The sequence below is a fragment of the Heptranchias perlo genome, chromosome 15 (assembly GCF_035084215.1).
Source record: "Heptranchias perlo isolate sHepPer1 chromosome 15, sHepPer1.hap1, whole genome shotgun sequence".
Classification (NCBI taxonomy): domain Eukaryota; kingdom Metazoa; phylum Chordata; class Chondrichthyes; order Hexanchiformes; family Hexanchidae; genus Heptranchias; species Heptranchias perlo.
In genome coordinates, this window is record NC_090339.1 from 29,002,516 (window position 1) to 29,146,694 (window position 144,179).

Here is a 144,179-nt window from a genome sequence, read left to right on the forward strand (position 1 = left end):
AACTGGCAAGAGGCATGGTTCTGTTCTGTGCAACTGGTCTCTGCTTTATCCTCTCCCGAAAGAAAGAGGTTCCCCTACTGCATAGGCACCAAGGATAGCAGTCCTTACAGGACATATAGATATCTGAAATAGTCAACTTTAAAATAAATTCCACCCTATATTGTTTTAACATTAAATAGTTGAATGTAAGGCCAATATCCAGGAGTATTCCTTGAATGTTGATAACAACATCAGGTTAATTGGCTTGCAGAAATTGATGGATAATGCAAGGGGTTTTGCTAGTATTTTGCTGTTACTAATTCTTATCAAATTCTAGTCATGCACAAACCTGCTAAAATCTAACACCTGATCAGTGAAGTTGCTTCCTTTTAACTGTAATACAATATGCCTTTAACTGCTTACAAAATATTTATTTTGTTTGTATAGGTAAAAGCTTCTTATTGATACAATATAATGATAAAATGCATACAAAGGCGTTCTGTAATTGCAAGCCATTTGTTCATGCTGTCTGTACATCATTCAGTTACACAATGCACGGACAACAAATATAACTAGATCTCCAGCAATAAGTGAGAAATTTCATTTACTATGGAACATGACTCTTGCCTGTCAAATCTTACATACTTTTACCTTTTTCTTATTTAGTGAATGTTGTGCTCATCACAGTGAGGAATGTTGGAAATAAAAATAGAAAAAGCTAGAAACACATAACAGGTCAGTCGGCATCTGTGGAGTGAAAAGACATTTAATATTTTGGGCACGTACCCTTCTTCAGAACTGAAAAAATAGGGGCTAAAGAAGCATATTAATAGAACCAGAAAAAGAGGAAGAAGGAAAGGGGAAAAGACAAAAGGCTGTAAATTGGGCTACGTAGCACCTGTTGTGTAGGCACTATGCGGACTCCTAAGGACCCAAAATTGGCATCCAGAATGCACGTGCACACTTCTAGTGTGACGTGCGCCGGACGCCATATTGGTAAAGGCTTTCGCGCAAGCGCAGATAACGAATGCCAGCGGCATGTAAAATAGGGAGAATATGCAGTACATCAGTGTGCAATGCTAATTTAAAGGGATAGATGCGATTTTGCAACTCAACGCTCCAGCCAATGCATTGTCTTAACCATGCACAGCTGAACTGGTCTTAAGCAGCATGGAAGACCCTCCACCAGCGCTATTTAAAGGGATCATACAGGAGTTTCAAGTTCATTGCTGGATTATTGCTTTTGACTGCTGATGCATTTGTACATGTTTTCGGAGACCCCCTACACTTGAATACTAGGACTAGGGGACATAGCCTAAAAATTAGAGCCAGGACTTGCAGGAGTGAAGTTTGGAACACTGTTCCGTAAATGGCAGTTGATGCAAGCTCAATTGTTAATTTGAGATTGATGGATTTTTGTTAACCAAAGTTATTAAGGGATATGGAGCTAAGGCGGATATATGGAGTTAGGTCACAGATCAACCATGATCTCACTGAATGGCGGAACAGGCTCGAGGGGCTAAATGGCCTACTCCTGTTTCTATCTTCCTATGTTCCTATAATAAAGTTTCAATACTCTACAGGGAGTGGGCTGGCTAGCTGACAGGAAATAGCAAGGGCAATGGTGGAGTGGCAGGGCTGGGACAAGAATGCTGTCATCCTGAGAGAGGACAGCAGGTTCATGTTCCATGGAACCACTGCCACTTGCTGCCTCCTGTTATGCGCCACCTTCTGCAAGAAAGTGGGACATGTGTCAGTGAGTGTCCTGTTTGGGTGATGTGCCTGTCATGGTTGAATAGCTGCCAGTGTGTGTGACCTGTGAGTTGTGGGTGTGCGGTTTGCAACAGTAGTAATGTGTGAGGCTGAGAGGAAGCATCTGATTGGAAGAGTTGAGTACTGATTGAAAGAGTTCATTGGTATGTGGGTGATGGGGAGTGTAGTGTGTGGAGCAGTGGATGCGTCTAGTGGTGCAGATTGTAGGAGATGCCACTTGACAGTTGACCTCATTCGCCTTGACCACTCATGTCAAAGCACTGAACTTCTTCCTGCACTGCATGCATGTTCATGGTGCTATGCGCCTGGCATTAACTTCATCCCCTACTGCCTCCCACTGCCTCGGGAGCATATGTTTGGAAGGCCTCTTGCCCACCGCCCCCCCCATTGCGGATATAAGATGCCCCTCCATCTGCCCACCTCTTGCACCAAGACCTCTAATGAATCAGTAGAGAACCTTGGTGCACACTTGCTTGTAGGCCTGGTACAAACTCAAATCGGCAGATTAGTGGGGTCTGGCTTGCAGAATGGGGGATGTGGGATTTAGCAGTGCGCAACCTTTATTCAATGTTTTAACATAACTCAACAGTTCGTAAACAATTTACAGATTGTGTTTAACGTGTGCGATGTCTAATCTCCATTCAGACTCTGTGCGGACCCATATCTTATATTTTGCAAATTAGGCTGCCTTTAAGTGGTGTTAGCCACTCGCGATATCTGGGCCCCCTTCTGGTGAGTAGCCACTCAACAGCGTAGCTAGGCCTGGCTGCTCGCAGCAATCAGGTAAATCACCAGGCAGCATGAATGTTTCTTGCTGCCTGCATCTCAACAACCGGGCATGGGTTAATCAAGCACCCCCGTGCCCGGTTTCGGAGGTTATCCGATATAACCCCCAAAAAGACAGAAAGAGGAAGTGCCAGTGAAATGATTATTGGATGATGCAACAGATCATATCAGTCAAATAATGGAAAGAAGCATTTACAACAACAACCTGCATTATATAACACCATTAACATGGCAAAACATTCCAAGGTGCTTCACAGAGGCATAATCAGATAAAGATGGACCTCAAGCCAAAGAAGGAGATATTAGGATTGGTGACTGAAAGCTTGGTCAAAGAGGTGGGTTTTAAGGGGGATCTTAAAGAAAGAGACGGAGGTGGAGAAGTGAAGGGGTTTAGGGAGGGGATTCCAGAGTGTGTGGCCTAGATAGCTTGAAGATATGGCTGCCAATGGTGATGGGAGGAGGTTGGTAATAAATTAAAGAAACAAAGGATGAACTGGAACTGATGGATCCATTGTACTTTACCTGCAGCTTGATCACCAGGTTTTTTTATGTTTTTCATCTCTCCCATTTCCTGGCCTTGTCCTTAGGCCTCCCACTATCTTAGCTGTTCACACATCTACTAAAAGAACAGTGGGCAGACTCTTGTCATATACATCAACACAATGACAAAATATTGCAGCTGGCTGCTTAAGTACATTCTTCTGATGTTATTGTAGTGAAAGTTGCCGTACCACAGTTTTCTTTTATCCTCTCCCTTTCCACCAATGTTCTCTCCTCCCTCCTCCTCTCTATAGGGGTTACTGCACACTTTCTGGTTTCTTGCTCAAGTGAGCTTTTCAGGCTGTGTGACCATAATGGTTTAACAGTCAATATCAGCCAACATCCAAGGGTTATCAGATAGAAATCAGGAGCAGCAACTGTGGCTAATTTATCCCCCTCTAACCCAGGGAGGAGAACTGTAGCACCCCTACTGCTGCACCAGCTGAAACCTGCTAACACATCACAGACCAGGGATCGTACCAGGGATTGTTCTGGTCTATAACGCTCAGCTACGTACTGCCTTAACCGGAGGAGCCCCTATACACGGCGCTAATGTCATTGGGCCTAATATGATAAGAATAAATGAGAACGTCACATTATTAGAAGAAACTTGAATTTTGCCTTTTTTAACCCTCAGGTTGTTTTATTGCACCACAGGATGGAGCTGTGGTGCATAACATCTATAGAGAAAATGGCTTTAGTCGACAGTACAACCAGAAACATTGCATAAAAGTGCAGAGTGTTACATCAAGTATAATGGTATATATACTAATATATAGACCATAGTGTATAAATAACACATAACCTAGCTTGTATTGTAAGGCAGAGAAAACTGAGAGACAGACAACATCAGAAAGCTTGAGAGTGGAGTGGCCGTGATGTAACATAGCATGGCCTCTGATATCCTTAATACAGGCAAGTGCAGACTGTGGTCAATGGATTCGTGCCATTTTTGGCGGGTTTTTCTTGGTGGTGGATGTCATCACAACAGTGATAGAAAGCAGATGTTAGTATTTCTATGATTGGAACGTAGTGAGATCAGATTTTATAGAGGAACAACACATTCTTGTAAATGTAACAAAACGTTCAACGTTATCTCCTTGGTTTAATTACCAATATTTGCAAATATTGTCTGCTGCAGAAATTTAGGGTCTTTAATTGTGAAGAAAGCGAGTATGAGGTGACCTCATTGAGGTATACAAGATAATAGTAAACAGTATAGAAAAGGTAAATCTCAAACATAATTAGTATTCTTGTAATTAAAGTCTGTTGAGAGGGAAAGAGACTTGGGTGTTATAGTGCATGAGCCATTTTCAATACAATACTTGCAAAGTGTATACAAGACAACCCGACCTTTATCAACACCATGATTCTTGTAGGTGTCTACACATGCCTTTCTTTCACCCATTCTAGTGCTTCATCTTGGTGAAATCTGAGAGCCAGGATTGTGGGAAGTGGTTGGCTCCTCATGCCCTACAAAGAGGTCATGGCTCTTGTCTCATGTCAGCTTGGTCCTGACAGGGAGCCGCTGCTGGCTGCATCTCTGGAGCCTGCTCTTGGGTAGCCTGATATAACCTCCCATGTTTCACTGGTGTGGTGATCTGAGGGGCAGGGCAAAAGGCCTGACATATGCTGCTATCCTGCGAGACAACGGTCTCAGGAAAGTCAACAGCAGTCATCGCCATTCCACTGAGTCCTGGATCTGTGGCCCCACTGATCAGCAGGATGGCTCATCTAATAGCAGCGAACAGATGCTGAAAATCCTGAGAGACTGCAGCATGCAACATGGTCGCCATGGTCAGGAAGCCGCTGTGCAGGCTGCTCTCTATTATCTCCCCTATTGTTTCTTAGCAGGGGGTCTGCTGCAGATTCCAATGAAGCTGCCACTTTCTCCATTGGTTCTTGCAACAAAAACAGAGCTTCCAAAATGTTTCTACAAATGAGAGCTGGACACTCGAGAGCTACACCTGTCGGTTGCACATCCTCAAAGATGGACCTCAGTGCCTGCAGACGGGTATGAACATCCTTTCAGGCAAGTACCAAAGAGTTCTGGCTCCCACGACTCCAAAACCATGGGCAGCCTTGCTCCTTCCCAGCAGAAGTTGAGGACAATATCCTCACTCACTTTCTAGCCCTCCAGTTCCCTCAAGCTCTGTGAATCACATAGTGCCACCTACCATCCACCACTCCAATTATCCCCAGGTGAAAGTATCTGAGCTGGTGCCTGGGAGTGAGGAAGCAAGTGCCACAGTGGGGAACATTAAAAGCATTGGGGCATAGAAATATGGGACTGGATCATGCTCCAGGGACTCCTGTGCAGTCTAGTTCTCATCATCCTCTTCCACATCATCATCATTATAGTTACAAGATAGCAATGTCTTCCTGCTGGTCCTCCTCTTCTTCCTCATCATCTTCCTTCCCTTCATCATCCTCTGCCCCCTCCCATTGCTGAGATGGATCTGCAGGAAAGGAGAGCAGAAGCTAAGAATGGGTGAGTATCACCCCTTTGGATTAAGGACAAATGTAAGGAATCTTCCAACACCAGGTTATAGTCCAACAAAATAAAATTGTTGGACTATAACCTGGTGTTGGAAGATTCCTTACATTTGCCCACCCCAGTCCATCACCGGCATCTCCTCATCTTGGATTAAGGAATTTTACAACACCAAGTTATAGTCCAGCAATTTTATTTTAAATTCACAAGCTTTCGGAGGCTTCCCCCTTCGTCACCTGACGAAGGGGGAAGCCTCCGAAAGCTTGTGAATTTAAAATAAAATTGCTGGACTATAACTTGGTGTTGTAAAATTGTTTACAATTGTCAACCCCAGTCCATCACCGGCATCTCCACATCATTGGATTAAGGAGACAGAGAAAGGGAGTGGAAGGTTCTATCCGTGTAGTGCTTCACGGAGAGGCTGTGGCAACAGTCATAAAACCTGGCTCTGGCAATATGCCGCCATCTCCTGTGGCAAGAGCAGAATGTCTCCCCCATTGCTTTCTCTCGTCGGGTACGAAAGGTTTAAGGGTGAGAATGCCCCCTCTGGTGGCCAATCTCTGTCGAGCAATAAGCATTATTTTCTCCTGCAAGAAGATAGATAAATAAGGGTAAGATTAGCGATTAAGGAGTGTGTGCCAAATGGCATGGGAGAGATGAATCAAGAGATGAATGGGTATCAGCCTGTTAAAGTGGAAGAAGTGGTTTTAGGGTTGTGCATATAAGTAATTGATGTTAGTGGAATTGGTTAGCTATAGAGCAAGATGCCAAGTTAGAGCTCCCCTTAACCAGGATACATTGTGAATGATTGGTTCTTTATCTGGTGCTTTAAGAGGGTGAAGAGTGTGCTGGTACCCAAAATGGGCAACAAAGGAAAGGAAGAGTGTCAAGTGTGATACTTTGCCTGCCCTGATGAGGTCGTTGAACTTCTTTCAGCACTGCTTTGCATTTTGGAGGTGAAGGAGTTGGCACTCAGTGCCAGTTCCACCTCCCGCTCGGCATCACAAGTGATATTCCAGCTGGCTTGCTGGCACACATCCAGGAATTTATGTTTCCTCCAGGAAGGCCTGGAAGACAATCAGTAAAGTTTTGTTTTCTTCTCCTGCTTGATGCCCTGCCCTGTTGCCTTCTCTGGCTGCTTGGTGAATGTGCTCCTGCTGTAGACATAATTCTTAAAAAGTATGATGAAAAGATTGATGAGGCATGCACTGAATTTATCGGAGAGTCAAGTGAGTGAGCCTGGCACTGTTCCTTCCTTACCTGGTTGTCTCCCACCCTGATGTATGCAGGCTGAACTGTCTTTTTAAAGACTGCACATCAGTTTCTATGTACTCCAGCTCCTTGCACCTGCTTTACACAAGATTTACACCAATGACTACTCTAATTGGTATGCAGATGAGTTTACCCAGGAATCCCTCGGGTAACTACCTCTCCAGGCCACCGGTGGGTGCAAATCTTTTTTCATTGGCATAACAGCAGCTCAACTCATCTCAAGGAAATTCACCCCCGCCCCTAGGATTCAACGGGAATAGTGATTCATTATTGATCGAGGGCAGAATAAACCAGAAATTCATAATGCACTATGCTATATATTCCCATTATATCTCTTATCATTCTACACCTGATGGTACACCAATCTTCTGCAGTTCCCCAAGGTACCACATTAACCAGATTCACACTTTTTGATTCATGCATGAAATGACAACATCTTGCGTTCACATAGTGCCTTTAACATAGGAAAACTTTCCAAGGCGCTTCACAGGAATGTAATCAGCCAAAAATTGGCACCGAGCCAAAGAAGGAGACTTGAGGTCATGTTGCACATCACAAAAAGTTGTTCTATATAACCAAGGTCACATAATGCAGGTTCACAACACAAGGAATAGTTGCTAGAAAATGTATTTGTCAATTGTGGCAGATGTGTGAATATTTCATTCAGCGATGTGTTCAAAAATAAAAGAGATCCAAAAAAAATATTAACCGTTTTTCAGGATCTTATGGTACAAACTAGATCAGTGTTCAGATGTTTTCAAAATACTCACTGTTCCCTGCTGGTTTATTGATAATTTCTGAGATGTCCATACATATTACCAACAAGTCTATAGGAGTTGCTTTAGACGTTTGAGGGTTGAATGGTGATTGTATTCAGAGAGGAGGTTAGTAGCAGGTTGCAATGGCCCTTGGAATGTTAGCAACAACAATAACAATTTGTAATTATTGCACCTTAACGTAACAAAATTCAAGGTGCTTCATGAGGAGAGAAAAACAGATACTGAGCAGGAATTGGGAAATGAGTTGCAGGAGATCATCGCAGAGATAGGGTTTGAGGCAACAGTGGTGTTGGAAAAGGAACTGAAGTACCTCTGATAGAATGGCAGTAATGGTCTGTGGAAGGTAGCAGCAGCCTTGAAAATTGAAGCAGTGGATTTTGAAGGCGGCTGGAATGGCCTAGGGGAGTGACGGAACAGGGCTTAGTACTAGGCCCTTTGCTTTTCGTGGTATATAATAATGATTTAGACTTAAATGTATGGGGCATAGTTAAGAAGTTTGCAGGTGATATAAAAGTTGGTGGTGTGGTCGATAGTGAATAGGAAAGCTGTAGACTGCAGGAAGATATCAATGGACTGTTCAGGTGGGCAGAAAAATGACAAATGGAATTCAAACTGGAGAAGTGTGAGGTAATGCATTTGGGGAGGGCAAATAAGGCAAGGGAATACACAATAAATGGTAGGATACTAAGAAGTGTAGAGGAACAGAGGGACTTTTGAGTACATGTCCACGGATTTCTGAAGTAGCAGTATAGGTAGATAAGGTGGTTAAGAAGGCATACGGGATAATTTCCTTTATTAGCCGAGGCATAGAATATAAGAGCAGGGAGGTTGTGCTAGGACTCCATAAAACACTAGTTAGGCCACAGCTAGTGTACTGCCTACAGTTCTTGTCACCACATTACAGGAAAGATGTGATTGCACTAGAGAGGGTACAGAGGAGCTTTACGAGGATGTTGCCAGGACTGGAGAATTTTTGCAATGAGGAAAGATTGGATAGGCTGGGGTTGTTTTCTTTGGAACAGAGGAGGCGGAGGGGAGATTTAATTGAGGTGTATAAAATTATGAGGGGCCTAGATAGACTGGGTAGGAAGGACATGTTTCCCTTAGCAGACAGGTCAAAAACCAGGGGGCATTGATTTAAAGTAATTGGTAGAAGTATTAGAGGGGAGCTGAGGAGAATTCTTTTCACCCAGAGGGTGGTAGGGGTCTTGAACTCACTGCCTGAAAGGGTGGTAGAGGCAGAAACCCTCATCACGTTTAAAAAGTACTCGGATATTCACTTGAAGTGCCGCAACCTACAAGGCTACGGACCAAGAGCTGGAAAGTGGGATTCGGCTGGATGGCTCTTTCTCGACCGGCAAAGACACGATGTGCCAAATGGCCTCCTTCTGTGCTATAAATTTCTATGATTCTAGGAAAGTTGCGAGTGATGGAAGGTGTCATCGACAGTGCTATCAAGCGGCACTTACTCACCAATAACCTGCTCACCGATGCTCAGTTTGGGTTCCGCCAGGTCCACTCAGCTCCAGACCTCATTACAGCCTTGGTCCAAACATGGACAAAAGAGCTGAATTCCAGAGGTGAGGTGAGAGTGACTGCCCTTGACATCAAGGCAGCATTTGACCGGGTGTGGCACCAAGGAGCCCTTGTAAAATTGAAGTCAATGGGAATCGGGGAAAACTCTCCAGTGGCTGGAGTCATACCTAGCACAAAGGAAGATGGTAGTGGTTGTTGGAGGCCAGTCATCTCAGCCCCAGGGCATTGCTGCAGGAGTTCCTCAAGGCAGGTCCTAGGTCCAACCATCTTCTGTGCTGTAAATTTCTATGATTCTATGAAACATCATGGGGACAAGACTGCAGTTGAAATTATATGGTGAAAGAAAGTTCACTCTGGTCCAATTAGGAAAGTTGTTTTCTACTTTATACGACATCCAGACTGCTTGATGCAATGCATTCGAACATCACCCGGTTACCTCGGAGACCTGATTTGAGTTCAACCTTAATTAAGGTGAACATTTTTCTATTGGCTGTTATGAGTCTAAACTGAATGTATTTGGACAGTCTAACTCCAGTTTAATCCACAGCACAAAGCTGCCTACAACTTGGAACTAATTAACAGAATTGGGGTAATTTAACTCAGAGTGAATGTACTACAAGATTGGACATTTCTACAGCCTTCCTGATCTCATTGGAAAGCTGATTGTTTTGTGAGCCATTGAACTGGGCGTATGACTTGCTGAAAGCATGCAAACACTGGGATATGATAAACAGATGTTTCACTTCATCCAGTGATGCTTCGAATTAAGGCATTGGGACAGAAATCGCTCCTGAAATAATGGAGAGCTCAACAGCGCTCTCTGTTGTTAGTGGCAAAATGGAGGAGCAAGTTCCGTCATTCACACATGCGCAATGAAAAGGGGAAATCCGGAATTTGCTCCTAGTGGTTCACCGGCGATATGGCAGCTTCAAATTAAAGGGACATCGCACGCTGCAGTCAGAGAAATCATTGAAAAAGCGCAAACTTGCTTATCTGCCCAGCTGGAAAGTAACTAATTACGGCACCAAACAGGTACGCTTAATAATACAGATCTAGAAACATAAAGGCTAGAAGCAGGAGTAGGCCATTCGGCCCTTCAAGCCTGCTCTGCCATTCAATATGATCATGGCTGATCCTCTATCTCAATACCATATTCCCGCTCTCTCCCCATGCCCCTTGATGCCTTTTGTGTCTGGAAATCTATCTAGCTCCATCTTAAATATATTCAGTGACTTGGCCTCCACAGCCTTCTGTGATAGAGAATTCCACAGGTTCACACCCTCTGAGTGAAGAAATTTCTCCTCATCTCAGTCCTAAATGTCCTACCCTGTATCCTGAGACTGTGACCCCTCGTTCTGGACCCCCCAGCCAGGGAAAACTTTCTCCCTGCATCCAGTCTGTCTAGCCCTGTCAGAATTTTATATGTTTCAATGAGATCCCCTCTCATTCTTCTAAATTCGAGTGAATACAGGCCGAGTCAACCCAATCTCTCCTCATACGACAGTCCTGCCAACCCAGGAATCGGTCTGGTGAACCTTTGCTGCACTCCCTCTATGGCAAGTATATCCTTTCTTAGGAAAGGAGACCAAAACTGCACATAATATTCCAGGTGTAGTCTCACCAAGGCCCTGTCTAACTGCAGTAAGACATCCTTGCTCCTGTACTCAAATCCTCTTGCAATGAAGGCCAACATACCATTTGCCTTCCTAATTGCTTGCTGCACCTGCATGTTTGCTTTCAGTGACTGGTGTACAAGGACACCCAGGTCCCTTTGTACATCAACATTTCCCAATCTATCACCATTTAAATAATACTCTGCCTTTCTGTTTTTCCTTCCAAAGTGGATAACTTCACATTTATCCACGTTATACTGCATCTGCCTTGTATTTGCCCACTCACTCAACTTGTCTAAATCGCTTGAAGCCTCTTTGCATCCTCCTCACAACTCACGATCCCAACTAGTTTTGTGTCATCAGCAAACTTGGAAATATTACATTTGGTTCCCTCATCCAAATCATTGATATGTATGGTGAATAGCTGGGGCCCAAGCACTGATCCTTGCGGTACCCCACTAGTCACCACCTGCCACCCCAAAAAAGACCCATTTATTCCTACTCTCATTCCTGTCTGTTAACCAATTTTCAATCTATGCCAGTATATTACCACCAATCACATGTGTTTTCATTTTGCACACTAACCTCTTATGTGGGACTTTATCAAAGGCCTTCTGAAAATCCAAATAAACCACATCCACTGGTTCTCCCTTATCTATTCTACCAGTTACATCCTCAAAAAACTCCAGTAGGTTTGTTAAACATGATTTCCCTTTCATAAATCCATGTTGACTTTGTCTAATCCCGTTGATATTTTCTAAGTGTCCTGTTATCACATCCTTTATAATAGACTCTAGCATTTTCCCTACTACAGATGTCAAGCTAACTGGTCTATAGTTCCCAGTTTTCTCTCTCCCTCCTTTTTTAAATAGTGGGGTTACATTTGTCACCCTCCAATCTGCAGGAACTGTTCCATAATCTATAGAACTTTGGAAGATGACAACTAATGCATCCATTATTTCTATGGCTACCCTTAAATTACGTTTTAACAGCACAGCAAGTCTTAATGACTGCCAAACAATTAAAAATTAACTTTTAAAAATGTGGAAACTCATTACTCCTTATTTTAATAGTTTTTCATCATTAAAATTTTTTTTTAAATTAAAAATTCATAGAATCATAGAATGGTACAGCACGGAAGGAGGCCATTCGGCCCATCGAGACTGTGCCAGCTCTCTGCAAGAGCAATTCAGGTAGTCCCACTCCCCCACCCTTTCCCCATAACCCTGCAATTTTTTTCCCTTCAAGTATTTATCCAATTCCCTTTTGAAGGCCACGATTGAATCTGCCTCCAACCCCCCCACCCCCACTCAGTCAGTGCATTCCAGATCCTAACTACTCACTGTGTAAAAAAGTTTTTCTTCATGTCGCCTTTGGTTCTTTTGTCAATCACCTTCAATCTATGTCTCCTGGTTCTTGACCCTTCCGCAATGGGAAGAAATTTTTTATTGGAATTAAATAACTGGAATTATATTTTGTTTACTTTTCCATTCTGCCTCATTTATTTAATTCAATTATTTCTTACCTGCTCTTTTTTCTCTGTCTATAACTGTTTTTACATTGATTTAAAATGCTGTACCTTTCATTTCCTGGTTTTCACGTTTCAAGCCGGCAGAGACAGTGAACGCAGCTTGTCAAAAATGCTGCGATCTGATTGTTTGAGGGGAGAGATCGATCCTCTTGCTTCTCCCAAGGGTCCTAGCTTCACCTGAACTGACACTGGGCTCTTCTATACTTCTTATTAGAGGAAGGAGCCGATGAAAAGACCGTGATAAATTAGTGGGTTAGTATAAATCTATAGAGTGGCGAGGAGTGTTGGTTCATCGTTCCGAGCGAATTCTATTGCATTAGGTAACATGCTATCTATGCACAGTGACCCTACATTTAATAAATCTACAGGTATCTAGTATTCTATATAATGGAAGTGAATGGAATATGATCTGATACACTGAAGATTTATGTCCGGCTTGTATATGCATTTATTAAAAGTTAACTGAATTCAGCACTCACAGAGTTACACCATTTTATGATACGCAGAACATTTTTTATTACTCACAAATTCAACATGCAGAACAGTAATGCAATTAAAATATAAATTTAATGGAGAAACTAGTCGTGTAGTATGTTATGCGGTGCTGCCAGTCTGTGGATACTATACAATTCAATTTAAATTTACATTCTGTTGCCAGTGCAATATTGAGAAAGCTTACATAAAGGCGAAGCCTGGTATACTTCAACTGAATAGCCCTTATCTAATTCAGAGCCTATTAATGTGCGCTTTCATTCTGTACTGTAAAAGGTTTATTTTTAGTCTTTACCAAGGCTTCAAGAAAGTACTTCATGCAGTACTGAGGAAATGTTGCACTATCAACAACAACTTGCATTTATATAGCGCCTTTAACATAGTAAAACATCCCAAGGCGCTTCGCAGGAGCATTATCAAACAAAATTTGACACCAAGCCACATAAGAAGGTATTAGGACAGGTGATCAAAAGCTTGGTCAAAGAGGTAGGTTTTAAGGAGCATCTTAAAGGAGAAGAGAGAGGTAGAGAGGCAGAGAGGTTTAGGGAGGGAATTCCAGAGCTAAGGTAGCTGAAGCCACGGTCGTCGATGGTGGAGTGATTAAAACTGGGGATGCGCAAGAGGCAAGAATTAGAGGAGCGCAGAGATCTCGGAGGGTTGTAGGGCTGGAGGAGGTTACAATAGGGAGGGGCAAGACCATGGAGGGATTTGAAAACAAGGATGAGAATTTTAAAATCGAAGTGTTCCTGGTCCAGGAGCAAACGTAGGTCAGCAAGGACAGGGGTGATGGGTGAACGGGACTTGGTGCGAGTTAGGATATGGACAGCAGAGTTTTGGATGAGCACAAGTTTATGGAGGGTGGAAGATGGGAGGCCAGTCATCAGAGGTGCCATCTTTCAGATAAGACATTAAACTGAGACCCCCATCTGCCCTTTCAGGTGGAAGTAAAAGATCCAATGGCATTATTTGAAGAACAGGGCAGATCTTCCAGTGTTCCGACCAACATTTATCCCTCAACCAACAGTGGAATAGCTGGCTATTTATCTCACTGCAGGATCTTGCTGTGCACAAATTGGCTGCTCATTCTGCAGTTTAACTGAGACTCCCCTAATAATTGAGTTTCTACTGTTCTGTCTCATATCTAGGAACAGACGTATGTATCCGTTTATATAATCAAAGTTTTACAAGTAGCACAGTTCCGTAGTTCATGGGAAAATTTTCCATCATATTTCAAAGTGCAACACAAAGAAACTGTCTTTCATACTAACCTGATTTGCTCAAATAATAATTATTTTTTAAAATAACATGCTGATTCTGCTAGAGACTGGTTGGAAACACACATCAATAACTCACACAAAACAAGCCAATCAAATTGTTCTTATTTATCCAAAGCAACCAATCAGGTACCATCAGCTGCCACAGAATAAACCAATAAAACCATTGAGTTATTTAATTTCTTTAGTCAGACATGTTGCCTCCTCAGCAAGTCAATTATATACACCAAAAGTACAATTTATCACAACTTAAGGATATAGAGACTTAGAGGGAAAAATTGGTTAAGGGTCCTATCTGGTTGACGTTAGCGCAATGGACCCTGGGCAGGCAAGACGCAAGTTTGGTCCCCAGGGAGCACTTACCTGCAACCTGCGTTCCTTTCCAGGCCTTGCACGTGGAATGAATGCAATTTGCACTTTCCATCAGCAGAGGGAGCTCCATATCTTAAAGGGAAGATGTTTCTTAGAAATCTCTTAAAGCTGGCTTGTACCTGTTATTTGCTGAAAATAACAATCTACTGTCTGCATGGAGTCCGAACAGAGATCAGACATCGCACACGTAAAGCACAGATGCCGATCCCATCCCTATGTTTACACACTGATGAGTTATGTTAAAACATTGAATAAAGGTTGAGCATTACTAAATCCCACATCCTCCAATCTGCACGCCAGACCTCACCAATCTGCTGATCTGAGTTGGTACCAGGCCTGCGAGAGTGTGTGCACCAAGGTTCTCTGCTGATGCACTAGAGACCTTGGGTGCAAGAGGTGGACAGAAGGAGGGACATCCTACATCTGCAATGGGGGGGGGGGGGGCAAGAGGCCCCCCAGACATATACTCAAAAGGCAGTGGGAGGCAGCAAAGGACAAAGTCAATGCCAGGCGCACAGCATCATGAACATGGATACAGTACAGGAAGAGGTTCGATGCTTTGACATGAGTGGTCAAGGTGAGTTAGGTCAACTTTCAAATGGTGTCTCCTGCCAACTGCACCAAGCACTACACCCCCCATCCCCCACATACCAATAAACTCTTTCCATCAGTACTCAACTCTTTCAATCAGATGTTTCTTCCCGCCCTTACACATTACCACTGTTTCAAGCTGCCCACCCACAACTCACAGGCCACACACACTAGCAGCTATTCAACCATGACAGGCACATCACCAAGGCACACGCCTCACTTTCTTGCAGGAGAAGGTGGCGCATATCAAGAAGCAGCAAGTGGCAGTACATTTAGCCCCTCGAGCCTGTTCCACCATTCAGTGAGATCATGGTGGACCTGTGACCTAACTCCATATACCAGCCTTAGCCCCTTATCCCTTAATACCCTTGGTTCACAAAAATCTATCAATCTCAGATTTAACATTCACAAGTGGGCTTGCATCAACTGCCGTCTGTAGATGAGCAATCCAAACATCTCCCACCCTTTGCGTGTAGAAGCATTTCCTAACTTCACTCCTGCACGTCCTGGCTCTAAATGTTAGGCTATGTCCCCGCGTCCTAGTATTGAAGTCTAGGAGACCTCCAAAAACGGTTACAAATGTCTCGGCAACCAGAGGCAATAATCCAGCCACTAACCTGTAAATCCTGCATGGTCCCTTTAAATAGCGCCGGTGTGGGGGGGTGGGGGGGGGGTCCTCCAGGCACTCTATGACACGTTCAGGTGATCGGGGTTAAGACTGTGTGTTGAGTTGTGCGTTAAGTCCCAAAATGGTGTCTATTACTTTAAATCAGCGTTGCACACTGATTGAAGCCATTTTCTCCCTACTTTACATGATTCCAGCATTCGTTATCTACGCCTGCGCAAACTCCTATACCAAGATGGCGTCTGGTCCACGTCACGCTAGAAACATGCATGCACATCCAAGACGCCATCTTGGATGTCGGAGAGGCCATGTAGCACCAAAACAAGGGGCGCTACACGGCCCAATTTAGCGCCCTTGATTTTTTAAAAAATAACTAAATTTACCCATAACACTGCTCAAGTTCTGGCAGAAATCCTTCCAATAATTTTTGTCCTCACAGGTCTACGTTTTCTCTGGAGAAGGAGCTTGTATTTTCTCCTTTCCTGAAGCTTCCTTTGTACCATTGGACTTCTGCACCTGTGTTTTCTTTGGGCCACTGAGCACATGTTAACTCTGTCCTCTCTGCCCTCCCCTCCCAAGAGATACTATGACCACTTTAATCCCATTCCTAGAGCTCAGACTGTGACCTAGACTGCTTCTGGACTCCTACCCCTGCATTTGCCAACCCCATGTCCCTGCTAACTGCTCTCAGTCCCAATTCCCCCTCAGTGTTCCCAGAGTCCATTTCCCACCTCAATGCTCCCAGAACTCATCTCTGCTCAGTTCTCCCAGACCCCATCAATACCTTCAGTTTTACTATAACCAAGTCCCACACCCAGTGCTCTCATACTCAGGTCACCTTTCCAGTGTTCCCAGATCCCAGCACCTCACCCCCAGCTCCCTAATGCCCCAACCTTAATCCTAACCCACAGACTCCAGTGGCCTCCCAGTTCTCCCAGAACCCCAACCTCCTAAATTCCCTGTCTCAAATACCCCCTTTGAGTGAATGTTAATAGATCTCACTGATAACATCTCTGTGCTCAATCTCAGCATTCGCTTCCAACTCAGTACACGTTGCTTCCCTTATTTGTGTATCAGAGGCCTTTGAGAGGTAACAGATATTCATTGAAAAATCAGTAAAGTAACATGAAAGCCATACGGAGACACTGGAGACATACAGGAGACAGATGGGAGGAGACACTTACAGAAACAATGAGAAATGAGTTGCATGCAGATTTGCACACCACAGTAAAAAAAATGTGATAGCCATAGAGAGAGGGAGAGAGAGAGAGAAAAAAAGGATGGAAGTCAAACAGAACAGGGGCACAAAAAGAATTAAAGAGTGGGAAAGAGACAGAGAGACAGATACTGAAACAGAGATACAAGTGTAAATTCACTGATCTCACACTCCCAGTAGAGGGTCACACTCAAGCATATGCGGGTCAGAGAATTGGGAATTTAGTCTTGTAGCCCTAACTGCAACAAGTGCTCTCTTTGAGCAGGATTCACTTCTGGGAGTGTGGGATTGGTGAATATACTACATAATTGTTTTGTCCTTGAGCAATGCTCAGAGGAGATCAACTATATTATAAAAATTGCATGGTACATACTATAATGTTCCTATTATAATACAGCATAGCCTTTGACTCACCAAGGGCAATCTTGGTTTGGAATCATGACTGTATTATGAATTAAGGATTAAGTTTCGCATCAAGAGGGAGATAAAGAAATTTAGAACAGAGTGCCAATGGATACTTACAGTTCTTAATCCAACAAATACTTGACTTGACTACAAGCACTAATTTGATAGAGTTTTTTGATGAGGTAACAGAGAGGGTCGATGAGGGCAATGCAGTTGATGTGGTGTATATGGACTTTCAAAAGGCGTTTGATAAAGTGCCGCATAATGGGCTTATCATCAAGATTGAAGCCCATGGAATAAAGGGGCAGTAGCAGCATGAATACAAAATTGGCTAAGCAACAGGAAGCAGAAAGTAGAGGTGAATATTTGTTTTTCAGATTGAAGGGACGTATGCAGTGGTGTAACCCAGGGGTCGGTACTGGGACCATCGCTTTTCTTGATATATACTAATGACTTGGACTTGGGTGTACAGGGCACAATTTCCAAATTTGCAGACGATCCAAAACTTGGACGTGTAGTGAACAGTGAGGAGGATAGTGATAGACTTCAAGAGGATATAGACAGGCTGGTGGCATGGGCGGACACGTGGCCGATGAAATTTAACGCAGAAAAATGCAGTGTGATACATTTCAGTAGGAAGAACGAGGAGAGACAGTATAAACTAGAGGGCACAATTCTAAAAGGGGTACAGGAACAGAGAGATCTGGGGGTTTATATGCACAAATCATTGAAAGTGGCAGGGCAGGTTGAGAAAGCGGTTAAAAAAGCATACTGGATCCTGGGCTTTATACATAGAGGCATAGAGTAAAGCAAGGAAGTCATGATGAACCTTTATAAAACACTGATTCGGCCAGTTCTAGGCACCGCACTTTAGGAAAGATGTACAGGCTTTAGAGAGGGTGCAGAAAAGATTTACTAGAATGATTCCAGGGATGAGGGACTTTAGTTACGTGGATAGACTGGAGAAGCTGGGGTTGTTCTCCTTGGAACAGAGAAGTTTGAGAGGAGATTTGATAGAGGTATTTAAAATCATGAAGAGTTTAGACAGAATAGATAGAGAGAAACTGTTCCCCTTGGCAGAAGGGTCAAGAAACAGAGGACATTGATTTAAGGTGATTGACAAAAGAACCAAAGGTGACATGAGGAAAAACTTTTTTACGCAGTGAGTGGTTAGGATCTGGAATGCACTGCCAGAGTGGGTGGTGGAGGCAGATTCAATCATGGCTTTCAATAGGGAACTGGATAAGTACTTGAAAGGAAAAAATTTGCAGGGCTACGAGGATAGGGGAGTGGGACTGGCTGGATTGCTCTTGCATAGAGCCAGCACGGACTCGATGGGCCGAATGGCCTCCTTCCATGCTGTATCATTTCTATGATTCTACTTGAATAATACACAAGTGACAAAACAAGGAGTGTGTTATAATGTTGAATCCATCTGTTAGATCAATATATTCTACAGAACTCAGGCATGCTTTCTGTTTGTATTGTACTTCCTGTTCGTGTCCATAGTCATTTTGCATTTCATTAAATAATGGGCAATTTTTTAGGACAAATAATAATGAAGTTTAGTAGTGGTGTTGTGAAGCTGCTTTTTGAGGAGATGAGTCATCTGTCTGGCTGTTGAACTAGGATCTTGCTGATGAATAGAGCACAGGGATACTGGGAGTGATTTTAATAGCACACTGTGCTCAATGAGTGTCTTGCATTCATTGGTTAATTCTGAGTTGCTATGGAAGCCCTGGATAAAAAAACATTCCAAATGAGATTCTACTGCTGTGCCTTACAGCAATGGTTAGGAACTCCAAAAGCTTGTTTGAAATAGTCTTGCAGTGTGTCCATATATGGCATCAAAGCAACTCAGAAGAAAATCATATTCAGCACATTACCCAGTATGTCTAGAAACTCGTACAATGTCATAATATAATGATTAGCAAAACCAGTGATTAATTTGGTATTATCAATTCTTGGACACTATGTACATCCAAAGTTTATTGATAAATGCTTGCCATAAATATAAGTAATAGGTAGCTAACTGTTATATAAATTCAAAGTCTGGACAGATAGTTTTCAATCGTTATTTTAGATAGTGAGAAAAATATCACACATTACTTCTGTGAAAAATTAATAAGTTTATTCATTTTGCGTAGTACTATCTGCTCTAGCCTGTCACTATTTAATTACACTATACTGGTACTGTTTTAGTATTGTAGCATTACTTTAACTTCAATTTAATTGAGATGTCCTTAATAATTGGAAGCTTCAGTTTGTAATGTTTTCTTCCATAAAATGTACTGATCATAGGTTGCTTTTAACATCCAACTTTTACCAAGAACCATCCGAGAGTAAGTCATTCCAGCAGGGTAGTCTGAGGAGTAACAGCTTTCTTATCTTTTAACTAAGGTCCAACATTAGAATATCTTGCAGCTGGACTAATTATGGACAACTTGTGAGCAGAGATTCATTTTTCATTCCTGTTTTTATAATGTACATATCAGGGCAAAAGCTAACAGTAGGCTCCCTGATGGCTCAGATGGTTTAAACAGGCGGCCGATTCGCTATTGCCCATTTTGTGCTATTGCCCAAGACAAATTTCACCCCCAATGCCTTTAGGGAGAGGAGAGGGGAGGGGGAAAATTGACAGTTTCAGATACTGTAATAATTTTCACTCATAGTTAACACAACAAACATTCATGCAGTCATGTGTTTGAACTAATGGAGCCAGTTATAATGAAAAGCACTTGAGCTTAGTTGTATTGAACAGTATTGTTTGGCAATATAACCTACAAGAAGAACATCTGGTACTAACTGCTCTATTGGCAGGTATCCATTCCTTACACCATCACTGTAGATTGTCAATAATCTCACCAGTCATGTGGCTAAATTGAGGGCATATTGTGTTGTGTATTGAGAACAGCGAGAAACTCTATTACACTATCCAAGGAAAAGTTATTTGGAACTCATGACAACTTCCAGTTGAGACTGGAATTTAATTCAAATTGCAAGATGAAAGTGGCTCAGTTTTATTTTTATCTTTTAATATTGTACCTTGTTTTACTGAATTGGTTCTTTAATTCATTTAGCGAACAGGTCACGTTATACTGAAATATGAACACTTTTTATTCCCGCTCAGACCATCCATATTTTTTTCAATCTTTGCCCTTTTTTGGTATTTCTTCATTTACTGATAAAACCCCATTTGTTTCATTTATTTTTCCTGGATTTAAACTATAAATGTTGCTTTTGGCTTCTTAAAACTTTGCGTTTTCTCTTCCTGCATTCTAATTAAGTTAAGGGGCCCAAGTGTGATTTTCTTGCCTTTTAGATGCACATCATGAACATTGCTGGCAGCTCACAACTTTTCTTTTAGCATGTGAGATAATGGCCCCGATATTACCAGGGAGGTGGGTTGGCAGTGGGGGGGTGGGGGGGGGCCACTGGGCTCGTGGGTAACCCGCCCAGTAAAATCGGTGCGTTCCCCACGCGATCGCCGGTAAATTGAAGCCACTTACCTCAGCTACCGGGTTTCCCGTTGGAAACCTGCGCAGTGGGCGGACTGCGCACCCGCATCACAGGCTGTCAGTTGGAGGAGCCCTATTTAAAGGGGCAGTCCTCCAATGCTGCTCCTGCAGCAAACAACCAAAATTACAGCATGGAGAAGCCCAGGGGAAAGGCTGCTCCCAGGTTTAACGATGCCTCACTCCAGGTGTCACTGGATGGGGTGAGGAGGAGGAGAGAGATATTCTACTCAACGAACGGGAGGAAGTGGCCTGCCTCTGCCACCAAGAAGGCCTGGCTCAAGGTGGCAGAGGAGGTCAGCAGCAGCAGCAACGTATCCCGCAGCTGGAACCAGTGTAGAAAGCGCTTTAATGACCTAACTAGGTCAGCCAAAGTGAGTACACTTATTCATTCTCCTACATTCCGTCTTCCACATCACCACCCCCACCCCACAACTCCTTCTGCACTGCCAACACTACTCTATCACATCATTCCCCACACCCACTCAAACCTCATCCTCAACTTACCTGCACTTCCTCACCTCCCCAGTATCACCCCACCACTACCACTCAACCCAATCCTCATATAATGTCATGGCACTGTCTCACACTCACCCTCTGATGCATCTCTTTCACGGTCAGCCTCACCCAAACTAATGCATTCAGTGGTTGGCTATGTCACCATCCCTCACTCACGCTTCTCTACTTTCTCCCCTTATAGGAGAAGAGAGCTCAGAATGCACAGGAGAGGGCGAAGGCCAGAGGGGGGGCCGCAACATCAGGTCATCCTCACGGACACAGAGCAGGAGGCTCTTGAAGTGAGCCGCACCCTTGAGTGCCTGTCCGTCCGGGGCGCCGAGACTGTCACCCGACAAACGGCTGGTGACAGAACTTTAACATTTAGCACTCACAATAGAAAATGATGTTAACATGCCTTGCCAACTACAGCACCTCAACTTCTGTCATCATGCTTAATATTGCCTTCTGTTCTCTTACAGGGCCTTCAGCGACTGCCGTGACGGCGGAGGGCGATTCCTCAGAGGACCTGCTGGCCTCTGAGGGGGCACAATCACATCTGAGCAGTGCAGATACACACACCTTGGTGGGTCTCCGTCCTCACTTAGTTTGGGTTGCACATGGTGAGTCACCACACACATGTGAGCACAAGCAGACACTGGTGACAGGGGCGGCTGTGGAGAGTCCGCATCGGTGGGAGCATTCTTCTCCAGGCTCTGCTCAGCTGGACACACATGCTGAACCCTGGGGGCCATCCATGAAAAGGAGAATGATCGAGGGGCAGCAGTACATTTGCGAGGTGCTGGAACAGGTGTCACGCGCACTCTCCACAATCGCACAGAGGACGGAGGAGTCCAACTCCTGCATGAGTGGAATACTGTCACAGGGACGTGAGGGCATCTCTGAGCTAGTGTCACGTGTAAGTGCGGGAATGTCTGCAATGGAGGGAAGGCTAGCCTCCATCAAGCTTCAAGCACGGCTCAACAATGAGGCCATTCAGGCCCTGACAACGGCCGTTCGGACTCAGGGTGAGCAACTTTCTGCCACCTTAAACAGGCTGGCAGATACTCTAGCACTGGCCTTACAAGGCTTCACACATGTCCTCCAAACTATCATCCAGCAGAGTGGTAGATGTGATGTGGGCCTGGCCCAGGAGAGGGATGATGGCGAAAGGGGACATGGAAGTGGGGACGCCACTCAAAGTGCTTCCACGTCTCACCCGTTGCCCCCCTCTCAACCAGTACCCGCAATGCTGCCTCCTCTCCAGGTGGCCGAGTCTGCCCCTGCACAGGTGCAGGTGGAGCAGTCTTTGGAGGGGCCCTCACGGGCACTGAAACCCAGAGGGCATCGGCCCAAAGCATCTAATTGGTCAGGGCATGAACAAGAGCAACCTGCCACTACCTCTGCTGCAGTCATCGGGGAAGCACCACGTAGGAGTAGTCGGAAGCGTAAGGCAAAGGTTTTGTGAGCACAAAGGGGATGCACAAGAGTGTTTGACGCTTTGTCATGTTTTTTATTTATATTTGATTTTTTTCCGCTCACAATAAATCTTATTATTATCACCACTACTGCCACGTCTTGCCCATTCTTGACTGGCTTGTGCAATATGTCCCTTTCATGAGGTTCACCATGAACACCCACACTTGATGCCACCCATTGGGTCACTCTACAGTGGGTGTATGTGTAGTTGCAGGACTATTTTGTGCAGGGGGCGGGGGAGGGAGCTGGTGTGGCCGCTCCTCTGTTCAGTTGGTGAGGACTGGACTCTTCACACTGTCTGATGTTAGGAGAACAGTTCATATATCAGTGACTGCTTGGCCTCACGAGCAGCCAGGTGAGCCGCTGTTCTGCCCATGGGTTGCTCCTCCTCCTTGGCCTCCTCCTCCTCCACTTCCTCCTCCTCCTCTTCCTCCTCAATATGGGTGACAGATGTGGATGGGGCCTCCTCCAGCGGCACCTCTCTCTGTTGTGCTATGTTGTGCAGGGCACAACAGATGACTATAATGTGTCCCACTCTGTCTGGTGCATATTGAAGCACTCCCCCAGAACGATCAAGGCACCTGAAGCGCATCTTGAGCGGCCCTATAGTATGCTCAATCGTACACCTGGTAGCGATGTGGCTGTCGTTATATCAATGCTGTTGCTCAGTGGTGGGGTTCCTCAGAGGTGTCATGAGCCACGCGTGCAGGGGGTATCCCTTGTCCCCGAGGAGCCAGCCCTTGTGGCTGTTGGGTGCGTGAAAGGCGGGCGGGATGTTGGACTCCCGGAGGATGAAGGAATCGTGGCAGCTGCCAGTATATCTGGCACACAAGTGAAGGAATCTCTTGTGGTGGTCACAGATGAGCTGAGTGTTGATGGAGTGATAGCCCTTCCTGTTGATGAACAGTCCTGGCTCGTGTGGAGGTGCTCATATTGCTATATGGGTGCAATTGATTACACCCTGCACCCGTGGGAAGCCAGCCACAGCATGGAATCCCACTGCCCTCTCCATCTGGCTGAGGTCATCCATGGGGAAGTTGATATAGTGCGAGGCCCTGCAAAACAAGCCGTCGGTGACCTGCCTTATGCACTTGTGTGCAGACGACTTAGAGACCCCGGCGATGTCCCCGGTGGCACCCTGGAAGGATCCGGAGGCCAAGAAGTTGAGGGCAGTGGTGACTTTGACAGCGACAGGTAAGAAGATGGTGCTCGGCCCAGCCGGTAGCAGCTCGGCGTGAAGGAGGCTGCAGATGTCCGCTACTACCTGGCGTCTGAGTCTCAGCCTCCGTATGCACTGCTCCTCAGAGAGGTCCAGGAAGCTGAGCCTCGGTCTGTAGACCCTGTTGCGAGGGTAGTGCCTCTTGCGACGCCACTCTCTCTGTTGTTGCCCTCCCTGCTGTTGTGCAGGTGCCTGTGGTGCAGCACTGTGTTGTGGAGCTCCACGTGGCGGAGGTGGACAGCGTGACTGGCGAGGCTGGTGATGTTGCTCGTCCTCGGATGAAGTGATGAATGCAGCTATGGCGCTCCCCAGGCTGATGGTGTGAGTTTGAGGGGGTCCGCAAAGTAGGTAAATGTGTTTGCACAGCAGAGTTTAGGGTATAAATTAATAATTTTGAATGGAAAGACAAAGGTGTTGCAGCCAAAACTTTGTCTGAAGTGACAGAGTGCCCCGCTGCAATAAATTAAATTTTCCCCCCACCTGTCAAAGAATCCTTTGCATCTCCCACTGGCTGCTGGCTGAAACACGTCTGCTCCAACAGGGAGTGTTTCCCACAGCACGGGAAACGCACTGCGGATCCTTCAAAATTGCACCCCTGCCAAAATCTCCTGTCAATGAAATCTGTCAAGTACCTCAACTATCTAAATAAGTATGTGAATTGTCATCTCGCCGACTTTAATTGCCGGTAGGAGTCCCGTATGTGGGAGCTACACGCACACCTGAACGTGTCATTGGGGAACCCGGAAGTGGGCGGGTTGGAGCTGGACTCCGGACCCGCTCCGGGATTCCCCCATTTTACAAGCCCCCCCCCCGCCCCCAACACACCAGCTCGGCCATCCGAAAAGCAGCCCAATATTTTTTTTGATTTATAGCAAACATTTGACTTCTATTCTTTATTGCTTTTGAAAGTTCTAAAATAAATCCAAATATCTCCCTGTAAATTTTTTTCAAAAACAAAATTTAAAATGCTGAGCTGTAATCACGCTAGGCGATATCAGTTTCCGTATATATGATGACAACACCCAGTGTAATCTCTCCACCACCTCTTTCAACCTCTTGACAATCTTTGTGTTGCCAGACCTCCTCTCAAACACCATGGCATAGATGAGTTACAACTTTTTACAGCGGAACGTCGAGAGAACCAAAGTCATAACCTTTGTCCAACACCAAATGCTCCACTCACTTACTACTGACTCCAGCCCCCACCATGGCCACTTGGTCAGACTGAATCAGATCATACAAAGTCTTCATGTCCTATTCGACCCAGAGATGAGTTTCAAACCCCACACCTTAGCCATCACCAAGACCATTGTTTCCACTTCTGCAACATTATCTGCACCTACCCCAACCTCAGCCCCTCCATTGCAGAAACCTTTATTCATAATTTTTTCACCTCTGGAGTCAATTTCTCCAATGTCCTCCTTGCTGATCTCCCATTTTCCACCTTGCAAAATCTCCAAATTATCCAAAATGCAGCTGCTTATATCCTGTCCAACACTCTGTCCCCCTCCCCTCTTACTCCTTCAGTCCTTGCAGACCTCGACTGGCTATTTGTCCTCTAGGGTATTACATTTAAAATCCTCATCCTCAACTTTAATTTCCCATCCTATCTTTGCAATTTTCTCCAGTCTTGTATTCCCTCCCATACATTTCAGTCCTCTGACTCTAGTATGTGTTCACGCCCCCCGACATTGCTGGCAGAGCTTTCAGTGGCCCCAACCCCTCTCTCTGGAACTCCCTTCTTATACCACTGCATCTCTCCAGCTTACTCTCCTTTAAAAACTTTCTCAAGAAACAAATTTTAAACCAAGCTTTTTATCTCCCACCCTAACTTCTCTCACTATGGCTCAGTGTCCATTCCTCTACCTATTTCTATTTGTGAAGTACTTTGGGACATGTTAACGTTAAAGGTGCTATACAACCGGTTGTTGGTGTTTGACCAGGTAGCTGGAGCTAGCATCTCCCCTTCGCTCTGTCAATCTTGATATTCTTAGGCCGGGGTGGCAGGCATTGAGAGGATTGGGATTGCACAATATTTGAGGAAATAATTCTTCTTGCTGCAAGTAATGAGAACTCTATTTGCTGTCACCATTCCCAGCCAGGCTACAGCCCCAGCAGACACGGACAGGTTCAGGACAGAGATTGCAAAATACCCATGACTCAAGGCTAGCCTGATGCCACATATACAAGATCAGCTAAAAATATACATTTCCCCTATTTGTGTATCACTTTGTCTACCGTAGTACCAAAGTACTCCTTATTAAAAGAATTGGATGAACAATTTACGCAAGCGTAGGTAACCTAAAATAAAAGCCAGTAAACTATGGCAGTTCCCATTCATTTCTAATATATTTTATACACAAAGTAATGTACCATAGTAATGGACTTGTGATGAGAGCAGCAGCTTTTCAGTCTTTACTGAGTCAGAAGTTATTGAATCTATGTGCATGGTAGTGTAATGGCGATCCAAAAGTGTGTAAAACAAGTGGGCAGACATTTTTAGGTTATAACATGGACAACAATAAATATTTGCAAATAGAGTCTCATGCATAAAGCACAAAGGCTAATGTTTAGGTTCACTGGCCTTGTAATTAAATGAAACAGTGCTCTTGATTCAATTACATCTATATCATAGAGAAAATATGTGCATTTATCCTCCATGAAAACTCATGAGGAGCTGGGGGGACCTGCTTCACTGATTATGGAGCCAATGCATCCAACAAAGGACTTCATTTCTCAGTTTTTTACATTCCCTACTTGTGCTTTTTTTGATTAAATCTAGGGATTTGAACTGGAGATCAGGAGAATAAGTTCACAGTGTAACGTCTTAACATAAATTTACAAGAAAGCTGATAAACTGGGAGGACTAAGAGGAAAATGTACTGTTCTGTGATGTCGTGACTGTAAAGTTGGTGGTGCTATGTAACGCGATAACGTTGCTTTTAGTCCACAGCACTGAAATGAGAGAATTCAAGGGACAATTTTATTAAATTATTCTCAATAATGTGGAAGATGGCTATAATAATCAATAACACAATACCAAACATACCAGCTAACAGGCAGACCATTTTTGAGAATGTTGAGTTGGAAGGAGCATCGGCTCAGGCATGTGTTCATTCTTCATACATTCCAATGGAAAGCCTTGACAAGTGATGCTGCTTTAAAAGCATAATTCTCACCCAGCAATGCAACTGATCTGGCTTGCTTCACACCATAACATCTCTGTATTATATCTTTCTTCATATGAGGTTTAGATAAGTCAATATAATATGAATTTAAAATAGCCTTTTAGCTGCATTCACAAAAGGGCCTACGACAAGCATAGGACATTTGTTAAATATTTCAATCAGCATTTAACATACTACCGACACGCACGGAGACAGCACTGCCTGTGGCTTTCAAAGTCACCCTGGCCCTTAACTTTTATGCCACTGGCTTCTTCCAGGCAGCAGCATTAAGAGGAGGAAGAGTAGGAGCGTGATCGACCACCAGTGCCCCAAGCTGCCAGAGTTCTCAGACAGCAGTTCATCAAAGAGCACTTCTCGTGTACCGTCCCTCCGATCCCCAATACACCATCAGTCCTGTAACCCTAATCACCACCGTCCTTACGACCACCAGCCAATTGCTTTCCTTCAGTTCAGCCTTATGGGTCTTGCCCTCACATCACTATAAATATAAACACCAACACCAAATCAGAAATAATTATGAATCCCTTCTGTGCAAGCCCTTAGTGCCTGTCTTCTGTGCTTGTTTACTTATTCTAGTGCTCCTATACGAAGTGTTTGCCATGTGGCTACTGCTTGGGAAGTGGAAGGCTGCTGAGCTTCAGAATGGGTGTAAATAAGCACCCAAAATTTCAGGTGCTCAGGCTTCCCTTGAATTTATTCCCATCAAAGAGATTGGCAAACACAATCCCAGTTCTGGAATTCAAAACCAAAGACAATATAGATAAAGCCTATTAAACTTATTTTGTGTGCTTATTTAATTCATCAAGTTGTAAAGTGTTGATCTATTGATAAATCATTTGATCAAAATGATTTAAAATGAAAGGCTGGAAACCACTTTTCAATTTTGTTGTGCCTGGGTGCAATCATTGCATTGTACAGTAGACAAGTTAAGATGTCTCTCCATCAGTATCTTCAAATCTAACCTATTTGACCCAAGTAAGGTACCAATCATAGAATTCACAGTGAGTGGAGTAGCAGTGTTATTATATTGCTTCAAAAACCTTCTAAATACACACCTTTCGATTAAAAGAAATGTTACGAACTTTCAGTGATTTTGAAGTTGAAAGGTTGTTAAAATGATGCGAGTAAGCTGGGTGACCTGAAACTACCCTTTCATGCTGCTGTGTGTGAAGTTATGTCAAATGACCCAGAATTTGTTGTAGCAGGGCAACGAACAGTGCCCGCCATTAGTTGGACTTGTGCTTGCCTGTTTAATCTCGATGATACTTTGCACTGCAAATTGTTGGAAGTGCAAGATGGAAACGGCGCAGTGCCCTCTACACGGCCTCTGGGACCTGAGTGAACAGGGCATGTAACTGTTTATCTCCTTAACCAATTAGATTGAAGGATTGTGAAATTAACATCGCAGGGACTGAGAAGGAAGTATAAGTTAGAGTGGGTGATCTCAATGTCAAATCTGGTACAGAAAGAGAAATAAAGAGAGGGAAAGAAAGGTTGGATTAAGAGAGAGAAAAAAAAAGAGGCAGAAAGGAAAAGTAAAAAATGAATTTAATTTAAATTTTATTTTATTTTAAAATCTCCAACAACAATTAAAACCCGAAGGAATGAGACTCCACACTTGCAATAGTTAATTTTCAGTGCCAGAGAGGTTGACTGGCAGTAATTAATACTTATTACATTGTTAAATGATACTTAGATTTGAAATGACTTGATCTAACTTTCTGTGGCGAGTTTAGTTCATATCTACCGTGCAAATACAGAAACTTCACGCCGTTCAATGTGTTTCAATGGTGAAGCAGACAGAGAGATGCCGTTTTCGCAAAGCTAACGGGGGAGTGGCACATCTCGGACAGCAACTTTTGGATTTCCTCACCTGAAGTTGCTGTAGCATTTGTGCATAAATAACGGCGAGCGCCATTAGCCTCACTGTTAGATTGACAGCAAATTCTGGACCAACATAATTTTTATATAAATAGATTGTGAAGACCAGGCAAAACAATCTGTCTGTTCTCTTTACAATGCAGTGAACAAGAGTATTATTAATAGAATTAGTAAAGGTGAGTGATTAATTTGACGTTGTGCTGTAGAGATTTGACAGTCCAGGCAACGCTGGAACCATCCAATATATCGTGGAAGCAGAGGACATCTTTACATTATGTTGCAGTCACGCTGGATTTTGTGCTCTAGCATGGTGTAATGACTCAGGAAATTTATTGTGAATTGATTTTGGCAAAATCAGCATATGAATGGGCATAAGTTCGGACATACTTCCCGATTACGCTGCTACAGGAAATTCTACCCTTTTAAATGTGGAGGCAGAAAACCAATTCTGTGTTCAAGTGCTGGAGCAATGCAACACTCTAACGCCCTGCTTTATGGCTGGTGAAGTGGAAGTGGTGCAGAATAATGGGGTAGCTAGGAGGGTGGTCCTACTTTCCATTCCAGGAGATCTTCCCATGGGACAACATTACAGCATGTCCGGAAGGAGGCAGAAGAAGGCATGAGAGTGTAACTGACTGTCACAACCACTGGCAGTACCAGCTCTCCGGTTAACTGCAAGGATGTACAGCTCTGCATCTGACTGTATGCTGACTTAGAGCTTGTTTAGCCATTTCCACAAGGTTACCTCTGCCTATAAATTTATACAATCTGCATTTGCTACAGCCTGACCGGCTCAGCATCCTTCCATTCCTTCATCTCTTCTTCCAACAGCATAGGTAAAGGGGGGAATTCCCATGTGGAAATCTAGAAATATGCTGTCAGTTGGCAGGAAAGTACTATGGGCAGCATTTGGAAAATTGATTACACTTCTAAAATTGATTGAAAGAAAGAACTTGCATTTATTTTTACCTGATTGGAATGATCCCATGGTTAATAAAATTGAGTCAGAAGCTTCTATTTGTTACTAGGCATTTAAAAAGAATGAATTAAAAAATTTTTCTCTGAGTAATAGATTATCTAACGCTATAGGGAGAAAGCAATTTTAAAAAAGAAAGAAAAATAATTGATTCACAAGATGGCAAACAGAGAATAGTTTTCAAGAAACTTCAGCAAAAATCCTTTCCTTTCTGGACGGACTACAATGCACATGTTATTTCAACATTCCGAAATACTGCAAAATGCATTAAATAAACTTTCCTGGGGACACATACACCCACTTCCACTGACCCCTCACCCTACCCCCACCAAAAATAAATCTTGTGCCTTAAAAATTTGTACAGTATCTCCTTTCAGGATTTCATGTACTTAAGAAAGTAAATTCAGCAATCTCATATGTCCAGCAGGGAGCTGTGCTTGAACTGAGCATGTGTGAGTGAATCGAGATTACAGTGTTGTAGCCTGATCTCTGACCCATACTCTTTTTGAGCACAGCTCCCCACCGGGAGTGCAGGCTCACTAAATCTACCATATGTTTCTGTTCTCCAATATAAGTTTAGGAATGTTGGATATAACTAACCAAAGTTAGAAACATATGTCTCGCTACACTTTCAGTGAGATTACATTCTTTCACATGCCAAACATTCAGGGTTATTTTGGAGTAGTCAGCTTTTGCGGGGCTATGTCAGCCTTATTGAAGCTATTGGTCTGCTTTTGTTAATTTTTATGTACACGCTAGAAATTGGGCCGTCTAGTGTCTGTTGTTTCAGTGCTATGCGGCCTTTCGAAGTGCCAAGATGGTGTCTTGGCTGCGCATGCACGTTTCTAGCTTGGTAGGAGATGCCACTTGACAGTTGACCTCGCTCACCTTGACCACTCGTGTCAAAGCATTGAACTTCTTCCTACACTGCATTCACGTGTGTGGTGCTATGCACCTGGCATTGACTTTGTCCCCCGCTGCCTCCCACTGCCTTTTGAGCGTATGTCTGGAGGACCTCTTGCCCCCCCTGTGGATATAGGATGTCCCTTCTTCTGTCCACCTCTTGCACCAAGGCCTCCAGTGCATCAGCAGAGAACCTTGGTACACGCACTCTCGCAGACCTGGTACAAACTCAGATCGGCAGATTGGTGAGGTCCGGCATGCAGATGGGAGGATGTGGGATTTAGTAGTGCGCAACCTTTATTCAATGTTTTAACATAACTCATCAGTGTGTAAACTTAGGGACTGGATCTGCATCTATGTTTTGCGTGTGCGATGTCTGAGCTCCTTTCAGACTCCGCGCAGATAGCAGACTGTTATTTTCAGCAAGTAACAGGTACTGGCTATCTTTAAGAGATTCTAAGAGACATCCTCCCTTTAAGAGATTCGGGCTCCCCCTGCAGGTGGAAAGTGCACATTTCCTTGCATCCTCGTGTCAGGCCTGGTTTTTAATGCTGGTGTCAGGTAAGTACTCAGGCCAGACTAATGCCTCATCCTGCCGGCGCAGGAAGCACCGGTTAGTCGCGGATCGTGCTACCCACGCCCGATTATTGGCCTTATCCAATTTAACCCCCATAGTTTATATCAAAACATAGTCAATTATCCCGACAACTCCCAAGCATTTCCAAGAGGCTGGTTTGTGGAGACGGAGCTCTTCATCTCTGGTTTGCAGCTAGATAAGGGATGTGATTACCAAGAAAAATTGACATTTCTGGGATCATTGAAATACTGCTTAGACAGTTAGCACCATCGAACTAAAATCATTAAAAGACTGCTCACCATAGAACTAATCATTGAAAGGCTGTTTAAACAGTTTAGCACGATAGAACTGATCATTGAAGGACTGTTGAGGCAGTCTGGATCTATGGAACTGATATCAGCAGAACATAGCAGCCGAATAGTATAAAACACGTCATGTGGGATCCCAATTTTAGAGCTGTCTGGACAGTCGGAAGTCCACATCTCTACGGAAGCCAAGCTTGATCACCTTGAAGTCCACAGGAAAACCAAGTTGTACAAAGCCTTGTTGTTTGATATAAACGTGTTCTTGGGTCTGTAATAAAGCTTGCTGCCACAAACACACTCGTGTCCAAACCAAATGGAATATTATTGAAAAGGATTAAGAACCCTTTGTAGCAGCAATATTTTCCAACAGTACATACTGCGCTTACCAAAAAAGATGAAACCACATGTGAATGCTGAGGAATTTGTATTTGCCTCTGTTAATGAAACACTTAGATGGACTTTAATAAGCATATTATTAGACAACTTCCAGTTGGAGGCATTAACAAGGCCTGCAGAAAAAAACCCCAGCAAAAACAGAAGGTAGGATTAGATGCCCATTACTGACCATCTGGATGACCTCTTTAAAGACATTTTCCAGAAAATCCATAAAATGAGCAATGGCTCTCATTCAACACACTCTTACCAGCAAATAGATGGCAGCAGGAAAGTCATCCTTTCATGGTATTTGGATATATTAAGTGTTAATAAGTGTAGTTCCTTTGACTAAGCTTCCCCCTATATTACAATACATGAATGACCGGATTTGTTATTGAAGATGCACTTTGGGCTATTTTCTAGATATAGGTAGTGAAACTTGATTTATTACAAAATGTGCCTCTTTTGTTCTGTAGGGCACGAGTTTAACAGTAAAAAACGGGTGGGTTGGGGGCGAGGGGCATTCCAAATTGCAACCATTTCAGACCCACCCCAACCCACCTCCAACCCGTCCATTTTCAGTTTTCACTGGGGCAAGACGAGGGGCAGGCGACCAACCCACTCCCAGGAGGCGGGTCGGGCCTTTAAACCTTTCAAGGCGGCTTCTGACCCCTAATCCCATCCCCCATGACTGACAACCCCTGTGCCAACCTATGCCCCATGCCAACCCATGCCCCATGTACCAACCTGTGCCCACATGCCAACTTATGCCCACGTGCCGACCCATGTCCTGTGCCAACCTATGCCCCAGTGCCAACCTATGTCCCATGCCCATCCATGCCCCTGTGCCCACCCCATGCCTCCCCATCCATACAAACAAAGACTTACCTGAACATGTCTTCTCTCTGGCTGCTCTCCCATCAATCAGCCGGTCAGTCAGACGGCCAACCGAATAAAGAAAATAAAAGACGTCCTTACGTCAAAATCGTAAGGACGTCCGGAAAACCCGTACTTCCGCTATTGACCCCCCCCGCCCCCTTCCTGGCTTGGGGTCAAAATCATGCCCGTAATGTCTGTTGCGGGCAAGGCTACTGATTATTGTTCCAGGTGTATTCTTTTTGGATAACAATGGTGTAGGTTATTGAAAGTTGCATGAATAGGAAATGATTGTACAGGAACAGTTCATTGCAAAAAGAATTATCGATGATTTTCAGACATTTCATTTTTTCACCATCACAGTGGCTATCTTCTCATCAAATGAACACCCATGACATTTGCACAGTAGAGGACGGTGCTAGTTGAAATATCCTGTTGACATTTAACAATCTTTTGATCACAGTAACTTTGATATAGATAAAGAATAAAATTCATTTAAAATTAAATACATCTTAACTGAACAGATGACCAATGGTTCCAGTTCCCTCTTTCTGCAAGATATCTTTTGTCAGCAAGTTCTGTATTTAAAAGGAAAGGGAAGTCCGGGCAGGGTACAATTTGTTCAAAGGACTCCCCATTCTTATAGAGGGAGATAATAGTTTTAGCAGATGGTACATTGGTGTTTCAAAAAAAATGTACATTTTCCTTCTTGGGTAGCGACCAACGACAAAAAAAAATTGTATTCATATAGCACGTTTAACATAGAAAAGCATCCCAAGAGGATTCACAGAGATGTGAGGGAGGAAATGCGTGCTGAGCCAAAGAAGAAGATATTAGGAGGGTTGATCAAAAGCCTTGTCAAAGAGGTGGATTTTAAGGAGGGTCTTAAAGGAAGAAAGGCTGTCCTAACATCCTGCTGATAGCAGAAGGCAGTCTTTCCTTCCTTTGCATGGACTTTAAGCTCACATTTGCGTGGGCGTAGTGCATCTCGATGGGACTGGCCTGTACAAAATGGTAGGGAAGCAGGCATGTAGTGAGTGCATCCTGGAGTCCTTTTCCACCTCTGTCCACCCCAGATCCACCAAAAAATTGGTTAGTGAGGGAGGAACAATGGTAGAAACCTTAGGCCCATAAGTTCACTTGAAAACAAAAACATTGTCACATTCCTCTAGAATCTCGAGACCAAATCCAATAGAAGAATTATTCATAGTCCTCCCTACCCTATTGGAATTCATGTATTTCATGGGATTTTGGCTGTAGGAAAAGCTTAATTTTATAAGATTCTGGGCCATATGCCTACCTGTCCTTCTGCTGTATAATGTGTCCCTACAATTGTTTGCTCATTTTTGTTCTTGCTTTTACAGCAAGATTTAGGTCATGGTACTGGGAGGTAGGGTTACCCTAGCCTTTTCAATGCTTGCAATTGTTCTACTGCCTGCAGATAAAGATATAACTATGGATTGAAGCTATTCTCACTATAGCTATTTCAAAAGAGAAAAGCTTAAGTATTTTAAGGGCTTTACATTTGCAGTATTCTCTGTATTCCTGTCCCCTCTCTCCATGTGGTGTTCACCGAATCCATTTCCTCCTTATTGTAAAGTATTCTGAGATGTCTTCCTGTATGTGAAGAACACTATATAAATGCAAGTTGTTGCTGTAATGGCATTCTATGGCTAGTCTACTCAAGTGTGACCTGATGAGGAATGCTTCTTGACTTTCCTTTCCCCTTGCTGGTTAGACCACCCCACCCCCCAACCCGCCCTCCCCCACTTCCATTCAGTTGTGTGCCTTATTGTTAAAGTGGAAGCTCAAGAGCGCATGGTAGTGAGGATTCACATACAGCTTTCCCAGTCCATGCTATAGAGCATCGATGCGTTCAAATAGACCATAAAATGCACTGCACTTTTAGACACTGACATTTCTTGTTGTGTGAGACTAAAATATGCACATGGAAATTGATGGGACCTGAAAATTACACTGTGCAGAATTCTCAGATGGAAACTTAACAGGTTCATATGAAATTCCTCTGTCTGCTATTTTAACAGGGCTTTTAACTATTAAAAAAGAAAGAAAGGCTTGCATTTATAGAGCACCTTTCGTGACCTTAGGATGACTCAAAGCCAGTGAAGTACTTTTTTTGAAGTGTAGTCACTGTTGTAATGTAGGAATATTGGCTAATATCTCCATTAAAATAGTGAACAGAAGAATTTTCATATCAATGTTGAATAGTGTAATTTCCAGAGCAGTATTTTTCTTCCTTTACATCACCAAAAAATAAAAAATGGTTTACAGAAAATGAAGGAGCTAGCTTTTACCCACTGAGCCACTGTAATGAACTGGTAGTGTAATTTTGAAATCAATGCCGAGCTGAAGGCCAGATCTTCCTTTCAGTGATTTGAACAAAACAAGTCACAGGCAAGAGTTCCATTATTTTGGTTCTAAGCCTCTCAGTAAATGTGAGAGAGGGTAATCATGTAACAATCAGCAACTTCAATGAAGGGACATTTATCTCTACCTTGCTTAGTCTCTATATTGAAAGCTAAAAGGATTTCTCAAGGCTTAAATTTAATTTGAGGTAAGTGGTACTGTGATGTTGAGTACTTGATGTAATTCTGTTGACCACAGTATTCGTACTAGTCAATGATGAGAACAGTACTGAAGAAGCATGACAATGATTATTGAATGGTCAGTAAATCACTGACAAAATAGTACAATGACTGCCATATACCACAGCTCCTCCGAGTACACCAGGACATCAAAATAAATTATTGCTAAGAATACACGATACTTATGATGCAGCCATGATGCAGGGTTAGAGCAATTTCCCATTTCTGGCTGTTATTTCCAAATCCTACACTCTTAAAAATATGTAAGGAAGAAGGAAAAATACAGAACAGTCCTCCAACGATCATGTCTGGCAACAAGTCTAAGCCACAATGACCAAAAGCCTCTCCACAGGCCTGCCTGAAGCCCCACAATTCCTAACAAGAGGAAAAAAAACACAAACCCCAGAGACCTGATCAGAGCCACTCAGGCATAAATGCCCAAATATCCCCTTATACAAAGCTCAATAGTTGTCTCAGCCCTCAGGAAAATCAGGGATAATCTTACAGGCAAAAGAACACAAATACCCCTCCCATTTTCCAGCAATGCATTCCAATCAGTTTCAAAAGGGGCAAACCCTTCCTCCATATTTTCAATCCATTCTTTGGAATACAGCAGCTGTCCTCTTCAAGATTGAACAGACTGACCTACTAAGGTCCAAATATGGCAGACAGGAAGAGCGCCCGCCACATTGGTGAAGGTGGTTGAGCTGGCGTCAGGACTGCACGTCAGGAATATTTAAATGGGAGAATCATTTATTCGAATTAGGGTCCTGCGCTTCTTGCAAGATCCATTTTCTATTTTTGAATGCCCCAGTGCTTCACTCTCCATGTGCTGAACTTGCACAGCACAACGTGGTGCTAACTAATGCCATTATAAGGGATCATATAGGACTTACAGATCAGTGGCTGGTTTCTCATTTCAGGTTGCTGGTTAACTTCTGGGCATTCCATCACTTTGTGTAAACAGAGAAAGATTTTGCTGGTGTGGCACTGCTGTTGGCTGCCTCAGAAACATATTGTCATGGGTGATCTCACCTGGCTGCCTTCTGGGCTGGAGATCGAAGGGGAGCAGCAAGGATGATACCGCAGAGCAGGTGCTGCTGCCAGAAGAGGGAGGAGGAGGAGGGCACTGCACAGGAGGCCATACCCACAACAGGTATTCAGGAAACATTTCTCCTACATTAACTTTTCTTAGCAGCAATGTCTCAGGCACCTTCGCTTCAAAGAGGTTGTCACCGAGATATGTCACCTGTGGCAGTCACAACTTGAGCCTGGAACCAGGGCATGAGCAGCACTGCCTGTGGCTGTCAAGGTCACTGTGGCCCTCAACCTTTATAGCATGGGCTCCTTTCAGGCTGCAACAGGCGACATCAGCCACATTTCCCAGTTCACAGTACACCAATGTATCAGGAAGGTCAAGGAGGCACTCTATGCCATTTGGAACACCCCATCTCCTTTCCTATGGACAGAGAGAAAGAGGACGAGACAGCGATGTGGTTGATTCTTAATTGCACTCTGAAATGGCCTAGCAAGCCACTCAGTTGTAAAATCTCGCTACGAAAAGTCATAATAAGAATAAAACTGGATGGACCACCCGGCATCGGACCACCAGGCACCGGACACGACAACGGCAAAACACCAAGCCCAGTCGACCCTGCAAGGTCCTCCTTACTAACATCTAGGGACTTGTGCCAAAATTGGGAGAGCTGTCCCACAGACTAGTCAAGCAACAGCCTGACATAGCCATACTTACAGAATCATATCTTTCAGCCAACGTCCCAGACTCTTCCATCACCATCCCTGGGTATGTCCTGTCCCACCGGCAGGACAGACCCACCAGAGGTGGCGGTACAGTGATATACAATCAGGAGGGAGTGGCCCTGGGAGTCCTCAACATTGACTCTGGACCCCATGAAATCTCATGGCATCAGGTCAAACATGGGCAAGGAAACCTCCTGCTGATTACCACCTACCGTCCTCCCTCAGCTGATGAATCAGTCCTCCTCCATGTTGAGCACCACTTGGAGGAAGCACTGAGGGTAGCAAGGGCACAAAATGTACTCTGGGTGGGGGACTTCAATGTCCATCACCAAGAGTGGCTCGGTAGCACCACGACTGACCGAGTTGGCCGAGTCCTGAAGGACATAGCTGCTAGACTGGGCGTGCGGCAGGTGGTGAGCGAACCAACACGAGGGAAAACTTACTTGACCTCGTCCTCACCAATCTACCTGTCGCAAATGCATCTGTCCATGACAGTATTGGTAGGAGTGACCACCGCACAGTCCTCATGGAGATGAAGTCCCGTCTTCGCACTGAGGACACCATCCAACGTGTTGTGTGGCACTATCACCATGCTAAATGGGATAGATTCAGAACAGATCTAGCAGCTCAAAACTGGGCATCCATGAGGCGCTGTGGGCCATCAGCAGCAACAGAATTGTATTCCTCCACAATCTGTAACCTCATGGCCCGGCATATTCCTCACTCTACCATTACCAACAAGCCAGGGGATCAACCCTGGTTCAATGAGGAGTGTAGAAGAGCATGCCAGGAGCAGCACCAGGCGTACCTAAAAATGAGGTGCCAACCTGGTGAAGCTACAACTCAGGACTACATGCATGCTAAACAGCGGAAGCAACATGCTATAGACAGAGCTAAGCGATTCCACAACCAACGGATCAGATCAAAGCTCTGCAGTCCTGCCACATCCAGTCGTGAATGGTGGTGGACAATTAACTAACGGGAGGAGGAGGCTCTGCAAACATCCCCATTCTCAATGATGGCGGAGTCCAACACGTGAGTGCAAAAGACAAGGCTGAAGCGTTTGCAACCATCTTCAGCCAGAAGTGCCGAGTGGATGATCCATCTCAGCCTCCTCCCGATATCCCCACCATCACGGAAGCCAGTCTTCGGCCAATTCGACTCACTCCACGTGATATCAAGAAACAGCTGAGTGCACTGGATACAACAAAGGCTATGGGCCCCGACAACATCCCAGCTGTAGTGCTGAAGACTTGTGCTCCAGAACTAGCTGCGCCTCTAGCCAAGCTGTTCCAGTACAGCTACAACACTGGCAATGTGGAAAATTGCCCAGGTATGTCCTATCCACAAAAAGCAGGACAAATCCAATCCGGCCAATTACCGTCCCATCAGTCTACTCTCAATCATCAGCAAAGTGATGGAAGGTGTCGTCGACAGTGCTATCAAGCGGCACTTACTCACCAATAACCTGCTCACCGATGCTCAGTTTGGGTTCCGCCAGGACCACTCAGCTCCAGACCTCATTACAGCCTTGGTCCAAACATGGACAAAAGAGCTGAATTCCAGAGGTGAGGTGAGAGTGACTGCCCTTGACATCAAGGCAGCATTTGACCGAGTGTGGCACCAAGGAGCCCGAGTAAAATTGAAGTCAAAGGGAATCGGGGGAAAACTCTCCAGTGGCTGGAGTCATACCTAGCACAAAGGAAGATGGTAGTGGTTGTTGGAGGCCAATCATCTCAGCCGCAGGACATTGCTGCAGGAGTTCCTCAGGGCAGTGTCCTAGGCCCAACCATCTTCAGCTGCTTCATCAATGACCTTCCCTCCATCATAAGGTCAGAAATGGGGATGTTCGCTGATGACTGCACAGTGTTCAGTTCCATTCGCAACCCCTCAAATAATGAAGCAGTCCGAGCCCGCATGCAGCAAGACCTGGACAACATCCAGGCTTGTGCTGATAAGTGGCAAGTAACATTTGCGCCAGATAAGTGCCAGGCAATGACCATCTCCAACAAGAGAGAGTCTAACCACCTCCCCTTGACATTCAACGGCATTACCATCGCCGAATCCCCCACCATCAACATCCTGGGGGTCACCATTGACCATAAACTTAACTGGACCAGCCATATAAATACTGTGGCTACGAGAGCAGGTCAGAGGCTGGGTATTCTGCGGCGAGTGACTCACCTCCTGACTCCCCAAAGCCTTTCCACCATCTACAAGGCACAAGTCAGGAGTGTGATGGAATACTCTCCACTTGCCTGGATGAGTGCAGCTCCAACAACACTCAAGAAGCTCGACACCATCCAAGATAAAGCAGCCCGCTTGATTGGCACCCCATCCACCACCCTAAACATTCACTCCCTTCACCACCGGTGCACTGTGGCTGCAGTGTGTACCATCCACAGGATGCACTGCAGCAACTCACCAAGGCTTCTTCTACAGCACCTCCCAAACCCTTGACCTCTACCACCTAGAAGGACAAGAGCAGCAGGCACATGGGAACAACACCACCTGCACGTTCCCCTCCAAGTCACACACCATCCTGACTTGGAAATATATCGCCGTTCCTTCATTGTCGCTGGGTCAAAATCCTGGAACTCCCTTCCTAACAGCACTGTGGGAGAAACGTCACCACACAGACTGCAGCGGTTCAAGAAGGCGGCTCACCACCACCTTCTCGAGGGCAATTATGGATGGGCAATAAATGCTGGCCTCGCCAGCGACGCCCACATCCCATGAACGAATTTTTAAAAAGCACTGGTTTCAAAGACATGTCAAGCTTCCCCAGGGTGCAATGTGCCATAGACTGAATGCACATTGCGTTGCATGCTCCCTAGCACCAGTCTGGTATCTTTATCAATTGAAAGAGATTCCACTTCCTCAACATACAGCTGGTTTGCGACCACAGGCAATGCATCATGCAGGTCTGTGCCCATTAACCTGGCAGAAATCATGACTCTTTCATCCTGCGCCAGTCCTCTGTGCCGTCTTTATTCAGACCAGGCTGCCAAGTTACAGGCTGGCTATTGGGCAACAAGGGCTATCGCTTCCAGACCATGGATCATGACTGTCAGGAACCCTCGCACAGCTGCTGAGCTGGCCTACTATAAGAGCTATGCTGCCATAAGAAACATCACCGAGTAAACAATCGGCGTGCTCAAGATATGCTTCCACTGCCTGGACCTTTCCAGAAGAGTTTTGCAGTACACCCCTGAGTGGGAATCCAGATTTGTCATCATCTGCTGGATGCTGCACAACTTTTCCACCATGAGGGACGAGCCTTTACCACCACCTGGGCTGCAACAATTGCAGGAGATGGAGCAGGAGGAGGAGGAGGAGGAGAGGCAGCGACCATCAGTGCCCCTACCTGCTAGAGGTCTCAGTGACCAGTTCATTGAGGAGTTCTTCACCTAAATCAACCCTCCCATCCCCAATACATCAGCCGTCCCACAATTCTTGCCATTTTCCTTACAACCACTATCCGATTGCCCTCCTTCACTCCAAACGTTTTGGTCTCACCCTCACTTCACTACAAAGACAAATACCAACAACAAATCCAGAACAAAAAATAAAGATAGCAATCAGTTCAATTACATCTCTATGTGATAGTTTATAGAAATAATTAAAAATCACTTTTGTGTCAGCCCTTAGTGCCTGTCTTGTGTGTTCCTTTCCCTATCTTAGTACTCCTATGAAGTGCTTCCCCCAGTGACCACAGCTTGGGAGGTGAAAGTTGCTAAGCTTCCATTTGAGTACACTTCAGATGGCCGTGGAGAATGACCTCGAGCTGCTCTGAGCCTAGAGGTCCCGGCTGCAGATGCCAGCATCTTGGCATGAGCCAGAATATTGGCCCGGCAGGCTATGTGGCTCTGTGGAGAATATCCCTCCTCCTGTCCACAGCCTAGGGCCTCCAAGGCAACATCAGAGAATCTTGATGCCCTCACACTAGTTGCTTCAGCTATATCTTCACTCAGAACTATATCCCTGGTGAGTGCAGACAGAATACACTTTAAGAGGTGCTGGCTGCCTTTAAGTGGCATCATGGACATCCAATATCTAGCCTGCCCTGCAGGTGTGCAGCCGATCAGTCGCACGAGAAGCTGCACCTGTTTCCAGGCGCGGTCGGATTTCTAGGTCACTGAGTCAAGGCTAGCAGTCCATGTAAGCAGAAACAGAGGGCATCCTATAGGCGTCCATGGAAATGGAACACCTCCTAGAAATAACAGAATCATGAATCTTTGAAATAGATGACCACTTTGCTCTACTAGATGCGGTTCACGTTCACAATTTCACCATCACATCACCGCAAATTGAAGGACTAAAGCTAGGCAGTTGCCAGTTTGAATGTGAAATTTAAAGTGGCTTGAGGGAGAGTGTTTTTTTTACAGGGGAAGATGCAGAGGAAGTGGAGTTGGAAGGGGGGCAAGGGATTTGGGTGGTGAAGGTTACAAGGAAGTGGTTGGAGATGGCCTTGACTATGATCGAGATCATGGAAGTAGAGAGGTCATGAGAGGTCATGAGATGGTAAGTTCAAGGGGTTGCCATAAATATGGGAGGAAAGTTTCTACAAAGGGAGGGATTTAGGGAGGACAGAAGGAAGTGAAATCAGAGGAGACAGGGTAAGGTAAGTTGAGATGGAGATTTAAATCACAGAGGTTGAGGAGTTGCTCAGTGCAGAGGCTGAGGGAGGATAGCACAGGGAGAAACACAGGATGAGGCTTGGGAGGCATGGTAAAGGATGAGAATATTAAAAGAGAGGCAAGACGGATGGAACAAGGTGAGATTCCTGAAAGAGGAGAAGGTACCAGAGAAGACCAAGGCGTGATTTGCCAATTAGGGCCACACCTCAGACAAGAATTTTCTTTAAAGATGGAAGAAACAAAGGCTGAATTTTATGCTGTTGGGAGTAATTTGTTACTTTGCTAAAAGTATTGTCACTTTAGGCCTTGGTGCCAAATTACACTTTGCACTGACACATTAGTGGTTAACACTCTGAAAACAAATTCAAACACACTGCTGTCAAAATATAATCATCTAGCAGAAGGAAACAGATGTCAGAGTTGACACTCCCTCTGTGTTAATTGACTCAAAATGAAACGTCTAGAAGAGGAAACAAAGATGAATACAACATTGGGAATGTTATAATAATACCCTGGACATTATAGTCCTGAAGTACTGGAAATGTTAAGCCAGGTGTTGGACTTATTCCCTCAATGATAATTATATTCTGCATGAGTACACTTATTTTATTGAAAATGTTTTGGTTGTGGCAATAAAAAAAAGACATCCTTATGGATTTCATTAAACCTGTGCCTCTTGATCCCTCTGCTATTTTCTGCTATAAATTTTCAGTAAAAGCATGGCGACTGATTAATCACTCCAACATGAGCTTAGAGAACAGCAACAGACATGAGATTCATACAAGAGTACAATTTGGGCAACTTGTTTGACACAGATAAATGTTTTGTACTCAGAAAAGCCATTTTGCAGACACACCATAATTAGTTAATGATAATGTATTATTTATGATGTCTCCTTCAAACCTATCAAAATGCATCATTTAAAAAGGTTAAGGATAAGCAACTAAAAGTTGTCCATAATTTGAAATATATATTTTTCACTGAATTGTTATTCTCAGAAATGGTAGGAAAATGTTAATGCTTGAGTCTGAAAAACTTTTCACTTTTTGGTCTAAATATCAGCATCAATCAATCCAGGTCCAGGAAAACAGACCAGATGTGGAGAAAAGCTCCCTCCACTTTTCCCCAACTCGGTGTCTCAACCCCAACCACAGAAGAGCAACGCACTAACCAGTGTAGATTTTTCCAATTTAAACATCAGCCATCCTTATGCCCTCTTTGAAGCTGACAATTTAGTATCATCTTTAATTATGATCTACAATTGAGCAGTAGGTAGAGGCAGCTCGTCGAGTGAGGCAAATAAGGGACTGCCTCACCTAGAATTGTTAGACTTGTAAAGACCACAGAACGGCACACGTGGAAATAAACAATTTCTGTTTCAGAATATTCCATGTGCAAAACTGCATTCTCCCTGTATTTTTTTCTTTACCCTTTTAAGCTTCTCCTCAGGGTGACTAGTGCTCCATTCCTGTTTTGCAGTGTGCGTGTGTTCAAAAACATTGTGCTCGGGAAGGACCCGTTGCCATGGTGACAAGTTGGTTTGGTTAAGCATGTTTAGCGTGTGCTTCACCTGCCAAAAAGATCGGCAACTGCCACAGCATATGGGACTTATTTACACAAGCACAAATTTGGTAACAAAAACATTAGGCTGTAATGAGTATAGGGAGCTCAGTTCATTCAGCTTCCCCTATCATTTAGGTTCATGTTCAGGACCTGCACAGACATTTGTATCAGTCTCCTGCCTCTTAGATTCTTCTAAATTGAAAATCTCTGGAAATCCTGGAGCAGCATAGTGAAGGTGGGGACCTAGTGCAATGAGTCTCTTGCCCTCACTTTTTCTTCATTACACCTGGGACCTGAACATTCTCCAGGTCAAAAAAATCTGCCCTGTTACGTGTTCATCCACAAACATCTGTAACAGTAATTTCTAGGATCTTATCTCTACTTAGAGTTAAGGAATCTTTCTATTAGCTTTCACTTCTTACTAACCCTTTCACTGATTTGTCAACCAGAATTAATATGACATTTGATTTTACTGGAAGTACAGTTTAAAATAGATTGTACTTCTAAAAATTAGAGTTAAAATCTTTTTATTTCTTCTGAGAGGACAGGGGCATTAGGAAGTGCTAAATTCTTCAGCACTGTATTTAACATCCTTAGCTCACATCACTTCTAAAAGATATTACTTCCTGTATTAATCTTAGGTACTAAAAACTCAGTACAAATCCATGTAGAAACAAAGCACTTGATCATTTTTAGTTCAGCTTTTCTCTCTACTTTTATTTCATTAATTTACTCACCATTTCCTACTTTGTCACCAAAAAAGTTAACAAAAGCTGAGTTGTTACCCACATAAAAACAGGAGTACAAGGGGTTAAATTGGATAACCCCCAAAAAAGGGTTTTCATTCAGGTAGCTAACAACATATTGAGAGAAAAATTATATTATGCCTAATTTCTGGTGGATGATGCTGGCACTTATCTTTACTTAAAGGCAGGTAAATGGAGTTGAAGTACTGCTCAACCATGATCTAATAGAATGCTGGAACAGGCTTGAGGGGTTGAATGGCCTACTCCTATTCTTATGTTCCACTAAGGCTGAAGTGTTTACAATGTATCTTAAGTGCCAAATCAGTGATCCTACCAGTCTCTTCCCGAGGTCCCCACCATCAGAGATGCCAGTGTCCAGTCAATTCAGTTTACACCATGTGACATTAAGGAACAGCTGAGTAAACTGGAAACAAGAGAGGCTATGGACCCTGATAACATCGGTGCTATAGTGCTGAAGACCAATTCCAGTGCAATTATGAGATTGGCATCTACCCGACAATGTGGAAAACTATCCAGGTATGTTCTATCCTCAAAAAGCAGGACAAATCTAACCCAAGCAAATTCTGTCCTATCAGCTTCCTCACAATTATCAGTAAAGTAATGGAGGAAGTCATTAATAGTGTCAGCAAGTAACACCCACTCACGAATAGCCTGCTCTTGCTAAACGGTTTGGGTTCTGCTGGAACCACTCAGTTCTAGTCCTTGTCATAACCTTGATCCATACATGGATGCAAGAGCTAAATAGAAGAGGAGAGGTGAGAGTAGCTACTATCAACATCAAGGTAGCATTTGACCAAGTATGGCCAAGGAGCTCTAGCCAAACTGAATGGGAAAACCCTCTAACACCTGACACACTGGAAGATGGTTGTAGTTGTCAGAGGTCAATCATCGCAGCCCCAGGACATGACTGCCAGAGTTCCTCAGGGTAGCATCATTGCCCAAACATCTTGTGCTGCTTCATCCCTCTGTCAGCAATGGAGCTGTTTGCTGATGACTGCACAATGTTCAACTCCATTCACAACTCACCCAATAATGAAGCAACCCATGCCAGCATACAGCAGGACCTTGGAAACATCCAAGCTTGGGCTGACAAGTGCCAAACAACATTTGTGCCACATAAGTGCCAGGCAATAACCATCTACAACAAGCAAAAGCTCAACCATTTCCTCTTACCTCAATGGCACCTCCATCACCGAGCCCCTCACCATCAACATTCTGGGAGCCACCAGTAACCAGGACCTTAACTGGGCTAGCTGTATCAACACCGTAGATACAAGAACAGGGCAGGTACTGTGACGAGTGGTTCATGCTGCAAGGGGATACTGAAAAGAAGATGGAATGGGAAAAAAGTGGCAAATGGAACTCAATGTCAGTAAATGTGAGGTGGTACATTTTGGTTAAGAAAAAGTAATATACTTTGAATGGAGGAAAACTGGGTGATGTGGAAGAGCAGAGGGATTTAGAGGTTCAGGCTCACAAGACATCGATTTTAGATCTAGCTACCCCTTTACTTCTGACTTAGGTCACCATCAGCCCCAAGATTCTTTTTGCATAATAAGAAGTTGCAGAAGCAACTCTTGATTAAACTTCTTTGCACTCGATATAGATGTTGCCAGAGAATATTGATGAGAGCTGAGTGACGTATAAGTGACAAGAACTAATGGGATTTCAAGTTATTTATTTCCCATATCATTGTTTTTAACTTCATTATTCAGGATAAAGATGCTGCGGTCGAGTTTACGCCAGTAATATCAATGCAATCCGGGCGGAATCGGCTGAACCAGCGCATAAGATCGGGGAATTTTAAACGTAAGTTGGTTGCGCCCAAAACCACTTACGTTCGTGTTTTCCGTGATCTTTTCCACTGGTTTAAGATTCAATTCGTCCAGATCAGGCCCCGCCCACAAAACTGGCCACGCCCCCAGGTCAAATTACGAGATTCTGCCGATTGCGCTGGTTCAGGAAGGCTCTTCAAATTGCACTCATTTTCTTGGGCGCACAGTCACTAGTAGGCACGTTTTAAATGTTTTTCATATCAAAAAATATTTAATTTACTAAGAAACTGACTAGTGTACATCAATGAAACTAGTAACTGGTTCATTATAGTTTATTAAAATCATTTTCAGTGATTTTAATTCAGGTTACTCACAGGTGGAGGACTGGACAACCTTATTAAAAATGCTTATTTTTGATGATAAACCCATTTTCAGCTGTATTAATAAAAGTGTACCACTCTTAAATATATCAAGGAATACTTTTTAATGGAAAGAAGAAAAAAAAGAAACAATTACGTTCTATTACGCTGCCCCATTGCAGTGGTTCATGGAAGATTTTACGTTTGTGATTATGCAAGTTAATTTTATCAGAAACTTGAACTGTAACCTAACCAACCCAATTTCAGGCGCATTTTGGACGCAATTTCCCGTTTGCGCCCAAAGCGGAAATTCCACCCCGCTCTACTTTTACAACTGGGAAATTTTTTCTCATCTATTTATTTTGAATTTTTTTTACAATAAGATAATCTGATATAACTTAGAAATAAAGGCCTCTACATTGGAAAATTGATACCAGGGAGATTGTCAGCTGTGCTGAGTGCTAACTGACGTCAAACGCAGCAAATAATACTAACGCTCAAGGCTGTAAATTTAGCTCTCTAGGTCCTGTGTCAGAGTTTTTTTCTACAAGTTGTTTCTTATAATCTGAAGCCAGACTTAAAACCATGGAATCAGTCAGCTGCGACTCAGTGGTAGCACTCTTACCTCTGAGTCAGAAGGTCGTGGGTTCAAGCCCACTCCAGAGACTTGAGCACATAATCTAGGCTGATGCTTTAATGCAGAACTGAGGGAGTGCTGCACTGTCAGAGGTACTGTTTTTCAGATGAAATATTAACCAATGCTTTCTTACTGGACTATTCCAGGGAGTTCTCCCGGTGACCTGGCCAACATTTATCCCTCAGCTAACATCACCAAAGCAGATTATCTGATCATTTATCTCATTGCTGTTTGTGAAACCTGGGTATACATAAATTGGCAGATGTGTTTCCTTACATTACTACACTTCAACAAAATACTTAATTAGCTATGAAGTGCTGTGGAACATCAGTGGTCATGAAAGGTGCTATATGAATACAAATTCTTTCTTTCTCTTTCTTATAGGCAGCAGGGTGCATCTTAGTTGTATAGGAATAGATAAGTCCAAACTCATTAAATACAACTAACACAAGAGACTGGATTTTCCAATCAGGCACAATCCCAACTGAAGTAGGACAGAATACGAATCACACCCACTCATAATGCCATCATTTCGGGGTCAGCCTCATTTTAATATTCCGTATGAGTTCCAGGCATCAGGAATGCCTCTGATTTAGAGTTTGCACATTGGAGGTGTAGGAAATATACTATATTATATAGAGAGAGATACAGACAGATACTGACAGACACAGATAAAGAGACACACACAGATACATAAACAGTGTGAAAAATTGAGACAGTGTCACTCACTCCCATATGCCCATACTTTCTGCAATGCCATCTGACCATTTCACAGTTCATACCCAGCCTGTTTCCAGCCATCAGTCCTCACTTCTGACCTTGTCTGTGTTGTCATGTGCACCTCCCACTGGAGTCCCGCATACAGCTGGCAAATACAGTAACAGTGGATTCTGCAGTTTAAAAGCAGCGCAGGCTGGGACCCAAGTTGACAACAAGAATGGAAACTTGCATTTTTACTGCATTTTAACATAGAAAAATATTCCAGGACATTTCACACAGGAAAAATGGAAAAGGCATTGAACTTTTGTGGGAGAAACAGCGAACCAAATGCTTGATCAAAGAGATATATTTTGAGAAGGATTTTAAAGAAGTTGAGGGAAGTAGCAAGGGGGAGAGATCTGTGGAGGGAGTTCCAAAGAGTAGGGCTGAGGCAGTTATAATTCTGCCACCGAAGGTAGGGCAGAGGGAGAGTGGTTGCACAGGAGGTCAAAGTCAGAGAGCTGAGGATGCAGAAGAGAATGTAAAGCTGGATAAAGGTTGCAGAAGTAGGGTGGGCCGAGGGGGGTCAACCTGGGACTAGCTCTGAAAGCCGGTAACTAGCCGTAGCGAGTCAACCATATTCTCCTGGGCCCTCTCCTCCATTTCCCCTCAATAATGACAGATCCCAAGAACTCCTTTCCAATCCTGTCAGACTCCAGGAGTACTCTCCAGTATTCCCAGACCCAGGAACACCCCAGATCCTCAGTGTACCAAGCTCCAGATAAGCTACTAGACTATCATTTCCATTGCATCGCCCTCCACATACTGTAAGCATGATCCCCCCTCCCCCTCAGTGCTATAAGCATGGTCAACCACTCCCCCTCCCCACTATAAGCATGGCCAGGAATTTCCTCGGAGCTGCTCGTCCTCCAGCGCCGTAACTTTGCCGGAAGTACGTAAACAGGGTTTCGACCACTCTTCCAGAGAAGCTAGGGCGGGAGAGTGGAAGCAACACCAAGGAAACTCAACTGCATAAAAAGAGCTGTTTTGTTTGAATCTGAGTCAGTTTGAAAGCCTCAGAGAAGGAATAAATCAATTTGAATATCACCTAAGGGAACAAACCCATTAGTTTGCAATTCCAAAGAGAGATAGTTTAGATGAATGTAGATGCCTGCAGTGGTAAGACATTTAAGGAAAGAAACTCTGCCTACCATAAATGGGCAAGCTTAGTACTTAGAATTGTGATCCTTTTATTATTTTCTACACAAGGAGGTAGATGGAAGGATTTCTCCTGTGTTAAATGACTATCATTTATTGGCTTGTTCGTCTTTCATTAAATACATTTGTTTAATAGTTATAAAATTAAAATGAGGTCTGAAGGCGTGATGATGAGAGAGGTCTAATGAAGGTATAAGACAAGTCCAATAGCTAAAAATAATGAAAAGACATGATTTTCTGTTTTGTTATCCCAGGCGCATTACCAAAAGCTTACCTGGATCTCAAGGCTGGCATAGACACTCCCAAGGACATAGGAATTGGGATGCAACCATGAGAGTGACCTAGAGTAAGAAGAATAAAAATGACCCAAACCGTAACAGCAGCCAAACCCTGGGAACCCCCCCCCCCACCGCCCCTAGTGCTGCTATGTATTGTGACCCTCTCCTCCAGTGTTGCCACAGCAACATTTGTCTCGTATGGCGAGGGTGTAGGTTCCCTTACAAGACATTCCAGAAAATCCCGGAATGGCAGGTGTGGGGTTCAAAATCCCTTTAACAAAAGACATTTGAAAACCTGCAAACACAGTAATGTGGTAAACTGTGTTCTCGCAAATCCTGTTTGTCCCTCACTGTTGCTGATGGCATTGGAGATGTCTGAGTTTCAGGATTGAAGACATTGTACTGTGAATAAATATCTAGATTATTAAATAAATAAGCTAAATGGATAATATTGAGCTTAAAGCGTTGTCAGGCTTTTGGAAACACATGCTTTTCAACAAAGAAAAGGCAACAAGGATATAATCAAAGGCTTCGGGTCAGGAAAGCAATGATAGGTGTGAAAAAAACAGGGGCCTCTCATTCCTATCTAGTAATGTGTTCAAAGAACTGGGATTTGTAAAACATCAAATAGTATCACATCCAGCATCTGGTCAAATGGTATAAGGAATGGATTTGAAGCCATTGAAGCATTCAAAATTAGAGATGTCAGGACCATTAAGAATGCCTGTGCATAGAAATGAAAGGGGGCTATCTCTATATGAAAGGCCATAAACAGAGATAGTAAAGGGGCCTTTTACATTCCATGGTTCAAGCACATGGTCTTTTCCATATCAAAGGGTCCCCAGTCACATGATCAAAGCCTAAACTGTCAATCGTTGAAGTATATTAATGATTGAGACATAGCAACAGGGAGCAATTGGACAAAAAGAATGACCCTCCCCGATGCTACGTCCTATTGGTAAAAAAACAATATAAAAAGACTTTGAGAGAAGAACAGTCTCTTTAGCACCCGGCAGTCACAAGGAACACACACTGCAGTTGAACATCACGCAAGAAGAAGAGGACCTCGAGTACTGAAGAGCTGATCAACCTTCAGGCCCAATGAGCAAAATCCTTGGTTTAAAGGTTGTATAGGTATTAATGATTTGCCTGATGTATGTATGAATTACTAAATCATTACATAATAATGTTGCGAATTATTAAGTGTATAACGGGATTTTATAGAGGAAAGTCATACGTATGGTTTGATTTTGCATCATGATTGCTCGTATGAATGATAACATCATTAAATAATTACTTTTGATTAACGAAACTACCGTGAGTGAGGGTGACTTTCTTTGCTTGACTATTCATCCAGTATCCAAGAATCACACAAAATAACGAATTCCCTACACAGGAGACCAAAGGAACCCCTGCGGATGTTTGGGATCAATGTATTTAATATCACCTATTGCATCCATGACCCGTTAACACAAAACGACTTCATCAAACAGCGATAATAAATTATGACATTATTGCCTTAAGAAACATACAGGTAGACTAGCTTTTTCATGGTCATTGGACCATAATGAATTTACTAATCAAATCATTTCAAAGCACATCTTTTAAATAAGAATGGATTAAGAAAGAAAAGATGCTCCTGTCTACACTATTTGATGAACAAACTGCAAACACTATCCTGGCCATTAATTTGAAAAGTAAAGTTTTCTCTGATAGTTACAGATGTGTCCTAAACTGTCAGCCAGGGTGATAAATGGAAATTGATTTCCTAGGAAATTGTGTTCTCAGCATAGATAATTTGTAGAGTTTTTGATGTCAGCAATAAATTAGCCTTGCTTCTTGAGGCAAGCTAGTCAAGAATGTTAGTGACCACATGCTTTGCAATTCGTGTGGCAGAATGTAAGTTTTGTTTTTCTTTCTAATTTTCTCCCATCTTATTCTACTGAAGACATTTTGGGTAATTTTGATTTTGTGCAATAGTATAAAACAGGTGATCGCGAATCGGGAGCCAGTTTTACATCAATGGAAATAAAAATCAGGAGAAATGTAAAATGGGCTGCCGATTCGTTGTCACCTGTTTTACACAATCGCACAAAGCCAAAATGACTAGAATCATAGAATCATGGAAATTTACAGCACAGAAGGAGGTCATTCGGCCCATCGTGTCTGTGCTGGCCGACAAAGAGCTATCCAGCCTAATCCCACTTTCCAGCTCTTGATCCGTTGCCTTGTAGCTCACGGCACTTTAAGTGCACATCCAAGCATCTTTTTAAATGCGTGAATGTGCACTTGAAGTGCCATAACTAGCATCGTAGTGTGAATTAGAGCCATACTAATTTCGAGGATCAGCAGTGCCTACTTTCACCAATTACATTATATGGTTGTTTTCAGGGCAGAACTCTCACCGTGAGCTTGGGCCACAGTCAACTCCATTTAAAGAGAACCTATTAGATGAATACTTACAAAGGATTTAAAAATAAATGATGGAAATCTGGAACACCAGGGGAAAGTGCTGGAGATCAGTCAATATCTGAAACAGTTCTAATGTAGGAGCCCACCCAAAACATTGAACTATTTTTCTCTATCAGATACTGAGTGACCTCCTGTGCATATCCTGAATATTTACTCCTCCTAACTGAATTAATTTATCTGCAAAATAATTCAAAGGCATAGGCGAGCAGAATGAGACTTCAGGCAGAGTGAGACTTGGCAGAGCAGGAAAATCTTTACAACCACAAGGGAGCTGTGACTGAGAGTTAGGATTGCAGAGCTATGCCAGGTATTATAGTTAACTGCCTACAGTTTTCTTTGGGATTGTTTTCCTTTCTTGCTTTATCATTTCAGGTACTAGAGTTGGAACATCGGAGGACTATTGCTGCCAGCACTTCCGAGGATAGGGAGGTTTATGGTTGATTCATGTGCAATGTATAAATTTCAGGTGACCCTGAAAGGACAGCAGGTTCCAACGAGGCACTGCAAGGAGTTTACCTGTCACAAGTGAGAGGAACAGGCAGCTGTGAGGTTAGTGAAGGAGCTAAGTGACAGATTTTTTTTGTAGAAGGCTTCCTCGGCTGCATTTGTTCCCCGGCAGGATGTTGAGATTAGTGTTCCTGCTGCTAACTGATAGCTCTAGCTGAGCCAGATTGAAGCTTCCCCGATGCAGATAATTGAGGACTCCACCTAGGGAACATTAGCTGAAGTGTGTACACCAACATCACCGAGAAGGAAAAGAAGAAAATGCAAAGGGATAAAGAAGCGGGCTCCGAACTCCAACACTTCTGGATCAGATATGGAGCAGGTAAGGCAACAAGGTACATGCATACACCTCCGTCTGCAACAACAACAACAACTTGCATTTATATAACACCTTTAACATAGTAAAGCATCCCAAGATGCTTCACAGGAGCGATTTTCAAACAAAATGTGACACCGAGCCAAATAAGGAGATATTAGGACAAGTGACCAAAAGCTTGTTCAAAGAGGTAGGTTTTAAGGAGCATCTTAAAGGAGGAGAGAGAGCCGGAGAGGTTTGTGGAGGGAATTCCAGAGCTTAGGGCCTAGGTAGCTGAAGGCACGGCTGCCAATGGTGGAGCGATTAAAATCAGATGCGCCAGAGGCAAGAATTGGAGGAACGCAGAGATCTCGGAGGATTGTAGGGTTGGAGGAGGTGAGGCCATGGAGGGATTTGAAAACAAGGTTGAGAATTTTAAAACTGAGGCGTTTCTGGACTGGGAGCCAATGTAGGCCATTGATGGGTGAACGGGACTTGGTGCGAGTTAGGATACGGGCAGCAGAGGTTTGGATGAGCTCAAGTTTATGGAGAGTGGGAGATGGGACGCCAGCCAGGAGAGCATTAGAATAGTCGAGTCTAGAGCTAACAAAGGCATGGATGAGGGTTTCAGTAGCAGGTGGGCTGAGGCGGGGTGGAGACGAGCGATGCTACAGAGGTGGAAGTAGGCGGTTTTGGTGATGGAGCGGATATGTGGTCAAAAGCTCATCTCAGGGTCAAATAGGACGCCAAGGTTGCGAACGGTCTGGTTCAGCTTCAGACAGTGGCCAGGGAGAGGGATGGAGTTGGTGGCTAGGGAACGGAGTTTGCGGAGGGGACTAAAGACAATGGCTTCGGTCTTCCCAATATTTGGTTGGAAGAAATTTTTGCTCATCCAGTATTGGATGTCGGACAAGCTGTGTGACAAATGAGGGACAGTGGAGGGGTCGAGGGATGTGGTGGTGAGGTAGAGCTGGGTGTCGTCAGTGTACATGTGGAATGTGACATATTTTCTGATGATGTTGCCGAGGGGCAGCATGTAGATGAGAAATAGGAGGGGGCCAAGGATAGATCCTTGGGGGACTCCAGAGGTAACGGTGCAGGTGCGGGAAGAGAAACCATGGCAGGAGATTCTCTGGCTACGACTGGATAGATAAGAATGTTTAGAAAGGATAATGTAGGTGAGAGGGCAGGTGGAGCGGTCATCTTTTTTAGGAAAGGAATAAAAGCAGTAGTGTGGGGGGATATTGAAAGTGGGGATACAATCTGGCTCCAACTGGAGTTCATCAGAAAGATCAGTGTTTCTAGGTCTGTACTGTAAACCACCAAACCAAGAGAGGGAAATGGATCTGCAGCTGTGTAATCAAATCACTTGAAGGGAAAGTAGTGGTGATGGAGATTTCAATGATCCACATGGGGTTGACACACAAGGGACAGGCACAAGAGATTAGTATTTAGTATTTAGTAATGAACCACAGTTAATAGGTGACCGAGAAGTGGGAGAAGCCTCTTACTGATTCAGACCACTTCATCATAAAATTTAAAATACGGTGCTTGAAAGTTCCAGGATAACAATTAGCTGGTACGACACTTTGAAAAGACTCAGTTTGCAGAAATGAAGAGAGATCTAATGGCAGTTAAATGGGAGAGGAAGCTGCGAGCAGATCATTGCAACATGCAAAGGAAATCCTGACAGGTTGTGAAGTCTCGTATATCTCAATGACGATGAGACAAAGCTGCAATGACTTCATGGGGACTCAGTTAGGCAACTTCTGCTCCAAAAAAGGTATTTTAATGCTTATAAAATAAGTAATAGTCTTTCAGACATGGGAAGGTATCAAACGTAGCTAGTGTTAATAAAAGAAGTAAACATGAATCCAGAAAGGAGGATTGTTGAACCTAGCTAAAGTAATGAGAAAGCATTATTTGTTTGATAGGATTGATGGGGGGAGGGGGGAGGGCTGCTGGGGCTTTTGTGATTGCCTTGAAGGGTCAGGGAGGAATTTTTGACAGAGGTTTTCTGAATTGGCTGTGGAACTCTTCTCTTTTGCCTCTCCCAGAACGTGCGGAAAGGGTAGAGACATGGGGATGAGTCCAGTAAGAAGTGGGGTGAATTCATTTAGGCATGATGGCCTTTTTTCATCTTGAGTACATAACATAACATGTTGTTTGGTTCAGATGATACATTTTGCTATGTTTACAGCTGAAATTACCATCTATATAAGGTGTCTTCCATGCGTTTAATTATTATTTCTAGAAGTTACAAAGATAAAATGTATTTGATGTAACAATAATGTGGAGTTCAAATTAAATACCTGAGAATTTATTCATGGGTATTTCCCTCTGAATTCCCAATCAGTGAATAAGCAGAAATACATAATTCACTTGTGAAGAACTGACTGAATTATTATGGCATGCAAGCTTCAGTTTCTGAACTGAACATATTGTAGTAATGCAACTACACCATACACAGTTCACTGCCTGAAGACTGTAAGTGAACTTGTGATGTTAACACAATTGCACACAGTCTGGCAGAAGCAGCTTCAGAAGTCTGGGAATCATTAATGACTGAATCTGTCTTTTAAGACCTGATAGTAAAATGTGTCAGTCAAAATTACCAGGATTTAAAACATTTTTTGAATTCTTGCTTCTTAGGAATTTGTAATGTAATGGTTAGAATTTACCAGGTTTTACAAATGCAGGTCTTTTCTCTTTCTCACACAAGCCTCCTCTGGCCTCTCATGAGATTGCCAAATTAGGGGCAGTTTAGTGCTTTGGAACTATTCTCACTAGGATCTGGGCCTGAAGCTGCAAGGTCATTTCACACATACAGACCCTTATAGCTTGCAGGGGAGACTTTCATCCCATTAGTCTTTTTCTCCCCAATATACATTTGTTTATTATGGAATTCTCAGGGCATAATGATTTTACCAGACCTTCTAAAAAACAGGAATGCAGGTTTTGATAAATTTGTATTTAAAAGGCTGAAAATTCAGTTCTTCTGAATCCAAAGTAGTAGTTACAGAAAACCAGTTGATAAATAGAGAAGAGCCACTGTTAGAAGACTGACAGCTTGGGCAGCACTGTTAAAATGCAAAGATTGATCAACACCAAATAACCACTTGACTGCTAGGACTGAACACTCCCGGCTCACAAGACACTGAGTAAAACAGAATACAACAACAACACTAACTTGTATTTAAATAGTTTCTTTAACGTATTAAAATGTTCCAAGGCGCTTTACAGGAGGGATTTTCAAACAAAATTTAACACTGAGCCACATAAGGAGATATTAGGACATGTTAGGTGACCAAAAGCTTGGTCAAGGGTGTAGGTTTTAAGAAGCATCTTACAGGAGGAAAGAGAGGTAGAGAGGCGGAGAGGTTTAGGGAGGGAATTCCAGAGCTTAGGGTCTAGAAAGCTGAAGGCACGGCCGTCAATGGTGGAGCGGTTAAAATCGGGGATGCGCAAGAGGCAAGAATTGGAGGAGTGCAGGGATCTTGGAAGGTTGTAGGGCTGGAGGAGGTTACAGAGAAAAGGAGGGGCGAGGTCATGGAGGGAATTGAAAACAAGGATGAGAATTTTAAAATTGAGGCATTTCCTGCCCAGGAGCCAATGTAGGTTACCCAGCACAGGGGTGATGGGAGAACAGGACTTAGTGCGAGTTAGGATATGGACAGCAGAGTTTTGGATGAGCTCAAGTTTATGGAGGGTGGAAGATGGGAGGCCAGTCAGGAGAGCATTGGAATAGTTCAGTCTGAAGGTAACAAAGGCATGAATGAGGGTTTCAGCAGCAAATGAGCTGAGGCAGTGGCGGAGATGGGCAATGTTACGGAGGTGGAAGTAGGCGGTCTTGGTGAAGGAGCGGTATGTGGTCAGAAGCTCAACTCAGGTTCAAATAGGACACCGAGGTTGCAAATGGTCTAGTTCAGCCTCACAGTGGCCAGGGAGAGGGGTGGAGTTGGTGGCTAGGGAACGGAGTTTGCGACGGGGACCAAAGACAATGGCTTTGGTCTTCCCAATATTTTGTTGGAGCAAATTTTTACTCATAGACAAGCAATATGACAAATGAGAGACAGTGGAGGGGCCGAGGGAGGTGATGATGAGGTAGAACTGGGTGTCATCAACGTACATGTGGAAGCCGACGTTGTATTTTCGGATGATGTCACCAAGGGGCAGAATGTAGATGAGAAATAGGAGGGGGCCAACGATAGATCCTTGGGTAACAGAGGTAACAATGCAGGAGTGGGAAGAGAAGCCAATGCAGGTGATTCTCTGGCTACAACTGGATAGATAAGAATGGAACCAGGTAAGTGCGGTCCCACCCAGCTGGACGATGGAGGAGAGGCATTGGAGGAAGATGGAGTGGTCAACTGTGTCAAAGGCTGCAGACAGGTCAAGAAGGATGAGGAGGGATAGTTTACTATCGTCAGTCACATAGGATGTCATTTGTGACTTTGGTAAGGGCCGTTTCAGTACTGTGGCAGGGGTGGAAACATGATTGGAGGGATTCAAACATGGAGTTGCGGGCAAGATGAGCACGGATTTGGGAGGCGACAACATGTTCAAGGACTTTGGAGAGGAAAAGGAGGTTGGAGATGGGGCAGTAGTTTACTAGGACAGAGGGGTCAAGGGTGGGTTTTTTGAGGAGGGGTGTGATGACAGCAGATTTAAAAGGGAGGGGGACAGTACCTGAGGAGACTGGACCATTAACAATATCAGCTAACATGGGGGCCAGGAAGGGAAGTTGGCTGGTCAGCAGTTTAGTGGGAATAGGGTCGAGGGAGCAGGAGGTGGGTCTTATGGTCAAGATGAGTTTGGAGAGGGCATGAGGGGAGATAGGAGAGAAATTAGAGAAAGATGCAACTTCAGGGCTAGGGCAGGGGGGGACCATAGGGGAAGTTTGGTTTGGTGGGTTGGGGGAAGGGGAGGGATGCGGCAGATGCAGCTGAACGGATGGTCTCAATCTTAGTGACAAAGAAGTCCATGAGCTCCTTGCACTTTTCGTTGGAGGTGAGGGTGGAGGAGGTAGGGGAGAGAGGTTTAAGAAGACGGTTTATAATGGAGAAGAGAAGCCGGGGTTTATCTTTGAATTCCAGGATGATCCTGAAATAGTGAACAGTTTTGGCAGAGGAGAGCAGGACCTGACAGTGCTTTATGTGGTCCAGCCAGATCAGGTGATGAATGCTAAACCAGTTGTCCGCCATAAACGTGGCCTCTCTACTCCCGTCATGTCAATCACGGACAAGGCCATCTTTGATCACTTCCTTCAAACTTTCAAGACTGCGTCCTTCGGACTTAAGAGAGCAGAGATAAGGGCCATACCAGGGGGAAATGACCAGGGTGAGAGAGAGTAATGGTTTCAATGGGGGCAAGGGCATCAAAGGTGGAGATGAGGGTGTGATTGAACAGATCGGTAGCTGCAGAAATGTTGTGGTGGATGGAGGGCCAAAGGCTAGACAGTGGGAATTTGAAAGTGCTGTTGTAAGTGACCTGGGGGAAAGTTTTTTCCAGGGGTGGAGACAGAAGGAAGTGTGGTTGGGAGGGGGAAGGATATGTAGGTGGAAAGGAATGCAAGGAAGTGATGAAAGATGGCCTTATCCGTGATTGACACGACGGGAGTAGAGAGGCCATGTGAAATGGCAAGATATAGGGGGTGGCTGTAAATATGGGTAGGGGAGTTTATATGGAGGGTGAGATTAAGGGAGGATAGGAGGGCAGTGAACTCAGAGGAGAGAGACCATGATGAGTTGAGATGGAGGTTGAAACCACCGAGGATGAGAAATTGCTCGGTGCAGAGGCTGAGGGAGGAAAGCAGTGAAGATATCTTGGTGAGAAACTTGGTGTGGTACTTGGGTGAGCAGTAGAAAACAAGAATTTTAAAGGAGAGGCGAGAGGGGTCTAACAATGGAAGTGAAGGTGCCAGAGGAGTTGGGGGACAGACCAAAGTGTGGTTTTGTGATAAGGGCCACACCACCATTGCAGCGGTCTGGACGGGGCAAGTGGTGGAAGATATAGCCAGGCGGGGAGGCTTCATGTAGGGGGAAGGTATCATCACCCGTCAGCCAGGTTTCCGTCAAGGCCATGATATCAATTCAATCGTCCACAATAAGCTTATGGATGGCAAGGGCCTTGTTCACAAGTGAACGAACATTCTGGAGGGAGATGCGGAGAAGGGCGGTGGTGGCTGATCCGCTGGCAGAGTCCACAGGGTCAGCGCTAGGAGGGGTGAGTGGGACGAGGAGGAGATTGGCAAGATTAGCCCCTAGCAGGCGCACTGGGCGGGTTAGTCGGCGAGAGAGTAGGATGGAGCAGTTGGGGTAAGCTGCTCGTAAGGAAGTATGAAAATCATGAAATGTTGGTGCGTAAAATGTACACAAGCATCTTCATAGACTGAAACAATTTGAAAGGAGATAATTCTAGTGTTTAATCAGATAGGTTGTCAGAGTTAACCAAAGGGACATTAAACTACAGAGGAATATCCTTCAATGTCCTAAAAATCTTAAACTTTAGTAACTTGAATAATTGAGCTAGATACAATTTGCTAACTCTAGTAGTCTTTTTGCAGCTATTTCTTTTGTTAATGTAATATTTAAAGTCACAATGTGTCTTTAAATCCAATGTTATTAGCTTTTTGCATTATTTTTATAATAATCAACATAAAATTCTTAAAATTGTTCCTTAGTCAATGAGCCCGGCAACCATGGTTTCACCTTTTCAGGAACGACGAGAGATTAGGTTGGAAATTATGAGAAGACGACCTATTCAAACTGGGCAGCATTCTATTTAAATCTCCTTTTATGTTTAAAGGTCAATTTGAACAAAGAAGAAGATGGCTTTATTATAATCTCTCTGAATGTTTGTGGTTACTTCACAGACTATATTTTCACCTGGCTTCCAACAAGGCCTATAGTGCAGAATTTTACCAAGGATAAAAAGATAGATAAAGACTTAGTGATTAGATGATGCCAAGCTAGTGTTTCAAAAGCTTGTAGGTTATAGGATGAAGGGAAGACTGAGGGAGGGTATACATGTTCAAGGTATATTGGAACAAGCTAATGCATCTTGTAATGTCTGTTTAAATATTATATATGTATGTCAAGATATATGAGAAAATTATATAGCCCTGTCACATAGTATTACTAACAGCGTGATATGTACTTCAACCAAGAAAACAATCATTGTCTAAAGTTATCACATGGACAGCCTGAATATTGTTTCATGGTTGCCAGCATGTAAATTGCAATAACTGCCTGGTTAACTTAAATTATCTATCTCTTGCTCATTGCATTAAATTTTGGCATGTGGCAATATTTCCTGTTTTATTGCATTATTGTTGAAAAATAAGCTTATTGGGATATTATGCAAAAAATAGTGCGACACTTTATGCACCAGAGAAGTCAACTAATCATGCATTTCAGTCACAGTTCCGCCTCATTTACCTTACAGCGGTGCAGTTGTGTGCTGCTGGTAATGATGCTGTAAGGTAAATAGACATCAGATTACCGTAGATTTCTGCCCAGAGTCTTCACATTTCCCGCCCAAGCTTCATCACATTAACGAAAGGATGATTGGACATATGTGCAACCAAATTCAGAAGTTTTACTGCTTTCTCAGGGAAATTTAAGTGTGTGCCCTGGAGCAGAAAGAAAAAGCAAACAAGGTGATTTGTTGCTACTGATTATTCACTCACTTCATGGCTCATCCCACTGCAGTGGCAAATGAAAACAATCAATCAACGTGGAATAGCATTCAGCAGACCATTAAAGCTAAGCACAAATTCTATGGCATAAAAGGAGCATTAAGTCACTAACACATCAGTGTGTAAGTCTGATATGTTAAAATGCCCCATCTTGTGTGAATGTTTCACAAAGATTGTAACAATTCTAGTCAGTTCAGTATAATTAATATTGAATAACCTGAAAAAGTAGCTACAAATTTTATGCTAAACCACAATTTGCTGTTATTACAAATCCTCAGACGAGCAATGGAGTTGAGAGCATAAGATGAGATTAGTGAATACAAATGACTAGGGTATAAGTATTTTTATTTAATGAGACTTGTTAAAAGTCTTATTGGCTGGTGAGTGCTTTACATGCAGATTTCAAATTATACTTTTGTGCCAAATTCCTGTTCAACACATTCAACTGCATTGCACTTATACTGGGCACTGTGTTTAATATCCAGCATAATGAATCTATTTGTACCCTCAATAGGATTTGAATCATGAGGAGACAGCACAAGTTCTAACAGTTTATTATAATAGGTGCCGCACATGCTGCACAGTTTCAATGCAGTTTTCACATTGATTTAGCATTTTCCCCACTAATTTTCTCCCCTTCTGTCCCTGCAGTTAATTCTTAGTGGAGTACAGTTTCGTGGCCACCAGCAGCCCTCCCTTACTTTACCCATGTGCCTTTAGATGAGAACCCAGTGAATGTGATCAGGCTATTCAACTATGGAGGACATCACAGTTGAGCCCTATCCTGCTTTTCCATGCTGGCACACTGGATAGCAAGGGCCACCGGATAGCAACGAAGAGTAAGAATTGTGGCTGGCCTTTTCTCCACCCCATTCTAGAGCATTGAGGTCAACTATATCGTCCCAACTGCTGTCCTGGCTGTGATTAGGTCTGTATGGCTTAATACGATACCAGACAGTACGGTAACTCACTAAGTCATTGAGGAAGCTTCGCTGTTTTCCCCTTGCAGTAGATTCCCTAGAAAAGTGGACTTGTGCTGCAGACTGATCACATTTTTTCCAACTCTGAGGTTTTATAACAATTCCTCCTTAAAAATATTAAAATTTCACTACGATGAACTTCTCTCACCCCCAGCCTAAAGCTGATTCTTTGGTTTGTTAAAGTTCGAGCACCTTTCAGGCGTATGTTTTATGGGGCTGAAAAGCTTGCAGAGAAAGCATTTCATAATTCGCAACAGAAGTGTGACTCATGCTTGCGTCACAGATTTATAGCTGAAAACCACAAAATGCTATTTTCAGATTCCTTGGAGTAGTAATTCACACTCTGAATAAACTGTTTCAAATAACAGGAACATTCGGTGAATGTCTTGAAGGACGAGCGCGGTCTAATGCAAGTTTTAGAAATCAAAGATCTTCAATATGAACATCTCCGAGAAGGACAGTGGAGCGTCAGGGAGCCCTGAACCACTGAACACTGAAAAAGTACATTGCAAAGAAAAACTGAAACAAAATATTAAATTGTAACATTCTCCAAACAGAATTCAACAACTGAAAATTCAAAGGATACAACATTGCTTGTGGGATGACAATCAGATCTTTAGCCTCCTACTACTTCTTATGAAATATTTACAGATTCCTCGAGGTTCAGGAGACCCAAGTTTTCAAAATTGCTCTGAGGTTTGAAAACTTCATCAGGTCTATTTGTGTGCAAATTACATTCTGTGCAGGATCAGAGCCAGTCAGGAAATCAGTCTGAATTATGTCTGTCATTGTTGGAATGTTTCACTGTAACTGTACTGAATATTCTTATTTAAAACAATTCTGTGTGAAAGATACCTTATCGGTTAAAGTAGTTCCTTGGGGCAAATACAACAAAATGTTACTCAATTTTTCTGTCTTTTACAGTAGATCATGAGCAATTTGGTCATGTCCATGGGAAAATTGTATCTGTATACATTACAAGCACAAAACCAAGCTTTGGCTACAGGCTCTTATTCCTTCTTCCCCAGTTTCACAGATGAAGGTTTAAGAGGGAGGGGAAGATGCTTGTTAGCTGCAGACAGGGCACACAAATGCATCCTGTCTGGTATGCAATAATGACAATGATTCTCTCTCACCATGAGATGTTGGCTTTCTCAGCAGTGGAATATGGACAAACTTTTATGTGCAAAGGATAAAGTCGGCGGGAGCAAAAGTTCCATCTCCATTGTGACAAGGATCTACTGAGTGCATGAAGTCTGCTTTAGATGCAAATCTAACATTTTTCAAAAGACAACCAACCATAGTTATGGTAAGCAAATTGGTTTGGTGTAGTAAGTGGAGCAGATTAGTTTGATCTCTAATCTGCAAATTAATCTGGTTTGGAACCAATCACTCTTCTCCACACAGCTCCGGGATGTCACCAGTCAGACTTTCTTGGCATGTTCTAATGACCAAGCTTGAGTGATTGTTGGGGCAGCCTCAATTGTCACTGGTAGCAGATGCACTATTTTATTCAGAGGCTATCCCTATGGAGAATGTTGTTCAGGAATGTAACCTACGTCGTGTTTTTTTTTCCAGTAACGTCAATCACTAATGAAATTAACTGCTTTTTATTTTTTACTTTTTACTGTGTAGAAATATCAACATAGTTTATTTAACATCCGTATTAAAGACAAGTCTATCATTTAGCACATGTTCCTCTTTAATAGAAACTGTTGTGTAAATTTTTGCTTTTGATGAGACATTATTTCCAAATCATGGGTTTAACACATATGACGCAGAAGGGTGTAAATTTGGCTTCCTGATTATGTGTGTTTTTTTCTTTGATAAGGTCTGGGAGATTGATCAATATCCAATATTACTAAATATTTCAGTTTTCAGTAAAGCTGGTAGCAGTACACATAGTAGAATGACACTGTCCAACCCCAGGGTCGCTGGGATTGCCTATGCTGGGCTAATTATATGGCCTGTGGGCATCTCTGTGCAGGCCTGCCCCTTAGCAGGGCCTAACATTGGCAGAAGGGGCAGGAAAATAAGGTGCAGTGTTGCAAAGGTATAGAGTTTGTGATGTTGACGGTGACTTCAATTGTCCCAGTCATTAGCTGGAGCAAATTGCGGCTCTGAGAGCACAGATGAAGTAGAAAAGTTGAGAGAGGTGATGCAGAGGTAGAGCTGGCTGGCATCAGCATACATGCAGAAGAGAGAAAGAATTGCAATTATATAGCAACTTTCACATACACAGGATATTCCAAAGGATTTTGCAGCCAATGAATTACTTTTCAAGTGTAGTTATTAATATTTTTTAGGCAATCGCAGCAGCCAATTTGTGCACAAGAAGGTTCCCCAAACAACAATGAGATGAGTGACCAGTTAATCTGTTTCGGTGGTGTTGGTAAAGAGAGGAATGTTGGCCAGGGCACTGGGGACTGAAAATTGGATCGCACAGCGTCCGTTTGTCAGGCAAAAAATGGAGGCAAAAGGATCCAATATGGCATGTGGCATGTGCCTGGGAGAACTCCCTGCTCTTCTTCAAAAAAGTGCCATCCATCTGAACAGGCACACAAAAGATTAAAAGATTTTTTTTAATGTAGGCTAAAGCTAGATGGAGACAGGAAGCCATCACAGCCAGGCTATCAAGCCCATCCAGCAGCAGGTCTATGGATCACAAGAGGTTCAAAAAAACAGAAGGCTGTGTTAAGGTCATGGTATAAGCTCAGTATATTTCATATTTCTGTATCCTACTGATAAGTTAAACAAAGTACAGTAACTGGTAGAGCCAAAATGTATCCATGTTTAGAAATAACTGTATGATACTTGATTGATTTTGTTCACAGTATATACCTCAGCACAGCCAAACTCAGTGTCAGTATTAAAGCATGCTGTTCCATAGATCTCAGTTAGTATATGTATTTTGTAAAAAGAATTTCATATCCTGAAGAAATTCTAGGGTTCAGAGGTTTTCAAATAACAGGGAATAAGTAGACAAAATACAGCTGGCGGAAGGGGGTTAGTTTGGGAATTTCAATTGACAAGTTACAAATGTCATTTAATATAGATAAGGTCTGAGTAATGAGATTAGAAAGACTGGGGGTACAGAGAAGGATGATTAATTGATAACTAGGGCTAGCAGCTGGACTATATGGATAAGCTAATTAGGAATGTTCAGGAAATAACCTAGTTAAAAATTCAAGATGCTAGGGTACAGAGACAAACTGAGGCATAATAATATGTTTGGTACAGTCAAATTCTACAACAAGGGCTACAGATTCAAGCTCAGAAAAAGAAAGGTGAACAGGCAGTTTGGATCTAATTATCAGATCGAGGAAGATGGTAAATGTGTGGAATGGATTGCCTGGGGAAGAAGTGGAGGCAGATTATGTTAGCAAAATCAAGAGAACTGGATCGATACTTGGTGAGGGAAATAATTAAAAGGTATGAGAGGCAGAGTGGTGTATGATATTTTACAAACTTTAGAACAGGCTTGACAATCCATAATGATCTTTTCAGGTTCTGCACATTCCTATGAGCTGGGATTACTCACTTGCTGATTTTTCCTTCCCGGTGGTCTGGCTGAGTGAACTTATTGCATAAGATAATGTTACTGACTAACAATTTGTTGAAGGACACAATCTTAACAAGTGTCTGACATAGAGGAGGAAAAGGCACTGAACAATGAAGTAATAAAGATAAATCCTTCAGTGAATTGCCACATAAAATACATTGAAAATATCAACAATAAATTTATATTGATTTTTTAAAAAATATGTTAAGTAATCACTACCACTGCCAGCCTGTACAAAATTAAGCAACAAAAATAAAGCAGTGTTTTTAAGACTTCAATGTATTTTAGCAGTAAGGCTTTTAAACTATTTTTATATTGTCCATTTACAGAATTTACACAACAATCCAGTGAGCTTGCATATCGGAAATTCAAGAGCGTGATACATCATTTTCCAATCATTTACATTAATGGTCAGAGAACCATATGCTTGAATTTCTAAAATACACTGCTAACCAAACACTGCTCCCCGCCAGAAACACAAAGTTGGAAAATTACCCCTGTTTTTCTTCATAACTGATGACTCACTAGCAAAATCACGTTCTCAGAAATTACATCTCAAAGTCACACATTCCTGTGATTTTGTTTACAGATCATTAATTATGGAAAGAAAAGGAATTTCCCATTTTCATTAACAGAGAAATTTCAGGCCTGGCTCTTATGTTTCAAGGGTTCTGATGTGCTCTCCTTTTTTCAGATGACTTATATTTATGTTAACACATTCATAAGAAATTCGTCTGTCTAACATTTTTATACAAATTGATTAGCAACTTTTGTTAAAACAGTAGAGAAAGGAATTGGATGAATGGCCTGACACTGGACCTCGCATAAATTGAAAAATCTTTAATAGTGACTTTCTGAGGCAGTAAAAATCATTTCTTTCTTCCTCTTTGTTATGTTTCTCTACACCAAGGTGTAATGAAAGGATTAGGTCTGTAGCATGAAGAGAAAATCGTATAATCAAGAGAAAATTAAAAAATAACAATTTAAATCTAAATAATTCACTTATTTTTAAACAAGTTCAAATTGCAGTCATTGGACAAATTCAGGAAGACCAAAAGCATCTGAAGTGAGAATCCAAATTCCTGTCGTGTGAACGCCAAAATGGCTTGTGAAAAAGAATCCCATCAAAATGGTTTATGTCAGGATGTTCTGCTTTGCAAGCCAGAAATTGCTGATAATATAATCTACTTTAATATTCTGTCAGCTTGTATATCAGGCCCATTGTTTCTTTTGATGTTCCCATAAATTGGTAACAGCTTCTTCTATTGGTGTTTAGAGATAACAGTGAAAAAATAACCAATCAGAAAGAGAAAAACAAATAGATTAAACCCAAAGTCATACATATTTTACAAGTGTATCAGAAGCCTTGAAGTGAAACCTGTGCTGAACCATTATGTTTCTGGCTGATTCAAACTGGTTTAATCTGGGTTTAAATTAGGTGGATAAAGATGCACTTGGCAGGAATTAGGTTAAAGGTCTAAACAAAGTAATTAGATGCACAACAGAAGTGAAGATTCTAGGATTTTTCAGCACATATTATTCAGCAACTACAGATATCTTTCTCATTGATATCACCAACAGTAGTCTCTCTATTAAAAGTACAGCATTTTAAATTAACTGCACTGTCAGTTTAATCCCTCAATTTATTTGAGTATTGATAAACTAGAGTGCATTGTAATTCTAAGAGGATTACTGTAGATTTAACGTGGCTGTCATCCTTTGTAATTGAATTCTATAGATTACTGATCACATTAATATTTTTACTGATTGCTAAATGCCCAATGTAATGAGATTGTCAAACACCCTATTGAATTCCAAATATTCCCATCTGGGTTTGTGCTTTGAATTACAATCTCTCAAAGCTGACAATTATTATTAAGGCTGACATATTGTGTAACAGTAACTTGAAGCACAATTTAAACAGAGAATCTCATCTATCTTCTTATTAACTAGTCACAGAAGTATTTTAGGTGTATTTGTCTCTTTTTCCTGCAATTGCATCCCTCTTTCCTTGTCCTGCTAGTCTAACAGCTCAACAATTAAAAAGGCAAAATGAATGCTCCACTATCACTGCCGGAGTTCTCTATAGCCAACTGATATAAGGGCCTGGAATTTTACGAGGGAGCGGGGGGGATGGGGAGGATTTCCATATGGGAAATCTGGAAGTATGGGTTTCCCAGATGTCCTGCTGATTTTGAAGTCAGGACGTCTTTTACGGCAGGTTTCAGCAGGTTTCCCACACAACAGCCAGCCAGATTGACAGCCTTATTGCCTGTCAGATGGGAGAGCAGCCAGTGAGTGAATGCAAGGTAAGTCAGATATCGGGGCGGTTGGGGCCGGACATCTGGGGGGGGGGGAGGGGTGGTTGGCGGTGGTGGGGTTGGAGGCGGTCACAGTGGGGGCGCGGTTATTGGGACGGGGTCGGGACGGTCATGAGGTGGGGTTGTGCTAGACATCGAGGGCTGGATCAGACATCGTGGGATGGTCGGAGACATCAGGGGGAGGGTCAGTCATCGGGGGGAGGGTCAGTCATTGGGGGAGTCGGTCATCGTGGAGGGGAGGGTCGGTCATGGGGAGGGGGGTGTCGGAGACATCGGGGGGGAGGGGGGAGGGTGAGGCCAATCAAGGAGATTACAGACAGCTGCAAGAAAAATAGGGTGGTAATAGTAGGGGACTTTAACTTTCCCAACATTGACTGGGACAGCCATAGCATTAGGGGCTTGGATGGAGAGAAATTTGTTGAGTGTATTCAGGAGGAATTTCTCATTCAGTATGTGGATGGCCCGACTAGAGAGGGGGCAAAACTTGACCTCCTCTTGGGAAATAAGGAAGGGCAGGTGACAGAAGTGTTAGTGAGGGATCACTTTGGGACCAGTGATCATAATTCCATTAGTTTTAAGATAGCTATGGAGAAGGATAGGTCTGGCCCAAAAGTTAAAATTCTAAATTGGGGAAAGGCCAATTTTGATGGTATTAGACAGGAACTTTCAGAAGTTGATTGGGAGAGTCTGTTGGCAGGCAAAGGGACGTCTGGTAAGTGGGAGGCTTTCAAAAGTGTGTTAACCAGGGTTCAGTGTAAGCACATTCCTTATAAAGTGAAGGGCAAGGCTGGTAGAAGTAGGGAACCTTGGATGACTCGGGAGATTGAGGCACTAGTCAAAAATAAGAAGGAGGCATATGACATGCATAGGCAGCTGGGATCAAGTGGATCCCTTGAAGAGTATAGAGATTGCCGGAGTAGAGTTAAGAGAGAAATCAGGAGGGCAAAAAGGGGATATGAGATTGCTTTGGCAGATCAGGCAAAGGTGAATCCAAAGAGCTTCTACAAATACATAAAGGGCAAAAGGGTAACTAGGGAGAGAGTAAGGCCTCTTAAGGATCAACAAGGTCATCTATGTGCGGAACCACAAGAGATGGGTGAGATCCTGAATGAATATTTCACATCGGTATTTACGGTTGAGAAAGGCATGGATGTTAGGGAACTTGGGGAAATAAATAGTGATGTCTTGAGGAGTGTACATATTACAGAGAGGGAGGTGCTGGAAGTCTTAACGCGCATCAAGATAGATAAATCTCCGGGACCTGATGAAATGTATCCCAGGACGTTATGGGAGGTTAGGGAGGAAATTGCGGGTCCCCTAGCAGAGATATTTGAATCATCCACCGCTACAGGTGAGGTGCCTGAAGATTGGAGGGTAGCAAATGTTGTGCCTTTGTTTAAGAAGGGCGGCAGGGAAAAGCCTGGGAACTACAGACCAGTGAGCCTGACATCTGTAGTGGGTAAGTTGTTAGAGGGTATTCTGAGGGACAGAATCTACAGGCATTTGGAGAGGCAGGGACTAATTAGGAACAGTCAGCATGGTTTTGTGAGAGGAAAATCATGTCTCACGAATTTGATTGAGTTTTTTGAAGGGGTAACCAAGAAGATAGATGAGGGCTGTGCAGTAGACGTGGTCTACATGGACTTCAGCAAAGCATTTGACAAGGTACCGCATGGTAGGTTGTTACATAAGGTTAAATCTCATGGGATCCAAGGTGAGGTAGCCAATTGGATACAAAATTGGCTTGACGACAGAAGACAGAGGGTGGTTGTCGAGGGTTGTTTTTCAAACTGGATGCCTGTGTCCAGCGGTGTGCCTCAGGGATCGGTGCTGGGTCCGCTGTTATTTGTTATTTATATTAATGATTTGGATGAGAATTTAGGAGGCATGGTTAGTAAGTTTGCAGATGACACCAAGATTGGTGGCATTGTGGACAGTGAAGAAGGTTATCTAGGATTGCAACGGGATCTTGATAAATTGGGCCAGTGGGCCGATGAATGGCAGATGGAGTTTAATTTAGATAAATGTGAGGTGATGCATTTTGGTAGATCGAATCGGGCCAGGACCTACTCCGTTAATGGTAGGGCGTTGGGGAGAGTTATAGAACAAAGAGATCTAGGAGTACAGATTCATAGCTCCTTGAAAGTGGAGTCACAGGTGGATAGGGTGGTGAAGAAGGCATTCAGCATGCTTGGTTTCATTGGTCAGAACATTGAATGCAGGAGTTGGGATGTCTTGTTGAAGTTGTACAGGGCATTGGTGAGGCCACACTTGGAGTACTGTGTACAGTTCTGGTCACCCTATTATAGAAAGGATATTATTAAACTAGAAAGAGTGCAGAAAAGATTTACTAGGATGCTACCGGGACTTGATGGTTTGACTTACAGGGAGAGGTTAGACAGACTGGGACTTTATTCCCTGGAGAGTAGGAGGTTAAGGGGTGATCTTATAGAAGTCTATAAAATAATGAGGGGCATAGATAAGGTCGATAGTCAAAATCTTTTCCCAAAGGTAGGGGAGTCTATAACGAGGGGGCACAGATTTAAGGTGAGAGGGGAGAGATACAAAAGGATCCAGAGGGGCAATTTTTTCACTCAAAGGGTGGTGAGTGTCTGGAACGAGCTGCCAGAGGCAGTAGTAGAGGCGGGTACAATTTTGTCTTTTAAAAAGCATTTGGACAGTTACATGGGGAAGATGGGTATCGAGGGATATGGGCCAAGTGCAGGCAATTGGGACTAGCTTAGTGGTATAAACTGGGCGACATGGACATGTTGGGCCGAAGGGCCTGTTTCCATGTTGTAACTTCTATGATTCTATGATTCTATGATTCTATCACGGCAGACAAGCTTGTTGGGCCTGGAGGAAACACTCCTGCTCCTCCAGGCTCACAAGCAGTGCAATAAATGCACTCATCTGTTGCTCTGGGCCTTCTCACCTTCTCTTACGTGGTGAGAATCACGAGCCCTGGGAATCCCGGCCCCCAGGAGTTAAAATAAAAAAGTTATTAAAATGGAGGCACGTAACCTCCTTAAAAGATTTTACTGACCGACCCGCCTCCTGAAAGCAGATTGGTCACTGGTCCCCCCGACCCGTCCCCTCAACCCGCCTCCGTTAAAACCGGGAGTGGGCAGGTTGGAGATGAGCTGGGGTCGGGTTTTACAATTTTACAATTTTTAGCTTCCCACCAGCCCCCAACCCACCCGTCCTTGAGGGTTAAAATTACCCCTGAGATGTCAGGGAAAATCCAGGGAAGGTGAACAGACAGTTTAGATTTTATTGCTTTACACAGTGTTGAATATATGGAATAGGCTGATAATGGCCCATAAATTGCTCTGAGCGGCAAACCGCTCCATAGATTTATACTCACCCACTGACTTACTGTGGTCTTTACTGAGGGAACTTCCTCTAATAGGAAACAGAGAAGAGCCCAGCATTAGCTCCAACGAAGCTAGGACCTATGGGAGAAACAAGAAGATCGATCTCTCCCCTCGACCAATCAGATTGCAGCATCCTTGACAAGCCATGAACATTCAAAACAAGCTGCCTCGTAAAAACCAGAAAGTGAAAGCTGCAACAATAAAATCATTTGTAAAACAGTTACAGATTGCGAAAAATGGGAGAGTAAGAAATAATTAATTAATAATTTCAATTAATTAAATAACATTTGGAATAAAAAAAAACTAGTATCAGTAATGGTGGCCATGAAACTACCGGATTGTCGTAAAAACCCATCTGGTTCACTAATGTCCTTTAGGGAAGGAAACCTGCCGTCCTTACCTGGTCTGGCCTATATGTGACTCCAGACCCACAGCAATGTGGTTGATTCTTAATTGCCCTCTGAAATGGCCGAGCAAGCCACTCAGTTGTTCATGAAGGCGGCTCACCACCACCTTCTCAAGGGCAATTTGGGATGGGCAATAAATGCTGGCCTTCCCAGCGACACCCACATCCCATGAACGAATAAAAAAAATTGAATTAAATAAAAGAAACAGAAGGAAAAAGTTTTAAAAAATCAAATTTTTTAATTAATTTTTTTTTTTAATGACCAAAAACGATTAAAATAAGGAGTAATGAGATTCCACGTTTTTAAAAGTTAATTTTTAGTTGTTTGGCAGTCATTAAGACTTATTTTCGACGTGGTATATTTAAATGTACCTGTTTTGTGGCGATATTGGTTAGCTTCCAGCTGGGCAGAACAGCAAGTTGGCGCCGGTCCGTTGATTCGATTGATTGCAGTCGGCGAGATCACTTTAAGGAAAACCTGTCGGATCGTCGGTGAACCAGGAAGAACATGTTCCAGATTTCCATGTTTGTCTGCATATGTGCGAACATTGGCCATGAACAACAGTGAGCGCTGTTGAACTCATCGTCCTTTTTAAAGCAAATGGAGACACCAGTAACATTGTATGGAGAGGGCAGCTGTCATGGTGGTCAGCTCGACCAATTGGAATAACCTGTACAGGCCAGCAGAAGAAAGCAAGTACAACCAGTAATGAGCAGCTCCAACAGGGCAAGTTGTGGCAAGGGGCAAGCAGGAGTGATGGAGAACAGGGGCAGGTCTCGTTGTACAAGTCAACATTCTCAGCAATCACTCTAATGAAGTCAAAGTACTGCTCGGAGCTGCTGGACAAAAACCTAGAAACTGTACTAAAATGTGCCGTTTCTGATAAATCCATGCCAGAATTCCAAACTTTAGTGAAAGAGAGAGACTGCAAAGTTTCACACTGAATGGTGGTAGATGTTTAAGTAAATATAGATGTGCAGCACATCTACCTATATTTTATGTAAGGTGTTTTCTACTAAAATTAGTGCATGTGGCTAAAACGGTATCGCCACAGCTAGTCAATGATTTCTATTGAACACTGCGATAGACCACTATGGTCTCTTATTGTCCTGTACACTCCAAGTTCTTACCTCTACCAATGCATGACTCTACCATTTTGGTTTCTCACTTCCCCTGCTAGCAACTCCCTACTCAAAGCAGTACAGAACAGAAACTGATTAGACTGGGGCTGAAAACTTGCATATACCCTGCTTTATGGTGCCAACTAGCCCTCACTGCCACAATCCTACCTCAGAACCTCTTTTTACCTGAGATTCTGGTTGATTTTTTTCCTTTCTGGTGGTTGGTTGGGTGAAGGTGGGGAAAAAAGTGTCAGGAAATTCTCTGAAAAACATCATTTTGGATTGAAACCTGGGTTTTAGACAAATGTTTACCAATCCCAATCATCCACCCAGATTTCTCCAAATGGTTGCAAAATCTCCCAGTTCAGGCACAGATCATCCAGCAAAGCCGAAGTCTTAAGCCACGTGTAAGTTTTACACATACTTGAAATAAATTTAAAAACTGCCTCATCTGTAAGGCAGAATGGAATATTGATTTGTTCTCACGAATATAGGGGGGACTTTTAGCCCCCAAGAACGGGTGGGTAATTAAAATAGTTGATTTTTCCAGCACGACCGCAACCCGGGTCTAACACACCCACTTCTGGGTTTAACGGAGGCGTGTTTGGATGCGTGTGAGTAACCTCCTCGCCGTAGTCGGATCCCTAAGTAATGCAGGCGGGCGGGTAGTTATCCGAGCAATTAACGTCATTCTGAGACGTTGGGCCTGATTTTAGCAGGCCTGCGGGTTTCCGGCGGGTTGGGTTTCGGGTGCGTGGCCTCCGCGCCCGGTGAAATTAGTGGGTTGCCCGCGCGATCATAGCAGGCAATGCACTAATTGGAATCAATTACCTGTTCCTCCGGGGTCTGCGCTGCTGGTCTGCGCGTCGGGCGGGCTGCGCATGCGCAGTACGATCTGTCAGCTGGAGGCTCTCTAGTTAAAGGGGCAGTCCTCCACTGACAGATGCTGCAACCAATGGAACAAATTACATCATGGAGCAGCCCAGGGGGAAGGCTGCTCCCAGTTTAATGATGCCTCACCCCAGGTATCATCAGATGGGGTGAGGAGGAGGGGGAGGACAGAGATCTTCCACCCGGCGGGCGGGAGGAAGCGGCATGCCTCTGCCACCAAGGCCTGGCTCGAGGTGGCAGAGGGGGTCACCTGCACCACCAACATATCGCCCACTGCATACAGTGCAGGAGGCGCTCCAATGACCTCAGTAGGTCAGCCACAGTGAGAACACGTAGTCTTTCCCCTACACTCCGTCTGCCACAACACTGCCCCCACCCCACATCTCCTTCGGCACCGCCAACACTACTCTGTCACATCACCCCTCATACCCACTCAAACCCCATCCTCATCTTACCTGCATCTACTCACCTCGCCAGTACTCACCCGCCACTAACACGCAACCCAATCCTCATACAATCTCATGGCTCTATCCCATACTCACCCTCTCGTGCATCTCTCTCACGGCCAGCCTCACTCAACCTGCCACCACCTGTGCTGCAGCCACAGGGCATGCATCGCATATGTGCAGTAGGCAGCGTATGGCAAACGTGTCGTGAGCATGAAGGGGATGCACAAGGGTGTCTGAGGGTTTGCCATGGGTGTTACCTATATTGAATTTCAGAGCAACAAACATCACACATTATATTGGCACCACCACTGCCATGTCTCCGCGAATCCTGTCTGTTGTGTCCAATAATGCCCGCTCCTGGGTATCACTATGAGGACCCACCACTGATGCCACCCATTGTGTTACTGCAGAGTAGGTGCAGGTGTATTTGCAGGGCTCTTCCGCGCAGACGACTGAGAGACATCGGCGGTGTACCCGGCTGCACCCTGGAAGGATGCGGAGGAGAAGTTGTGGAGGGCAGTGGTGACTTTGGCAGCGACAGGTAAGCAGATGGTGCTGGGGCCAGCCAGGAGCAGCTCGGCATGAAAGAGCCTGCAGATCTCCACGACTACATGTCGAGTGAATCTGCGCCTCCGTGTGCACTGCTGCTCGGAGAGGTCCGGGGAGCTGCGCCTCGGTCTGTGGACCCTGTGGCGAGGGTAGTGCCCTCTGCGACGCGTCTCTCTCTGTGGTAGCCCTCCCTCCTGCTGTACAGGTGGATGTGTCACAGCACTCTGTTGTGGAGCTCCACGTGTCAGAGGTGGACGGCGTGGATGGCGAGGCTGGTGATGCTGTTCGCCCTCCGAGGGGGTCATGACTGCAAGGTAGGCACATGTCTCCGGACCCCGGGGTGAGTGTGCAGGTTGGTCACTTTGACCGTTAGGAGGGGGGTGGTGGAGGCCACACTTTGTCCCAAGTGACAGAGCGGCCTCCTGCAATGGGTGAGGGTCTCCCCCCCCCACCTGTCGAATGGACCTTTGCAGCTGCCACAGGCTGATGGCTGCAACACGTCCAGTTCAACTAGGACTGTTTCCCCCAGTGTGTGAAACAGTCCCATGTTTCCCCAAAATCACACACAGTCCCTTAATCAGGTCAGTTAATGACCTGAACAAGCGAAATAAATAACCTCAAGTGGCATCCCGCTGGCTTTAATTGCCTGCGGGATTCCCACCAGCGGGGGCCACGCACGCATCCCCGCACTTCATCGGGAAACCCGGAAGTGGGCGGGATCGTGGCGGGATCCCGTCACGTGACTGGATATCGGGATTTTCGGGGCCCGCCCGCTGGAAACCCACAGGAAACCCGACGGTAAAATCGAGCCCGTTATTTAGGTCTTTTAAAATTGATTTAACATCTCCACCATGGGTCCGTACCCCCAACCCGCGATGTCTGACATCCCCCCCCCGATGTCTGATTCCAACCCCTAACGATACAAATATAATTATAAACATTTATCCACCTTCTAGCCTTCCAGCATCTCCTTGTAGTGACCTCCCTCCTGGCATCTGCTCCTCAGCTGCTTTCCCACCCAACAGGCAGCCAAGCCTGTCAATCAAGCTGGTTATCAGGCGGGAAACCTTTTGAAAAATTTTAAAACAGGTCCTACCATTAAATTCAGTACTTCTGGGTATCCTGTCCTCAAAGCTCGCCTCCCTCCCCCGCCCCCACCGCTGTCTTCCCAGCTCCAACTTAATATTGGAGCCCTAGAGTAACATTTGAATGTACTGCAGAATGTTTTTATCTGTAACAAATATTTACAACAGTAAATCATGAGTTTTGTGTGGGGAACCAATACAACCCAGTACTAGTATATAAATACATTACAACGATTAGGTCTCTTTTCAAATTATGCTTGTGAGAATTAATGGTTATAATTTCTATATTAATTTGCCTCATATTCCCGCGTTAGCAATGGCACATAATGTATGAGGAGCACAGTTCTGCAGGGTGAGGGGTAATAATTTGAGGGAGGGCACACTTGATATTTCCTCCTCTCGCCCTCGTAGAACAGCATGAATTCTGCAGTTTAAATACTTCAAATATTAATAAAGTCCATCTCACAGAGTAAGAGGCTGTGTGGTGTTTTCGACATTATTTTCTGTATCTGTTCAGGAAATGGCCTCAGTGACTTTCCTGGCGTCATGGGACATAATTTGTTTCCTGGTACACCGACATAATTCCAGCATTTCAACACAGGAAACACAGGAATCTCACACTGGTGAGACTCAATACAGGAAAAGTACTTCAATTATATAATTGATTTTGTGCCAAAAACTGCATTTCGTGTTGCTAAATAGAATCAACTTTAGTACACTTTCCACTTTGTTGCTGACGCACATTAAAATAATAAATTTGGGCCCTCCCCATGGCTTTGTGGGTGAATGGACAGTTCATTGCGCTACCGACACAGAGCAGGAAGGTTCCAGACTCAAACCCTGATACGTGCTGAGATATCTAATCTCATACAGACAGCCACACGAGTGCTACAAGAAATCCAGCGCCCCTGAGCTAGGGCGCAAAAGTGAGCCCAGGTCCCCACTTTTGATTGCTATTCGGTGATGTGCCTTGAATCCATGTTTGTGGGCATAGGGAGGATGTAGAATTGTTTCTACTGTGATGCTCCCCACAATGGGATAACCTGTCAACACTCACCATCCAGGTTTACACATGAGGAATGGCCATCTGAGTGAAGGGTAGCACTGCAACCCAGGGTGGGTCAATGCCTACAGGAAAAAAGGAGAGAAAATTGGGAAAAAAGTACATAAAATATTACCCCACGCGAAAGAGAAAGTGGGTGAAACAGACACCAAAACAGAACTCACTCTGATTTCTTCATGTGTCAGATGCAACATTAGGAAAATGATTATGTAGATACATCCAGCAATAAAATCCAGTGATTAAAAAGCAGAATGTAAGCTTTCTAAGCAATAAATATAATGTGAAGCAGACTCAAGAACCCTTAAGTTTGAAATATAATCTGACGTGAAGAAATCATTTGGAACATGTGAAGCATTTTGTATAGACTTAAGCAATTTGTGTTTGCCACATTTGACAGAAGCTCCCATCCTTTTATAAGATGAACCTATTAAAATTCCAGTTGTCGCATATACATTTTGATGGAGAGTATTTTGTGTGCACCACAGCTCAGCCTTGAAGTATATTACTTTATATTTCTTAAAGGACTGTCACTGAATAAAATGAATTACATACGCTCTTCGAGTGATTAGCAATAACAATATTTTTTTCACTGCGGAAATGTTTTTTTGGGTGATCAACTGCTCAATAGTGATACATTAATCATCTATGGCACTATGAGGTCATAGACTAAATCTCCATTTACAGCTTCACTCATAGAGCAAACCTCTATCTATCAAATGCCATAACACTGTAATCTACTGAAATCAGTAACAAAATTAATGTTTAAAGTAAGAGCTAATGCATTCATACATACTTTTTAATTAAAATCTTTTTGGAGTGATAGTCTGCCAGTGAGATATCTTGATGTCAAGCAATATGCTAGATGAAGGCAGACATAACTAATGGCTCTGACAATCCCCCAACTTGATATATATTTATTCCTATTTAAATTTCTAATAAATTGCATAATTGATCTTGAGGCAGCAGGTTTTAAATCCATGGGCCCAATTTCCCATTTGTCATTAACTTGTGTCATTTGTCCAACCCTCCCATCCTTCCTCTGTGCTTGAGTAGTATTACATTACAATTTTGTACTGTCTAACGCTGCGTTCAGCATGCCAACCCGCTGCAGGCATTGATTTTGTTTTTATTACAAGGAAAATGGCAGGAAATTCAGTGCCTATTATCTGGTAAAATACTTTTTTGAAGGTTTTTTTCCCCAAGGCAGTGCTCTGGGACTCAATCAAGCAGCCAGAGACCTTGACAGTGTTTATGCGGGCACCATAGCTGAGCTTGATAATGTTCTTACCCAAAACAGTTCATGGCTGGCTATCAGCAGTGGCATTTCTGGCTGATTTTTCCTCTGCCTAGTCCAGTGATTTTTTTTATACATTCGTTCATGAGATGTGGGCGTCACTGGCAAGGCCAGCATTTATTGCCCATCCCTAATTGCCCTTGAGAAGGTGGTGGTGAGCCGCCTTCTCGAACCGCTGCAGTCCGTGTGGTGAAGGTTCTCCCACAGTGCTGTTAGGTAGGGAGTTCCAGGGTTTTGACCCAGCGACGATGATATCTTGGTCCATTTACAAGCGCCCTTACTGCTGCACTGGCTAAGATGGGCTAACTCAGCACAGACTGAAGATCAAATCTTTTGGTTTGCGTAGCTTATTGTTACAGCACATGATGCATTTAAACACTAAGCCATTGGGAGAGTGCTCTGGCATTTTCTAAGTTTAAATATTTCAATTTTGTGTTTAATGGTCCTGACATCACCATTAGCGCTGATTCCAGCAAGATCCATTCGTATCTGTACATTGAATTTGGAAGTAAAAAGACTTTGTGTTGTAGTTTATTAACATGCCAATCAGATCTGAGGTGCAAACAAATGCTGAATCTACCCAATTGTTTCATTTGTCCTCCGAAACATGCTAAGTGACAAAATCCCAATTGCAGTCATAAAATGTGTTTCCTTTTTGTTTTTCAGTGGAATGAAATAGTGTTTTTCAGAACAATGCACCACATGTAACTTATGTATGCCTTAAAAATATATAATTCTGGCCTGTGTATCAAACAGTTTATTTTGATGGGAGATAGGAGCTCAGCCCATACTGGAATGTCTCTTCATTATCGGATAAATACTCATATATAACCCATATTATTTTGTGGTGGAGAGGGGGGGCATGGCAATAAGCAGCAATTTATTTCTCCCTCAAAATGAAGACTTCTGTATTTATTCTTCTACATCCATTTAATTTAATATAAAGCCTGTGAGGTAAACCTGGGGGGAGTGGGTGGCGGAGTGGTGGAGATTTCCTCTCATCGGTGCCTGTTAGTGATATTGTAAACATAAGAAGATTTCTACGTATTCTTTCAGAGAGTTTTTATAATTTGGCTAGAAATAGCAAACATAGAAAATCTTGCAATGTTTATGCTGTTACAGAAAAGATGTAGCACATTTAACTGTTGATATATATGCACTTTTTTGGGTGGGGGTGGGTGAAGAGTTAACATAGAAAATAGGAGCAAGTGTAGGCCATTCGGCCCTTCGGGCCTGCTCCGCCATTCAAAATGATCATGTTTGATCGTCTAACTCAGTACCCTGTTCCCGCTTTTTCCCCATATCCCTTGATCCCTTTAGCATTAAGAAATATATCTATCTCCTTCTTGAATACATAGAATGACTTGGCCTCCACTGCCTTCTGTGGTAGAGAATTCCACAGGTTCACCACCCTCAGAGTGAAGAAATTTGGGTGTTTGGTTTGATTAATGCAGGGTCAGAACCTGAGAATGAGCATAAAATAGTAAATATTCTGAATGACTACTTCCTCCAAGTATTCACAAGGGAAAACATAAGCAATATGCCCTCTCCAAATGAAGATATCCCAAGCATGATCAATGACTTCAGTATAAGGTGGGGAAACTTTAGGAGGCAATAATCTGGGACAAAATTAATTGGCATTTGGAAAAGTATGGGCTAATAAATAAAAGTCAGCACAGATTTGTTAAAGGAAAATCGTGTTTTACTAACGTGATTGAGTTCTTTGATGAAGTAACAGAGAGGGTTGATGACAGTAGTGCGGTTGATGTGTACATGGGGTTTCAAAAGGCATTTGATAAAGTACCACATAATAGATTTGTTAGCAAAATTAAAGCCCATGGCGTTAAAGGGACAGTGGCAGCGTGGATACAAAATTTGCTAAGGGACAGAAAGCAGAGAGTAGTGGTCAATGGTTGTTTTTCAGACTGGAGGGAAGTATACAGTGATGTTCCCCAGGAGTCCATATTAGGACCACTGTTCTTTTTGATATATATTAATGACCTGGACTTGGGTATAGAGGGAATAATTTCAAAGTTTGCAGATGACACAAAACTCGAAAATGTGGTTAACAATGTGGAGGAAAGTAACAAACTTCAGGAGGACATAGACAGACTGGTGAAATGGGCAGACACATGCCAGATCAAATTTAATGCTGAGAAGTATGAAGTGATACATTTTGATGGGAAGAATGAGAGGCAATATAAAATAAATGGTACAATTTTAAAGGGGGTGCAGGAACAGAGAGACCTAGGGTGCATGTACCCAAATCTTAAAAAAGCATATGGGATCGTGGGCTTTATTAATAGAGGCATAGAGTACAAAAGCAGGGAAGTTATGCTGAGCCTTTATAAATCTCTGGTTAGGCCTCAGCTGGAGTATTGTGCTCAATTCTGGGCACCACACTTTAAGAAGGATGTCAAGGCCCTAGAGAGGCTGCAGGCCTCATTCCTGGTACCATTTACTAGAATGGTACCAGGAATGAGGGACTTCAGTTATGTGGAGAGACTGGAGAAGCTGGGTTGTTCTCCTTAGAGCAGAGAAAGTTAAGAGGAGATTCGATAGAGGTGTTCAAAATCAGAACGGTTTTGATAGAGTAAATAAGGAGAAACTGTTTCCAGTGGCAGAAGGGTCAGTAACCAGAGGACACAGATTTAAGGTGATTGGTAAAAGAACCAGAGGTGACATGAGGAAGCATTTATTTTTTACACAGCGAGTTGTTATCATGTGGAATGCATTGCATGAAAGGGTGTTGGAAGCAGATTCAAAAGTACCTTTCAAAAGAGAATTGGATAAATACTTGAAGGGAAAAAATTTACAGGGCTATGGGGAAAGAGCAGGGGAGTGGGACTAATTGGATAGCTCTACCAAAGAGCCAGCGCAGGCACGATGTGCCGAATGGCCTCCTTTTGTGCTGTATCCTATTATGACACTATGATAAAAGAGATGGAAGTCTTGGCAGGGTAAATAGACTCAATACAATAAAGAAATGGTTGGACAAAATATAAAAGTGGGCAGAACAACGGGAGATGAAATTTAATGTGGACAAGTGTAAAGTGCTACACATGGGAAGGAAAAATAGACGACACGCATACTCCATGAATGGTATTGAAATAGCTAAGGATGAAGCTGAGACATAGGAGTCTTAGTGGATTGGACGCTGAAGTTGTCCAACCAATGCAGAGCAGCAATCAACACCACGAATAGAATGTTGGATTACATAGTCAAAATAGTAGAATATAGATCAGAGAAGGTAATGATCAAAGTGTACATTGCTGGCCTGACCACACCATGAAGACTGTGACCATTTCTGGTCATCAAGAAACAAGAGAGGCATTCAAGCTGGAGGGGCAGTGGTGAGAAAACCCATCATGCTGATCCCTGGGCCCAAATTTTAACCCCACGAACAGGTGAGTTGGGGGCCGGTGGGAAGGTAAAATTTGTAAAAAACTAAAACCCAACCCAAACTCACCACCGACCCACCCACTTCCGGTTTTAACGGAGGTGGGACGAGGGACGGGCGACTAACCCACTCTTAGGAGGTGGATTGGTCAGTGAAAACTTTCAAGGAGGCTGCAGGCCTCCATTTTTATAGCTTCTTTATTATTAACTCCTGGGGGACGGGATTGCTGGACCTTCTGCTTCACACTACGCGAGTGGAGATGAGAAGGCCTGAAACAGCAAGTAAGCGCTTTTATCGCACTACTTATGGGCCCGAAGGAGCAGGAGTGTTTCCCCCAGGCCCAACAAGCCTACCTGCAGCGACTCCCTCCCCCCCCCACGATCTCCGACCACCCACACGCTGTCCAAACGCCCATATGATCTCCGACCCCCGACCCCTGATAACTCTCGGCCCCCCCCGATGATTCCTGGCCCTCGATGACTCTCGACTCCCCCGATGACTCCTGACCCCAATGACTGACCCCCGATGACCCCGACCCCCACCGATGACTCCCGACCCCCAATGACCGACCCTTGATGACTCCCGACCCCTCGTGATCGATTCCTGATGACACCCGACCCACGATGACCCCGACCCCCCAATGAGCCCTGACCGCGGCCTCACCCCCCCCTCCCTGACCAACCTCCACCCCAGTCCCCCCACCCATCTAAGATTTACCTGCTTGCATCCGCTTCCTGGCTCTTCTCCCGTCCGGCTGACAGCTGGTCAATCAGGCTGGCCTGTCGGGCGGGAAACTGACAAAAAAAAAAGAAATCTTTATGACAAAATCGTAAGGACGTCTGAGAAACCTGTCCTTCCGGGTTTCCAGTCAGGAAATCCCCCCCCAAACCCCTCCGCCCTCTTCCCAGCTCTGGGCTAAAATTTATCCACTAGTGTCAGGGGTCTAAGCTGTGAGGAAAGTCGGGAGAAAGGCATTTAAGAGGTGATCTTTAGAGATATAAAAGTTAAGGGTGTAAACAAAATTAACCTGGAATATTACTTTAAATGAAACTGCAGGAGTAAAATTGGATGATATGAGTTTAAACCAATGAAAGGTAATTTTAGAATTGATATCAGGAATATTACTCCCAGTTGTTTGTGTCCAGCAGGAAATTACATACAATGAAAGGTTTATTTTATCTTAAGAGTCAGGTCATTCTTGACTGCAAATAATTAATTTCTTTCACAGGTTGTGGAGACCTGGCCACAACAATCTATGAAACAGGTACATGCTGTGCATTACACCAGCAAAAGCATTACTAAATAGGTGCTTAATATTTAGCTGTGCTTCTTGTAAGTTCATATAAATGTGCTCCAACATGTAGCTTATAGTAAACAGCTGTAACTAACAATCACCTTCTGGGTAGATAAAATAATATAATAATCCTAGAAAAAGATTCTATGTAAAATTTCCATCTTTATAAAGTATTGAATAGAATGGGAAATAGCTAAAGATAATCACTTTGATAAGGAAGGGCCATGGATCCGTTTTTTCAAAAGAAAAATAGTTATCATCTAGTTTCCCATTTATCTGCCAAAATGTTCCCAGGACGAAGAATTGCACAAGACGAATTCTTTTATTATTTGTATCATTTCCTTTTCTTGGTGAATAAAGCTACATAATGTCTTGGCTTTGATATTGTACTTGTCTTCATTCCCGTGTCTACAGTATTATTGTGCCACGAGTACATCAATGTTTGGGGACTGCTGATTACCCGACAATTTCCATTATCCAATGGGAATCTATAAGAACATAAGAAATAGGAGCAAGAGTAGGCCATACAGCTCCTGGAGCCTGCTCCGCCATTCAATCAGATCGTGGCTGATCTTTGACCTCAACTCCACTTTCCCGCCCTTAGAGTCCAAAAATCTATCAATCTCAGCCTTGAATATACTCAACGACTAAGCATCCACAGCCCTCTGGGGTAGAGAATTCCAAAGATTCACAATTCTCTGAGTGAAGAAATTTCTCCTCATCTCAGTACTAAATGGCTGACCCCTTATCCTGAGACTATGAAACCTAGTTCTAGCCTCTCCAGCCGGGGGAAACAACCTCTCAGCATTTACCCTGTCAAGCCCCCTTGGAATCTTATATGTTTCGATGAGATGACCTCTCATTCTTCTAAACTCCAGAGAGTATTGTCCCATTATGCTGGATAATTGAGGTTCCAGCATAAATAATACGAAATAGTCAAAATAAAAGTTCTATCTGATGGTCCAGAGTCAAATTGAACTCCATACCTTGGAAAGCTACGGCTTCAGCCCTGGTCCATGTTGAGTTAGCATGTCTCAGCTAGGACAGTTGTAGGGTAGCTACAATTAATCGTTGCAATCCTGGACTTGGGAATATAAAATGAGTTAAAGTTCTCACTCGTCATCGCTAACCAGTGACGACCTTGTGTCCATTGAGCAAGGACATAATTAGGCTTGGTTGTGATGTTTTCCATTTAGTACATCCAGGAAACAAAGGTACAAGCTGTGCTTTACGCCAGCAGAAGCATCACTAAACATGGTGCTTAATGTTTTGCTGTGTTTTTGAGAGTGCTCCTCCCACTGCAGCTTCAGTTACCTCCAATCCTAAAGTCATCCTTGGCTCCTTCCTATTTTGCCATTCAGTGATATGATCCATAGGCACAAGGTCAATTTCCATATGTATTCAGATGACACTCAAGTTTATCTCACCACTATCATTCTTGACTCGACGATTGTTGTTATCCAAAAGCAATTCATGGATGAGCCAGATTTTCTCCAGATCGACATTGGCAAGACTGAAAACATCTTATTTGGCTCTTGCCAAAATTTGTGCAAGTCAGGTGCCAATTTTATTTCCCTTCCTGGCTACTGGTTCAGACAGAACCAGACAGTGTGCAATGTCACCCAAGCTAAGCTTCAAACCTCACATCAAGTCCATTGACAATACTGCCTACTTCCACTTTTCCAACATTGCTCATCTACATCCCTACTTCATCTCGATCTCTCCTGAAACCTCCATGCATGATTTTTCACTTCCAATAACAATAACTTGCATTTATATGGTGCCTTTAATATAGAAAAACATGCCAAGGCACTTCACAGAGTTGTAATCAGACAAAATTGGACACCGAATCAAGAGATGAGATATGAGGAGGGATGACCAAAACCTTGGTTAAAGAGATGGGTTTTAAGGAGGGTCTTAAAGGAAGAAAGGGAGGTAGAGAGGTGGAGCAGGTCCAATGATTTCTCGAATGGGCTCCTCGCCAACTTTCCATGCTCTCCGGCATGTAAACTCCAACTCATTCCAAACTTTGCTGCCTGTATCCTACCCCCTATTATGTTCAGCACTCCTGTGGTCACGAACTTACATTGGCAACCCCTTCCTCTAGCACCTAAAAGTTAAAGCTGATGGGTTAAAACTTCTATGGGGGTTCTCCTGATCTCCCGCTGTAAATTTGGTGGATGATTGGTGGAAGTCCCAGAAAAGTGGTGGGAGATCAGGAGAATCTGCTTGAGGTACAGATTAGCCATGATCTACTGGAATGGTGGACCTGGCTCAAGGGGCTGAATGATCTTCCACTGAAGTTACAGCAGGAGTTTGGGAGAACCTTCATGGAAATTTTATCTATGGTAAGGTGCTACAGAAATGCAATTTTTTCCTTTTCTTTCTTATTCACTGTTAGAAACATATGTTCATAGAATCATAGAAAGTTACGGCACAGAAGAAGGCCATTTGGCCCATCGTGTCCGTGCTGGCCAAAAAAGAGCTGTCCAGCTTAATCCCACTGTCCAAGTAAGCACTTGTTCCATAGCCCTGTAGGTTACGGCACTTCAAGTGCACAGCCAAGTACTTTTTAAATGAGTTGAGGGTTTCTGCCTCTACCACCCTTTCAGACAGTGAGTTCTAGACCCCCATCATCCTCTGGGTGAAAACATTTCTCCTCAGCTCCCCTCTAGACCTTCTACCAATTATTTTAAATCAATGCCCCTTGGTCACTGACCCTTCTACTAAGGGAAATAGGTCCTTCCTATCCACTCTATCTAGGCCCCTCATAATTTTATACACCTCAATTAAATCACCCCTCAGCCTCCTCTGTTCCAATGAAAACAACCCCAGCCTATCCAATCTTACCTCATAGCTAACATTCTCCAGTCCTGGCAACATCCTCATACATCTCCTCTGTGCCCTCTCTAGTGCAATCACATCTTTCCTGTTGATCTATTCTTTTGAAAAGGCATTTAGTATCATATACAGCGGAAACCAGGAACACACAGATATCATTACATATACCAAACTATAGAATCTCCAAAGTTTTGCTTGAAAATCCTCCAAAATATCCACTTTAACCACTTCCATTACCAATGTATTCCATCCTAGCTACTCTTCTTGTGGGACAAGGAAAACATTAATTTTGAAAGCATTAATTCTAAAGTACAAGCTACTCATACTTTTGGTCAATACCTGAGCAGTATTTTAGGGCACTATTAATGATTGACCAGCCAACGTGGCTCTTTGATGAGACCTGTAGGGGTAGACCTGGGATTCTTCTTGTGCTGCTCCAGATAAGCCGGCAAACCAGGTGGGTTTGGTCCTAGCTGGACAAGCTACGTGAAGCTTACGAATGCTCGATGCTGGTTTTAACCATTTAAATCCTAATAGTTACCCTCTGCAGATTTGGAGGTCCCAAAGCCTTGGCTTATGTCAACCTGCATCTAAGTTCTCTGGGCTTAGGTATATGGAGAGAGTGTGAAATCTAAATCAGGAAAGTGGAAACTACTTGTGTGGATTTCTCAGTAGTTTGGTTTGAAGATTCTTAAGTTGAAGACTCATGGTGATGAGATTTTGTGCATGTTAAATATCTAGCTGACAATAAAAAGTTTCTGGCCTTGATTTATTCCGGTTAATGGGACCAAACATCCTGCAATAGGAATTGTTGTTTGTTTATAATATTCCTTCATGAAAAAGACAAAGCCTCCCTTTCATATAACGACTCCATAGAAACACCTATTAAATGATTGTGACACTATTGAACCTCCTGTAATCTCCTATAATGAGCCTTAGCGCCTTCCTGTGAACTTTAAGTTTATCTGCTTGCCTTGCCTTATATTGATGCCAGTGCTCACATATTCTGAATGAGGTTTAACCTTTGTAAAATATGCCAACTGCTTCACTTCAGCTGTTGCCTGCTCATGATTTCCTTGTAAAATCCTTAATGTTGCAACAACTTTCTGACTGAGTGGGGTTTCCACAATAAACCATATGCCAGTTTAACTCTGAAGAATGGATTGAGTCAAACAACTTTTAGCTTGATATTATTTACTGAGTAATAAAATACAATAGAATTTTACGAGTTTATAATTCTCACCTACGTCATATTTCTCTACATTAAATTTCATTCCCATTCTTCTGCAATATTCATTTAAGTGAAATGTTTCCTGAGTGCAATTAACCTATTTATTTCCTGTATTTGCTAATTATAACAAAAGAAGATTTGTGAGGGAGGGAAATATACCCCGAGATTATCATTTTCCTTATTTCTTATAAAAAAGTTTACATTCCCACTTTGCCAAGTTCTGTGAATAGCTGTAAAAAGATTGAATGAAAAGATTTATATTCAGATGTTTGTGAAATGATACCGAAAGAAAGCTCACACGTTATTTCCTATGAGGCAGCTATAGAGCTGTTCTAAAAGCTTTTCAGTAACAGAATATTAATAAAGAATTCTTGTTCTCGAAATAAAAATTTTGAAAATTTAAGGAGGCAAGTTAATGTTGATGGTTAAGTACGGATGGAGAGTTGATTTTGGGTTAGGACTTGTAAAAGTTATCTTCATAAAGATGTAAAACTTGTGTTAAACTGTGGTGCTGCAATACCTTGAAACCACATTGCAGAATCACAATATATGAGCAGAGATAATAGCCCTTTACAATAAATAAGCCGTAGTCTTTCATGTTTTCCAGTGAGAGTTTTACTATGCCAGTACTTTTTTTTCTCCTTTGACTTTTTTTCCCAATTAGAGCAATTTGGTACAAATAATTTAAGATTCTTGGGGTCCTGAAGACCATTCCAACCAAAGCCTGTGTGACCTGCAGATTGGACAAACTGAAAAAATCCAGCAGCTTGGTCCTTGGTATCTGGGTCCACCTCAAAGATCTCCTGACCTAGAGCAGACACCTAGGAACATAGGAACAGGAGTAGGCCATTCAGCCCCTCGTGCCTGCTCCGCCATTTGATAAGATCATGGCTGATCTGTGATCGAGCTCCACATACCTGCCTTTGGCCCATATCCCTTAATACCTTTGGTTGCCAAAAAGCTATCTATCTCACATTTAAATTTAGCAATTGAGCTACTATCAATTGCCATTTTTCGGAAGAGAGTTCCAACTTCTACCACCTTTTGTGTGTAGAAATGTTTTCTAATCTCACTCCTGAAAGGTCTGGCTCTAATTTTTAGACTCTGCCCCCTACTCCTAGAATCCCCAGCCAGCGAAAATAGTTTCTTTCTATCCACCCTATCCGTTCCCCTTAATATCTTATAAACTTTGATCAGATCACCCCTTAACCTTCTAAACTCCAGAGAATACAACCCCAATTTGTGTAATCTCTCCTCGTAACTTAATCCTTGAAGTCCGGGTATCATTCTAGTAAACCTACGCTGCACTCCCTCCAAGGCCAATATGTCCTTCCGAAGGTTCGGTGCCCAGAACAGCTCACAGTACTCCAGGTGTGGTCTAACCAGGGTTTTGTATAGCTGCAGCATAACTTCTGCCCCCTTGTACTCGAGTCCTCTAGATATAAAGGCCAGCATTCCATTAGCCTTCTTGATTATTTTCTGCACCTGTTCATGACACTTCAATGATCTATGTACCTGAACCCCTAAGTCCCTTTGGACATCCACTGTTTTTAACTTTTTACCATTTAGAAAGTACCCTGTTCTATCCTTTTTTGATCCAAAGTGGATGACCTCACATTTGCTTACATTGAATTCCATTTGCCACAGTTTTGCCCATTCACCTAATCTATCAATATCCCTTTGTAATTTCATGTTTTCATCTACACTGCTTACAATGCCACCAATCTTTGTGTCATCGGCAAACTTAGATATGAGACTTTCTATGCCTTCATCTATGTCGTTAATAAATATTGTGAATAATTGAGGCCCCAAGACAGATCCCTGTGGGACTCCACTAGTCACATCCTGCCAACGTGATTACCTACCCATTATCCCTACTCTCTGTCGCCTTTCGCTCAGCCAACTTCCGAACCAAGTCCGTACTTTTCCCTCGATTCCATGGGCTTCTAATCTTAGTTAACAGTCTCCTATGCGGGACTTTATCAAATGCCTTCTGGAAGTCCATATAACTAACATCCATTGACATTCCCCTGTCCACTACTTTAGCCACCTCTTCAAAAAATTCAATCAGGTTTGTCAGGCACGACCTATCTTTCACAAATCCATGCTGGCTCTCTCTGATTAACTGAAAATTCTCGAGGTGTTCAGTCACCCTATCCTTAATTATAGTCTCCAGCATTTTTCCCACAAAAGATGTTAGGCTAACTGGTCTATAATTCCCCAGTTTCCCTCTCTCTCCTTTCTTGAAAAGCGGAGTGACACCTGCAATTTTCCAATCTAGAGGGACACTTCCTGAATCTAGAGAACTTTGAAAGATTATAGTTAGGGCATCTGCAATCTGCTCACCTACTTCCTTTAAATCCCTGGGATGGAAACCATCTGGTCCTGGGGATTTGTCACTCTTTAGTGTTATTATTTTCTTCATTACTGTAGCTTTACTTATATTAATTTTATCGAGTCCCTGTCCCCGATTCAATATTAGTTTTCTTGGGATTTCCGGCATGCTATCCTCTTTTTCGACTGTAAATACTGACGCAAAGTAATTATTCAACATGTCCGCCATTTCCCCATTGTCAATGACAATATACCCACTTTCAGTTTTTAAGCGGCCAACAGTGCTCCTGACCACCCTCTTTTTCCTAATATAACTATAAAAGTTCTTCATATTGGTTTTGATATCCCTTGCAAGTTTCTTTTCATACTCTCTTTTTGTGGCTCTTACTATATGTTTTGTGACTCTTTGTTGATCTTTGTATCTTTCCCATTTGCCAAGATCTGTGCCATTTTTTGCCTTTTTGTATGCCCTTTCCTTATGTCTTATACTGTCCCTTACCTCTTTACTTGTCCATGGCTGTTTTTTTTTGGCAAGTAGAGTTCTTGCCCCTCAGGGGTATAAACCGGTTCTGTATTTCGTTTAAAAATGCTTTTTAAACATTTCCCACTGATCATCAGTCATTTTACCCATTAACAGATTTACCCAGTTTACTGTGGACAGTCTCTGTCTCATCCCATTGAAGTCGGCCTTACTCAAGTCTAGAATCTTAGCAGCTGATTCACTTTTTTCCCTTTCAAACACTACATTGAACTCGATCATGTCACGATCACTATTGGATAGATGTTCATGCACAGTTAAGCTGCTAACTAAATCTGGTTCATTACTCATTACTAAATCTAGTATGGCTTGTCCCCTTGTTGCCTCTAGGACATACTGCTGTAGAAAACTATCCCGGACACACTCAAGAAATTCACTACCTTTCTGACAGTTGCTAGTCTGCTTTCCCCAATCTATGTGAAGGTTAAAGTCCCCCATTAAGACCACTATGCCGTTGTTACATGCTTGTCTAATCTCTGCATTTATACAATCTAGCACTTCAGAGCTGCTGCCAGGGGTCCGATGCAAAACTCCCACTATAGTCTTAGATCCTTTCCTATTTTTCAATTCAAACCATAAGGTCTCTGTTGGCTGCTTACCTCTCATTATATCCTCCTTTATCATTGAATTGATTTCATCTCTAATCACTAAGGCTACTCCTCCCCCTCTTCCATTTTCCCTATCTCTCCTGTAGACCTTAAAACCCGGTATATTTAGTTCCCAATCCTGACCATCCTACAGCCATGTCTCAGTAATAGCTATCATGTCATACCCTCCAATTTGAATTTGAACCTGTAGTTCATTTAATTTATTCCTTATACTCCGTGCATTTGTATATAGAACTCTTAGTTGGGCCACACACCCCAGCCTGACCTTCAGCTTTGATGCTGGGTTAATCGCCTTATGCCTTCTAGTTTTCACTTTATCTCTAGTGTCTAAAGTACACTTTCTTTCTGCTGCTCTACGCTTTTCCCTTTCGCTTGTTCTTGAACAACTGTTTGTACTATTTGTATTGTAAATTTCCCCTGGGACTTCCCCTCTCTTGCTGCTCTCAACTTTACTCCCTTCTGACTCCCCGCTCAGGTTCCCATCCCCCTGCCACTCTAGTTTAAACCTTCCCCAACAGCACTAGCAAACACCCCTGCGAGGACATTTGTCCCGGTCCTGCTCGGGTGTAACCCGTCTCGCTTGTACAGGTCCCACCTTCCCCAGAACCGGTCCCAATGTCCCAGGAATCTAAATCCCTCCATCCTACACCATCCCTGCAGCCATGCATTCATCCTGGCTATTCTCCTGTTCCTATACTCACTAGCACGTGGCACTGGTAGTAATCCTGAGATCACTACCTTTGAGGTCCTGCTTTTTAATTTATCTCCTAACTCCTTGAATTCACCTTGCAGGACCTCATCCCTTTTTTTACCTATGTCGTTGGTACCGATATGGACCACGACTACTGGCTGTTCACCCTCCCTCTCCAGAATGCCCTGCAGCCGTTCCGTGACATCCTTGACCTTAGCACCAGGGAAGCAACATACCATCCTGGAGTCACTTTTGCGGCCGCAGAAACACCTATCTGTTCCCCTTACAATTGAATCCCCTATCAATATAGCCCTGCCACTCTTCTTCCTCCCCTCCTGTGCAGCAGAGCCACCCATGGTGCCACGAACTTGGCTCTTGCTGCTTTCCCCTGATAAGCCATCTCCCCCAACAGTATCTAAAGCAGAATATCTGTTTGAGAGGGAGATGGCCCCAGGGGACTCCTGCTCTACCTGCCTAGTCCTTTTACTCTGCCTGGCGGTCACCCATTTCCTTTCTGCCTGCGTAATCTTTACCTGCGGTGTGACCACCTCACTGAACGTGCTATCCACGATAGTCTCAGCATTGTAGATGCTCCACAGCGAATCCACCCGCAGCTCCAGCTCCGAAATGCGGTTTGCCAGTAGCTGCAGCTGGACACACTTCCTGCACACATGGTCGCCAGGGACACTGGTAGTGTCCATGACTTCCCACATAGTGCAGGAGGAGCATATCACGGGTGCGAGCTCTGCTGCCATGACTTGCCTTAAAGTTACACTACGTTTACCTCTCAGACTCTCCTCCCACTCTAGGTCTCTCCTTTTATACTGTGCTCACCTCTCGGACTCTCCTGCCTCACCTGCAACGTCGCACAGTAGTTGTCTCTTGTTGCAGGTCTGTTGCTGCTTTTATCCCCACTCTCAGTCTTCTGCCGCTCAGGTCCGCCGTCACTCTGCGGAAAAAGTAAGGAAAAGCAAGACAAAGCAGCACCTCCTTCCCCCACTTCACCGAAATCCCACACTCACCAAACTCTGAAGTGTTCATTCTGTGCTCCGTTAGCACTAACAGGCCCCTGTTTTTCTATTGTTTGTGACTCGGATGAGTCAGGCCTGCCCCACCTTCAGGAACCAATTTAATCCAGCTAACCAATTAACTAACTGCAGCAGCTCTCTCTGCTGAAGCCTGACAGAAACTTAAAAATTTAAACTTTAAAATTGAACTTAACCAGTTGATAGCAATTGGACTTAAACAGTTGATAGCAATTTATACTAGATTTTAAAGGGATTAACCCTTAAACTCCCACACTCACCAAACTCTGAGGTGTACACTCTGTGTTCCGCTGCACTCCGTGCTCGGTTAGCACTAACAGGCCCCTGTTTTTCTACTGTTTGTGACTCAGATGAATCAGGCCTGCTCCACCTTCAGGAACCAATTTAATCTAGCCAACTAATTAACTAACTACAGCAGCTCTCTCTGGGATATAATTGTCTCCCCTCTCTTGATCATCTTTCTGCATTTTTATAGATATGCCTCTGATAAGCACATACTGGATATGATTCATTAAGTCCATCACATACCCTGTGTTCTTGTTGCAGTTTCTTGCACAATGGGGTTGACAACCCTCCCAGATTGCCCGGGAATATACTGGAATAGGGCATGAATCTCCCAGACACTACTGCTAGCAGCCCGGGTGAACTTCGTGCTTTAAATTTCCCACTGCAGCAGCATCGCTCTCCCCTCACCCCTCCAGGATGTCATCTGATGTTACTGCAGAGAGCCGGCCCCTCAATTCAGGGTGACCTGAAACAGAACCAAGAGTCTGGGGGTGGAGAGAGAGAAAGCATGGCTATGGTGAACATGGGCAGGGGATTGGGGCTTCAGTGGGGGAGAGTGGGTGACCTGGCACTGGGGGAGAATCAGGCAGGGGGGATAAAGGGAGACTGGGGAATGGGGTGGGCATGGGGCCTAGCAATTCCTGCCAAGCTGGGAGAAGCATCAGAAGCAACATGGTGTGTGGGAGAGGCGCTGAGAGAGCAGTTGCCAGTAAAGGGGTCAGTGGAATCTGGGGACTTTACAGTGGGTAAATAGTGAAAGATCATTTCCACTGATGAGTAAATGGGGAACAAGGGAATGGAGACTGAGGACTCTCACTGGAAGAACCAAGGGGGAAGGGAGAAGGAAGGTTTTTGCACTGTGGGCTATTAGGGCATAGGATGCATCACCACAAGTGGCTACTGAGGCAGAAACTAGAACATCATTCTAAAATATCTGATAACATGAATGTATTGACTACATCAATATGGCAATAAACAAATCTTCTATCCCTACAGTCAAGCATTTAACTCACACTCAAAGCTGGTGTCTTCAATTGCCAATCAAAGATGTTTCCCTTAGTTTGGGTGAATTGTGTCAGTTCTCAGTTGTTCCAATAATTGGAAGACTGGACCAAACTGAGGCAATCCATTTGCAAGAGGTTTAAGAATTAACACAAACTTACACTGAGTCACACTGAAGATTCAAGGTCAAGGCACAAAGCATCAGCCTTGATTGTAACCATCATGTTACAATCAAGGTTACCAGACTGGCCAGTTTCCAAATACCCCTCACCATAGTTACCGCAGCAATAACATAACAATTTTTGGAAGTAACTAAGACAGCTTGGAGCCTAAAGTCTTTAGAGCATATTGGCTTCCTTTCATTAGCTATTTTTGACTGAGATGCATCTCTCCCCTTTTACTTTAATTACCACACTGAGGTACTGTTATGCACATAGAAAGCCTGCCAACAGGCACAGCAATTAATTTAGGATAACAACCAACTCCCCTTATACACAGAGTTAATTCAAATACTTAACACTTTGAAGTATGCTTCTTACAATCTCATAATTCATACATTTTGGGTAAGCCACAACATTCATAGGAAAGATGTCAATGAAAATGGAATGCACCTTATATTAATATACAGGAGGGATACAATGCTAGCAACATTGACTGCATGTAGTGACACCACTATTCTTGGCCAGAATGTAATTCCCCCATTAATCGTGCCTGGAGAGTGCACTGCTGTAAATGACTGGGATTGATTTTACGCACAATGTAACTATCCTCCACTCATTGCATTTTGCTGGAGAAATCACCGTGCTTTTATCGGGAGAAGTTGCTGCAGTTTCAGTCATGAGTTCTGTTTGCTGCAGACTCTTTTTAAATAGACTCTGTAAATAGACTTTGTTTGCTTTGCTGTTTGCTGATTAAATAAAATTTATTTTCTGTAAAATACATTATTTGCTCTAAGTCCTGCTGTAAGTCCTGCCTCCAACTCATTGGCTGACACGGTGGTGTCAATAGACACTCTGAGGAACATCGCCACAAATATACATGCATTGATATCATCACAACTTATTTACTCATATGTTCTGGGATCACCTGGAAGTACATAGGAGAATTTAATGGTATCAAGCTTCCAGGTGAAACACTAACCCAGAGATGCAATCACTGTGTTTCACGACTATGTCTTTTTATGCAGTTTTTCCCCACAAGGTTTGCCTTGGGTTATGCCATTAGAAGTTGGCATCTCATTTTCAAATATGTTTAGTGAAAACTACAAAATCATCACCCAAAGGTGACAGCACTGAGATAAAATTTAATTTTGGACCAGCACAGAAGTGGGTAAAATCTTGCGCAGCCGCATCATAGCCTGTCAGCTAGAGGAGTTCTATTCAAAGGGGCAGTCCTCCACTGACTGATGCTGCAGAAAGGAGCCAAAATTACAGCATGGAGCAGCCCAGGGGGAAGGCTGCTCCCAGGTTTAATGACGCCTCACTCGGAGTGAGGAGGAGGGGGAGGACAGAGATCTTCTCCCCGGCGGACGGGAGGAAGCGGCCTGCCTCTGCCACCAGGAAGGCCTGGCTCGAGGTGGCAGAGGAGGTCACCAGCACCACCAACATATCACGCACCTGCATACAGTGCAGGCGGCGCTTCAATGACCTAAGTAGGTCAGCCGAAGTGAGTACACTTACTCATTCCCCTACACTCCGTCTGCCATATCACCGCCCCCACCCCACATCTCCTTCTGCACTGTCAATACTACTCTATCGCATCACTCCTCACACCCACTCAAAGTTCATCCTCATCTTACCTGCACTTACTCACCTCGCCAGTACTCATCCCACCACTACCACTCAACCCAATCCTCATACAATCTCACGGCTCTATCTCATACTCACCCTCTCATGCATCTCTTTCATGGTCAGCCTCACCCAACCTGCCACTACCTGTGCTGCAGCCACATAGCATGCATTATGTATGTGTAGTAGGAAGCGTAAGGCAAACGTGCCGTGAGCATGAAGGGGATGCACAAGGGTGTTTGAGGGATTGTCATGGTTTTTATTATATTTGATTTCTGATCAACTCACATTACATATTATATTGTCACCTCTACTGCCACGTCTTTGCAAATCTTGTCTGGTTTGTGCAATAATGCTCTTTCCTGAGGATCACTATGAAGACCCACACTGATGCCACCCATTGTGTCACTGCAGAGTGGGTGTAGGTGTATTTGCAGGGCTCTTTTGTGCAGACGACTGAGAGACATCGGCGATGTCCCTGGTGGCACCCTGGAAGAATGCGGAGGAGAAGTTGTTGAGGGCAGTGGTGACTTTGACAGCGACAGGTAAGAAGATGGTGCTCGGGCCAGCCGGGAGCAGCTCGGCATGAAGGAGGCTGCAGATGTCCACGACTACATGTCGAGTGACTCTGAGCACTGCTGCTCAGAGAGGCCCAGGAAGCTGAGCCTCGGTCTGTGGACCCTGTGGCGAGGGTAGTGCCCTCTGCGACGCATCTCTCTCTATGGTTGCCCTCCTTCCTGCTGTGCAGGTGGATGTGTCACAACACTGTGTTGAGGAGCTCCATGTGTCAGAGGTGGATGGCGAGGCTGGTGATGCTGTTCCTCCTCCGCGGAGGTCATGACTGCAGCTATGGCGGCCCCCATCCGGAAGATGTACGTTTGACGGGGTCCGCAAGGTAGGTACATGTGTCTGCACACCGGGGTTGAGGTTCCAAGTTGGTGAACTTTATTATTCGGAGGAGAGTGGTGGAGGCCAACCTTTGTCCAAAGTGACAGGGTGGCCTCCTGCAATGAGTGAGGGTCTCCCCCCCACCACCTGTCAAATGGACCTTTGCAACTACCACAGGCTGGTGGCTGCAATGCGTCCATTTCAACTGGGAGTGGAAACACGCTCAGTTGAGATGAAAATCCCACCCCTCCTAAAATATCCTACAAATCAGGCCTGCTAACGACCTGAACTACGTAATTTATTGCCTTAAGTGGGATCCCGCCGTCCGCATGCGGGGGCTGCGGGCGCATCTAAGCGCATCACTGGGGAACCCGGAAGTGGGCAGGTTGGAGCCGGGCCTCAGACCTGCCCCGGGAATCCCCGATTTTCGAAGCCCCCCGCCACGAACCCGCCGGCTCGGATGTCCAAAAATCGAGCCCAATAACTCCGTATCTTTCTCTGCATCAAATGCCACTGCACATGATATTCATTCCCTCCACAATCGACACATTATGACTACAATATGAACTTTTTATAGGATGCACTGTGGTAACTCAACAAACTTATTTCAACAGCACCACCCAGCCTCAGGCCCATAATCAATTAGGACAAAAGCAGCAAAGTCATAAAAACACCAACAGATCCAAGTCTCACCATCCTGACCTGGACACATAGCACTATTCCCAGTCGCTGGGTCAAATTCCTGTCATTCCCCATCTAACGCCAGGGTTGGATTACCATCACCACCGGGACTACAATAGTTCAAGAAGGCGGTCCTCATGGCAACTAGAAGAGCAACAAATTGAGCCTTGCCGATGTTGTCCGCATTCTGAGAACAAATAAAAAACAGGCGCATACTGATTGTTTTTTTTCTCATTCCTGCTAATGAAATTCAAATTTCACATTTCTGTAATTTTGTTTGTGGTCATAAATTGTAAATTGAAATGAAAAATGGATATTTCTCCTGCTTCTTTCCAAGGGAAAATGTATCCTTAGATTTTTATAGTAAAAGAACTCCCTGCCCGCAATTCTGCAGTTTCAGCTTCACACACCATCCATTTGGCTTGACTAAATAAAATGTCAGTTAGCATAGAAGCAAAAGAGCATATTGTGCTGGAAGTTTTATTCTCACTTAGCTGAATGGCAGAAACTACAGTTGAGAACAGGGCTGTCCTGCCCTGGCTAAGATCAGCTAACTCAATGTGTGAGGCTGCTGAGATATCAGGATACTGTTTCTAATATACCCGTGCATTTATGCTGCCATATGTCATTGTATGTACCGCAATTCTACTAAATAAGTAAAATGCAACTTGTGCCCTCCATATGTACTTTGATCTACCCAGCGATATAAACCTTGTAAGTGAAAATAAAACTCTTTTAGAACATTTCTCCAGAAATACCAAATCGAAGAAATCTTCACAAGTACATTTATGATATTGCTACACCAGAGGAATTCTTTCCCAATATCTCGAGTTTAAAATGATCCACTTTATATCAAGTTTCCAGACTAGTTCCCATAGCACAGAAGACACCCATTTGCAGCAAATGATGCAGGGTTTTGGTCATTAGTTTAGTAGTTTTAACTAGTTAGTAGATCTTTTTCATTTTTTCCTGTCATGCGTAAGAGAGGCAAAATTTAATTAGCTAAAGAGATTTAAAAACAGCCAGATTCTTGCCACATTTCACAGAAAATCCAAAAAGATGGTTTTATCATCTTGTGCATGTGATTCTTTTTCAAATGTTACACTTGATGGAATTTTTCCCCCTTAAACTGTATAATTTCAGAATGATAGAAAAAAAATCACTGCTTACAAACGATTATTCTCATCTCCCTTTCTAAATACAATTTTTGAATTTGTATTTTCTTCTGCTATCCATTATTCTTTTGAGTTCACACCCATCACTTTGATATAGACAAAGAATGGTCCTGAGGCAGAATGAAACAGTAACCTTATGAAGAATTTTACAAGTACTGTCACCCAGTTAGAAACTATTCCTACCCACTTCCATAATCAAATTCTACAATTTTATCATTTTGGACCAGACACTGAACATGCTTACCCAATATCTCTACTTTGCTTACCCAATATCTATGAGTCATCAGTAGGGAACAGTCTTCTGTAAGCAAAAATAAGCAGATAATTCAACAAGAATTATATTTATCTGGTGTGAAGTCATGCCTTCTTGAAATTGCTGATAATATTTCTAATATGGCTTTAAATTAATAGCTTTGACAAACACTAGCTGCAATTTCTGTACTATATATAAGTACATGCAAACAAATGAAAAGATGGACAGGAAAAGACTGGCTGGTCCCCAACAGACATGATGCACCCAAGCATCATAACTCCTGATGTTACCTCCCCCCCACCATCCCCGGTCATGTAATCTCATGGGAGAGGCAAAAAATCCCTAAGCCAATTCAGGAAAAAGAAATCTGGGAAATCCCTGTCCAACGTCCCCATAGGTGATCAAAACAAGTTCCAGGAGATCACAGTGACCATGAGGTATATACCTAATGACCAACCTAACTTTTGCATGCAGTGATATTAGCCACAGCAAGGAACCCACCCAACTCCTTTTGAACTGTTGCAGCAAATCCGTTCTCATCACTAGATGGAAACTCGTTTCAAGCATCAATGACCCTCTGCGTAAAGAAAAAGCTACTGACATCTAACCTAGTTCTATATTTGCATAGCTTATAAACATTGCATCTTTTTTCCCTATCCTATCTACTTCAAATAGTCTTTTCACACAGACACAATATAGTCCGTTCATCATTTTAAATACTTCAATTAAATCTGTCCGAAGTCTATACTTTTCTCGAGAAAACCCAACTCACTAAGCCTATTGCAATAACTAAGGGCCTATAAACTAGGAATCATTCTAGTGCCTCTCCTTTGAACCTTTTTCAGGGCCTCTAAATCACTCACTATGTGAGGGGACCAAAACTTGACACAGTAGTATTCCAGATGAGGCTTAACCAGAGGCTTGTACAAGTAAACTATTGCCCGATGTGTGTATGAGTAACTTCTAGGAGGTGGGGGGGGGGAGAATTCCTGTTTGCTACTTGTAGCAAAATTGCAAACATGTTAATTATACATAGATTTATGATTTTACTTTCAACATTGTTTGCTCCACCACATTCCATCACTTGTGAAACTCAATTGGAATAGTTTCTTGCTATAAGCCTCAAATGGCTCTTTCGTCATTTTGTAAAACAAACAAAAAATGATTTCTATAAGGAAACAGAAATTATGATCTGACAGAAATGGTGTAAAAAGATTTGTGAAAACGTTTTGCAATTTTTTTTTATTCGTTCATGGGATGTGGGCGTCGCTGGCGAGGCCGGCATTTATTGCCCATCCCTAATTGCCCTTGAGAAGGTGGTGGTGAGCCGCCTTCTTGAACCGCTGCAGTCCGTGTGGTGACGGTTCTCCCGCTGTGCTGTTAGGAAGGGAGTTCCAGGATTTTGATACCTTTGAATTGTTGCCAGTTTACTTTTGTTTTATTGTTTCAATCTATGTAACATGCCAAAAGCACTCATTGCTAATAACTATATGCAATGGAAAACATGAATCTGTTTTAGTTCAGACATTTCAGCAGTGCTGATTATTTAAAAGTACAGCTGTTGTGTGATGATGGGATGTTTGTGGCCTCAATCCATTTGGAATTCTTTGCTAAAAAGTCATGACAATAAATACAAATCAGGAATGCTGCAAATACACAGCAGGTCTGTGAGCATTTCTAAAGAGAAGACAGATTAACTCTTTGGGCGTAGACCCTTCAATAGAAATGGAGACTGGAAGGAAAGTGAGTCCTAAAATGGAACTTGATAAAATGAACAGGGAGGAAAAAGGGAACAGCAAATAGGAATTCCAAAATGAGGAATGCAGATTCCTGACACAGATTGGACCTAATGGATTGAAAAACTGAACAAAAGGTTTCAGTCATTTATATCATTTCCCTGAGGGTCCCACTGGTCTCCCAGCAGAATTACATGAGAATCCTTGTGGAATTTCAGAGCCAAAATGTTTAAAATGGGCAGTAAATGTTGCAATTCCTTGCTAAGTGCCTTCATACATGACAGACCAAAGATAGGGCCCAAGATCCTCAAAGCATCTACAGGTTTCAGCACTGGAGGGTTGAGGTGTTGTGTGTGTGTGTGGGGGGGGGGGGAGGGGGGCAGAATATATTTCCCCAACTGCACTATTTGGTACCTATTCTTTACAAATGGGTTTAACAATTTCCTTACAAATAGTATACAGAGGAAATCTTTGTCCCAAGTCAGTAAGGAACCTTGCTGGAGCCAGAATTGGGGAGTAAACACTAACCACCTGGTCTTACATCTCTTCATTCTAACCAGGTCCATTCTAACCAGCTCCAGTGCCCTTAACACCATATCAGTTACTAAGTCCAGTAATTTTTAGAACCTGGTAGTTTGTCCCCTTTAGGTGCCCATATTATGTTTTACAACAGTTTAATTCATTTTGGACCAATTTGGATGCTACTCTGGTCCATTAACATAAGTGATACAATTTTACTGAAACCAAACCTGATAAGATGAGGCCTTCTTTGGACTTTGTGGTTCATTTTAAACACTTTGATATTTCATATTGATACAATTTTAATCTGAAAAATGAAAAAAAAAGGGGAATTGAGTTTTCGACAGACCAACCAGACCCAACTCCTCCATTCAACCTGGCATTCTTTCTCCCCCCAACAGTTTAAGCTGAAACTCCCTGCCCCTCCCCCAGTCCAATTCAGCATCCTTCTTCCACCACTAGTTCAAGCTGGCACTTATCTCCCCGCCCCTCTCCCACTCCGTCATTAATGCTGGCACTCTCTTCACTACTCCCTACTTAATGCTGGCACTCTACTTTTCTCTCTAGCAAATGCTGGCACTCTCCTCCACTCCCTAGTTAATGCTGGCACTCTCCTCCACTCCCTAGTTAATGCTGGCACTCTCCTCCACTCCCTAGTTAATTCTGGCACTCTCCTCCACTCCCTAGTTAATGCTGGCACTCTTCTCCACTCCCTAGTTAATGCTGGCACTCTCCTCCACTCCCTAGTTAATGCTGGCACTCTTCTCCACTCCCTAGTTAATTCTGGCACTCTCCTCCACTCCCTAGTTAATTCTGGCACTATCCTCCACTCCCTAGTTAATGCTGGCACTCTTCTCCACTCCCTAGTTAATGCTGGCACTCTTCTCCACTCCCTAGTTAATGCTGGCACTCTTCTCCACTCCCTAGTTAATGCTGGCACTCTTCTCCACTCCCTAGTTAATGCTGGCACTCTCCTCCACTCCCTAGTTAATTCTGGCACTCTCCTCCACTCCCTAGTTAATGCTGGCACTCTCCTCCACTCCCTAGTTAATGCTGGCACTATTCTCCACTCCCTAGTTAATGCTGGCACTCTTCTCCACTCCCTAGTTAATGCTGGCACTCTTCTCCACTCCCTAGTTAATGCTGGCACTCTTCTCCACTCCCTAGTTAATGCTGGCACTCTCCTCCACTCCCTAGTTAATTCTGGCACTCTCCTCCACTCCCTAGTTAATGCTGGCACTCTCCTCCACTCCCTAGTTAATTCTGGCACTCTCCTCCACTCCCTAGTTAATGCTGGCACTCTCCTCCACTCCCTAGTTAATGCTGGCACTCTCCTCCACTCCCTAGTTAATGCTGCCACTCTCCGATCCCTCACCAGTTAATGTTGGTGCTCTCCTTCACAATGAGATTTTCTTATTTCCTCCTGCCACAAAGCATCACTCCCAATATCTTCCTCCCACACCCCCAGAATGGCTCCTCGACTTGTTACTTCCTGTTGCCGCTTAAGGGGATTGAGCACTGCTGCACACTGTGGGCAGGAATTCCTGAACTCATAAGAATTACTGAACTCACAAGAATTCCCACCACAGTGTGCAGGGCCATTCCATTCTTTACAACATGCGAGGTCGGAGCCTGGGAGAGATGCCAGGGGTGGGGAACCTGGCCCACACTAATTTCCACCCGTGAATGCAAACATGCAGACAGCACTGCCAAAACAAGCACTTTCTGCTTCAAAAGTGGATGATTGGTATATTTGCACTACCAATGAATTAATTAATAAAATTAATTTGTGCTTATTTTTTCTTACAGGTTGTGATCCTTTTATTGCACGGAAAATAAAATATTTGTTATTGAAAAGGCAAACAAAGTGGCTTGCTGCAGAGATGTCCCCTGTGGGTACTTGTAAGGCTTCTGGGCATCAAAGTTGAGAGCGTCTGCACCTTCACTGTTATTGCATGTGGCACACCTCAGCCACTGCTTCCTTGATGAGTTTCAGACCCTTCGTATCCTGATCCCCTGCTATCCCCAGATAGCTAACTCTGTTGCACCTGTTATGCCCTCTGTGCTCCTGAGCCACCCTCTCCTCATACTGCCATACTGTGATATACCTGCCAACGCCTGCTACTTTCACGGCCTCTGACAAGTCCTGTGTACTGTTCACTTCTGTCTTTGCTGTGGCGATGCCTCAAAATCTTCCCCTTCATTAAAAGTCGTGCATGCTTGATCCGACCTTTCAATTTGATTGTGCGGCTGTGGAATATTGAATGAGTTCCTCAATAATAACCTTAACAAGGTCTTAACGAGCACTATCGGCTTTTTCTCTTATTTTCACAAATCATAATATCATCATATGGTACAGAATAGAAGGAAGGTCTTCGGCCCATCATGCCTGTGCTGGCTCTTTGGTAGAGCTATCCAATTAGTCCCAATCCCCTGCTCTTTTCCCATAGCCCTGTAATTTTTTTCCCTTCAAGTATTTATCCAATTCCCTTTTGAAAGATATTATTCAATCTGCTTCCACCACTCTTTGAGGCAGTGCTTTCCAGATCATAACAACTCGTTGCGTAAAAAAATGTTTCCTCATGTCACCTCTGGTTCTTTTGCCTTAAATCTGTGTCTTCTGGTTACCGACCCTTCTGCCACTGGAAACAGTTTTTCCGTGTTCATTAATCTATTTTTAGAGGGCAAGAATTATCAGAATAGTACTGAACATGACAGAGTAGTCTGTTAGCACTTTCTCTCACATTCTATCCTTTTTTTAACTCATATATTTTTCAACAAAATTAATGAATAGAGCCATCCAAGGCAACATCACAAGTCTTCATACACTCAGAAAAAGTAGACAAAATTTGCAATCTCTGGCCCCGATATTCTGAGGGATTCACCCAGTCTCCTGTCATAGTTATGGAGGGAGACCAGCAGAACCCATAGAGAAACAGTGGGTGACGCAGAATTTCAGGGCCCTTTCTCTATGTATTCATGATTGTGCTCTGACTTTGAGATTTAAGCATTAAAGATGCAACGTTGCAGATTGTTTTTTCCATGTTGCTTCCTGAAATTTGTTTTCAATTGTAAATATGGTTTAAAAAAAGTCAAATGCATTACTCATATATTTTCTTATTTGCACTTTAGGTAAAGCTGAAAAGTAAATTGATTTTCTTACACACTGTGACCACTATTATCTTACATAATAAAAGGAACCCTTCCCCAGTTGACTAATTAGTTAAACAACAATCACTAAATTTTGGCCTTATGTGTATGGAACAATAATACCCTAGGCTCAGGAATGTAGACAAGTATAATACAAATAACAAAAGAAGCATAATGTAGATTTATTCACTAAGTAAAAGAGATGAAACACAAACAACAGAAAAAGCTGTGCAATAAAATGACATCTTGAACAACCAAAGCTTTTTGTTGGGAAAATTCTGGCTGATAATTGGAAAGACAGATAAAAGGAGTGTGAATAATTGAGGTTTTACTGTAGAAGATGCAAGCCTGAACTTTTCCCCCTCAGTTCGAGGAAATCAAAGAGTAAAATAGGAGAAAATGGTGGATATCAATTTGCAAACAAGACACGTCATTCAGTGCTTTGAGCCTCACTACAAAAAGGAAATAGTTACATTTGACTTTGCAGCATTGTATATAACTATCACAAAGAATCCCAAAGAATATATAAGAACTGAGGGACATTGCCCCTGTTGTAGACATATTGGGCTCGCTTTTCCCAGGAAATTGCGGGTGCTTTGGGGGCGGGGGGCCTCCGAAAATCGGGGAAGTCCCGTTCGGGTTCGGAGACCGGCTCCAACCCGCCGACGTCCGAGTTCCCCACGGACACACCTGTGTGCGCACTGACGTCCCGACTCCGGACGGGACGCCAGCAATTAAAGCCGTCGGGATGATAGTTCAAGAGCCATATGTACCTCATTGAGGTACTTAAGGCACTTTATTGTGGCAGATTACGTAGTTAGAATGATTTTTAACTTACCTGCGTGGCTTTCCTATGGCTTCTGATTCACGCCTGGTGAAACCAGGGCCGGATCAGGCAAAAAGAAACAAAATAAATTACATAAAAAAACATTGCACGAAGTTAAAACACAAAATCAACCTAACTTTCCACCTTGCTCCGATGTCCGATGTATCCCTCTCTGATCTCCCCTTCTTCACTCCCCAATGTCCCCCCAATCTCCCCTACTTTACCTCCCCCCGATTCCCCATCTTCATCCCCCCGATATCCACCTGATCTCCCCTTCTTCACTCCCCCGTTGTCCCCCCGATCTTCCCCTCTCCCCCCCCAATCTTCCCCTCTCCCCCCCGCCAATCTTCCCATCTTGCCCCTCCCCAATCTTCCGTTCCAGCTCCGGATGATGTCATGCTCTCTCTCTTTTTCTCCCCCCACCCCCCACCTCGCGTTGCAGCTCCTGACGGCAGCCAGCCTGTCAATCAGGGTGCAAAACCCGGAGGGTACGTTAATCACCATCAATTATGATGCGATCGTGTCGGAAACAGTGAGGTTTGTTTATTTGGGTTTGCCACGCGCACATTCACCCCCCCCCCCCCCACCCCGCCCTGCCAAACCGCCGCCATTTCAAAATTGAGCCCATTACGTGAACAGAACCCCTCACATTATTAGTGCCGGTATCTTCACAAATTCAGTTGACTATACCCAACATTCTAGGAAATCTAGCAATAGTACTGAGTTATAGCTGCCAATCGTTTCTCTGCATTCTGAGGGAAATTAATGAAATAGTGGGTCTTCCAGGTTCCACATGTCGCTGATGACATCCAGCTCTGTCTCTCCACCACCTCCCTCGACCCATCCAATGCCTCTGTGTTGTCAGATTGCTTGTCTAACATCCAGTCCTGAATGAGCTGCAATTTCCTCCAGTTGGGAAGACCGAAGCCATCGATTTGAGTCCCTGCTGCTAATTCCGTAGCCTTGCCAATTTAGGTGCAACCAGTGGCTGTAGTTCAGCCATGGCCACCCTGCTGACCCAGATCTCTCAAAATACCGGTCTTCAAATATTGAGTAAACTCACTTGGATCTATACACATGTGCAGACATATAGTTTGATCATGAATCTTCTCCACCTAGGATTGACACATTAATAATTTTTCTTGTTTCTCCTTTGACAGGTGCAATGTTTTTCATATTTGCATTAGAATTTGCGTCTGTGACAGTATTCAACCCTAGTTCAAGAATAATGTAAAACTTGAATTTACGCTCTAAGAAGATCAGTACATAATGATTTATTTCAAATGGTTTAACACCACCACTAAAATGGATGACAAAGGAATTACATTCAAACATGGTAAGCATTCATCCACTAACCTTCATACATCGTGATTTCAAGGCCTTATTGTGCAAGTGTTTTCAGGTTTACATAAGATCCAAAAATGGCATACTTACTAAAATGGTTTGGATTGGTGCCTTGATAATTAAGTTAGCTGACATTTTACTGTCATTCTAACATGAGAAACAAATATTGGATGATGTGAGATGGGCTTTAGCACAATCTTGACATCTGCTTACTGCCAAATGGGGTCAAAAAACTACCAGCACTCTAAAAATAGTTCCCTATGTTGTCATAAGAATATGTCAAATAATTTTAGTGTCTGGTTATAAGGAACTATTACCATCTTCTGTGCATGAAATATTACTATGCTGAGAGGTTATATCACTGTCTGCTTTAAACACCAAATGGCAAAATATTTGTTTCGGCTGGTGAACACCATCATTTATCCTGCCTAGCTTGTTCCAGCTGCTTTGATCAGGATGTAATCCGATCTAGGAACTTGAAACTGCAAGATCATAAATTCAGTGCCTAGCATGGAAAGCACCTTTAAAAATATGGTAAAAATGGCACAGTTTAAGTGACTTTGAATGTGCTGAAGTGTGTGTCTGTAACCAATGAATAACACTGTTCGGAATCAAAGATGTTTTCTAATGCTTTGTTATACAGGTAATTGCTTGTGTTGAGTTGAATAGAACCTAATCTACATGATTGCATTAGTAGTTCATAACTCAATTCCAATTCCAGATTTTTTGACAACAAATAGTATTAAGCCATAATAAAATATTACTTGGCCAAACAGCAAATTAAGACACGTGCTAATATTTGTTGTTATATTTTTCTAATCCAGTTGTTATGGGTGCAAAGAAATTTTGAAGATTGAAAACATTTCTCCAGAAAACCAGTAGTTAAAAATCAAACTGATTTTCTGGAGCAGCGGGTGAGTTTCTAACTCGCATCACTACTCGCCTCCCAAAAACTGGCCTGCAGTTAAAATTGGGCCCATTATCTCTGTCACTGTATATTAATAAAAACATTGAGGTCTTTCCTCTCTTGCGCACCTGGGAAATGCTCAGTTTTCAGGCGCAAAAGTGGAAAAACGAGTGGAGAGTCATGATGCTGGGTCTTTTCTTCCTTTGCATTGCCCAAAGACTTTTGTGGCATTCACGAGGAGATTGTGGGGTTGGGGTGGGGGGGCGGTGGGGGGGTTGGTAAGGAGGGAGGGGAGGGGGAGGAGAGGAGAGAAACATAGTGATTGTTATGCAGGCGAACACAGCATCCATTTTGAACATATCAAATAGTAATGGGGTGAATGATGTTCTCTGGGGCCAAAATTCCTCAAGATCCAATTCTGGCACTTATGCCTGGATCATGCTCATCAGCGCCCTCATATGATGAATCTGCTAGACTTTGCAGGGTCAGTGGGAGGGTACCAAATTGGCATGAGGCAGGTAGGTGCAAGTGCCACTTTGGGCATATTTCTGACACCTGCCTGCCACATGAGCCCAGAAACCTCAGTCTCCATCCACTCAATCAGGAGTTGCCCAAATGCCTCCCCCACCCCCTTGATACTGGCCATGGTTTCCGAGGCCTAGAGTAAGGGGTTGATTTGTTAAAAAAATATATATTATTTTCTTTGGGGGTTCAGGCCACTGATTGACCTGGACTCCATGGTGGGCCCACATCCGCCCATGTGGAGGCTGGTACATAAGAACATAAGAAACAAAAGATAAAGAAGCAGAAGTAGGCCATATGGTCCCTCGAGCCTGCACTGCCATTCAGTAAGATCATGACTGATCTTCGACCTCAACTCTACTTTTTCTCCCGATCCCCATGTCCCTTGATTCCCTTAGAGTCCAAAAATCTATTAATCGCAGTCTTGAATATACTCAACGACTGAGCATCCACAGCCCTCTGGGGTAGAGAATTCCAAAGATTCACAACCCTCTGAGTGAAGAAATTTCTCCTCATCTCAGTCCTAAATGACCAACCCCTTATCCTGAGACTATGCCCTCTAGTTCTAGACTCTCCAGCCAGGGAACCATCCTCTCAGCATCTACTCTGTCAAGCCCTCTCAGAATCTTATATGTTTCACTGAGATCACCCATCATTCTTCTAAACTCCAGAGAGTATAGGCCCACTCTACTCAATCTCTCCTCACAGGACAACCCTCTCATTCCAATAATCAATCTAGTAAACATTTGTTGCACCATCTTTAAGGCAAGTATATCCTTCCTTAGGTAAGGAGATCAAAACTGTACACAGTACTCCTTGTGTAGTCTCACCAAAGCCCTGTAGAATTGCAGCAAGACTTCCCTTACTCTTGTACTCCAACCTCCTTGCAAAAAAAGCCAATATACCATTTGCCTTCGTAATGCTGTACCTGCATGTTAACTTTCTGTGTTACGTGTACAAGGACACCCAAATCTCTCTGAACACCAATATTTAATAGTTTCTCACCATTTAAAAAATATCCTATTTTTCTATTCTTCCTAGCAAAGTGAATAATCTCACATTTCCCCACATTGTACTCCATCTGCCACCTTCTTGCCCACTCACTTAACCTGTCTATATCCCTATGCAGACTCTTTGGGCTCAATTTTGAAATGGTAGCGGGTTGGCACTGGGGAAGGGGGGGGGGTAAATGTGCGCGTGGTAAACCCAAATAAACAAAACTTACTGTTTTCAACGCAATCACATCGTAATTGATGGTAATTAACGTGCTCTCCGGGTTTCGTGTCCGGCAGCCAGCCTGATTGAAAGGCTGGCTGCCGTCAGGAGCTGCAATGCGAGGGGGGAGAGCAAAAGAGAGAGAGCGAGACGTCATCTGGTGCAGCAACAGAAGACCGGAGGAGGGGAGAGTGGAAGATCGCGGAGGGGGGAGAGGAAGATCGGGGGGGGGGGAAAGGGGAAGATTGGGGGGTACATCGCGGGGGTTGGGGTGGGGGGGATCGGGGGGATATCGCAGGGGTGAAGAGCGGGAGATCGGGGGGACATCGGGGTCGGGGGGTGAAGAGGGGAGATCGGAGAGGGAGACATCGGACATCAGAGCAGGGTGGAAAGGTAGGTTGATTTTGTGTTTTAACTTAGTGCAATGATTTTTTATGTAATTTATTTTGTTTCTTTTTGCCTGATCCGGCCCTGGTTTCACCAGGCGCGAATCAGAAGCCATGGGAAAGCCGCACAGTTAAAAATCGTTCTAACTACCTACTGTGTTACAAGTAAAGTGCCTTAAGTATCTCAATGAGGTACATTTGGCTCTTTAACGATCATCTCACCGGCTTTAATTGCCAGTGGGACTTCCGGATTCGGGACGCCGTGCGCACACAGGTACGTCTGGGGGGAACTCGGTAGTCGACGGGTTGCAGCCGGGCTCCGAACCCGAACGGGATTTCCCGGATTTTCGGAGCCCCCCCCCGCCCCCAACGCAACCACAATTTCCTGGGAAAAATCGAGCCCCTTGTGTCCTCCTCACAGCTTACTTTCCCACCTTGCTTTGTATCATCAGCAAACGTGGATACATTACTCTCGGTCCCTTCATCTAAATCATTAATATAGATTGTAAATAGCTGAGGCCCCAGCACCGCCCTTGCGGTACCCCACTAGTTACAGTCCACCAACCTGAAAATAACCCATTTATTCCTACTCTCTGTATTCTGTCTGTTTATCAATCCTCTATCCATGCTAATATATTACCACCAACCCCATGAGCCCTTATCTTGTGTAACAACCTTTCGTGTAGCACCTTATTGAATACGTTTTGAAAATCCAAATATACTACATCCACTGGTTCCCCTTTATCTACCCTGCTAGTTACATCCTCAAAAAACTCTAATAGATTTGTCAAACACAATTTCCATTTCATAAAACCATGTTGACTCTGCATAATCGTATAATGATTTTCTAAGTGCTCTGTTACCACATCCTTAATAATGGATTTTCCTAACGACTGATGTCAGGCTGACCGGCCTGTAGTTCCCTGTTTTCTCTCTCCCTCCTTTCTTGAATAGCGGGGTTACATCTGCTACCTTCCAATCCACTGGGCCCATTCTAGACTCTAGGGTATTTTGAAAGATCATAACCAATGCATCCACTATCCCTGCAGCCATCTCTTTTAGAACCCCAGGACATAGGCCATCAGGTCCAGGGGATTTGTTGGCTTTTAGTCTTTTAGTCCCTTTAATTTCTCCAGTACTTTTTCTTTACTAATCTTAATTACTTTAAGTTCCTCACTGTCATTAGACCCTTGATTTCCCACTATTTCTGGTATTTTTTTGTGTCTTCTACTGTGAAGACAGAGGCAGAATATCTGTTCAATGTCTCTCCCATTTCCTTATTCCCCATTATAATTGCTCCTGTCTCAGCCTCTAAGGGACCAACATTTACTTTTGCTACTTTCTTCCTTTTTATATACTTGTAGAAGCTCTTGCAATCTGTTTTTATATTTCTTGCAAGTTTACTCTCATATTCTATTTCTCACTCTTTATCAATTTTGTGATCATCCTTTGCTGGTTTCTAAAACTCTCCCAATCTTCATACTTTCTACTCTTCTTGGCAACATTATAAGCCTCTTCTTTTAACCTAATACTACTCTTGACTTCTTTAGTTAGCCACAGATGGATCACTTTTCCTGTGGAGTTTTTATTTCTCAATGGATTGTACATTCGTTGAGAATTATGAAATATTTCTTTAAATGTTTGCCTTTGCTTATCTAACGTATACCTTTTAATCTAATTTCCCCAATCAACCTTAGCCAACTTGCCCCTCATACCTATATAACTGGCTCTACTCATTCGTACACTTCATGTACGTCTCTCCTCATTCTACATACTAGCTTCCACTGATATGCTGGATCCCAGTCCTACCCAAGGAGCAGGGGGCGGGGGGTCCTTGGGGTTCTGCTGTTCTCCCACCAAAGTTATAGCAGGACTGTTTTTGTGGTCTTAGTTGAGGCAGAAATGTTAGCCAGGGCAAAGCAATAGATCCACAGAAACTCATGGTACAGGAGGAAAACTGAAAGATCAGGGAGCAAGACAGGTTACAGAGCAGTCTGAAGCAGAGAGCTCAGATGACACAGAGTCTGGGGAAAATGATAAGGATATCAACGGGACTATCCTTAAAAGAACATAATAGTCAGATGAAGAAAGTGTGGGGACGGAGGTCTGAGACTGGGAAACTTAAAAGATAGCAGGATTTGCACAGGAAAATTTCTGGACTATAAAGAGAAAACATATTTGAAATGGAGACCCTATATATACAATCAAGAGTCTGAAGAGAAATAAAATAGAATTCTACTAAATTGTTTGTAATCAAGGCCAGTATTTGTAGTTTTCATTAAAAAATGGACAGGATTGTGGAAAATGATCCTTGAAATACTGGTAAAAATTCCAATAATTCCATGCAAAAAAACGGAAATTGACTTGTTTAGTTACCATAAAACAGTGGTCCTGCTCATAAGTCATGTTATTAAGGAAATACCTGTAAACCTATTGGTACCTTTCAATTGTTGTTACCGTAAAGAACTGTTGGTTATGTGTAGCTTATGCATAGTCATAAATTTCCACTGTAATGCTGTGCTGAATAGGGAGTGCTGCTCTCTGACCACTGTTCTCGATGTACTTCAATGTTAGGTCATGATGTTCTATTTATAATGTCTATGCCCCTGCTGCCTCAAATTGTGAAGTATAAAACCCTATTGCAAGGATTGACTGTGAAACACCAACAGCGGGACAGATATTTGACTTCTTACTGGATTGATTCTGACGACAGCCCCCCACGCCCCCCCAACAAGTCAGTAAACTATCATCAATAATGGGGTCAATGCATGTGTGACCAGTGGAAACTGGCCATATGCACAGAAAGCTCTTCTTTTAAACCCCAAGTACAACTTTGCATTTGCTGGCACAGATGTTCCAATATGTTCTATTGCATGTTAAGTTTCAGTCAAAACTCGACAGGTGAAGCAAATCAGATTAAACGCTGTTTCACTAGGCCAGTGTAAGCATGTTACACCTCCCTTAGAGTATATCAGCATAAGATTACATCGCTACTGTGTTAAAAATTCTATTCCTGCAAGTGCCTTGTTAAGCAGGTGGACATGTATCTGAATCCCTGCTGATCTACTATAGATTCTTCCCTACTCATGTGCCAACTTTATTAATTAAACCTGAAGTTTTGAGCCTCCAATTCTAATTCGGAATTTATCTGAATTTGTATCCCTTCTGAAGATAAGCATGGTAATCCAGTTAGGGTCTCTCATAATGTGAATTTATATTTATTATAATTCTTGGGTTTTAGAAATAACTGGCTGAGAATAATTATATTGTTCTGCCAAGATACGCTGCCTGAAAACCAATCTTAAATAACCTTAATACATTTTTAATAGCATAATATAAAGACAATTGATTAAGCAAACTATTTATTTTTATTAGTGTATAAAGCCATAAAGCTTTTGATACATTTCTAACATTCTGGGGGTGATTTTAACCCTACCCACCTGGCAGGTGGCAGTTGAAATCAGCCAGGTTACTTACCTACCGGGAAACCGCCAGGAACCCACCATTCCGAATTTTAACCTGCTTTACTGGGCAAGCAGCAAGGACACCCACCCAAAGCTGGCAGGGTCCTTCTTGACATATGCACAGCTGCAATTTTAACTGGTGGCCTCCGCAGGGAAGTTGCTGTGGCTTTCCTACTGGGTGAAGACAGCGAGAAGAGGAACCAGGGCTAGAGGAGGCCCCAACTAGTTAGTCTTTTTTTAAAATAAACTTTCCTTGTGGGGCCAGGAGGAGCAGGAGTGCTCCTCTGGGCTCCACAAGAATAGCTTAGGTCTTCCCTGCCATGGATTCTCCCCTCCCCGAATGCAAAACCCCCAGGAGATGGCCCCCAAAGTCGATCCTGCCACCAACCTGGTTTTAGCAGAGTTCCTCCGGGACGCATGATTTTCTGCTGCTTCCGCCAACTTCTCACCCAGGATTTAAATGAGACCCGGGAGTTTCTTGGGCAGCGGGTGAGTTTCCAGCTCACCTTGATATCCACCCACCTAAAATCTGCCCAGACTTAAAATTGGGGCCATTAAAGGAGGCTAGAGGCCAAATTGTACCAAATCCTGTATTTCTCTCTCTGCTTTAAAAACCATCTCAAAACCCATCTTTTCGACCAACCTTTCGATTACCCTTCCTAAACTCTCCCTCTATTCCTCGGCACCTGTTCCATTACTCTCTATAAGGCAGCTTGGGACATTTTCTATGTTAAATATGCTAAACAAATGCAAGTAATGTTATTGTAGTACTAGCTTTCCGTTACAATAAGGGCACTGACAGAACTTGCTTCACAGCATTCTCAAATGTGTCTTGCAAAAATCTTGAAGAGGGAGTTCTAACTGCAACTTCAAGCTTGCATTTAATGGGCCTGAATTTGCTGGAATGGTGTGTTTAACAGCGAATATCACTAATTGGATATTTTAGCTCCCCGTTCATATCGATCTATATTTGTGCTGCAAATTGCTGGAACGTCGATCCGTTAACGACGTAGTGAGGTCAATGATGAATCAGGGGCCTCGTGCACAGTACGGCCAATGGTTTGTCCCGCAGACCAACCACACGGCACTACAAAAAGCTGAGAACAGATGCCATAACTCAGACCAAGGCTTGGCACTGGGAGCTGAGTGAGCTGCAACTTCTGAAATCACCTTGAATCAACTTTAAAAAGTTAACTTCAGTTAAAAAAAAAGATTTGTAAAAGCCTGTAAAAAGTAATCTCCAGTGTGTGCACTTCCCTCACCCCAGGAAGAATAAAAGAAAAGAGGTAATCAAATTTTGGAAGACGAGGATCTGTGTGCCCTCTTGGATAAGGTGGCGAGACCAGCTGCTGGCGACTGCCTGGGTGACAGCTCCCTAAAGATGAGCCAGGTGACATGGAGTGAGGTGGCCAAAGTGCTGACGCGATATTGGTTGCCCCACAAGCAGGGGAAGCAGTGTCATAAAATAATATAACGACCTGACAAGGGCGGGTAAGGCAAGTATTCTCAGGGCTTCAATTCAGAACTCCCAATTCTATTATAGGTATTAGAAAACCTAAAATTGCCTGTCTCTGTAATTGTCTGTTGGAGAATGGCTTGAGATGTAAAGGAGCAGTCCTTCAGTGGGGGAAGGTTAGGTGCTTTTAAGATGTGATCTATTTGATCAAGGCAAAATCCAAAGGCAAGTGAATGATAATAGTCTGTTGCCATGGGAAACAGCCCTTTCAAAGTGGCCAATTGATGAATTTGACAGCTGCAGCCTCTGCTGAAGAAAATATTCCAAGGCCTGAAGGGAAGCCTGTCAGATCGATACCTTTACTTCACGCAAAGCAACCCACCCGACCTTTTCCCAGTTTTCCAGCCCCGCAGGGTAAGTTGGCATATAACACGCGGGAGCGATACAAAGTGGAGGAGGAATCATCATGAGGAAAGGGCCCTGCAGCTGCCAGGGTTCCACAATGCTGTGCCTGTGGGCTGGGCTGGCTGAGGTTGGTGTGGCCAGGTGAGTTTCACAACCTGTTGCTTTGTCTCCTGGGCAGCGATCCAAGGATGAGACTAAGTGGGGGGGGGAACAGAAGGAGGATGAGGAGGCTGAACACCGTGCGGAAGAAGACAGGAGAAGTGGCAAGGGCACTCCTATCCGCACTCTGGGCCATGAGGGTGCTGACGTGGTGGGCACACTTGACTGTGGCCATCTTCCTCACACCCCTCTGGGAGCTCAGCCTCCTCACAAACTCCTGGCCCCTCCCACTCTGCATGAGACACAGCGGTTTCCCGTCTCATAGGCAGCCATGAAGCTGCAATCGCCACTGCGGCGCCTGTGAGGCGGGAGAGACAGAAGCCGTAACGGGAGTCTGACCTGTTGGAGGATCATGGATCATTGCAACGTGCCTGTCAGGCAGGGTCGATGTCAAGCCCAGCGTGAGGACAACTGGAAGCAAGACTAGAGGGGCTTGTGACTGTGAAGGAGGACTATTCAGGAGCACCGCAGGTATCTGCAACATCTCAGATCCATCGACCACCAGATGACCATTCTCTGCGGGGGGCTGGACATAATTGGGTGGAAGCTGGATAGCATCTGCCAGGAGGTTGCAGCGGGCAGCTCTACTGCTAGCTGAGGGTCGCATGGCACTACAGCTGATGGCCGTGTCCCCCCTTGCAGTGCCGCCTGCTGTGGAGACAATCGTGGTCCAAGGGACAGGCTGCTGACAAGCAGGACGGCAGCAGTTCCCAGGGCCACTTTCTTCCACCCCCAGGCTAGGTGCCAGAAGCACAAGCATTGCAGGACCCGGCTGCTGAGGATGACCATACAATGATGCAGCCAACAGCTGACCCATCACAAGAGGTAGCAAGAAATATAAAAACAGATTGTGAGAGCTTCTACAAGTATGTAAAAAGGAAGAGATTAGCAAAAGTAAACGTGGGTCCCTTAGAGGCAGACACAGGAGAAATTATAATGGGGAATAAGGAAATGGCAATGCTTTAAACAAATATTTTGTATCAGTCTTCACAGTAAAAGATACAAAAATCATACCGGAAATAGTGGGGAACCAAGGGTCTAATGAGAGTGAGGAACTTAAAGTAATTAAGATTAGTAAAGAAAGAGTACTGGAGGAATTAATGGGACTAAAAGACGACAAATCCCCTGGACCTGATGGCGTACACCCTAGGGTATTAAAAGAGGTGGCTCAGAGATAGTGGATGTATTGGTTTTGATCTTCCAGAGTTCCCTGGATTCTAGAATGGTCCCCATGGATTGGAGGGTAGCAAATGTAACCCTGCTATTCAAGAAAGGAAGGAGAGAGAAAATAGGGAACTATAGGCCAGCTAGCCTGACATCAGTAGTAGGGAAAATGCCGGAATCCATTATTAAGGACATAGTAACAGGGCACTTAGAAAATCATAATATGATTAGGCAGAGTCAACATGGTTTTATGAAAGGAAAATCGTGCTTGGCAAATCTATTAGAATTTTTTGAGATGTAACTAGCAGGGTAGTTAAGGGGGAACCAGTGGATGTAGTATATCTGGATTTTCAAAAGGCACTCGATAAGGTGCAAGATTAAGGCTCATAGGATTGGGAACAATATATTAGCATGGGTAGAGCATTGGTTAATGGACAGAAAACAGAGAGTAGGAATAAACGGGTCATTTTCGGGTTGGCAAATTGTAACTAGTGGGGTGCCGCAAGGATCAGTGCTTGGGCCTCAGCTGTTTACAGGATTCATCAATGACTTAGATGAGGGGACCGAGTGTAATGTATCCAAGTTTGCTGATGATACAAAGCTAGGTGGGAAAGTAAGCTGTGAGGAGGACACAGAGTCTGCAAATGGAAATAGACAGGTTAAGTGAGTGGGCGAGAAGGTGGCAGATGAGTATAATGTGGGGAAATGTGAAATTATCCACTTTGGTAGGAAGAATAGAAAAATGGACATTTTTTAAAAGGTGAGCAACTAAGAAATGTTGGCAGTCATAGGGATTTGGGTGTCCTTGTACACAAATCACAGAAAGTTAACATGCAGGTACAGCAAGCAATTAGGAAGGCAAATGCTATGTTAGCCTTTATTGCAAGGGGTAAGAGTATAAGAATAAGGAGGTCTTGTTGCAATTATATAGGGTTCTGGTGAGACCACACCTGGAGTACTGTGTACAGTTTTGGTCTCCTTACCCAAGGAAGGATATATTTGCCTTAGAGGGGGTGCAACGAAGGTTCACTAGATTGATTCCTGGGATGAGAGGGTTGTCCTGTGAGGAAAGATTGAGTAGAATGAACTTATATTCTCTGGGGTTTAGAAGATTGAGAGGTGATCTCAGTGAAATGTATAAAATTCTTAGAGGGCGCGACAGGGTAGATGCTGAGATGCTGTTTCCCCTGTTGGAGGGTCCAGAACTAGAGGTCATAGTCTCAGGATAAGGGGTCGGCCATTTAAGACTGAGATGAGGAAAAAGTTCTTCACTCAGAGGGTTGTGAATCTTTGGAATTCTCTACCCTCGAGGGCTGCGGATGCTCAGACGTAGAGTATATGCAAGACTGAGATCAATAGGCTTTTGGACTCTAAGGGACTCAAGGGATATGGGGATAGGGCAGGAAAGTGGAATTGAGGTAGATCAGCCATGATCTCGTTGAATGGTGGAGCAGGCTCGATTGGCCGTATGGCCTACTCCTGCTCCTACTTCTTGTTATGTTCTACCAGTAGTCACATGGCCTGTTCTCCGCGTCCCCTCAAAGTAACATCTGGAACCCACTTCCGAGCTCTCTAATCGACACGTGGGATGTAGGGACTGTGGCCTTGGCACAAGGATTCATTCGTAGGGAGGGGAGAGGCACAGGTGCATGAAGGACTAGGGCTCCCCTCTCATGCTGAGTTCATCCACCTCCTCATCCTGACCCTCAAACTCGCTTCAGACTACACAATGATAATTTACTGTAAATAGTTTGAAGAAATTTTATATTGTCATTGATGTTTGCTGTTATAAAAAGTTATGTAGAAATTCTTGCTGTTCTAAAATTGTTTAATACTGTTGAACACATTTACATTTAAAATGCTGTTCCAGGAAAATGTTTGCACTATTTATAAAACTAACCACTACTTCTCAATTAACGACCTCAATGCAGTGTTACCATTGCTGCTACTTAGTTCACTGGCAGTGATGTAGACATATTCATTGTAGAATAGTTATTTACTGCTGTTAACAACATTTCTATTTAAAGTTCTGTCAAAAAAAACTTTTTGCACTATTTATAAAACTATGCACTACTTTTTTGATGAGTTTTCCTGATGAGAGTTTGCAGCTTTTATGTTCTCATCTGCTTTTACACTGATGTTGTTTGTTGACTGTTGGTTATTGCTTTGTTGCACGGAATAAAAGTTCAATTGTTTATTGTTTCAATCTTGCCTATCCTTCTTTATGTTTGCGCCACCATGGGGAATCATTCCACGGAGAAATTGTTCCGGATTTCCTGATCCACCTGCATTCCACTGGTGGAACTTCGGGGGTTGGGGGGGGGGGGTCGGGGGAAGAGGGGGAGAAGGTGGGGATGGGGGCGAGGGCTGGGATGGGATGAGGGGGGAGTGTTATCATTGTCCAAACACATGAACCACCAGCTGCTTTCTGGCTGTTGCTATCGTGCCCTCCTCTGGGAGGCTACCACCCACCAGCCTAGCAATATGCAGGCCAGGATCCTCCTGTTCCACGGGCATCTCATCTGCCAAGTCTTCCTGCATAAGCGGAGTTGTGCAGTGCACAGTAGACCACTACAATCTTCACCGCTTTAACAGGGTCAAACTGTAGAACATACTGTAGGGAGTGTATATATTGTGATACACAAGGTGGGGCAGGTTGGAAGGACCGGGGGTCTATTCCTGTTTGTTATTGTTCATATACACCTTCTCCCCCCCGTGTCCCCTCCTGCGACCTATCCAGGCACTGGCAGCGTGCTTTAAGCACTCCGATGGTCTTCTTCACCACATGCCAGGGCGTCACATGTGTACGGTTGAACCTTTTCAGTGCTGCGTTGTTGGGGATGCGGAATGGTGTCACCAGCCACCTCTTCAATGAGTAGGCCTTGTTCTCCTGGACCCATCCACCTTCTTGTCCTTCCCTGCTGAATAAGTCAGGGATGCTGGAGTGGCGAAGGACAAAGGCATCGTGAGCGCTTTCCCCAATGCTCTGTCTTAACATGCACGATCTTCAGTTGGGCATCACAATTAGTACACAAAAAGACTGCCAAAACTGAATTTAAAAAACTCCGAGAACAATTTGCAGACTGCAGGGGTGAGACTCCACAGCTTTAATTGGCCCTTTGTTGGCCTCAGAGGTGAGGGCCGTAATTCACATCAATACCAGGTCACCCTCACCATTATTTTCCAGTCTTAAGTGGCTATGGCACGATTAATGGTGAATAATAGCATAAATCCAACAAATTGGTTATCGACAAGAACAAACTTTTATCAGCTGAGGCGAGGCTATCAGTGGAGCGGTGCATTTGTTCCAGCAAATAATGGCGCAAAGCAACCCATGACGTATCTCACTTACTCCATTATTTACAGGAGCTTTTACATATTAATAATGGCTGTTAATGTGTCATTAATATGGTGCGAGTTCCCAGCAATGTCAGACGCATTAAATTTCTGAATGTAAACAGTGGTGCAATTACAGGAGCAACTCCACTATGCACTATGTTTACTATGCAATCATGGAACTGTTTCAAAGATGTCGTCTTCATAGACCAGCTTTTTACATAAACATTTCACTTTGAAATATTTCATACACATCTGTCAAATAAAAGATTATACTGGTTAATGGTAACTGAATAGTGGATCAGATTGATGTACAATAGAGTGGTAGGGCCCAGGGTCACACTCATGACTACTCTTTCAACAAATTCTAAACATCAGCTAGACTATTGGAGGAGATGTCATAAAGAGGCCAGATGCTTCCTCATAGTCACTTTGCACCTCTCTTACCTCCAGGCACCCTGTTACAGATTGACATTGGCAAAGGGCTGAGAGTGAGTCATCTACTCAGCCTCTTGACAAGTGAACTGCATGAAACACACAAGCCTAAAGGAGGAGAACATAAGCAAAGTCTTGGGCAATACAATTTAATATGGGCCACTGAGCTTGCCCCTTTATTAAAAGGGAGAAGCCATTTAAAAATCTTCCATATGTACACCATCACATCCCCGATGACAAATAACGTGAACTTTGCAGTGAATAATTAATTCTTGTAAGCCAGAAATTTCTGATGATGATGCCCTTCTAATCCTTACATTTTACCTTCAAATTGCAGTGCAAATTGATGTCGTTATTTTTTAACTGAAGACCACACTCCAATCCATCAGCATTAAGGTGAGTCTAATTTAGATTGACACTGATTAATGTCTGTGATCATAGCTTTGTAAAATCTGGGGTTGCAAAATGCAAATAACAAAAACCAATAACTGTTAAAGCTGTAGTCCTGTGGGAAATTAAATTAGGTTACTGTTTAACCCTAAAGCACTCATAGCTTGATCCAACCTTCTTCAATTGTGAAGGCAGGTTAGCTGGAGATTTCAATTGCATTGGGGTTGGACTAGTATATTTCTTAATATATACCAGATCTGCAAGACATATAAGATTTTTAATGTGCACCCATTACCTGTCTGCACCACTTGTCTTCCTGCTGTCACATTTTTGTCAAACTTTTGTGTCCACTTTTCATTATAAATTTCTATGTCCACATTTCTAATGGAAAACTCCTATGTAACTTCATCACTCTTCTTGTAATGCTCCTTGGGATTTTCAAAAAAATAAAATCACCAGTTGAACTTTGAAGTCAGTTAATTACCTCACCTGTGATTTTCTGACAGTTAGAAAAGGTCAATGATAATGGCTCATGCCTGTGAGATGGAGATTCTAATTTCTAACACCTATGGGACAGAGAAAGATAGAGATGGACAGCAATAGAAAGACATTCTACTTTGAGATCTTTTTGGAAAAAAAATGTTGAACTTTAAAAGTAAGCAAAGCCTCTGAGGGAAGCAGATAGCAAGGTGGGAGAGAAGGAAAATTGGCTGAGGGGGCGAGTAGGAGTGGATGAAGGGTTAAGTTTGAGATGAGTGACAGGGGAGCAGAGGAGAGGGGAGAATACAGGGATTGAGTGAGGGGATCAAAGGGGAAAAGGTAGGGGTAATGATGGAAACCATTCTCTTGGAATAGAAAAGTTCCCCCCAAAAAAACTTGTCATTCCCTTTAATTTGTGTGACTCTGGCAAAGCATTCGAGCCAATTTAATGGGCAGTAATTGAATTAATTGTTTGGCCAGGCCACTTAACCTTTTGTAAAGACAGAACATGTAAGCCATACCCTTCTTTCTTGTATACCATTCATGGGAAGTGCTACGTGACTGTTGAATGAGAAAACAGAACTGTAAAAGCTGGGATCTTAAGAGGAATATAAGCTCAAAAGGAAATTCTTGATCATCCCTACACATTCTAGCAAAAAAATACTCTAGTTTATAGCAACAGTTCCCAGCATAGGTATTGCTTTACAGGCATGATTATCAGTCAACACTGCAAATGATTGATTTTCAGATTGGTAGGTAAAAAAAATACTTCATGGAACAACAATATTCAGACTTTCATTTGTATTCAGTTATCCAAGCATCACTCTGTGAAAGTGCTGATCAAGTTTTTATGAACAGAATTATGCAGTTAGCTGCATTAAGTAAATTTTGCATAACCCTCCTGCATATGGCATTCATCAGACCTAGTCTTCAGGGGCTAAAATGACTGGCCTTACATTCTCTTAGAACTAAATGTAAATCTGCTGTCTGAGACAAGTTATAGGCCACTTGTGGCCTCCTGAACAATGACAAGTGACTCTAAAGGTATTGGTGATCACATTACATGATCCTGTTTCTCTGGGGCTAAGGAAATTTGCAAGATCTTTTTTTTCCCCATTTCTTTTCTAATAAGAATAAGCAGAAAAGTGCCACATGTTTAAATTCACAAAATTAATTTTTAAAATAATATATTATATCCTTTTGGATATTGAAATCCCTTTGAATAATTCAGATGGCAGGAAGTTTCAATAATTAATGGATCATTACTTAATTCACAGTTTGCTTTAAATAAAACACTAGCTTTAATATTTTTTGGTGCAAGACATTCATGTGGCATGGCATGTCGGTGCATTAATGCACTACATTATGATATTAAATGTCACAGTTCTCTCCTTTGGTTCCTCACAGAATGGGCTTCAAATCTCAAGTTGGCACATCTGGGTGAAACTGCAGACAGAAGTGCTTCAACTGAGGGAGGGTAGGGAAATTAGAAGACAATTCAACTTGTCCCATTCTCATACTCCTCACCATCTGGCTGCTGGAGAGCAGCATTGTTGCAGAAATGATGCCTTTCGATCTCAAGAACACAATTCTTCAGAATGGACAAAGGCCATCAGCCCAACAAATCCATCCCTTCTACAGAGATCAACCCCAACTACTTCTCACCACATTCCTCAATTTCTTCTCTCTCCAAAAAACACCTCTAATTGTCTCTCAAACCCTTTAGAGAGACCACTCCAATGGGCCTCTGTGGTAACTTAACCTATAATTCGATTACTTTTCGGATGAAAAAGCTCCACCTAACTTTTCTTACTTTTAACTTCCTAATTTTCAAACCACCCTTTAGCATATGAGCATTGCTTAGTCAAAAAATGATTTACAGCACAGTAGGGGCCTAAATATATGTAAAAAAATAATTTTAAATGGGGTGAAAGAAAATAAAGCAAAATGCATTCTGTATTGCCCATAGAGTCACACTATAGTCTATTTGTAGAATTATATAGTAGAAATATCTAGGAACAGAAGAAAAACCTAGGGCATGAGAAAGCCATTCAGCCATTGAAGTCCATCCCTCTTAACTAAAGAAATTGTTCCTGAGGAAATAGTTTTACTTACTTGCATGCACAACCTTAAAACCTTTCCTCTACTTGAGAACAGAGCAATGCAACATATCTCTTCGATTAGCTGTCCAATGCCATCTGTGCGATAGTCCTCAATTGCCACCTTCCACCCAATTCACTCAATCTTCTTGCAGAAGAAACTTGTACACATTGCCAGTGAGAGGTAAGGCACTGGAGGAGGCAGTCCCAACATCAAGGAATTCATCCTCCATAAGGAAACGGCCTTGGAGCATCATGTTGGTGCCCTCTGCTCTTGCCGCGGGACATGGTGAGGTCAGGGGCACAGTGCCATAGCCAGGTTAGGGAAATAAAGTACTGCTAGTACTATTGAGCATATTGTTACATGTTTAGAGAAGCCTTGTACCCTGTGTAATGTTAGGTCGCTAATAATATTTAGGTTAATAGTGTTCATTGCTCTGTGGCCAACCAGGAGTTGTTGTGGAGTTTGAGGTGCCCTCAAAATACTCAATAGTTTTTGACTTACCACCTCCCATCTTCTGTTTCGTGTTCAAGGTCCACTGATTATGTTAGCTGATGAAAGTTTTGAATTAGTTCAGTGGAATGCAAAAGGAATAAAAAAACACACACCATATTGAAGGAGAAAACAATTTGGCTTTTCTAGGAAAACTAGATTGGAGGTGGCTTATCTGCAGGAAACACATTTAAAGGATGAACAATGTGCAAAGCTCAAATGAGAGTTGGTGGGATAGGTCTGCTTTGATTTGTTCTCATCTAAAGCCAGTATTGCAATATTAATTCACAAAAGGCTTGTATTTGTATTAACTGACAAGATGGTAGACCCTGAGGGTAAGTAATAATTGCAGCAGTGGAACTATTCACAGTTAATTTATCACATTCTTGAGGGTTTATCCCGTGATTTCATTCTGGCTGTATTGTTAACTCTTTCCTAACAATCTGGTTTTAATTTTTTGGGGGAGGGGAGATAGAAGAGTAGGGGAAGGACTACTTAGTTTGGCCAATCTGGGACATAGAAATAAGGTTAAATTGATCAATTTAATACATTTATACAATTTAATTGTATAATTATGAGTGATAATATTTACGACGGAGAATAGTGTTTTTTACTCATATCCAACATTTAAACTTTGATTGACCTGAATCTGTATGTACTTAACAATTAGACTGTGTAGCTTTAAAGGGACATAGTTCACGTAAGCAGAATAATATTTTGAAAATTACACTCATCCTTGCAAAACAGCGCATTATCTGACTTACTGTGAGCAACACCACGAAACATCTGCTAGTGTATAAAAATGTACATCTCTTGGGATGAAAAACCCATTTGTCAAAAGAAAACATGACGAGGAGCTATGGGACATGATTAAATTCAATTTCTAGCTCTGACCATAACTCACTTGTAACTCACAGCTGGGATGGTGGAATTTTACATCACAATTGGCTTTAGCGTCCATGGGCTGAAGAGCGGAAATATATGCCAGGGTTCCCCCTCTTGATTACAATGCACTTACCCTTGCTGGAAATTGCATGTGTGTAGATGTCAGGTGATAAAAGGATTGGACTTGGTTGTGATACACTCAATGATGAAATAGCCAGCCTATCAACACTTAGGGCCCGATGTTAGGAGGGAGGCGGGTTGGCGGGGACGGGGGGTCGACTGGGCGCGTGGGTAACGAGCCCAGTGAAATCAATGGGTTTGGCACGCGATCGTAAGTAAATTGAAGCCACTTACCTTGGCTTCCGGGTTTCGCGTTGGAAAGCTGTGCAGCAGGCGGACTGCGCACCCGCATCATGGGCTGTCAGTTGGAGGAGCCCTATTTAAAGGGGCAGTCCTCCACTGACTGATGCTGCAGAAAATAGGCAAAATTACAGCATGGAGCAGCCCAGGGGGAAGGCTGCTCCCAGGTTAAATGATGCCTCACTCCAGGTCTTACTGGATGGGGTGAGGAGGAGGAGGAGGAGGAAGATCTTCCACGTGGCGGACGGGAGGAAGTGGCCTGCCTCTGCCACCACGAAGGCCTGGCTCGAGGTGGCAGAGGAAGTCACCAGCACCACCAACATATCACGCACCTGCATACAGTGCAGGAGGCGCTTCAATGACCTAAGTAGATCAGCCGAAGTGAGTACACTTACTCATTCCCCTACACTCCGTCTCCCACATCACCGCCCCCGCCCCTCATCTTCTGCACTGCCAACACTACTCTATCGTGTCACTCCTCACACCCACTGAACCCTCATCCTCATCTTACCTGCACTTCCTCACCTCGCCAGTACTCATCCCACCACTACAAACTAAATCTAATCCTCATACAATCTCATGGCTCTATCTCATACTCACCCTCACATGCATCTCTTTCACGGTCAGCCTCACCCAACCTGCCACTACCTGTGCTGCAGCCACAGGGCATGCATCACGTATATGTAGTAGGAAGCGTAAGGCAAACGTGTCGTGAGCATGAAGGGGATGCACAAGGGTATTTGAGGGTTTGTCATGGTTTTTACTTATATTTGATTTCTGATCAACTCACATTACATATTATATTGTCACCACTACTGCCACGTCTTGGCCATTCTTGACTGGCTTGTGCAATAAGGCCCTTTCATGCGGTTCTCCATGAACACCCTTGATGCCACCCATTGGGTCACCCTACAGTGGGTGTATGTGTAGTTGCACGACTGCTTTGTGCAGGTGCCTGTTGCGCAGCACTGTTTTGTGTAGCTCCACATGGCGGAGGAGGACGCGTGCCTGGTGAGGCTGGTGATGTTGCTCGTCCTCTAATGGAGTGATGAATGCAGCTATGGAAACCCCCCGCCCCCCCATCCTGACGGTGTGAGTGTGTGGGGGTCCGCAAAGTAGGTAAGTGTGTTTGGACGGCATAGGTTAGGGTATGATGTAATAATTTTGAGTGTGGAGACAATGGTGTGGCAGGCAAAACTTTGTCTGAGGTGACAGAGTGCCCTGCTGCAATGAAGGATGTATTCTCCCCAACTGTCAAGGAATCCTTTGCATCTCCCAATGGCTGCTGACTGAAACCTGAAACACGTCTGCAACAACAGGGAGTGTTTCCCACAGCATGGGAAACATGCTGAGGAGAGTCCAAAATCACATCCCTGCTAAAATCTCTTCCCAATGAGGTCTGTCAACGACATCAAGTACCTCCCTAACAATCTAAACTGTCATCCCGCCTGCTTTAATTGCTGGTAGGAGCCCGCATGCGGGGGCTGTGCGCGCACCGATTCGCGTCATTGGGGAACCCGGAAGTGGGTGGGTTGGAGCCGGGCTCCGGACCTGCTCTGGGATTCCCCAAATTTAGGAACCCCCCCGCCACGAACGCACCCTCTCAGCCATCCTAAAATTGACCCCTTACTCTCTGGCCTCGCATTTAAAGGATTGCCATTTGAGCACAGTATGGGTGGATATTCAGCATCAGCTGAATCTTGCACCACATGAGTCACAGCTTGCAGGGAAGAGAAAACAATAGGGGAGGTGGGAGAAAGGGGAATTGAAAAATTAATAACATGTAAAATTCCTATACATTACTCCATTCTTCAAATATGAACCCAGGGAGTGTGTGTTGGCAGAGGTCATAAAAGGCTGGAAATGCCAGAAGGCAAGTTTTATTAGAACATCATGTGTGACATATTATTGGATTAGTAGCTGATTATTCAACCACAATGCTACAGAATTTCATAATTAAGCATCCTATGCTTCTGGCATTGACATCACCAGTATAATTACAGTATATGTAGTTCTGCAAAATAAGCAAGCGATTGCAAAGAAAAAGTATGTAAAAGACTATTAAATCAGCTGGAATTGCAAAACTAGAATCTGTTAAATGGAATGATGACCTGATGACTGTACAGTCACAATGTAAAGTGATTGAAATAATTAGAAATCTATTGCATCAGGGCATGGTCTGTTTATAAATCAATGAGTTTGACTTTTGAAGTTAATGGTCTACTGCAGATGTTGTATCTCAAAACTTCTAATCCTTTTGTAATGCTGGCAGAAGTGTCAGAACCATAATATCAAGCTGGTGGTGGTCACAAACAATCTGGGAGTAAGGATTTCTTTAGTTGCAAAAGAAATGTGATTACAATATCGCGACACATAACTACAACAGCATTTCTTCCTTATAGTTTTTTCAATGGGTTCCACATCAAATGACGATCTTTGCTCATGTATCAGTCCAACAATGACCTGCTGATTTTGAGAGAACATTACTGCTGTACCTGAAAGCAGATGATCACTTCAAGATGTGCTGACTTTGGCTGCAAAAAATAATGGCTCGGAAATTGTTCATGAGGCAAGGCTAACAGGGCTCATCGTTATTTCAGGGCAAATGAAAAGTAATTTCTGGTGAGCACACGTGCAGTCAAACGTGGAAATCTGAAAATTGCACTACCATTTGCCCTGCTCATTTGAAAAGTTTGTGTTAAAGAGATTTCGCCAGCTGAATGAATGGACCAGCGTGAACTTGCTGCACTGCCCAGCTGTAAACAAACTAATCTCTCCATAAGAAAGGTATGTTGTTTTTTTTAGGTCTAAACTAACTTTTAACTGTATTAATAACTGCCAAACAACCTTTCTGACACTGAAAATTAACTTTTAAAAATGTGGAGTCTCATTCCTCCCAATATTAATTGTTGTTGGGGACATTAAAAAAAAATATTTCTTTTTTAAATTTAAAATTGTTATTTTTTTCCTATTCTTTCTGTTTCTTATCTCTGTCTTTTATTCTTACTCTTTCTATTTCATTTTCTCTAACTGATTTCATAGTGAATTTACTAATCTGACACTTCCTGCTTCTTAGATTGCGTGGCTTGTGAAAGAGGCTTCAAGCTGATTGGTTGAGGGGGAGAGTGCGATCCTTTCTCCGCTCTCACAGCTCAGAGAAGCCCGGGAAAGATCGCTGCACTTCTTGCGGGTCTCCACTGATGCAAGTTGGAGCCCAGAAGCCAAACGTTTATGGGTGAATTAATCACTAATGAGCGGCAGGCAAAGTTCATTTGCTGCTCAGTTCAATTTACGGGCCAATGAATTGCTGCTAATTTTAGAGTTGATTGCAGATAATTGTTTCCACCTATCAAGAAAAAACATCTAAGTTCTAGCAATATCTTGATTTGGCCATACCAGACAACCTAAGCCATTGTAATGGATGGACCATAGTTATCTGCCTTTAGCAAAATGTCTGCAGACTGATTCTGCTTTCTTGCATTGAGTTCTTTAGTAATGACTGAAGTAGAAATGACATTGTCAAGTGTGTTGTTCTACAATCTACTTATAATTGATGTAGGGAAGTTTAATTACTTTATGTTATCCCTTATTATGGATTTCAGTGGGTGCTGAGGGATCCAGAGTTACTTGTTTATTCACAAAATCTGTTCCAGATAAATTAGAACAATGAACAATGAAATGGTGTTGATCGGGGAGAATAGGGTTAATTAACCCAAAGCTGCTTCCTCCAGGGCTCAGACCTGAACCATTCAGACAATGAAGCTTCCTGGTTTGATTTCAAGTCTGTGCTGCATCAGCTGATATCAATGGGCAATAGTGGGAGGGAAGGGACAGGGGGAGAGGCTGACTACAATTACACGCCTAGGATAAGGAGGGGTATGTCATCCAGGGTTCCCACTCTTCATCACTACCAATCACTCCTCTGTAAAGCACCCTGGTATATTTTTTCTGCATTGAAGGCACTATATGAATGCAAGTTGTTGTTGACATATTGAACATTTGAGTGTTTACAGTAGAGGATGAGGATAGCATGCCAGACACCCCAGGAAACTAATTTTGAATCAAGGACGGGGACTCACCGTAGTTAAATTAAAAAAATTAACAATGGCACTAAATTGTGACAAATGGTCTCCATCCTAGAGTTTAAAGGAAGTAAGTGAGAACATTGCAGATGCCCTAACTATAATCTTCCAAAGTTCCCTCGATTCAGGAACTATTCCTTTAGATTGGAGAAAAGCATATGTCACTCCGCTATTTAAGAAAAGTGAGAGGGGGAAGCCAGGGAATTATAGACCGTTAGCCTAACATCTGTTGTTGGGAAATTACTAGTTTATAGTTAAGGATAGTGACTGGACACCTTGAAAATTTTCAGCTAATCAGAGAGCCAGCATAGATATGTAATGGGTAGATCATGCCTGACAAACCTGATTGAATTTTTTGACAAGGTAACTAAAGTAGTAAACAGGGGAACGTCAATGCATGTTGTTTATATGGACTTCCAGAAGGCATTTGATAGAGTCCCTCATAAGAGATGGGTAGTGAAAGTTGAAGCTCATGAAATTGAGGGCAAATTATTGACCTGGTTAGGAAATTGGCTGAACAGCAGGATACAGAGAGTAGGGATAGTGAGTAGGTACTCAAATTGGCAGGATGTGACTAGTGGTGTCCCACAGGGATCTGTGTTGGAGCCTTAACTATTCACTGTATTTATTAACGACTTAGTTGACGGGATAGAGAGCCACATATCCAAGTTTGCCGATGACACAAAGGTAGGCAGCATTGTAAGCAATGTAGATGGAAGCATAAAATTGCAGAGAGATATTAATAGATTAAGTGAATGGGCAAAACTGTGGCAAATGGATTTCAGTGTAGGTAAGTGTGAGGTCATCCACTTTGGACCTAATAAGGATAGATCAGAGTACTTTCTAAATGGTGAAAAGCTCAAAACAGTGGAGATCCAAAGAGACTTAGGGGTCCATGTACATAGATCATTAAAATATCGTGGACATAATCAAAAAGGCTAATGGAATGCTGGCCTTTATATCTAGAGGACTGGAGTACAAGGGGGTAGAAGTTATGCTGCAGCTATACAAAGCCCTGATTAGATCACACCTGAAGTACTGCGTTCAGTTTTGGGAAACACACTAGGAAGGATATATTGGACTTGGAGCAAGTGCAGCATAGATTTACTAGAATGATACCTGGACTCCAAGAGTTAAATTACGAGAAGAGATTACACAAACTAGAGTTGTATTCCCTGAAATTTAGAAGATTAAGGGGCGATTTGATCAAAGTTTTCAAGATATTAAGGGGAACTGATAGGGTTGATAGAGACAAACTATTTCCACTGGTTGGGGAGTCTAGGATTAGGGGACATAGCCTAAAAATTAGAGCTAGGACTTTCAGGAGTGAAGTTAGGAAACACTTCCACACGCAAAGGGTGGTAGAAGTTTGGAACTCTCTTTTGCAAACGGCAAATGATGCTACCTCAATTGTTAATTTTAAATCTGAAGTTGATAGATTTTTGTTAACCAAAAGGTATTAAGGGATATGGGGCTAAGGCATGTATATGCAGTTAGGTCACAGATCAGCCATGATCTCACTGAATGGCAGAACAGGCTTGAGGGGCTAAATGGCCTACTCCTGCTCCTATGTTCTTATGATTGACAGCCACAGGATTTTCTGCACAAAAGATTTGATTTCGACTACAGAGTCTTCCAATTCATTTGAGGAAAGATTTATTTTTACCGCCCAGTATAAGTTAATCCATTTAATCTATCCTATAAACTATTAAAATTAATTTTAAGCCATTCCCTGTAGAATAGCATAAGCCAAGCAACTTTCAGAAACTGGGGGCTCGATTTTCAAATGGCGGTGTGATGGCAGCGGGGGAGGGGGGATCACTGGGTGCCCGGGTAACCCGACAGATAAAATCTTACCGTTTCCCACGCGCGGCCCTTAACGTGGCTTCCGGGTTTGCTGTCCGAAAGCTACACAGTGGGTGGACTGCGCATCCGCATGACAGGCTGTCAGCTGGAGCGGCTCTATTTAAAGGGCCATTGCTCCAAAGGCTTTTGCTGCAGCAAACACCAAAAACGCACAACATGGAGCAGCACAGGGGCAAGGCTGCTCCAAGGTTCAATGATGCCTCACTGCAGCAGCTACTGGCCGGAGTGAGGAGGAGGAGGGAAGTGTTTTACCCCATGGACAGAAGAGTCCTGCCTCTGCCACCAAGAAGGCCTGGTTCGAGGTGGCAGAGGAGATCACCAGCAGCAGCAACATCTCCCGCACTTGGATCCAGTGCAGGAAGCGTTTCAATGACCTAACTAGGTCAGCAAAAGTGAGTACACTTATTGATTCTCCTGCATTCCGTGGTCCACATCACCACCCACCTCCCCCCCCCACCAACTCATTCTGCACTGCTAAGACTACTCCATCACATCACTCCTCACACCCACTTAAGGCTCATCCTCAACTTCCTGCACTTCCTTAGCACTTCCTCACCTCCCCATTAGTCACCCCACCACTACCACTCACCCCAATCCACGTCCAATGTGATAGCTCTGTCTCATACTCACCCTCTGATGCATCTCCTTGACAGTCAGCCTCACCCAGAGCAATGTATTCATCGGTTGGCTACTTCACCATCACTCACTCACATGTCTGTACTTTCTCCCCTTCTAGAAGAGAGCGCAAAATGCATGCGAGAGGGTGAGGACTGGAGGGGGACTACAACAAATAGTGGTCCTCACAGACGTGGAGCAAGAGGCCCTGCAGATCAGCCGTACCCTCGAGTGCCTGTCCATCGGGGATGGCGAGACTGGCACCCCACTAAAGTCTGGCCACACAACTTTAACATTCTCACACACAATATGAATTGATGTTAATAATGAATGCCATGTTGAACACCTCAGTACGCTCATCGCAACATGACACATCTGTGATGATGCTTAATATTGCCTTCTGTTGTCTTACAGGCCTTTCAACGACCGCAGTGACGGCAGAGGATGGTTCCTCAGAGCCTCTGAGGGTGCACCGTCACATCTTAGCGAGCCATCCACCAGCGCAGATACTCACACCTCAGTGAGTCCATGTAGTCAGTTAGTTGGGTTGGCACCTGGTGAGTCACCACACACAAGTGAGCACGAGCAGACACTGGTGGCAAGAGCAGCTGCAGGGAGTCCACGTCAGTGGGCGCATTCCTCTCCAGGCTCTGCTCAGCTGGATGCAGATGCTGGACCACGGCCATCCTTTAAAAGGAGAATGATCGAAGGACAGCGAGGTACTTGAACAGGTGTCTCGCACACTCTCCACAATAGAGGAGTCCAACTCCTGCATTAGTGGAATGGCAGCACAGGTAAGTGTGGGAATGTCTGCGACGGAGAGAAGGCTAGCCTCCGTTGAGCTTCAAGCACGGCTCACCAATGTGTCTATTCAGGCCCTGACAACGGTCGCTCGGACTCAAGGTCAACATTCTGCCGCCTTAGACAGGCAGACTTACAAGTCACATCACACATGTCCTCCAAACTGTTGTCCAGCAGAGTGGTAGGAGTAATGTGGCCCTGGCCCAGGGGAGGGATGATGGCGAAAGGGGACATGGAAGTGGGGACACCACTCAAAGCGCTCCCATGTCTCACCCGTTGCCCCCCTTTCAACCAGTACCTGCAATGCTGCCTCCTCTCCAGGTGGCCGAGTCTGCCCCCACAAAGGTGCAGGTGGAGCAGTCATTGGAGGGGCCCTCACAGGTTCCAAAACCCAGAGGGCGTAGGCCCAAAGCATCTAAGCAGTCAGGGCATGAACATGAGCAACCTGCCACTACCTCTGTTGCAGCCACAGGGGATGCACCACGTAGAAGCAGTAGGAAGAGAAAGGCTAAGGATTTGTGATCACTAAGGGTATGCACAAGGGTATCTGACAGACTGTCATGTTTTTCATTTACATTTGTTTTATGTTATATTCATTAAAAGTTATCATTCTCACCACTACTGCCACATCTTGCCCATTCTTGATTGGCTTTTGTGATAGCGCACTTTCATGAGCTTCACCATGAACAGCGACACTTGATGCCACCCAGTGGGTCACTTTACAGTGGGTGTATGTGTAGTTGCAGGACTGTTTTGTGCTGGGAGGTGGTGGGGGTGCTTTTGTTGGTGCTGCTCTTTCCAGGTGGTCTGAGGACTGGACTCTTCACACTTTCTGATGTTAGGAGAACCGTTCACATCACAGTGATTCCCTGGCCTCACGAGCAGCCAGGTGAACCGCTGCTCTGCCCATGGCTTCGTCCTTCTTCTCCTCCACCTCCCTCTCCTCAATGTGGGTGGCAGATGTGGATGGGGCCTCCTCAAGTGGCACCCTTCTCTGTTGTACCATGTTGTGCAGGACATAACACACTACTATAATGTGTCCCACTCTGTCTGGTGCATATTGAAGCGCTCCTCCAGGACAATCAAGGCACCTAAATTGCATCTTGAGCTGCCCTATAGTATGCTCAATTGTAGACCTGGTGGTGACGTGGCTGTCATTGTATCGAGGCTGTTGCTCACTGATGGGGTTCCTCAGAGGTGTCATGAGCCAGGTGTGCAGGGGGTATCCCTTGTCCCAGAGGAGCCAGCCCTGAAGGGTGTTTGGTACGTGGAAGGGGGGGCGGGATGTTGGATTCCCAGAGGATGAAGGAATCGTGGCAGCTGCCAGGGAATCTGGTGCACATGTGAAGGAATCTTTTGCTGTGGTCGCAAACGAGCTGAGTGTTGATGGAGTGATACCCCTTTCTGTTGATGAACAGTCCTGGCTCATGTGGAGGTGCTCTGATTGCTATATGGGTGCAATCGATTGCAACCTGTACCCGTGGGAAGCCAGCCACAGAGTGGAATCCCACTACCCTCTCAGTCTGGCTGTGGTCGTCCATGGGGAAGTTGACATATTGCGAGGCCCTGCGGAACAAGCCGTCGGTGACTTGCCTTATGCACTTGTGTGCAGACGACTGTGAGACTCGGGCAATGTCCCCAGTAGTACCCTGGAATGATCCGGAGTCGAAGAAGTTGAGGGCAGTGGTGACTTTGACAGTGACGAGTAATGAGAGACCGCTTGGCCCAGCCGGGAGCAGCTCGGCATGAAGGAGGCTGCAGATGTCTGCGACTACCTGGCGACTGACTCTGAGCCTCCGTATGCACTGCTCCTTGGAGAGGTCCAGGAAACTGAGCCTTGGTCTGTCGACCCTGTGACGAGGGTGGTGCCTCCTGCAACGTCGCTCTCTCTGTTGTTGCCCTCTGTGCTCTTGTGCAGGTGCCTGTGGTACAGCACTGTGCTGTGGAGCTCCAAGTGATGGAAGTGCACGCCATGCCTGGCGAGGCTGGTCCTCGGACGTAGTGGTGAATGCAGCCATGGTGCCCCTTCATCCTGATGGTGTCAATTTGAGAGGGTCTGAAAAGTTGGTAAATATGTTTCAACAGAATAATTCTGAGTGGAAACTAAGAATTTTCAGAGTAAACACAAAGATCTCCCAGCCAAAAGTTTGTCTGAAAGAACAGAGTGCCCTGCTGCAATAACTCACCTTTTAACCTCATCTGTCAAACAAGCATTTCAATGTCCAACTGGTTGCTGGCCGAAACAGGTCTCCTAAAACATGGAGTGTTTCCCACAGCACGGGAAACACGTTGAGGCTGAATGGAAATCGTTCCCCTGCCTCAATCACCATGAAATTCACTACTTCAAATACTTAAAGTATCTAAATAACTGTTAACTATCATTCCTCCTGCTTTAATTGCCGGTGGGACATCCGCATTCATGAGGCGCGTGCGCACAGACGTGTCTGTGGGGAACCCGGAAGTAGGCGGGTTGGAGCCGGCTTCCTCACCCGCTCGGGATTTCCCTGATTTTCTGAGCCCCCCCATCCCCAACGCACCCGCAATTTGATTCAAAAATCGGGGCCTGGATGTTTGTTCCCTGTGAGCACCCAGGAACTTTTTGTGGCCTCTCAAGACATTTTGGATGCTATTTGTCATCTCAGGCATAGTGTTAAAGTGTCAGCAAACATCTACCAATCTTAGGTGATATCTCAATGCAATTCCCATAAGGTCTGCAGGTAGCTCTGAACTGAGGAGTCATTAGACATCACATTATCAATAAATAAGGGGCACTTAAGCAATCAAAAAAATTAATCTTCTACTCGACACATATCTCAGCAGGTGAAGAATATCAAAGTAGATCAGTGATGGAAAGCTTTAACACAATAGAGTTTGAAGAGATTTTCTGATGGTAATAAAAATCTTATTTCAAAGAGTAAAAAGTAATGAACAACAATATACTATTGTAAAATACTTGGGAAAAAAATTATCATTTTATATATTAATCAGAGTGAAATCCAAACGTTTTAACCCTCAAAGGGCATTTTGTTTCATAATGAAATCAACAGAGAAACACAGACGTGCTGAATTGGAGCCAAGGATAGGAACAATTAACAAACCTTGGTCTTGTGCCAAAGATGAGAATAACTGCTTGGTGAAAATATAATTACTGGTGTGTGACTGGAATACTGCATTCCCACTTACTCATAACCATGCAGGGCGTTGTTAACTTATGGGCAAAGTTTAACCAAATGTTTCCAGATTGCAAAAATTAAACTTTGTATTAATGTCTTCATCTTTTGTGTCATTTTTACATTCATCTATACACATTGCATATTTTTCCTTTCCAAATTTCACCCTCCCTCTCCTGAAGGAATGTGGTTTCAGAGTGTCAGTCACCCTCCAGGACCACACTCGAGTGGCCATTCTTTATATGCAAGCCTAGACAGCGAGGGGGCAATTATAACCTAATCCTTCCATTGGGAAACAGACAGGATCGGGTCCAATGCTGGTTTTACAACCGGCCTGATTTTACCCTCCATTGAAGTCAATGCAGAGTAATATAGGGCAAGGTGAAAAACTGGGGGATCACACGACCCCGTTGGTTTCCTGCCTGGCAGGTCAGGTTAAAATTACCCCCTGAGCGTCATCAACTGTTTAACCATGGGGCACATCATAGCCCAGCTTGATCCTATTCCTCACCCAATGTTCACACAAGTGCAATTTCCTTCAGAATTGAGTGGATAGTGAACAGAGATGGAAGCCCTGATTTTTTAAAATTCCCCAAACAAGGAGCGATTAAGCCAATTGTAGCCTTTTGACCCACAGTCCAGCTAAGATCAGTTGACTGCACAAACTGGGAATTGAACCAAGGACCTTCCAGGTTGTGTGGCTCAGTTCCACATTTGGACAATGCATTTGCCATCGGACCCATCAGGAAGTGAAACATTAAAAGTTTGTATTCAAGTTGGATGCGGAAAATCAGAACTCAGTGTGACGTCCTGGCATTTATACTTGCCTGTGCTCAGCAGGTTCATTGAGCTACGTCTATGAACTCAGCATTTATTAGTAAAGGAATAGGTTATTCAGGGATTTCCACCACAGGCATGCACATACAGAGCACTTTCCTACAGTTAGGCGCATGCAGAGAAGCTCTTATTTTTAAATATTCCTTGCTATGTCAAAATTTAATTGCAAGGGAATGATCCTATATCAGGAGTCATCTGAATGATCATCACTACCCCGGGTCTTGCAAATGTCCTCTTATAAGATGAATTTTATTACAACACAGCACATTATAACAGAATTTTATTATCTTTGCTCTCACACGAGACACATTTCTCCAAGCCGTGATTGGAATAAAGCTCAGCAGCAGTTTCGATGACACAGCTATATCATGGGCAATCACACAGCTCGCCTTAACAGCAGCATCACTAACATGGCAAGCATTAGTAAACATTGGTTACAGCTTTTCCAGTGACTGTGCTAATTCAGAAAATGTATCTTTCCTGTGTACTTAGCATGTCTCACCGTGGTTTGCTTTATAGTGGGCTGGATTTTGCTCGAAGCGGCGATCGTAGAAACCGAGAAAATAGGAACAAGAGTAGGCCATTCGGCCCTTCGGGCCTGCTCCGCCATTCAAAATGATCATGGCTGATCGTCTAACTCAGTACCCTGTTCCTGCTTTTTCCCCATGTCCCTTGATCCCTTTAGCATTAAGAAATATATCGAACTCCTTCTTGAATACATCTAATGACTTGGCCTCCACTGCCTTCTGTGGTAGAGAATTCCACAGGTTCACCACCCTCTGAGTGAAGACATTTCTCCTCATCTTGGTTCTAAATGGCATACCCCATATCCTGAGACTGTGACCACTGGTTCTGGACTCCCCAGCCATCGGGAACATCCTCCCTGCATCTAATCTGCCTAGTCCTTTTAGAATTTTATATGTTTCGATGAGATCACCTCTCATTCTTCTAAACTGTAGTGAATATAGGCCTAGTCGACCCAATCTCTCCTCATACGTCAGTCTTGCCATCCCAGGAATCAGTCTGGTAAACCTTTGTTGCACTCCCTCCATGCCAAGGACATCCTTCCTCAGATAAGGAGACCAAAACTGCACACAATACTCCAGATGTGGTCTCACCAAGGCCCTGTACAACTCCAGTAAGACATCCCTGCTCCTGTACTCAAATCCTCTTGCAATGAAGGCCAACATACCATTCGCCTTCTTAACTGCTTGCTGCACCTGAATGCTCGCTTTCAGCGAATGGTGTACAAGAACACCCAGGTCTCGTTGCAGCTCCCCTTTTCCCAATCTATCACCATTCAGATAATAATCTGCCTTTCTGCTTTTACAACCAAAGTGGATAACCTCACATTTATCCACGTTATACTGCATCTGCGATCTTCTTGCCCACTCACCCAACTTGTCTAAATCACATTGGAGCCTCTTTGCATCCTCCTCACAGTTCGCATTCCACCCCAGCTTTGTGTCGTCTGCAAATTTGGAAATGTTACATTTAGTTCCCTCACCCAAATCATTGATATATATTGTGAATAGCTGGGGCCCAAGCACTGATCCCTACGGTACCCCACTAGTCACTGTCTGCCACCCGGATAAAGACCCGTTTATTCCTACTCTCTATTTCCTGTCTGTCAACCAATTCTCAATCCATGCTAGTATATTCCCCCCAATCCCATGTGCTTTAATTTTGAGCACTAACCTCTTGTGTGGGACCTTGTCAAAAGCCATTTCTTTGTTCCCCATTATAATTTCTCCCATTTCTGACTGTAAGGGACCTACATTTGTCTTCACTAATCTTTTTCTCTTGACATATTTATAGAAGCTTTTACAGCCAGTTTTTATGTTCCCTGCTAGTTTACTCTCATACTCTGTTTTTCCCCTCTTAAATCAATCTCTTTGTCCTCCTTTGCTGAATTCTGAACTGCTCCCAATCCTCAGGCTTGCTGCTTTTTCTGGCAATTTTATATGTCTCCTCTTTGGATCTACTACTATCCCTAATTTCTATTGAAAGCCATGGTTGAGCCACTTTCCTGTTTTATTTTTGCTTCAGACAGGAATGAATATAATTCCTGCACACGTTCTTTAAATATTAGCCATTGCCTATCCACCGTCATCCCTTTTAGTAAAGTTCTCCAATCTATCATAGCCAACTCGCACCTCATACTTTCATAATTTCCTTTATTTAGATTCAGGACTCTAGTTTCGGATTCATCTACTTCACTCTCCATCTTAATGAGGAATTCGATAACGTTATGGTCGCTCTTCCCTAAGGGACCCCGCACAACAAGATTGTCAATTAATCCTTTCTCATTCCACAATACCCAGTCTAGAATCGCCTGTTCTCTAGTTGGTTCCTCAACGTATTGGTCTAGAAAACCATCACGTACACACTCCAGGAATTCCTCCCCACATTATTATTGCTAATTTGGTTTGACCAATCTATATGTAGATTAAAGTCACCCGTGATTATAGTTGTACCCTTCTTGCATGCGTCTCTAATTTCCTGTTTAATGCCCTCCGCTACATCTCTGCTACTGTTTGGGGGCCTATTGACAACCCCCACCAACATTTTCTGCCCCTTGGGGTTTCTTAGCTCCACCCATACAGATTCCACATCGTGATTTTCGGAGCCAATATCCTTCCTCACTATTGCATTGATTTCCTCCTTTAATAACAGCGCTACCCCACCTCCTTTCCCTTTTTGCCTGTCCTCCCTAAATATTGAATACCCCTGGATGTTCAGTTCCCATCCTTGGTCACCCTGCAGCTATGTCTCCGTAATCGCAACTATATCATAACCGTTAATATCTATCTGCACTGTTAATTCATCTAGCATATTGTGAATGCTCTGTGCATTAAGACACAATGTTTTTAGACTTGTCTTTTTAAGATTGCTAGTCATCTTAGTTTTATTTTGCACTATGGCCCAATTTGTTTTTCGCCCTTGTTTTCTCTGCCTTCCACGATTGCTTCTTCCCTTTCTGTCTTTTGTTTCTATCCTTGTTTCCCCTTCCTCTGTCTCCCTGCTCAGTTTCCCATCCCCCTGCCGTTCTAGTTTAAACCTTCCCCAACAGCACTAGCAAACACCCCCGCGAGGACATCGGTCCCAGTCCTGCTCGGGTGTAACCCGTCCCGCTTGTACAGGTCCCACCTTCTCCAGAACCGGTCCCGGTGTCCCAGGAATCTAAATCCCTCCCTCCTACACCATCCCTGCAGCCACGCATTCATCTTGTCTATTCTCCTGTTCCTATACTCCCAAGCACGTGGCACTGGTAGTAATCCTGAGATCATTAACTTTGAGGTCCTGCTTTTTAATTTATCTCCGAACTCTTTCAATTCACCTTGCAGGACTTCATCCCTTTTTTTACCTATGTTGTTGGTATTGATATGGACCACGACTACTGGCTATTCACCCTCCCCCTTCAGAATGCCCTGCAGCCGTTCCATGACACCCTTGACCCTGGCACCAGGGAGGCAATATACCATCCTGGAGTCACATTTGCGGCCGCAGAAACACCTATCTGTTCCCCTTCCAATTGAATCCCCTATCAATATAGCCCTGCCACTCTTATTCCTCCCCTCCTGTGCAGCGACCGGTGATCGACCGGTGCCCACCGCTTGTTAGTCTTGGACTTACCCATAGACTTTATGGGTTCTTGCACTTTAACTTCCTCTTATTGGGCCCTCAATCCAGAGCAGCGTCCTCTCCCGGGCATCTATGAGCTGTGTGAACAGGCCAAGCAACTGGGTATCACCCTAACCAATCAAATTAAAACATTTTAATTAGCAGCACAGACACAGAACCAGGAATTGTAAGTTAGAATAGTGAATTCAATGTAAAATCAGTTACAGAAAGCAAAATAAAGAGAGGCTAAGAAATAATAAATTAAAAGACAGAGATAAAAGAGACAGAAAGAAAAAGTTAAAAAATGTAAAAAATTTAATTTTTTTTAAATCTCCAACAATTAAAATGTGAAGGAATAAGTCTCCACACTTGTAAAAGTTAATTTTCAGTGCCAGAAAGGTTGTTTGGCAGTCATTAAGACTTAAAATAACGCCATTAAAATTTTGGTAATACTTAAAAAATGTTGACGTACCTTTTTCTGGCGCGATTAGTTTGTTTCCCACAGGGCAGGAGAGCAACTCCACATCGTTGCAGTCATTTCCCAGGTGAGTCAGCCAGCGAGCTGTCTTTCCCATGAAGCTTCTGGAGGAAGGTCACATCTGGTAGAGGAACTTCTGGATTTCCGCGTTTAACTGCCCATGTGCAGTCGTTGGAAGCTCCTCTACCATTTGCACTGAAATAACAGTGAGTGCTGTTAGGCTCACCGTTATTTTTAGAGCAAAATCCAAGCCTGTGTCTTTGAATGTTATATTCTTTCACCATAGCTACCCCTTGCTTACAAATCAGACATGTGGGCTTTCCATTCATATCCACAAAGAAATATGAAATTCTCTATTTGTCTTGAAACACACAGCACTTTTGATCTACCTTTCTCTTCTTGGATAAAGTCATGAGGGCCACTTGTCACGACAGAACTTAAAAATTAGGGATCAATATTATGATACGTTGAAACGCACTGCAAGAAGTGATCAGTGTTATAAGCTGTAGAAAACTGGGTCAGACAAACAGTGGCAGACCCATCTCTTGGTAATAACAGCTATTAGATGCAGGGGTCACAAATTTTCAATTTGTTGTTAAATTCGCCCACAGGCTTGGCCAGGGGTGCCACCCAACAAGGTAAATCATGGGAAGTCTGCGGGCCAGGTCGAACTGTTCCATGGGCCGGATTTGTTCCGTGGGCCATACATTTGACACCCCTGATCGACATCATTTAAATTATATTTACCTCAAGAACATTTTTTTTAAAGTATGGGATTAGAAAAGATTGTTTGGCTGTTCCCTCCAACAACCATGTACAAACTACCCCATCATGGATTCTACCCCACATATTTATTCTGAAAATAAATGCAAGTTGTTGTTGGAAACAGATTGGTACCCTCTTAACTTTGTTATTTTCTTCTCTACACAGAAATACAGTTTAAAGACTAACTTCCAATTTCCCAACTGATGGAAAAACCGCAGAGAAATGACCACTGCCCATATTTCACTATTGTACATTCAAACATATGTTAATTCGATTTGACGATACCATCAAAACATTGGAAAGAATTGTTACTTTGATGGATGATGTACTTATGTGTTTAATAATGCTGTTTGGTTTCACCACATGCTAAGCACTGTGCAGTGGAAAGCATAGAATGTCTTTAGTGGGAATCTTCACTTGAATTTGAAAGAAGTCATTGAATCAGAAAATAGAATTGTCTACAGGTATGATCAAACACATGCTGACAAGAGTTGACAGCACAATTCTACTTTGGAGGGAAAGTCACATGCTTGAATATATCACAGCTTTACAAAAGCAGCATCTTGGCCGTCAAACAGTAAAATACTTTTACAAAAGTATGGGCCAGATTTTCCTGTGAAAATAACAGCGAAGCTAACAGCACTCACCGTTATTTCTGCGCAAATCGTAGAGTAACTTTCAGCGACCGCACATGCGCAGTCACGCATGGAAATCCGGAAGTTACTGTACCAGATGCGACCCTCCTCCGTAAGCTCCGTGAAGAAGGCAACTCACTGGCTGGCTCCCCATTTAAATGAATGGATTGGAGTGAAGTTCCTGCACTGACCTGATGGATACGAACTAATCTTGCCAAAAAAAAGGTACACTGAGTCATTTCAAGCCTAAACACACTTTTAATGGTGTGCTAAGTCTTAATGACTGACAAGCAACCTCTCTGTCACTGAACATTACCTTTTGCAAGTGTGCAGTCTCATTCCTTCAGATTTTAATTGTTGTTGGACATTTAAAAAAAATTAACATTTTATAAAATGTTTCTTTCTACCGCTTTTATCTCTGTCTCTCAATTCAATATTTCTTACCCTCTCCTTATTTCGCTTTCTGTACCTGATGTGACATTGAATTCACTATTCGAACTTACACTTCCTGGTTCTGACTCTGCGCTGCCCATTAATGATGCTTCAATCTGATTGGTTAAGGGGATACACAGTTGCTTGCCCTGTTCACACAGGTCCCAGATGCCCGGGAGGGGGCGCTGTGCTGGATTGAACACCCGATGAGAGGAACTTGCATTGCAAATGCACATGAAAAGCCGATGGACAAGTGCAAATCTAACGAACAGCGCTGCTCACAGCAAAATCCGGCCCATGTGTTTCTATGGAGGCAGATGGAATAGTAACACTACTGCTGACCATTTTTAATTTAATAAGTAATAGAATCTGTCACACATTCTGACATCATTACTATGGTAACAGAACCAATTAGACAATGCCACACCAAGCTAACAGATCCAGGAAAATGTTTTTTACTGTAGAGATGGAGGAGAGAAAGGCATCTTTAGCACAGGAATAAATGCAGCTGATCCTGAACACAGAGTCATCTGACTGGACATTGGGTTTGGTGCTGGGGATCTGTTCATTCAGAGATCCATTCCAGAAAAGTAAAAACAATGCACAAATTAGAAACAAAATTTAAAACAAAAACAGAAACAAAAAAAGGGAAGAAAAAACACAGATAAATAGTTTTGTTTATAATTATCTGCATTTTTACAACTACAACTACAAGGTACAGTCAAATACAAGGTACAGTCAAGGTAAAATCACCAGATTTTGAAATATATGCATGTTACACATATTTCAAAATTGGGGAATTGCTCCTGGATTTACTGTGTTCAAGTGAAAGGTGTCAGCTGTGGCTCAGAGGCTAACACTCTGACCCAGAAGGTTACGGGTTCCTGTCCCACTCCAGAGACTTGAGCAAATAATCTAGGCTGACACTTCAGTTCAGTACTGAGGAAGCACTGCGTTGTTGGTGCTGGGGATCTATCTTTCGGATGAAATGTTAAACCAAGGCCCTGTCTGCCTTCTCAGGTGAACGTTAAAGAGTCCATGGTGTATCCTAGCCAGTATTTATCAGTCAATCAACATCACTAAAACAGATTATCTGGTCAGTATCACATTGCTGTTTGTGGAACCTTGCTGTGCACAAATTGGCTGCTGTGCTTACTACACTACAACGGTGACATTTTAAAAGTACTTAATTGGTTGTAAAGCATTTTGGGACATCCTATGGTCGTGAAAAGCATAACATAAATGCAAGTCTTTCTTTCTAAAGGGCAAAAGATGTCAGAATTATAGAAGACCTTAAAAAGATCACCCTTCAACTCAAGGGAATACAAGCCAAGTTTATGCAACCAGTCCTCAGAATTTAACCCCTCAAGCCCTGGTATCATTCTGGTAAAACCACATTGTACTCCCTCCAAGGTGGTACCCAAAACTGAATGCAGTACTCCAGATGGGGTCTGATAAAGGCTCTGTAGCACAACTTCCTCCCAGTTTAATGATGCCTCACTCCAGGTATCAATACATGGGGTGAGGAGGAGGGGGAGGACAGAGATCTTCCCCCCGGTGGGCGGGAGGTATCGGCCTGCCTCTGCCACCAGGAAGGCGTGGCTTGAGGTGGCAGAGGAGGTCACCAGCACCACCAACATATCACGCACCTGCATACAGTGCAGGAGGCGCTCCAATGACCTCAGTAGGTCAGCCAAAGTGACTACACTTACTCATTCCCCTACACTCCGTCTGCCACATCACCGCCCTCACCCCACACCTCCTTCTGCACTGCCAACACTACTCTGTCACATCACCCCTCATACCCACTCAAACCTCATCCTCATCTTACCTGCACTTACTCACCTCGCCAGTACTCATCCCGCCACTACCACTCAACCCAATCCTCATACAATCTCATGGCTCTATCTCATACTCACCCTCTCGTGCATCTCTTTCACGGTCAGCCTCACTCAACCTGCCACTACCTGTGCTGCAGCCACAGGGCATGCATCACATATGTGCAGTAGGCAGCATAAGGCAAACATGTTGTGAGCATGAAGGGGATGCACAAGGATGTTTGAGGGTTTGTCATGGTTTTTACTTATATTGAATTTCTGACAAACTCACATTACATATTATATTGTCACCATGACTGCCACGTCTTCACGAATCTTGTCTGGTTTGTGCAATAATGCCCTTTCCTGAGGATCACTATGAAGACCCACAACTGATGCCACCCATTGTGTCACTGCAGAGTGGGTGTCGGTGTATTTGCAGGGCTCTTTTGTGCAGATGGCTGAGAGACGTCGGCGATGTCCCCGGTGGCACCCTGGAAGGATGCGGAGGAGAAGTTGTTGAGGGCAGTGGTGACTTTGACAGCGACAGGTAAGAAGATGGTGCTCGGGCCAGCCGGGAGCAGCTCGGCATGAAGGAGGCTGCAGATGTCCACGACTACATGTCGAGTGACTCTGAGCCTCCGTGTGCACTGCTGCTCAGAGAGGTCCAGGAAGCTGAGCCTCGGTCTGTGGACCCTGTGGCGAGGGTAGTGCCCTCTGTGATGCATCTCTCTCTGCGGTTGCCCTCCCTCCTGCTGTACAGGTGGATGTGTCACAGCACTCTGTTGTGGAGCTCCACATGTCAGAGGTGGACGGCGTGGACGGCGAGGCTGGTGAGGCTGGTGATGCTGTTCACCCTCCGAGGAGGTCATGACTGTAGCTACAGTGGCCCCCATCCGGAAGATATACATCTGAGGGGGTCCGCAAGGTAGGTAAGTGTGTCCTCACACTGGGGTTGCGGTTCCAGGTCGGTGAATTTTCTTGTTAGGTGGAGGGTGGTGGAGGCCAAACTTTGTCCAATGTGACGGAGTGGCCACCTGTCGAATGCACCTTTGCAGCTGCCACAGGCTGCTGGCTGCAACACCTCCGTTTGAACTGGGGGTGTTTCCCCCAGTATGGGAAACAGTCTCAGCTCAGTGTAAAATCCCACCCCTCCTAATAAAACAGCTCAATCAGGCCTGTAAACGACCTGAACGAGTAACGCAAATACTTTCAAGTGGCATCCCGCTGGCTTTAATTGCCTGCGGGATTCCCACCAGCGGGGGCTGCGCGCGCATGCCGGTGCGTCAGTGGGGAACCTGGAAGTGGGCGGGTTGGAGCCGGGCTCCGGTCCCGCTCTGGGATTCCACGTTTTTCGGAGCCCCCCCGCCAGGAACGCACCCGATAGCGGGTGCTAAAATGATGCCCCAAAAGTCAGTACTCAATGACATAGCTAGCTGCAACACAAGGGGGACGAGGGGAAGGATCTGAATTTGTTCAGTGGGGTAAGTAATGATTTACTAAAACTCAACAAATTGTTCACTCGATTCACCAAGTAATTCTAGAATTGATTAGAACTAAGGAAAAGTGGATTTTTGATTCATGATGCTATTTAATTATCAAGAAATTGGAGGAAGCACAAAAAGAGGATTAATTCTCAATTGATTATTCCTTTACTTAATCTGGGTAAGATAACAGAACCATTAATTTATTCATTATTTTGTGGCTCAGACTTGGTATGAAGCAAAACTATTTCTATTCCAGTTAATTCCATCAAATTGGATTGTGAGGATAGCAGTTAATCAATTCTTTTAGAACTCACATTCAAGGCTGCTTTATTTAATTGATTTATTT

At 43.7% G+C, this 144,179-nt stretch overlaps 2 long non-coding RNA genes across 6 annotated transcripts; both read right to left on the reverse strand.

Moving 5' to 3' along the window:
* Positions 1-4,417: 4,417 nt before the first annotated feature.
* Positions 4,418-93,204, reverse strand: LOC137332940 (uncharacterized). Of its 5 annotated transcripts, none has more exons than XR_010965762.1 (7): positions 91,233-93,204; positions 81,557-81,633; positions 76,140-76,210; positions 74,947-75,064; positions 71,359-71,574; positions 70,571-70,771; positions 4,418-5,537 (listed from the first exon to the last, which is right to left on the reverse strand). It is a non-coding gene; the product is annotated as an uncharacterized lncRNA (long non-coding RNA). The 5 variants fall into 5 exon arrangements; XR_010965764.1 differs by lacking the exon at positions 4,418-5,537 and adding an exon at positions 27,339-27,652; XR_010965761.1 differs by lacking the exon at positions 4,418-5,537 and adding an exon at positions 65,106-65,812 and having other exon boundaries at positions 71,359-71,517.
* A 2,736-nt stretch (positions 93,205-95,940) lies between these two features.
* On the reverse strand, positions 95,941-100,056 carry LOC137332713 (uncharacterized). The gene is made up of 3 exons (XR_010965722.1): positions 99,979-100,056; positions 97,507-97,541; positions 95,941-96,252 (listed from the first exon to the last, which is right to left on the reverse strand). It is a non-coding gene; the product is annotated as an uncharacterized lncRNA (long non-coding RNA).
* Between the last annotated feature and the right edge of the window lie 44,123 nt (positions 100,057-144,179).